The 139,597-nt window shown below is 40.2% G+C and overlaps 4 protein-coding genes and 1 non-coding gene across 7 annotated transcripts; 2 read left to right on the forward strand and 3 right to left on the reverse strand.

Moving 5' to 3' along the window:
* Positions 1–6,034: 6,034 nt before the first annotated feature.
* e2f1 (E2F transcription factor 1) lies at positions 6,035–17,537 on the reverse strand. The gene is made up of 7 exons (XM_034086284.2): positions 16,239–17,537; positions 15,994–16,093; positions 14,822–15,041; positions 14,528–14,680; positions 12,901–13,015; positions 11,686–11,968; positions 6,035–8,349 (listed from the first exon to the last, which is right to left on the reverse strand). Exons 1-7 carry the CDS (start codon positions 16,482–16,484, stop codon positions 8,108–8,110), a joined length of 1,359 nt encoding a protein of 452 aa, XP_033942175.1. The 5' UTR covers positions 16,485–17,537; the 3' UTR covers positions 6,035–8,107.
* A 541-nt stretch (positions 17,538–18,078) lies between these two features.
* On the forward strand, positions 18,079–31,546 carry znf341 (zinc finger protein 341). Of its 2 annotated transcripts, none has more exons than XM_034087458.1 (16): positions 18,079–18,158; positions 19,365–19,475; positions 19,966–20,156; positions 20,880–21,029; positions 21,494–21,820; positions 22,558–22,741; positions 22,964–23,054; positions 23,162–23,252; positions 23,721–23,901; positions 24,593–24,834; positions 26,221–26,429; positions 26,534–26,630; positions 26,717–26,849; positions 27,450–27,561; positions 27,706–27,776; positions 30,677–31,546. In XM_034087458.1, the coding sequence occupies exons 1-16, from the start codon at positions 18,128–18,130 to the stop codon at positions 31,192–31,194; spliced, it is 2,739 nt and encodes a 912-aa protein (XP_033943349.1). In that variant the 5' UTR covers positions 18,079–18,127; the 3' UTR covers positions 31,195–31,546. The 2 variants fall into 2 exon arrangements, with proteins under 2 accessions (XP_033943349.1, XP_033943348.1); XM_034087457.2 differs by having other exon boundaries at positions 18,113–18,158; positions 22,961–23,054.
* A 10,942-nt stretch (positions 31,547–42,488) lies between these two features.
* On the reverse strand, positions 42,489–72,952 carry itchb (itchy E3 ubiquitin protein ligase b). 2 transcript variants are annotated; one of them, XM_034086329.2, is made up of 24 exons: positions 72,811–72,952; positions 66,981–67,073; positions 62,655–62,796; positions 60,251–60,375; positions 59,078–59,212; positions 58,589–58,634; positions 58,304–58,491; positions 57,194–57,536; positions 56,481–56,576; positions 55,129–55,303; positions 54,495–54,564; positions 53,234–53,318; positions 52,957–53,085; positions 51,013–51,085; positions 50,036–50,107; positions 49,754–49,842; positions 49,407–49,566; positions 48,955–49,088; positions 47,905–48,045; positions 47,654–47,774; positions 47,422–47,526; positions 46,520–46,616; positions 46,294–46,366; positions 42,489–45,664 (listed from the first exon to the last, which is right to left on the reverse strand). In XM_034086329.2, exons 2-24 carry the CDS (start codon positions 67,048–67,050, stop codon positions 45,565–45,567), a joined length of 2,769 nt encoding a protein of 922 aa, XP_033942220.1. In that variant the 5' UTR covers positions 67,051–67,073; positions 72,811–72,952; the 3' UTR covers positions 42,489–45,564. The 2 variants fall into 2 exon arrangements, with proteins under 2 accessions (XP_033942220.1, XP_033942221.1); XM_034086330.2 differs by lacking the exon at positions 56,481–56,576.
* A 1,732-nt stretch (positions 72,953–74,684) lies between these two features.
* calcrl2 (calcitonin receptor-like 2) lies at positions 74,685–120,169 on the forward strand. The gene is made up of 13 exons (XM_034086632.2): positions 74,685–74,822; positions 97,287–97,344; positions 98,042–98,207; positions 107,020–107,127; positions 107,617–107,729; positions 109,958–110,049; positions 110,466–110,595; positions 110,766–110,919; positions 114,699–114,759; positions 115,058–115,124; positions 116,333–116,551; positions 117,339–117,380; positions 117,503–120,169. Exons 2-13 carry the CDS (start codon positions 97,291–97,293, stop codon positions 117,785–117,787), a joined length of 1,491 nt encoding a protein of 496 aa, XP_033942523.1. The 5' UTR covers positions 74,685–74,822; positions 97,287–97,290; the 3' UTR covers positions 117,788–120,169.
* Positions 120,170–120,541: 372 nt separating this feature from the next.
* trnaq-uug (transfer RNA glutamine (anticodon UUG)) lies at positions 120,542–120,613 on the reverse strand. Its single transcript has one exon. It is a non-coding gene; the product is annotated as a tRNA-Gln (tRNA).
* Positions 120,614–139,597: the final 18,984 nt, after the last annotated feature.

Below are 139,597 nucleotides of genomic sequence, written 5' to 3' on the forward strand. Positions count from 1 at the left end.
TTCAGATTGTACCACTCACGGGTCAGGCCCATAGTGCCCCGCGCTCTGGGCGTGGGTGAAGGATCGCCCCCCCCGCCTGAGACAATATGTCCCTGCGTGGTGGGGGCTGCCATGGCTGCCCGCACAACAGCTGATATATCTCCGCCAGCCCGTACGTTGCAGGCTAGGGCGGAGCCATCAGGATAAGTGTGTGCGTTGCTCCTTCACTCTGGCCAGAGTTGGGGGTAACAGAGCCAGGGGTGGGAACGCGTACAGAAGACCCGGAGGTCAATCATGTACGAGTGCGTCCACGCCTAACGGTGCGTTTAAATCGTGCATTAAAGAGAACAGCTGTCATTGAGCATTTTCTCTTTATGCGAACAGATTTAACGCGGCTCTGCCGTAACGCACCCACATCGGACTCACGATCCTTGGATGTGGAGTCCAGTCTGCATAGAGTGGTGCACCTCTGGACAGTAGTTCTGTCCCGAGGTGCATCACTCCCGGTACCTGTGTCGCTCTCAGAGAGAGGAGACGTCTGCCGCTCCAAGGGATCAGTTTGTGTGCCAGTGTGTGTGACTGGAGACAACGCAACCTCCCTTGACGGTTCATACACGATACTGTGATCGTGTTGTCTGTCCTCACGAGGACATGGTGTCCTCTGAGAGAAGGCAGAAAGCGTTTTAGGGTGGGGAACACCGCTAAAAGCTCCGGGTGATTTACGTGCGCCCGCTGGAGGTCTCTGCTCCAGAGACCCCTCACCGGGGGCGACCTTTGTAAATACCCTATCAGCCAGTCAGACATGCATCCGTGGTGACCACCTTCCGTGAAAGGACAGCACCCGTAGGCGCGCCCCGTACTAGAAAAGTCGGGTGCGGCCAGTGGCGTAGTGCCACTACGCATTTCATAATAACCAATACTCTCCACACGCCGTGGCGCGCAGGGTTTAGTTTTATTATGAGACCCATGTTGAGCAGGTGCTTTACGAGGACATTTGTCTGCGTAATCTGATTCTGCTCGGCGGGCATTATAGATAAAACCCTCCTCCTCCAGAATATGGGTTGACTCTCCCCGGGCTTGTGAATACAGATAGCCTGAGAAGCGAGGGGGGGTGACGGTGACTTGGAGTCTGTAGCTCCGTATAACTGTCTTGAGAAACCCAAGCAGATGTCGTGAGCTGAGATGTCACGTCTCTTCCCCTCTGAGTCTCTATTTGTTGTGTTATGGGGCCCTCCAGTGTCTGAGCACTGTGGTGCCCCATTTCGACAATCCCCACCGACACAGCGCATGCGTGTGGCGGTGGTGCCCTTACGGCTCCAGCCGGCACTGCGCATGTGCGTGACGGTGGTGCCTTCACAACCCCAGCCGGCACTGCGCATGTGCGTGACGGTGGTGCCTTCACAGACCCGTCAATTGTCCACCCTTTGAGAGAGGCCGTAGCTGCTCTCAGAAGGGGAACAGTTGACGGACTGTTTATTGTTTTTATTGTTTTTCTTTTCATTTTTTCGAGCTGCGCCCTTGGCTCGAAGCCTGGATGCTTCAGCAGAAAATGTTTTATGACAGAAAAATAAATAAGTGTGTGACATGTGTTTATGCGGACTTGAGGATGGTGTTGAGGCATCTCTCGAGGCGGCGGGAACACATTTAGAGCTGGGGAACCGTAGACTTCCAGCTCTGTCACAGAGGGGAGAAGGAGGTGCTGTCACGCCGCTCGCTTCTTCTTCCTCGACTGCTGGCCGAAATTCTGGGTTGGCTGCGCCTGGGCTGCAGCCGGAACCGGAGATTTTCTAGGCCAGCGACCTCTGTGTTTTCGGTATTTTCAACCGAGCAGGGTTCGGGGCAGCTTGGACGAAGGGCCCAGCCGCTGCGAAGGCAGCGGCTGGGCCCTTCGAGGGAGGCAGAGGTGGAGGGCCTCGTCCTCCTTCTTTTTCGACTCGCATCTCCTCTGCATGGAGGTAAGAGCGGAGCCGAAAATTCCCTCGGGAACGATGGGCATGTCAAGTACATCCTCCTTTTCCCGGTCTGGGAGGTTGGTGAGGTTGAGCCATCTCTTTCCTGCACCACCATGATCCCCATTGTTTTGCCCGTGGCCTGGACGGCGCAGCGTTGGACACGGAGACAAATGTCTGTGACCGCGGCCAACTCGTCCAGAACGGCCGGTCCAGGATTACTCGACATATCCTCACAGAGCTCCGCTTGGTATGCGGTTAGCAGTGAGGAAACGTTCAGAGCCCTGGTGGACAACGCTGCGGCTCTGTAGGACCGTTCAGTCATGGCCGACTGGAAACGGTCCACCTTCGCTGGCAGCGTGGGGTTCCTGCTTGGTGACGGGCCCATCCTCGGTAGGAGGTGGGCTGCCACCAGCAGTTCCATCGGCGCCCTGGATTGGGGCCTTGTTGCTAAAGGGTCGGTCCCTCCACGAGACCGACACCTCATCCAACATCTCCGGGAAGAGTTGCCTCCTTGTCCTCGTTGCTTGGGGAGAATGTTTCCCCTCGTAACGGGACCTGGCGGTCTCCTTGGCCATTTCTGGCCACGGTTTGTCTAGCCTGGACGCAGCGCGCTGACACGCGGCCTGCAGGTCCTTGCTCAGACAGGGCGAAGCTGGTGTGCTATCGCCCGGGAGAGCAGCCATCGATCCCGGCTTTGCCGTTTGAGCCGATGACATGAAGATATCTTCTTCTTGCTCATCCGAATCAGAGAGGAGGGACTCAGAGGTGTCCTCTTCGTCCTCCATGTAGTCTAATTCCAGGACATACCCCGCGGGCGAGACCATGGTGAGGTCTCGCCGGGAGCTCCCGCCTGGTGAGGCGTGGGGCTCCGTTCCCGCGTCTCTTGCCGCCACCGGGTCCCGGCCTGACACGGCGTGGGATCCCGGTTCCGCAGCTGCCGCTGTTAGTGAGCCCCAGACCGACACAGTGAGGGGCTCAGTCTCTGCGGCGGACGCCCCCGTGTCTTGATTGCCAAACGGCGAATCAGTGGACATGAGAGAGTCCAGTTCCAACAAGCTAGCTTGGTGTGCTAGCCGTCGGTGGAGGCTCTTTCGGGTGAAACGGGCACAATACCCGCACGAGCCGGGGTTGTCGATAGCCTCCTGGGCGTGTTCCAGCCCGAGGCAGGACGAGCAGACCTGGTGTGAGTCTGTGCCTGCTATCTTCAACCCGCAGCCGCATGACCGAGCCTCCGAGTCCCTGACTCCTCTGGTGTGAGTGGGAGAGGCGTCCATCTTGTTCGCCTCGTGGCGTGGAGAGGACCCGCTCGTAACAGGTACGTCGTTGAGAGAAAAGTGTTACCAACCCGTCCTTAATCCGGTGAAAAAGGGACGGTGTGGGTCCTTTGTTCTCAAAGAATATTGACTGGTGTGTCAATACTTCTAATCCTTTTCTCCTCCATGAGAGAAAAAAAGAAAAGCGTCCTTGCTACCGTGGTGTCGGTAGTAAGGGGAAGTTAGCTAGCAACAGGTGCGTAGCTAGCTTGAGAAAAATCAAAACCTTACCTTACTTTCCGGGGAAAGAAACGGCGAGGTCGATTTTAATACTAACTGGCGTTAGTATTACCATCTTCTTGCGAAGCAGAAGGAGTAGCCGGCGAGCGCCCGTCGACCGAAATGTTTTGGATTTGGGTTCAGTCTGTGGACTGTTAAGCTTGTCCGGCTACTGTAGAGATGTGCTCTGAAGCGAGAAGAGGTGTTTGAATGACGCATGCGTCGTGGCGCAAGCTACTTATAGGGGGTGATTCCCTGACGTTGACGTCAAGATCACCAGCCAATCAGGATTGGCGTAGTGAGATTGATGCTTCTGTTTGCTCCGCGATGAGGCGCATCCCATAGTGAGACATCGAACGGAGTGTTATGAATGAGAACTGCAACTTTTCTTTTAAAATGTTGTTGATCATACCGAATAAACAAATATATATTTAATATTAATAAAGGGAGACGTTTTAAGGACTTCTAGGTGACCTAATACAACGCTCTACTGGAGAAGCCCCTCCGCCAACCAAAACTCAACTGAAATTTAAGAATGACTTCAATTGATTGTGATTTAAAAGCCAAAACCATATCCATCATCTGCCCTAAAGTACACTACTGCCTGAAGGCTTTATCTCCTTGTTTCATTTCCTCTCTTTGTGAATGCCTCCCTCTACCTACAAAGCTGAGATTGCATTTGTTTGTATTTGGTGAAAATTAACTCAACCAATCCATTACACATTGTGACAATATCTGATCAGCTCATTTTCAGACAGGTTTTTATATAAATGGATCGAGACAAAAAGAGAGAATCTCTTAACACCGAGGGGACACATGTTTATTTTTGAAAGACCTGAAAAAGTGAATTTTGCGCAATAGGTGACCTTTAAATGTTGTTCCTCTGGTTATACCTGCAAGTGAAAATCTCAACCCTTTATTTATCTAAGAATCATAACTGTAAGACAATGTTAGTTATGTCTATATAGATATTGGACCACACATTAGTATTTTTTGACTACTCTTATTATATTTAATTATAATCTATTACCTCCCACAAAAATAAATAGTTAATACGTACAACTATTTAACCGGGGTGCTGTCTTTGGAGTTAGATTCAAAGTTCTATAACAGAAAAAGAAGATGTTGAGCACATGGGTCGAATCAAAATTGTTATTTTTTTATTTTTGTAAAAGAACATTTGATACAAAAGAACATATTGGGGCCCATTAATAATTCACAAGTACAAATCTGCTTTTTTTCTTTTACCCAGTATTTAGCCACAAAAATACATTTTGTAAAAAAACGATTGATTGTTAAGTTGCTGGATAAGCTGAAGAGTCCCTTAAAAGCACGTTGGACAGCGACTGAATCAGGGTTGGAGTCCATTCACTTTCGTTATTATTTTTTCCATTCCATAAAATGTGTCAGAATTTGTAAACCTTTTAGCATCCAACAGTGAATTCACACATGAAAACTTTGCATAAAACTTTAATCAAATTACATATGTAAAGTTGAATTTAAAACAACCATGACTTATACATGGTTTAATTCCTTCAAATGCCAATAATATATATTTTTTCAGTTCTAACCAAAGTAGATTTGATTTCAACCCTTACGCGAATTTGAACCTAAAACTTTTTTTCCAAACAAAAACCACACAAAAACATTGCATTCTTTCACCACGGCCGCACACACAAAACAAAACCTGATTTGAATATTCATTAATAATTAAAGAAAGATTTTACCTCGACAAGGCACTGCATTTTGACCTGCAGGGAACCAAAACATGACGGGTTGAAAACAAGAACTGCAGAAATTCAAAAACACCGATCAGTTCAGATGCAGAAGGAAGTTAAATAAAAAAGACAAAAGTAGGATACAATCTAAGAGTTACAAAAGAAGACTTTCATTTGAGTGGCGTGTAACACGGCTGTCAATTGAAATTATATTCTGGATTTTTTAAAAAGGAAAAAAGAGATGACTGTAGGCTTCCCTACAACACATGTACAACCTTAAATTAGCTATGTTGCCTGCAACACGGCTCATTCTGTAAACTCATGTGACTAAATAACTATTTAGTCAGTCAAAATTATTTTTGCATCATGAGCCAATGCTTGGTTACACATGCACTACAACAGGCAAGACAGGAAGAAAAAAAAAAGGCAAAATATAAAATGTGCTACAGAAGCTAATTTACAAACAAACTTTTTTTTTTACAACTAAAGGACACATTTATCATCGCATGATCTGCTTGGCTGAACCAAGCGTCCTGCCAGAAAATAAATGAAAACATTTGTACCACTTTAAATAAATATGAAATTCAACCAAGCAATTTGTATATTCATAATTTTTTTTCTCACACACACACACACACACACACACACACACACACACACACACACACACACACACACACACACACACACACACACACACACACACACACACACACACACACACACACACACACACACACACACACACACACACACACACACACACACACAACACACACCACACACACACACACACACACACACACACACACACACACACACACACACACACACACACACACACACACACACACACACACACACACACACACACACACACACACACACACACACCAGGGAATGCAAAAACAACAACATGATAGCTTACATAACTTAAAACAGGAAAAATAGTTTGACGAAGACATTTCTAACTAAATCAAAACAAGATTTTCATCTGAGTGCATGATGAGAATTTTTGCTGATTTTCTTCAACTGAATACCAATGTGGTTAAGATCCAATTCATGAAGAAGCATGTGGGGACCAAATGTGAACAACAACAAGGAATTTATCCTTTTGAGGCTAACATATTTGATTTAAGGCATGAACGCTAGCTTTCCAAACTCTTCCGGCCCGTCCACACAGCGGTGTGCGTTGAAGCTTGCCGGCGGGCGTGTCTGAAACTCGGCCAACAACCAATCACACGAATCTCCCGCCCCTGACACACACGCATCGGTTTGATTGGCTTTTGCAGCGAGCCACGCCAGCAAAGCTCCGCTTCGCTTCCCACAATGCAGTTCGGTGAAAAGTGACGTCACCCCATTCAAAGTGAATGGTGAAGCTTTCAACGCTTCTGCCCATTCACTTTGAATGGGGTGACATCACGCTTTGCCGAACTGCATTGTGGTTCCGTTGCTTCGCAACTTTTGAAGCTTCGACGGAAGCGTCAGCCAATCAAATCACATGCCAGTACAAGCTCTAGCCAATCAAACCGCTGCTTGTGTGTCCGGGGCGGGAGATTCATGTGATTGGTTGTTGGTCGAGTTTCAAAGAATGCCACCGTGTGGACGCTGAGTTACTGAACAACCCAACACATCCCTGGTTTCACATCCTCCTTTCACTTCCACAGAACTTTCCCTGAAGGCCTCGCTGCTCTACACTGGTTAGAATGGGCACAGCTAAAAACAGCTGTTCTTTGATTCACCCATAATGAAGAAGATGCTTTTATATGAAATATAATATATGAATTATAATATGAAACGATGATTTGTGAGGAGCTCCCCCCGCATGACAATAACAGTCATGTGCTTTGTGGAGCATCGGTCTACAGGCATCTGGTGATCTCACTTGAACCCTTGACTGAAAAAAATGAAACAACAATTTTCCTTGTTTCTTATTATCGCCCTACATTACACCCCATACATGTTTGCATCAAAATCATTTTAAGACTTTGCTCCGCTCCCCGAACACCTGAGACTATAAAGGCTAAACGCCAAGCTAACTAATAGAGGAACACAAATTCAGTATTAGTTTTAAAATCACTAACTGCAGCACACCATCATAACCTGGTTTCCCGCACACCAACAAAACACATCCCGGATAATTGCTTGTTTTTCCACATCATTGGCGACACTGAAGTCTCTCCTTTTTTCATTTAGACACTAAGATAAAGATAAAATGGCCTTTAAGTTGTTGTTTTTTTGAATTTCCAAATTATTAATATTTAAAATGTTATGGTATCCGTTTATGTTACCATATTATACAGCATGATAACATCACTTTTAGAGTAGCTGAAGCGCAGGTAAAACGCTAGCGTTAGGCTATAAAGGAACTACATCCACCGTGTTCGTAGTGATGACCGTAAGTTCATTTTGCCCCTTGTTAGCACCAGACATTCACCAGTGAAGTATTAACTGACATATTTTATGTGGTAGAACAAAATGTAAGAATCTTGTAAGCTTATGTTAACAACAGACCTTATTTTAGGCATCTAACCAGAAGAAAAAAAAATCTTGTGATTTGTATCTGCATCTTGTTGATGTAAAGGAAACCAGCCCTATGAGTCCATACTCCACACACCAACACCTGCTCATCCACTTGGATTAAACATTATCAATAACAAAAGAAATATCAAAATAACATTCATATAAATAATTTAAATAGCTATACTAAAGCTACATTCTTGGTCTAAAATTGTAATGGCCAGAGAAGTGCTAATAATGTTATTTTAGGGACTGATTTTTGCACAAAACATTTTCCCGGCACACTTAAAACATTAAGTTTGTGTTTTTGACAAAGATTTGCAGCCCTCAATTTGAAGCCTATAGGGAAGGAAGGAAGAAATCTAGAAGTCTCCTTGCTCCTCCTCCTCCTCCTCGTCTCCTTCATCTAACTGTCCCCCAATACTTGCGATAGGTCGCCAAAGTCACAATCGAACAGTTCACTGATGCCCTCATTGTCTTCCAATCCAAAGTGGTAGTCGTGACTGTGAGGCGGGGACAGGTTGATAAAACCGTCCAATGGGAGAGGGAGGCCGTCTCCATTCAGGAAGTCCGAGGAGGAGAGGGGGGACAGGTTGAAGTCGGGCATGTCTCCGAGGCTGGAGAACGGGTCGCCTCCCAGGAGAGATTCTGGTGTAGAAAGTGAAATGTCAAAGAACATACACGACCACGGTAAGATTGTTCTAGATAATTTTAGATCTATCATTATTTGGCAAACATGTGTATTAACCATTTTCTGAAGGTGTATGTACAGTGGGGGAAAAAAGTATTTAGTCAGCCAACAATTGTGCAAGTTCTCCCACTTAAAAAGATGAGAGAGGCCTGTAATTTGCATCCTAGGTATACCTCAACTATGAAAAAAATCCAGAAAATCACATGATTTTTAAAGAATTTATTTGCAAATTATGGTGGAAAATAAGTATTTGGTCAATAACAAAAGTTCATCTCAATACTTTGTTATATACCCTTTGTTGCCAATGACAGAGGTCAAACGTTTTCTGTAGGTCTTCACAAGGTTTTCACACACTGTTGCTGGTATTTTGGCCCATTCCTCCATGCAGATCTCCTCTAGAGCAGTGATGTTTTGGGGCTGTCGCTGAGCAACACGGACTTTCAACTCCCTCCAAAGATTTTCTATGGGGTTGAGATCTGGAGACTGGCTGGGCCACTCCAGGACCTTGAAATGCTTCTTACTAAGCCACTCCTTCGTTGCCCGGGCGGTGTGTTTGGGATCATTGTCATGCTGAAAGACCCAGCCACGTTTCATCTTCAATGCCCTTGCTGATGGAAGGAGGTTGTCACTCAAAATCTCACGATACATGGCCCCATACATTCTTTCCTTTACACGAATCAGTCGTCCTGGTCCCTTTGCAGAAAAACAGCCCCAAAGCCTGATGTTTCCACCCCCATGTTTCACAGTAGGTATGGTGTTCTTTGGATGCAACTCAGCATTCTTTCTCCTCCAAACACGTCTCGTTGAGTTTTTACCAAAAAGTTCTATTTTGGTTTCATCTGACCATATGACATTCTCCCAATCCTCTTCTGGATCATCTAAATGCTCTCTAGCAAACGTCAGACGGGCCTGGACATGTACTGGCTTAAGCAGGGGGACACGTCTGGCACTGCAGGATTTGAGTCCCTGGCGGCGTAGTGTGTTACTGATGGTAGCCTTTGTTACTTTGGTCCCAGCTCTCTGCAGGTCATTGACGTGGTCCCCCCGTGTGGTTCTGGGATTTTTGCTCACCGTTCTTGTGATCATTTTGACCCCACGGGGTGAGATCTTGCGAGGAGCCCCAGATCGAGGGAGATTATCAGTGGTCTTGTATGTCTTCCATTTTCTAATAATTGCTCCCACAGTTGATTTCTTCACACCAAGCTGCTTACCTATTGCAGATTCAGTCTTCCCAGCCTGGTGCAGGTCTACAATTGTGTTTCTGGTGTCCTTTGACAGCTCTTTGGTCTTGGCCATAGTGGAGTTTGGAGTGTGACTGTTTGAGGTTGTGGACAGGTGTCTTTTATACTGATAACGAGTTCAAACAGGTGCCATTAATACAGTTAACAAGTGGAGGACAGAGGAAGCTCTTAAAGAAGAAGTTACAGGTCTGTGAGAGCCAGAAATCTTGTTTGTTTGTAGGTGACCAAATACTTATTTTACCGAGGAATTTACCAATTAATTCATTAAAAATCCTACAATGTGATTTCCTGGATTCTTTCCCCCCATTCTGTCTCTCATAGTTGAAGTGTGCCTAGGATGAAAATTACAGGCCTCTCTCATCTTTTTAAGTGGGAGAACTTGCACAATTGGTGGCTGACTAAATACTTTTTTGCCCCATGTATATACACATTTGGAGAGGTCAAAGCAGGATAAGCACAGGTGGAATTTGTCTACAATAGCTGCATGCCTTGTGCTGAGTCAGTTCCCAGGAACTGTGTTGTGCTTGCTGACTAGTTGGCAACGAACAACATTGTTAACACTTAAGCCTTTCCTGGTAACTGTGGTTTCATCAGCTGTTACACAATATGAAGTTGTGAGGTCACAGAACAGCCGGTTGCTGAAATACATTTTTTGACACAGTTGGCACATTTTCGATTAAACACATTGAAGAAAGACTGCAAATGCATCAGCCATACCATAATAGCTAGTCCTTACTTTTTACAATGTGAACACAATACAATACAATACAACTTTATTTATAAAGCACTTTAAACCTCCAGACCAAAGTGCTGTACAGGCAAATAGATAAAACACAGCTCAGCTCACACACCATAAAACAAGTACAAGTAAAACAAAAAACAATTTAAATGCAAAAAAAGCAACACTCTAAAAGATGTTGAAACGCCAAATGTTAAAACGCTAAGGAGAAGAGGTGGGTTTTAAGAAGCGATTTAAAAGCTGGCAGTGTGGAGGCCTGTCTGATCTCCAGGGGCAGAGCGTTCCACAGTGTGGGAGCCGCTACAGAGAAGCAACGGTCCCCTCTGAGCTTTGACCTGGTTTTAGGCACATTCAGGAGCAGTTGGTCCGCTGACCTGAGAGGGCGGCTCGGCGTGTAGTGCTGTAGCAGCTCAGCAAGGTATGGTGGGGTCATGCCATTTAGGGATTTAAAAGTAAATAAAAGAATTTTAAAATAGATCCTAAAATAAATTGGTAGCCAGTGGAGAGAAGCTAAAACAGGGGAAATGTGGTCAAACTTCCGTGTGCCAGTTAAGAGCCTTGCTGCAGCATTTTGCACCCGCTGCAGTCGTGCGAGCGAGGACCCACTGACCCCCATGTAGAGAGAGTTACAGTAGTCCAGCCGGGTGGTGACAAAGGCATGGATTACTGTCTCAAACTGCTGTCTGGAGAGAAAAGGTTTTACTTTCGCTAGCTGCCTCAGGTGATAAAAGCTCGTTTTTACCACCGACTTAATCTGACTCTCAAGTTTGAGTTCACGGCCCATTTTAATACCAAGGTTCGTAACGGTGGGCTTGGTGTACTGATGCAAGGGACCCAGGTCTACAGAAGTGGTGTCAGTGGTGCTATCAAAAACCATTACTTCTGTTTTTCCTTCATTGAGTTTAAGGAAATTGCACGCCATCCAGGCCTTTATGTCATCTAGGCACTTTAGCAGTGGGCTAATACTGGCGGGGTTGCACATGACAGTTGGAAAAAAGGGAATCATAGGTAGCCTTAGTAGCTACTTCTTTGTATGTGGAGTACAAGCTTACCAGCATGATGGGTAATACTAAATGTGACCTAAAATGTATTTCACTGTATTTCATTTTAAGTAAATGTTTTGCAGTGAAGGTACAGGTCACACTGTTACAAAATAAGGAATACTCCAACTCCACTCTATAGACAATTTAGGGGAACATATCTTTATCAATCTGAGCTCTTAAAATAACAGATTTGTACATTTTGAAGGGAATCCTGCCTTATCATTTAAGTATGGTTTTTACATTTATTTACTGACAAATGTAAACGCTCACCTGTTTCCTCCCCTAACGCCATGGAGGAGGGGTCCTGCTGGGAGGTGGCTGTCACCGTGGACGACGTGGACGCTGGAGATGATAAACCCACCTCAAGAGCGACTGCGGATGTTCTGGCTTGCGATTCGTCCATGGGTTGTGAGGGAGGCGGGACCAGGGAGGGGTCGGAATCGGATTTGGAGGGACTACTTTCTGTCACGGGGCTGCAGACGCCGGAACTTTCTTCTGGACAGAGGAAGACGTCGATTTGCCCCCGTGTGCTCTTCAGGGACACCTGGTAACCCTGAGAGACAGATGTGTACACGGCACAGTTGAAATACGGTTTAATGTTTCTTAAGAACTATTAAAACATTGAAAATATGTATAATGAAACTAGCAAGCTTTAAGGAAGTTTACAGAAATAATACATATATTTGAAAAAGTTTTCAAGGACTTGACATTTTTTACTGAAATTCATAAACTTTCATTAATTTGGATGATCTGTGGGCAACATGACCTATGATACTTGTGTAGTTATATTTATTTAGTTAAAAAGTCAAAGCAATCTGGTTCGATATTATAATTTTTTCATGGGATTTTTTTCCTTTTGTTGCTGTTTTATTTGCAGTGTCTTCTATCTTTTCAAGAATTACATTCCAATACTTTTCCAAAAAAACAAATAAAGACTGTAGACATCTATCTGAACTTAATTGAGTGCTCTTACACTGAGTCCTAACAAAACGTGAGCAGGTGTTGATTGCATACTTTGATTGAGGAATTATCTATTCAATACTCATTTCACTATAAACATAAATAAAGTTGCAGCTTACTGGAGGGAGAACGCCTGAGAGTGTCCTTCTTGCTGTTGGGTATATTGTACGTAATTTCCAGTAAATATAACAATATAAAATGTGTGTTTTGTGATGGAAAAGTGCAAATGGTGATGTTGAATTGGTCACCTCCCCAGTCTGGTATAAAGCACACGTGTGATATGTACATTTATTGTTTAACAGAATGTATGTTAAATGTATACAGTGTTGGGACATCAAGTCACTCTCGCCGGCATCATTACGGTTGTTCTTGACCTATTCCTTTTTCAGCTTGAGAGTAGAGTTGATTGTCTGTTGTTTTTTTCTTCCTTTCAGATATATATATTTTCGAAATGTAGAACAATTGTTGCCTCGCCTACCTCAGAATCAACATGTTTTAAACAGTGAATAACATTAAGGCCCGTACCTGGCTGGGTTCTGAAACCTGCATCTGGGTCTCTGGTGGAGCTCGGACCACCATGACCAGCTGGTCCGGGGAGTCAAACGACTTCTTCAGGTCCTGGCAGCGCACATAGCCCAACGTGAAGAACCGTTAAGGAACACAACAACAATCTAAAACAGCAACACTGTCTTAAAGAAGCTCTGCTATCTTGGGGCTTGTTATCTTTAAGTGCCATTTTTTCCCGAGCGACAGTGACATTTCTCAATGTTTTCTAATGAGAGATCGCAAGTCCATGCGGCCTCCTCAAGAAAACGTTTTTTCCTTTCTGTTAGTGCACTATAGTATTTGTTCGACCGCTTTGAGGCTTGAAGTTGAAAATATTTGTACCTTTTCAGGAAAAAGCGCTGGTGACATCGATGTAGAAATCAGGCGAAGCTGCTTTTTTTCTGTGTATTTTAGATAGAAACTACCATAACAAATACCAATACCAATACGCTTATTTTGTTGGAGCAGATCGGTGAGGAATTATGGTCATACTTTGATCGTTCTACTGGCTTTGTGGGAGTCTGAGTGGGGACAGGCTCAGTTCCCAAAAGTTTGAGAAGAATCATTTAAAAAAAGATATAGTGGCACAAACAGTTCATCCAAGGGGATAGAGCTGGTTTGTCTTATCAAGCAGTGATACATCAAGGTACTTATGTAATTAAAACAAGTGTTAGGAGTAGAGATGTCCCGATCCGATCACGTGATCGGGGATCGGAGCCGATCACGTGATTTTCAAAAAATCGGGGATCGGGAGAAAAAAATCGGGGATCGGGATTTTTTTTTTTTTTATAAAATATATTTTTTTTATTTAATATTACAAAACAAAAATGACCATGTTCACGTCTTAAAGTCATCCTGAGGACTTAGTTTTGGTTTAAAATTACACAACATCATGTATGTGTTGCTTTCTTTGGGCTTGTTTTCAGACCTGGTTGCTTATTTCTCTGAAATCTGGCAACAGAGTGGGCGCAGTGTCTAATAGTAGCAGCAAGCTAACGAGAGGCTACGTTCAGCTGGTGACTCGGGAGTCGGGACAGAGAAAATTTCAGGAGTTTGGAAGTATTATAAAATTGAAAGCGAAGGCAGTGTAACAGCCAGATGCAATGTTTGCAAGGCGGAGGTTCCGCGTGGTGGAAAGAACAGAGCTACGTTCAACACGACCAATCTAATACTCTACCTGAGAAACAAACACCAACAACAACACGGCGAGTACACAGCGGCCACTCAGGTAACGGCACTGAAACAACCAACACTTTCAGAGACTTTTAAGAGGAAAGAGAAACTGCCCCAGAACAGTGAGTGGCCAACACAATAATAGCCAAGATAGCTGAATTCATCGCGTTGGATGGCCAGCCGTTATCTGTTACCTTTTTTTTCTCTTAATGCATTGCATAAAGATCGGATCGGGAAAAATCGGTATCGGCAGATTGTCAAAATCAAATGATCGGAATCGGATCGGAGCAAAAAAAGGTGATCGGGACATCCCTAGTTAGGAGGAGGCTCTTCCTAGGGCCCTAGCAGGGCATTTCTGCCAGAAACAGGGCTTGGAAGGGCACTTCGCTAGCTGTACAAATTAAACAAGTTACTAAAACTGGTGTAAGGATATTTCTTGTTCTGCTGGTCCTCTGTGAGCAGTCGCAGCTGTAGGTTGCATTTTGAAATGAGGTCGTCCAGCTGCTCCTCAGCCTCTGTGAGGTCACACACCTCCCTCTGCAGCCCCTTATGCCGGGAAACCACTGCCGCATCAACTCGATTACCACTGCACAAGAGAAATTACAGAAAAACAACAATAGTTGAGCTTTATAGAATTCAAATACAACATACCAGCAACTTCTTAAGTTTTTTTATTGCAATAGTTGGTGTGTATATATAGTCATGTTTGGTTCTCATGCTAACTCACAGCCACTGGATGTTGTTCTTGGACTTCTTGGAGATGAGCTGGATTCCCTCCAGGACGTTGGTGATGTCGTAGATGCGTCTCTTCTGGACATCGAGGACCTGCGAGGCCCAGTTTAGGTCCACCACGCCGTCAGCAGACTGGGACAGAAGGTTCAGGAAGCGCTTGGTGGTCAGGTTCAACGAAGTGTCATAACGGGACTTCTCCGTTGTTGTTCGAGGGACTGAAGAGAGGAAACATATGGGTTCTGACATTCTGCTTTTAGACAAACTGGGTAGTTTGTTTTTACTGTAAAACACCCCCTTAATGCCCTTCAGCAGCCTGAAGCAGTACAGAAGAGCAGCATCTCTCATAACTAGTGGATTATAGGCTTATCTTGTCTTCCCAACAACATAACATGGCAATTACAAGTGGGAAATTACAACTCAAGAGTACAAACTATCATTCTTCTTTTGGATTGTTCTGGTTTCATGTGATGGATGCAACTGGGATTATTGGAGTATAATTATAAATTGATTTAAGTAAACCTTACTTTTCAACTGGCTAGTTAATGTGTTAATGTTTGCACTCCCTGTCAACAAGTTACATTATGTATTAATCTTATTACTTATTCCATGAATGTGTAGTTTTTTTATTTGTGAAAGTACACTAAAGTGTTAGTCACATAAACTACCAAACCCTGTATGTCTTTCACACTCCATGTTTTTGTTTGTGTGCTGTGGCAAAGTCTATGCAACTAAAGCTTTCTTTCCTGTTTTTTCAACTTATTAACCACATTGATTATTTAAGGTCAATAGGAGGGAGACAGCAACATAAATCAATAAATAAAATATTTCTTTCCATTTGTTTTTTTTCCAATCATTTGAATCATTTCTGATATGAGTTTGCCTGCTGTTGTCACAGAATGGCTGTTGTCTCTGCTGATAAAAAGAACAGCTGTTTTTTGGACGAAGACTTCTAAAACAAAGGTCAAAGTTTGTATGGTTTGAATGGACGTGTTGCTCACGTGTAGCTGCTTCTGCTGTGAATTTTGGGTAACAAAGAGGGAAAAAAAGCAGTGGTAAGCTGTCAGTGTGTGTGTGCGTGCGTGCGTGCGTGTGTGTGTGTGTGTGTGTGTGTGTGTATGTGTGTGTGTGTGTGTGTGTGTGTGTGTGTGTGTGTGTGTGTGTGTGTACCTCTCGGAGGGGCAGGTGTGGAGGGCGGTGCTTGGCCTATGGACGGGCGAGTGGTGCTGAAATACTGATGGTCACTATCCAGGTCCAATTTCCTCTTTACCTGCAGAAAACATATGGTCGAGAACAACAATGTGTTATGAGGAAAATTACTGAAAATGAAACTCCCTGTTGAATTAAAAGCAAATCGTCTTAAAGCAACAGGTAGATGCCCTTATATTCTTCCAACATATCCCCGTATTCCTCACCGGAGGTCTCCCCAGGGCCGGTCGCCTCTTGTCCTGGACATCAACGGGGCCCTGTGGCGTGGCAAACAGCAGGATCTCCCCCGTGCTGGTGGGGGCTGCGATCGGGTGGAGTCCCTCATTGCTGGGGCTGGTGATGATCACTATCTGGTGGTCCTCAGCCAGGTCAATGCTCCCAGAGTTCAGCAGAGTCTCAAAGTCAGCCAACAGATCCTCTGATGTGTGGCCCGTGATCAGAGTCTCTGACATTGCAGTGTGTCACTTAAAATCCCTTTAATGGACGTCAAGGGATGCACACTAAAATGCTGCAACTTGAGTTTCAGCACACTCTTGGGTTTGATAGTAAACAATAATAAAACCCCTTAAAAGTTTGCTTGGTTATGGGGAGCTTTAAAATTGCTTAAAAAAAGTTCCCCTCTCTGTGTTGTCCATCTTATAAACAAGCAATTACAAATGCATTATAACTAGCAATATTACCTAGATAATAAGCTAACTGCTCACCACCACTTTAAGGCTGGTGGTGACATAGCAACACAGGATGTTATGCCAAACAGGAAATGTGGCAAATAAAACTGAGCTAAATGCATAACAACTGATATAGCTCATATATTAAAAAATAAAGAGTCGAAAATGAGCCGTGGTAGAAATAAACGCAGGGGGTTAGCGAGCTAGCATGGGAGCAAGCTAATCTTTTGTTGTCATCTGTCCTGTCAGTACAGTACAGCCGTGAGGCCTGGCCACACTGCACCTAACACAACCTCTGCTAACAAGCTAGCTTAACAACAAACAAGTTAACAAACTACACGGTCAAGCCGAGAAAATAGCTATTTAAGTATTTAAAACATTAGTATTTCTCCTTACACATAAGTAAGGGCTTAGTCAAATTGATAGTAAAACTTTATAGCAGCATTACAACAGTGGGCTATCGAAATAAAAATATCAAACCGACACTGTAACCCAGAAGCATTTTGCAAGCACATGTAATGACGCGAAAGCCAGTTAAACGGAGTGTAAAGGGGTATGGTTGAATATGAAAATATAGGGCAGATTAGCATGCTAGCTGGGTTATTAGCTGCAATTCTCCAACCCCCTCGTTTTGTTGGGGCACGCAGGAAGCAGTCTGACTAAACTGGAAATGTAAGGAAATAAACCGGTGAAATAAACCCTCATCGTTTAAAAGACCATCCGCGGTTCCGTGGGGTGTTCACACCGGGCGCGGTCCATTTATAAAAGCGCCGTTCCGACCCCGATATCGGCTGTTATTGTTGTTATTGTCCCAGCTGATCTACATCTAAACAGTTATCGGACGGTTTTCGCGCGAAATCTTTTTTGCCGCGAAAGTGACATGTGCCTCAATCCGACGCTTGCGATTGGTCGACAAGCAGCCCTTTCCGGAGGAAGGGAACGGCTGCGTCTGATTGGTGTAAACAGTTGTCTGTTAGTTCAGCGCGGATTCATCGATGTGATGTGATGTTGCATTCAGTATCCAGGATTCAAAATGATCGTTCTACTATCACGTTCGTTTTGTCATCTTACAGTGAATAACTTCACATTTGTATCACTTCATTTCGAGAAAATGGTTACCCATTCAAAATATGGCGATAAACAAACTTAAGTGTGTTTATCACTATGTTTTCCTGTTGTGTCATTCGGAAAACTGTTATTTGGAGAGATGTTGAACCTCAACCACATTTTCTAATGATTACAAGAAAAAGAACGCTGTATCTCCGTTTAGTTCATATTTTTAACACCCACCAGTCTATTATGAAGACTTCCTAGGAATATGTTTTCCTTTAAGTGTTTAGTGTTGTAATTCCCCATGATTCAGTTAGCACATCAAACAGGCAGCCCCTGCTAATCGAGCGCCTATCGCGCAGCAGAGGAGCTACAAGATGGCGCAGGCAATATTTGAAGTGCTTGAAGGTAGGAACATTTGTTTATAACTACGTAATTGCAAATACAATTAAACGTAAATGTACTTTGTCAACACTGTCAATAAACCAGGACCCTTTCGGTGTGCAGAACACTCCCTATAAAACCATGTAAATGTGTCTATCTTCGTAATAACAATCATAACATCCCATGTAATGAAGAGTGATAGACTGTAAACAAACAAATAGATTGTGAATTGTCCATATCTTATGGACAGCTTGGATCTGGATGTCTTTTTTGTATCACATTGCAGGCATGCAATGCAGCCATTATGTATCCCTCTCTTGCTATCTAGACTGCATTTACATTTTTAGCAGCAGGCTCTTTTGATGACAACACACTGTGTTGATGGTATAAGGGCACATAGAGTATCTGTTGAAGCTAATTTTCGTTGATCAGATGCTTTGTGTATATTAGTTTATTGAGGTGTCAATCATTAGATGCATGTAACATTTCCAAAATGTGTTATCAGATCAATGCATCGTTTTTGTATATTACATCTGAACTTGGTGTACCTGACTATGATCACAAAGATGGGTCCTTGGTGAAATTAATTATAACAAGACACAATCCATCACCAGTGCCAGACGCTGTTCCTTCCTCTTAGCTTATTACCCTGACCCCTTTACAGTGGAATAACTACATAGCTGGGCATAATAGAATATAATTGGGAGGGATGAAACCCTCTTTAATGGTCACACATGCAGAGCACACAGCACACATAGTGACATTTGTTCTCTGCTTTTAACCCATCCTAGTACAAGGAGTCAAGTACTAGGAGCAGTGGGCAGCTATTGTACAGTGCCCGGGGAGAAATGGGAGTGAGGGGTTTTCCGGTGCCTTGCTCAAGGGCACCACGGCAGGGCAGGAGGTGAACTGGGACCTCTCCAAGTAGAAGTCCACACTCCATATTTAGGTCTGGTCGGGGACTTGAACCTACGGCTCACAGTACAAGCCCCTACTGACTGAGCCACTGCCGTGACTTATTATTTATTTATTAATCCTGGTCATCTACATGACGATCCGAAGCTGTGTGCGCTACTTGCTGGTCGTAACTGTCAGACCTTTTAATCTGTGTTTTAATATGTCTGTTTTTAAAGCACTCGCTGGAGCAGTGACTATAAATCTCGTTGTATTCTGTACAATGACAATAAAAGCTTTTGAATTTTTGAATTGTATTACACATTTCCTTCTCAGGCATGGATAACCAGACAGTGTTGGCGGTCCAGTCTCTGCTGGATGGCCAGGGTGAAGTTCCTGACCCAAACAACCAGAACGTCTCTGGGACGTCCACGATCCAGACCATGGGTATGTACAGAAATCACAGTGAATGACAGCTGAGCGATAACCGAACAAACTCTATGTTCGGGTAATTTCTTTATTTGGCCAGTGACATGCATTACATTCACTCTATGCCCTATATGTGATCAAATGTTGTTCATTTGTAATTGTGAACCCTGCACATTCCTCTATTATTTGCACATTTTACACCTCTGACTATATATTTCAGAGTAATTAGTTATATTTTAATTGTCATTCATTTTCTGTATGTTTATATTTCTTGTAAAGATTTCTATTTATTTTTAAATAGTTATGAACTTAATTTTCCTTACAGTGTCTATGTATGCACAGTTATACACTAAAGCAAATTCCTTTTATGTGTTTACCTACTTTTCAATAAATACACAAGATAAGATAAGTAGGGACTATAGATTGAAATGTACTATCTTTTATTATAAATTACCATTTTATGACTGCATATTCAGCACCCCAAACCTGCATGTGTCCCCCCCTACAGACGACGAGGACGTGTTCCTGTGTGGGAAGTGCAAGAAACAGTTTAACTCCTTGCCGGCCTTCATGTTACACAAGAGGGAGCAGTGTCAGTCCAGCGTCCCCTCGCTGTCCACAGTGTCCCTGGCCTCCACCAACGCCTACACACCAGTCCCCTCCATCAGCTCGGGGCCACAGACTCCTGACAACAGACAGGTGAGGATAGTTATAGGGTTTTTAATGAGATAAAGTATTTGATCAATATCTACTTTTTTAAGTTTTAAATGAACAGAAGCTGATAACAAAAACAAGTATACAAAAAAACCACAGGGACTAGGCAAGGTAATAGAAAAATAAAAAAAGCAAAATAAAACAAGGAACAAACCGGGGGTGTCAAGAGCAACACAAGGAATAATCCAGATACAGAAATATGGACGACAGAACCTCAGCAGGAAACCATCGACAGGAACATTGACGACAAACTGCAACACTTTGAAAGACAGGCATATATACACACACAGGACTAATGACATTGACAAGACAAAGGTGGAATGGTAGGTAGAGACCTAAGGGCAGCAGGGCTGTTTAACACAGGTGGATATAATCAGGGTGGGGCACACTATCTAAAAAGGCGGGAAAACACAAAGACGGGAAGTGAAACCAGACATCAAGCCAAGAAAAGGGATCTTACAATATAAAGCAGGAAACACAAGATCCTGACAGTGAGAGCAGGACTATAAGAAAAGGAGAATTTATAGAGATGTGTAAAGATAAAACTGTGCAGTAACATTTATTTTGTCTTATGACACTAAGACAAATATGTATTTTCCTTTTATAAAAGTATTTAACAAAGTAGGTTAGAATTATTTTTACAATCGTGCATGCTTTCTCACTTGTTAATTCTGATCTTTTGTGTATTTCCCACAACTCCTGCTTCAGGTGTCCACCTACATCACAGTGCCTCCCTCCCCCCTCACACACACCCTGGTGCAGGGCAACGTTCTGGTCAGTGACGACGTTCTCATGTCGGCGATCTCCGCCTTCACCTCCATCGACCAGCCTATGTCCTCCATGCAGGCGCCAATACAGGTGATCCAGCTCACATAGCACAGCAGATCAAGTAGGCTTTCTATTTAAGGGGAAAATGGGGGTATATATGTATTTATGACTTGCGTGTTATTTGTTAACACGCAATTCTTAAAGAAAACGTTGTTTTTTAAGCATGACACAATGACGAATAAAGATATTCTTGATAACTAAAAGTATATGGTGACTGCGAGCAACAATGGCACAACTGTGACAAACATCCAAAAGTGTTATTTAATGTTTTAATTCACAGAAATGTAAAAACAGTTTGCCATTAACAGTGCATGCATGTATGAGCAGTGCGCCTGTGTGAGACCTGAGCTTCCTTTTTTCACAAATTCTTCAAAAATAAACTTTAAATGATCATTTCTAGCTAGAAGTATTTGTAAAGTGTGACGTGATATTCAGAGCAATGATATTCGGATGTTGCTGTTCTGTAATCAAATCGGCTTTCTTTGCTGTTGCAGAGTAACCTGAGCATGCACGCAGCTGGTGTATCGTACCTGCAGCACCATCATCACCATCATCATCATCACGCCCAGCAGCAACAACAACAGCAACAACAGCAACAGCAGCAACAACAACAGCAACAGCCACAATCCTCACACCCCCACACACAGACCCCGGCCCACCCCCTGCCGCCCGGACAGCCCCCCCAGCAGCCGCTCTCCTCACAGGTCCCGGCGAGCCACAGCAACTCGGTGGTGCAGGTGTACAGCACACTGCCCCATATGGTGGGGGGTGGGGGGGCAGAGATCCACACCTTGGGTCTGCAGCCTTTCCATCCTGTACAAGTGAGTACAGCTCAACAGCTCAGTATTACATGTGTTATGCACCACATATTTCCAGACTTTTAGGTGTTGCACAAGAAGAAAATGTAAGCTATTTCTGTTTGTGGTGACTGGAGGAAGTACATTAAAGGGACAGTTCACCCTAAATCAAAACTACATATTTGTGGGTGAGAAATGATGTGTTTTCTCCTGTATAGCTAATAGTTTTAGTGCTTTTTATCCATATTGTTTTGTTGGGAGTTTTAGGTGGTTGGAGCGTACGTGGAGCGACCATAGAAATGTCTGCTTTAATAAAGTAGAAAAAGGAAACATGTTGCTTTTCTATTTAGTTGAGGTGAACTGCCCCTTTAAGAAAACTCCAAATGATGGTGTATGTATAAACCCAGTCAGTGGAATGATTAAAAAGAAGCAGATATTATTTTTATTTAAGATTAAAAGATATAATGAAAAATAACTATTATTAAAAGTCAAAAAGTGTAAAAAAATAGAATTATACATTAAAGGAAATACAATAAGAAAAAGTACTGTGAAACTGGATGAACTGCGCAGTTCATCAGCAACTACATTTCCTCCTAGGGGGATCAATAAAGGTTAATCTTCTTCTTCTTCAGTTTTAAAAGTGGTAGTATTGTACGGAAATGCGTAGGATTATCAGACAGAGGAAAGTGCAAAGTGTCAAAGTCCAGAGTATGAGGAAGACTGAAATCATAAAGCACTGAGCCTGTGTGTTTCTCCCTCAGGTGCCCAGTCAGTGTGTGGAGAGCCAGTCCTTCAACACCCCACCGGTCTACAGCCCCGGGAAGCAGTGCACCAAAACAAAGACCTGCAGCATCAGCACCACCCTCACAGAGCTGGGCCACTTCGAAAAGGTCATCATCCCCAAAAGGACGAGGAGCAGCAAGAAGATCCCTGATGGAGCCACAGGTAGGAGAGGGAATACATCAACACTCATTGCAAGACCAGCTTTTTTTTAGTATTCCGACCGAAGTCTTTCATAGATGATATTTGAGATGTGTCACAAGCTCTCTACATTCTATTCATTTCATAAAAAACAAGTATTGATTAGTTAAAGTTTTAGCACGCAGTTTTAATTGTAAAAATGATGATAGGATAAATACTCACCCACTTGATTTCCCTCCTCAGCAGAGCAGCTGAAGGGAAAACTTCCAAAGCTGAAGTGCAATTTCTGTGACAAAATCTTTTCGAAAAACTTTGACCTTCAGCAGCACATCAGAAGGTGAGTTAGAATTTGTAATGGTCGACTCTATCCATCTAAAAATAAACATTGTACCCAGAAGAAAGCCAATCAATTGCCTCACAGTAATGACCCTTTTCTGTCCACAGTCACACAGGAGAGAAACCGTTTCAGTGCATCGTCTGTGGTCGAGCTTTCGCCCAGAAGTCCAACGTGAAGAAACACATGCAGACACACAAGGTGGGAAAACGTTTTTGATAACACACATTTTAGTTTTCTTTTAAAAAAGTGTCCACTCTTGCCACAATTTGGATGAAATTATAAAATTATGGATAAAGTTAAGAAAACTAATTCTTATAAAAATCTACGGTTTGCCTTAGATTTTAGGTAACGCTAGCTCAAAGATATGCTAATTGCCTTTTTGTTCTTGCCACATCACATAGCAGTTTCCAATAGTGACAGATGCAGGATTCATAGCCATTTTCTAATTGAGTCTTGCATTTCAGACGGGCAAAAAGCTGTTAACGACAGTCACCGCCAGACTTGAGGTGTATTCAGATTGCTTATAACGTTAGCTTAAACACCGTCCCTAACTGAAACCAAAATAATTTGATATCCTACACTGATACAAAAGTATCAGAAAGCATTTCCCATGAGTACTGAATGCAGCATAGTGCCAGCAAATCAACATCTGTCTCTATGTTAAAGGTGTGGCCTGGGGGTGTGGCCAGCACAGTGTCCAGATTACCAATCGCACTGAAGGTGGTACCAGTGTCAGCCAATGAGGAGGAAGTGGGCGGGGAGCAGCAGCAGCAAGGTGAAGAAGAGGAGGAGGAGCCACAGCAGCAGCACTGTCCAACACAAACAGAAGAGGAGGAAGTTCAAACAGGTAATTGCCAATATTCAATGATGGTATGGAAATTAGACCCAGTTGCCTGGTTGTTAGATACCATGGGGCGCAGTAATGTGATTGGCTGGAAAGTGACAATACATCCTAGTAGCTACAGAGTTGTTAAAGAAAATCACATTTTTTATTCACGCAATGTCATATGAATTTCAATAAAACATCACTTAAATGCATAACAGAAACATAACGTAACTTAATACTGGTACAGCAACTATTTTTGTGTGCATTGAAAAATATTTGTGACATTTGCATTATATTCACCATGAACATTGGTGAATACTTCTGTGTGGATTTATAAATATTGAGAGAGGTTTGACTCCATAGTTGTCGGGACATTTAGAGCCATTTGCTAGCCGTTAGCATTCTTTAATGTTAGCTTTTAGCTTCTGACGATTGTATTTATGCTTCAAAAGTCATAAAAGCGATTCACTTGCTGAAATATGATGAAAGTATCAAAAATAAGTACCTTTTCAGAAAAAATGTGTTGCAATAAACCAAACATTTGTGTAGAAATTCCATTAGCTTTCTGTCAAGGTAACCAGCGTGATGCTAACTTCCAAACTGGACTACAGAAATACATCATCCCTGCTGCACTCGTTATCATAAAACAGTTACTGATCCAGCATCAGATCAGCAGCTCCAGCTCTCACTATAAACACACTCTTGATTACAGAACCATCAGGGGAGATGGAGGAGAGTGCTGCTGAGGCTCAGGAGGATCCGGAGGTCAGCCGAGGGCACGCCGCGCAGAACGGCCACCTTCAGGTCCAGATGCAGACCACCAACCTGGACCCACAGTGCCAAGCCCAGACCGTCCTGGTGATAGACAGCTCCTACCAGTGCCAGTTCTGCGCCAACAAGTTCCAGACCTACTTCCAGCTGAAGTCACACATGACCCAGCACAAAGGGGAGCAGGTGAGTCTGCGATTGCTCCCTTTTCATCTCATGGGATTATCTGACAGTAGAGTGCACAGTGTCTTGCATCAATACATACCACACAATTGGTTTTGACAAGAAATATGAACAATGAGGTCCATAGAGATGTGCAGGAATGAGTTAGCATTTAGCACTTATATAGCACGCCTCGAAGTCATTGTGTTTTTAATGATTTCTTTAGATGCCTGAAATAAGCTATGTGGTTAAGACAAGCTTAAAGGTCCCATGTCATGCTTTTCCGGTTATTACCCGTCCCCTTGTTGTTATGTAGCTTTTTATGCATGTAAACGGTCTGCAGAGTCACAGACCCTCAAAGTACACCCTGTAGCGAGTACAACTCTAACACAGAAAATACCTGTCTGTGCTGCCCCAGAACGCCTCGTTGGACATTTCTCTCTTTCCATTGTTTTCTTCTTATAATGTAGTAAGTACAGTGACGTATTGGGTATAGTGACGTAACGTCTCCTCACATACACACACTAAATCTTTTCTCAGCTGCAGCTCCGCCTGAACTCAGCCTGAGACGGCGAGACGCGGCATGGCTCGGTCTGGGCTCGTTCTGAGCACACACGCAGACTCACAGCCAGGCTGTGTGTGTGTGTGTGTGTGTGTGTGTGTGTGTGTGTGTGTGTGTGTGTGTGTGTGTGTGTGTGTGTGTGTGTGTGTGTGTGTGTGTGTGTGTGTGTGTGTGTGTGTGTGTGTGTGTGTGTGTGTGTGTGTGTGTGTGTGTGTGTGTGTGTGTGTGTGTGCTCGTGCTGGGTTCAGGCTGGGTGTCGCTGTGTCTCGCTGTCTCGCAGATCCTCCGCAGCAAGCCAGCTCACACTGTCCGCTCCAGCAGCGAGTGAAACAAGTGACTAAATAGGACTGCTAAATGTCAACGCGACAATAATTAGCTGCCTTAAGCTTAGCAGTAGTGACGTGAAGTCATGCTACCGTCAAGTGGTTTCTTTATAGCATAGCTTTAGCTATTTACTTTGAAAAATGTTAAAAGTGGTGTTGACATGTGGAGATTTTCCTGGACAAAACTTGTAAGGATCCTAAACATGTGTTTGCCACAGATTTTATTTCCTGCAATATTCTAAATTGTTATGGAAAAATTACGCTTTTGGTCAAGGGAGCCCTTGCGATGCAAACTTCCTGGTCCACATACAAAACTAGTCATCACTGTACCACTCTACTGTCATGCATTTATCAAGCATAATGTCTGTCTTTGCATGTTTTTTATTCAATCATGTTTGTAATATGAAGTTGAGGGTATGCATTCGGAAGACGATATGAGTAAAGTATCCTTCATTCGGACACAATGGGATAGAATATTTAGTTTGTATTTTTACAACATGAATGACCACCTACCCTTCCCTGCAGGTTTATAAGTGTGTTATGAAGTCCTGCTCCCAGACCTTCCAGAAGCTGGATCAGTTCCTGGAGCACATCAGGACGCACCAGGAGCAGCTGACCTACCGCTGCCACCTCTGCAGCAAGGTGTTCCCCTCCCTGTTCGAGCTGGGGGTCCACCAGTACTCCCACTGCTTCTGCCCCCAGCAGAGCACCCGCAAAGAGCCCACCATCTACAGGTCAGCCTCTCAACTCGGGGTGAAAAGTTTCTCTCGTTAGTTAAGCTCCTCAAGAAAATAAGACAAAACCCAGAAGTAAAAATTACATTTTCATTTCCCCTCAGGTGTGGGAAGTGTCAGAGCAGATACTCTACCCAGGATGCACTGGAACAACATCTACTCACGGCCACACACAACTTTCCCTGCCCTCACTGTCAAAAGGTACAATACACACTCTGTAAAGATGTAGTATTTCGCTTTTTAAGATATACGTGCTGTGTCTGATCTGTTTTCTCATTGGCCTCCAGGTCTTCCCGTGTGAAAGGTACTTCAGACGCCACCTCTCCACTCACGGCGTCGGGGGGAGGTTCAAGTGTCAGATCTGCAAGAAAGCCTTCAAGACAGAGCACTACCTCAAACTGCACACACGCATTCACTCAGGTCTGGAACTGTGACGAGTTGTAGCAAAGTCAGGTCTAGTTCGCTGATATTTAAGACTAAAGTCAACCAAAGGACACACATTCTAACTACCGTTTTCCCAAATGATGAGCACGTAAGCTCTAGATCAACTAAATCAGACTAACTGCACTATATCTGGTTGTCTGAATTAAATATAAACAAATATAAAAAGCTATTTGCAGCATATAAAACGCACTTGAAACACATCTGCTCATAATCACATGATTTCCAAAAACACAACAAGCCATCTAAGCTGTAAAGAGAGGATGTACAGTTACAGTTATATTTGAAACTATACAACTAGGCTATTCATCAGAACAAACATATTTAAATATTCCAATTCTGATACGATCATACTCAAAGTCTATCAAGAAGTGTTGCGCGAGAATTTTTTTTTTTACTCACATCTCTTGTAGCTTTGGCTAAAATGTTAGCATTTCAATTTGACCAGAGCAAACCCTTACATTCACCCTGTATACAGGGTCTATGCGTTTCCCCCCAGTTGTACGCCACCTCATTAAAGTGATAACTGTACAAGTCATTGATGAAAGTAAAGGCTTAAATGTTGATTCCATATTTCAGGGGAGAAGCCGTACAAATGCTCCCTCTGTGAGGCGACATTCAACAGGAAGGACAAGGTGAAGCGGCACATGCTCATCCACGAACCCTTCAAGAAATACAGGTGTCCCTTCAGGTAACTCCTTTTTCCTCTCCTAGTTCATTCCTTTATCATTCAAGCCTTATTAATCCTTGCTCAGACATTTTATGTCATTAGATGATTTATTTTCTAATAATCTTATTGAAGTTATTAAATGTAATGCTTTGTTTTTAAAATCAGAACACATGTGGGCTGCACCAAAGAATTCAACAGACCGGACAAACTCAAAGCCCACATCCTGTCCCATTCTGGTGAGTGAATACTACTAGTGATGTTTGGATAGCCAGCGGCGGACACAACATTTCCTTTCCAATGTTATTTGTTTCAATTTTTACAGTAACCAGGTTGACTGCAAATCCTTAGTCCATATTTGAAAAGCCAAGAAATTAAATTGAGTGATAGAATATTATCTTTAGACATGGAAGCAAGTTTCCTACAAGAGAGGCTTGAAAATAATTGTCTGCATTACTCAGTTTGTGTTGCACACTTGGACACAAACAGGACTTCCAGGCTTGCATTAGTTTAAAAAAAAAAATCCATTTACTATACACAAACTTAAGCACATCATTGCAGCGCTGCTGTTCCGCTGATCTACCATCAGCGGAACATGTTACCTGACATCTTCATACTGTCTAATTATTTCTGTATACATTTTCTTAAACCTAAATATGTTCATAAAGATTTCCACAGTTTAACGCCAACTACATAGATGCACATCTGCGTTAAAGTAGTCTGTGCAAACCAAGGCTTAAAGTTACATTTCCTTCTTTGTTGCTCATGTTCTGAATTTAAAACAAAATATCTTTGTATATTTTTTGGTAGTATTTAGCTTTTTGCTTTTTGCTTTATGCATAACTGAAGAAGTCTTTAATTAAATTAATCTTTAAATTGTAACAGCCTTGACTCAGGCTGCGGCCACACAAGGACGAAAACGGCTAAACGCATAGGATTAGCGCAAACTCAATCGCAAACAAGCTTCCGTCCACACGCAATAGTCATCCGGATAGTGTCTGCCCACACGAGACCGCTCCGTTTAGCTCCAACCGCTGGAGAAGCTGCAGTACATATGCAGGAGCCTGTACGTGGCGCTGTAACTTCCTCCACAAAAGCAGCGAAGAAGCATGGTTGTCATGGTTGCCCTTTTGTTAAAGGCCCTGTCACACTGTCCCGAAGTTGACACCCGATGGACACACGAATATGGAATTGTGAATTTCGCACGAAGATGGCCCCGAACCACACACGAAGGCAACATTTACATTACATTTAAGACGTACAACTGCAATGAAAGTACCAAAAACAATTATGTTACAGTACTATGATACTGTACTGATATCTTCAGACTTTGTTCTTTACTTTCTCCGTCTTTATATTTAGAAAATATTACGTTTTCTCCGTAATGTTGTTTCCATAACAACAACAATTTCCTGTCAACTGTCCTTCAAAATAATATATTATATCCTTTTTAGTTTCACAGAACACAAATTGGGTTATTTACATAATATATTTACATGATTTTGTTGTGCAATAAAACAACCCGATGGACACACGATAAAGGAAATGTTCAAATTCGGCTGTGATCGTAGCAACATCGGGCCGTTCGTGAGGGCATCTTAAGCCATCGTATGACCGCTGGCGGAGTTTCTCAGGCTCCGGCAGCAACTTCGTGAGCGGAGGCAAAATCTTTGGCATGCCAACAAATTGCCGAAGGACCTTGCGAAGGTTCATTTTCGTGTTGAATTCGTGTGTCAATTTTGCCCTTCGTAAGGCCATCGTGAGGGCATCTTGTTATCCTCGGTGCCATCGGGCATTCGCCCCGATCAGAGTGAATGTGAATGCACCGATGATAACACGAAGATGACACGATTTGACAAGATGCCCTCACGAGTGCCTTACGAAGATGCCGCTCACAAAGTTGCTGCCGGAGCCTGAGAAACTCCACCGGCGGTCATACGATGGCTTAGATGCCCTCACGAATGGCCCGATGTTGCTACGATCACAGCCGAATTTGAACATTTCCTTTATCGTGTGTCCATCGGGTGTCAATTTCGGGACAGTGTGACAGGGCCTTTATTCTCCGCGGTGGGGGCCGAGGGAACCGGGCAGAGTTTTTCGCCAGTCAACGTGTATTAAAGTTTAAATCTTCCGGACAAAATGATAAAAGTGCCGGTCAAAGGTCTTCTTTGTTATTTATTGAGCTTTAAAACAAATGAATAACGACTCTATATAATATAATAATAAAATACACGGAGCCTCTCTTTTTCCTCCCTCTCTCTCAGCGTCAGTGTCTGTCTCATGCAGCAGCTGATCCAAATGAGTGACCCGGCCGACAGTAAAAATAAACATATGTATAACTAGTTTAGGTAGTTTGAGAGGTAATTAAAATAGCTACGGGTGATCATCTGACTTGAAGTGTGTGTTTTGCTGCAGCGGGAGGAGCTGAGGTGAGCAGAGCTGCGTGTCTCCGTCCTGTCAGATTAGACTTCACTCGCGTTTAGGTCCATATCGAGAGAAAGATAAATAATCTGAATTCAGTGTGCAGTTTACTTTGACGCGGGGGTGAGCAGCAGAGGTGGGGAGAGGCGGGGCTATTGCCTCATCATTATTGCTGTAGATGTTGCACAAACAACTGTAGCATGGTCAATAGCGCCCGGAGCACGATAGCAACTCTGCGATCCGCCATTGTTGTTGTTGTTGGTGGCGAAACACTTCAGCAATGGCGCGGGGTAAGCGGAGGTGAGCAGAAGAGGTGGGGAGAGGCGGGGCTATTGCGCAATCACTATCAGTGATCTGAAAATGTTCGGATAGGGCGTACACATGGAGCCGTTTGACCCCCCCAGAGAGTGGCGTATGCCTTTCTATCCACCTTGGGACCCGTTATCGTTTCCTCAGTCGTTTAGTGCCATATTCGGTCGTCCTCGTGTGGCCGAATGGTCTATATGACACTAAACAGTAACGCAAACGACCGAATTCGTCCTCGTGTGTTCTCAAGGATGTGTATTATGCAGAATTCTCCCAGTTTTTTTTCTCTAGTGTAAATAAAGGTTTCAAATTACTCCTATATGAATGTGGACCCCACATTTGCAGTTACATACAGTAGGTTAACTCAAAAATACATTGTCACATTGATACCCATAATCCTCTCTTCCTCCAGGCATCAAACCCTACAAGTGTCTGTTCTGTCAGAAGGCGTTCAGCCGCAGGGCCCACATGCTGGAGCACCAGCAGTCCCACACTGACAACTACCGCTTCAGATGCTCCACTTGCAGCAAGGGCTTCACCCGGCACAGCTACTACAGAGACCACAAGTGTCCCGTGGCGGGTTACGTGGCAGGAAGTGAGGGAGGGACGGGAGAGGGGGAGGAGGGCATAGGGATGGAGATGTCGGAGGAGAACGACGGGGAGGATGACGGGGGAGGAAGCACAAACGGGGGAGACGATGGGGAGAAGGATGACAGCTCGGAGGAGGAGCAGGTGGAAACACATGGGGAGGAGGAGGAAGAGGAGGAAGAGGAGGAGGGGGGGACTGACGAGGGGTGTCAGGCTGCAATGACTATCTCCACCATGGAAGGGCAGGAGGACAGAGAAGAGGAAGATGATGGGATGGAACACGAGGCACTGGAGCAGATTCAGAGCAATGACCAAAACTGTCTGCAGGGGCCATGTTTGTAGTTTTAAACATTATTTTTTGAACATGGACCAAACCAAGCTATTCATGATTTTAAACAAGTCTGATAATTTGTTTCATTATTTGTTTTAAATTAAAACATTATTTATACTATACAAACTGCTTTTACTGAACTGTAAAGAAAGGACAGTATGTAACCTGGTCGATCTTTATTTGCCAAAAATAACCAGAGGACCATTGTTTTGTACCTGTGTATAGCAGTTTGTGCAAGTTAAGCCACAGTTATTCATTTAAAATGTCATGATCTTTTTTTTTTTAATCCATCAAATAGTAACTTATTTGAATTTGTCTCAGTATCAATGTTCTTGCACTTTGAGTAAAAACACTCCCTGGTACTCGTACCGTTAAACATGATCTGTTTGACGTTCAGTTTGTTTAACTTATGGGTGTATCCACTTTCCTTCAGTCTTTCTTGATGTTCTACTTTAGTTGGGGATATTTTAGATTTCTGAAAAAAGCTGATGGGAGACCATCAGGGGCAGTATTTTTTTAGTAAAAGTATTGAACATGTCAGAAACAAAAACATACAACAATAATATATATATATTTTCTTTTTTTCCTCACTCAAATAAATAATTATAACAAAGTACAAAAAATAAATAAATAATAAAAAACAACAATAATTCTCAAACCTAGAAAGGTTAAATTAGTAATGTAGACACTATCAGGCTGTGCTGCTGCTGGAATTCCCCACATGTTGTGAGAAAAATGAAAACATGGTGAAAAACTATTAAAACTATTAATCTGACAAAGAAAAAATAGACACAAAATACAACACTTGAGGTCATGGGCGGTTTTAGGTGGGGCCAACAGGGGCCAGTGCCCCTGTAACACGGAGCTTGGTCCCACCTGTGGCCCCCCTCCAAAAGAATACATCTATGATAATGCAATTCATGTAAAGTACTAAGTAACTGCTGTAACCTGGGCCAAAGTTAAAATAACATTACATTTCATGAATGTTATTTAATTTATTTAATAATAAAAGTTGAAAGTAAGTTACTGAAACAAATGTTGTGACTAAAACTAATTTAAAGAAATAAGATAAAAACAGAGTTTGGCTGCTTAAATAATGTATTGTTACCCCAAATGTATTTGTATGTTCTGTATCTTGGGCCAAAGTAATACAAAAAAAGAGACAAACTCTTTTACTAAATCAAACACCAATAAATGTATTTTATGTTTTTTTTTGTTTTACTTTATACTAAACATTTTAAAATCTCCTTCCAGCATTAAATGATCGCCCCCCCCCCCATTCAAATTAGTCTAGAGCTGCCACTGCTTAAATGTCACCTATGCTATTTTTAGGCAATAGCATAGGTCTCAGATATATAAAAATATATAAAAAACATGTCTATGAAGTGTTATGGTCAAAAAACCAAACAGATCACCCATTCTAGCCATGCCTCATATCCTGTTACAAAAGTGCTGATTCTGGGTATCTACAAAGCTGCTTTCATTTTTTTTACTGAAAAAAATAAGAGGGGGCGGAGCTTATTCCTGTCTAAAATGCTGCGGTGATGAGAAACAAGGATTATTAGATCAAGGATTATTTCTGAAACAGTATGGAGCTCAAAGGCTTTCTCTCTTGCCGGTTTACCACAAGGTGAGTTCCTTTTTATATCCTGCTTCTTACACATGCTCTCTTCAGTACAGTTTAGCTGTAGCGATGCTTGTTAGCGATGCTTGCTAATGTAAACAAAGACCATTACGTCGAAAACACGTCGGGAATTGTTTCTGATACAGCGACGTTTCGTGGGACCACGTCATATCGCATGGCAAATCTGGATCAGCTCCGTTGTACCCCCGTTTTTAGAGATTTGCGCACGGATGAAAAGAGAGAGGGTTTTATTTTCTGACACCGTATGGATCTATCTATCACCAGTTTATGTTAGGATTAAATATACAATGTATTCTGGTGACTATCAAAATAAAGACATTGTATAGTGTTCATAACAGTATTTTTATTTAATAAATTAACAATACAATAATATCACGAAAAAACCCTAAATCTAAATACATATATAATCTAAAATAGATGCATTTGATTTAAAAATAACAAATATAATTCAAAATGTAAATAGCAACAAAGAAATTGTAAAAATAAATGTAAAGTATTTTTTTTCTTTTTCTTGTTAATAGCCATTATCTTCCGGTTTTTGCTAATCTAGCCAGCATTTCTTGGTCCTCCACGTCTTTCTCGTACAGCCACCGCTTGAAGCAAACTGAAAATAAATGAAAAGATCAGAGTATCAAATATTGTCTAAAGATGTACGGTACTACTACTTTTATCGATGCCGCTCCTTTAACGGTACTCTTATTGGTTATTTTGAAAAAAAAGAAGGTAAATGAACTAAACATATTATGAACAACATTAACATTGCCTGTGACGTTAACTTGTAAGCTCAATAATGAACTCCAGCTCAACCAACCATATTGTAATATCTAAGTAATCATCTTGAAATATGACATTAATAATTGTAATATACACACATCTTATTGTGAGGTTGATTTCACATACACTACTTCGACGTTAGCTAAATAGAAAATAGCATGGATAATTTACAAAGGCTTTAAAAACACAGCAGGAGCCCAAGACAATTATAAAACTTGTCATTATTTCAGTACAGTTCAATTTGTTTTTATTTTCATAAACGGTTATCAACCGTTAGTGCCAAAGCAGTAGGCTATAATATATGAATTACTGCTGTATAGACTACAACCACTACTTGTTTAGCTAGCATAAACTCAACAAAGCTAGCGTTAGCTGGCTGACTGACGTTATTTTGCCGCTAAACTGCACGATATAAAACGGTGGTCTTCAAAGCGGATTTAATCCTCAATCACAATAATAATATTCAAAGTAATGGGAAAAATGTACCGTTGATGGATGCGCCATGTCAGCGGACTGGTAGCGACACGAACCGTTAGCCCCACAGTCTCCAGTCACCCGAGCCTCGTCCTTCTGATAGCTCCGCCCCTTCGCTCCAACCCCCCTCCCTCCCCCCACATCTACAGGTGAAAATTACTTTTGCGACACATTTATCGCAAGAAGTGTAGCAAAATTCAAGACCGCAGATTCGTCGATTTATACTGCCACAGAGCAGATTCGTCAAGTTGTAATGACTGATTTGAGAGGTTCTAATAAATAAAGTTGCAGTTGTAATGGAAAATATATTTAAATTTTTTTAAAAAGTTCATTTTTTTTCTACAAGCTACAAAACTTTTTTTTTTCTTCTGTGACTTCATTGGATATTAATATATGGATTAACTACATCATCGTTTTTATCATTGTAATGCCATTGAAGACCAGTTTAGACCAGACAAAGAGGAAGGTAAGTCATTGTTAGCCTAGCGCACGTTAGTACCTAGCGTCACTTGTTTTGATGTACGTTTTTGTTGATAACGTCGCGAGTTTGTATCTTTCAGTGATGAGGTGGGCACCGTTAGATTCTGTGTCTTTACGATCATAAACGATGTGTTGGATGTGCAGCTAGGATAAGTAATAAGGGAGCTAGGAGTGATTTTCGGTGCAGTAATAGGTTAGCATTTTTCGCTCGGGGCTAATTCAGAGGCTCACTGTTAGCATTGTGTGCTTTTTTTGGAAAAAATAAATGAAAAAGATCAGTTAAATGAGTTTTTTCCCGTTATATGGATATAAAATATTCATAGTTTATTAAATATTAAGGTTCCTTAGACGTTGTTTCCTGCAAATGACGCGATTTCGAGTCCGTGGAGCCTAAGAGGATAATAGAGTATGTTTTTTATTATTATTATTTTTTTTTTTTCACAACAGTTGTATTTGGATGGAATGAATACCTATAGTGATAATTCAAAGTAATACAATGATTTTTACAGTGAAAAAGTTCAAATGGAACTGATGGTTCCCAAATTACCCAGAGGTGAGTCACGCCTGGACTTTATTTCTCTAAACCTCTCTAAAAAGGTCACATTTCACTTGTTTTGCATCAATCTTGATACAGGGTACTTATTATATGTTATAGTTTGGATTCCTAAAGCTTTTAGTCTACTAACCCATCATTCAAGGGTGGTTTTCACTATAAGTAATGTTTTTTTTTAGGCGGACATTAGAATTTACATGTTTTTACTATGTTCCATCTGAATTTACTTTAAAATAAAAACATCTATATTGATTCTGACACTTCTACATCCAACTCACAGGTGTAACCTTGCTTTGAGAGAAAAGATTATTAATTTACCCCTTTTAGAAGTGGTTCAGGCTCAGAGGTTAAGAGGTTAACAATACCGGAAACAGACGTAGGCAAGATCCTCAGCTCGGTAATTCGATGCACATTGGGAAATGGTGTTTATGCGATGTGAAATCCGATTTTTTTTTTTTTTTTAAATAATACTTTATTCCGAGTGTGCTTGCTTTTCTCTTTAAAAGTCATCACATAACCGCATTGTAATACACGGTTCGGCTGCATTAAATATTACATATCTGCCGTAGTTCTCTATTTATAGAGCCCTGATGAGAAGACTTCTAGACAAACAGGAAGAACTGCCGCCAAAACTGAAAACGTGACGTGGATCATAAATATATCAGCAATTAAACAACATCTTACATTTCTTTTCACACAATACGTCTCCTTGCAGTATCAACACTAATTCGGCTGACTTTTATATTTGATCCAATTGGTAGATAGGCTGTATTTACACCATAACGGTGCACAGCTGATAGAAAGGGACACCTAGTGGTTAAAGCACATTATTGAATTTTATTATTTTATTATTTTTCACAAAAATGAAACCATCAATAGCAAAAACAGAATTAACTGTCATTAGTAAACCACTCAAATAAAAATATCATAGTGGTTTTGTTTTACATATATTTTAAGGATAATAATAGTAATGTAACACTGTCTGACACTTATAACACTGATTTGAAAAACATACGGAACAAATTAATTCACTGCCCTTAATAAAGTATTTAAATATACATTTCAGGTGTGCTGATTTGTTTAGATAATTAACATCTGGAGCTCTTTTAATGTCCTTTTTGATTATTGTTACACCAGGTCTTGTCAAAACCTTTATTCCATATTCAATATCCATTACTAAACAAAACAGCAATTCTACTCCACTACAATTCAGAGGTTAACCTGGTATTTGTACTCCACTACATTTATGTTAGTTACTTTGCAGATTCTGATTAATGATGTGAAATATAAACAACCCTTAAATCAGTCTTTAGTTACACCAGAGTAAAATTCAGGGAAGGTGATTGTCAAATGCCAACAATCAGGCGGGATATTTGATAGTTGGTATTTGAGAAGACTACACATTTATCTGCAGATCTCTATAAAGTGTATTCATTACTCGTTATTCTCTACTAATAGTTAATTAAAGACTGTATATAATGGCTATTTTGCATATCCCTTTCAAGATTTCAAGAATTTCTAAGGTTTATTGACATATTATATACACAACTAATTCAATAACGTGCTTTAACCACTAGGCGGTGCACACAAGGTACACACAGCCATAATAACTTTGTATTATTAGTGTAGGACACTTGTGTATGTATAACATCTGAAGATGTGTAGTTTTATTCATGTTTTCACATAATTGTACAGGATATTGCTATATTATTTCACATGTTTTACTTCTAATATCTGATTTGTAAAACATCACAGACAGAAAGGTATATCCGTCATTTAACAGTAAGCTATTGAAATTCTGAATCCATAGATGTGTGTCCCATCACCCAAAACCCCTGACTATTCTCTCAACTCAGTATTTATATTCTTATATTCAAAGAAAATCAGCAATATCTTTAAAAACTACAAGTCTTTTTATATCAGCTGTGCACCGTTATGGTGTAAATACAGCCTATCTACCAATTGGATCAAATATGAAGGTCAGCCGAATTAGTATTGATACTGCAAGGAGACTTATTGTGTTGTGACGACCCCTCCACACCACGTGGGGTGCCGTCTGGTTGTGTGTGTGGTTTTGTGTGTGATTGCAGGTTCCAGCTGCAGCTGTCTGATGAGGCGCACCTGCCGGATGAGTTACACCTGGGCCCTTTCTCATTTCTCGAACTCCCCTCCTCGACTCCCCTCCTCGACTCCCCTCCTCGATACTTAGTCCCGCCCACAGGAGATGCGAGCGGAGGAGCCGAACCGAGGAGAGAGGAGGGGAAGCAGCAGGCAGTTAGAGAAATGAGAACTCCTCTCCTCTGAGTGGTCATTTTAAAGAGACTTCCATTAATGATGACAGGAGGCAGCAGCCCTCTGTCTGATGGACAGATGTGTTCATGACCACTTATATATTTACTTTGATTCATTCACAGTGTGGTGTCATGAGACAATAATGGCTACAGATGCGGACACACACACACACATATATATGTATATATTTATATAAATATATACAATTTCAGAATCAAGCAGAGCACTCTCAAAATAACGTAACACTATCAGAGACTGGATATATCCCCCCCCCCCTCTCTGGTCGCTACAATGTGGAAAATAAATTACGGGCCAAAAGTTTTATTTACAAGTATTAAAAGTAAGCAGAGGACACCAAACCAACTGAGACCTGTCTGTCCGCTGCATCTACGCACACACTGTACCACACACACACGCATATACAGCTCCTAAAACAGGCTACAGCCGTGGTGTATTTTATTGTGAAGCACTAAATGGTTTTAGAAAAATATCGACTCTTTGTTTGTAGATATCTACTAAACTAAAGCAAAAAGAGTAGGCCTGTTCTACTGAGTGATATATATTATACACACTGCTCTGCTTTCTGCACGGACCTCACAGCTGTTCTCACTGTAAACATCGCGTCGCGATGAAAGCAGTTAATAAAATAATATCCAGGGGATGCATGCAGAGCTGTCATTGGCTGAGATAAGTCCGGCCGTACGTCACGAGTCTTTGAAACATCTCTGTTGCCGGAAATGCATCCACGAAGCAGCCGTGGAGGACCGTGGAGGACCCATCAGTGTATCCTCGGTTAGAGCTCCTCGGCGCTCGATCCTCGAAGTGCATTTAGAGAAATGAGATGTCCTTCAACATGGCGCGCTGAAATTCATTTCCGGGTCACTACCGGAGGACCGAGGAGTCGAGGAGTCGAGGAGGGGGATTTGATGAAATGAGAAAGGGCCCTGGAAAGGAAGAGGATATAGGAGGAGCCCAGCCGTTACGTCGCTCTGTCTTCTCTGGGCACTTGTCCTGTGCAGCGTCAGGGACCTGTTGCCGGTTCTTGTTGTTTGTTTACTTGTTTGTTTTGGAATAAATGAACATTATTTATCATACCCCTCGTCTCGCCTCCCCGCTTTATGTTGCAGCCCAGGAGCCGGGTTGTAACAGTGTGAAGAGATATTGAAGTTGTTGTTTAATTGCTGATATATTTATGATCCACGTCACGTTTTCTGTTTTGGCAGCAGTTCTTCCTGTTTGTCTAGAAGGCTCTATAAATAGAGAACTACGGCAGATTTGTAATATTTAATGCAGCCGAACCGTGTATTACAATGCCGTTACTTTCAAAGAGAAAAGCAAGCACACTCGGAACAAAGTATTATTTTTTTTATTTTTTTTTATTCGGATTTCACATCGCATAAACACCATTTCCCAACGTGCATTGCTGAGGATCTTGCCTACGTCTGTTTCCGGTATTGTTAACGACGGATGTATTTTGTTATACACACATTCCTTCACGTTTACATTTTAATTTACATTAAAGTATTTCGTGAGGCCTTCTAAAATGTTTTTAAATATATACTCCATTGGCTCCCCGTTAAATACTGCATAGATTTTAAAGTGTTGCTCCTCACCTTCAAGGCCCTTCACACTCTTGCACCTCCATATAGCTCTGAACTCCTTCACAGCTACACTCCCTCTCGTGCCCTCCGATCCTCCTCTGCCTTCCAGCTCACTGTTCCTTCTGCCCGCCTGACCACCATGGGGTCAAGAGCCTTCAGCCACTCTGCCCCCCGTCTCTGGAACTCTCTCCCACAAGACATCCGCAATATGGACTCACTCTCAACCTTCAAATCCAGCCTGAAAACACACCTTTTTAAACTGGCATATTCAATATCTTAATCATTTTTCTAAACTGATTGTTGTTTTTAAGTCTTTGTTTTTAAGTCTTGTATTACTGTGTGATCTTCTTAGTTGCTTGTTTTTAATTATGCTCTGTAAGGTGTCCTTGAGAGCTTTGAAAGGCACCCATAAATAAAATGCATTATTATTATTATTATTATTATTATTATTATAACCACGGTTCTAGTTGAACAGTTTGTAAATTAACATGAACCGAAGCTGTTGCCTGGCAACGCAATCGCACAACGTCACGTCCGTTAATTCCACATCCACACACATGGATTAACATCGATTTAATACATTAATGTAGCCTTTGTTTCTGCTAAAAGAGGTTTAGCTGGGGCAGCAAGAAAATCGTCGAAATCGAGTGTGACTATTAAAAAATAAATCATTATTATATTAATATTGACAATAACAACCGACCGCCGGGGTAGCATTTGCTTGGCATTTCTGGGTATATCTCCACTGTTTTTAAATTCAATTATTGGTTAAGAATAAACATCTTAAAGTAAATAACAATAAACAATCGCCCTTAACCCTGTAAGGCCCCCGGTTGTAATTTTACAACATTACTTTAAGCTATCCAAAAAAGTCAGTAAATGTTTTAATTTTTTTAAAAGTCTACATTTACATAGTCAAAGGTCCTTTTGTTCAGCCTCACAATGCTATTGGGTAGTACATGTGTTCATAGGTCCTGCCCTCTGGCCATACATATAAGACTAACATTCCTGACAATAGATCTCAATAGTCATCTTTTATGGTGTAAATGGCTTTTTAATAATACCATTTTTGAATGGAACATTCTCAACACAAATGCATCAATCCAAATAAATATAACTTAAATATGTGGGAAAATACTGTGTTTGAAATGTATAATTGAAATGAGATGTTGAGCTTTTTGTATATATATATATTGTATTCCAGTCTCCCTTCAGATATGTTAAGTGGCATGCAATTCAACCAGTGGCGAGCCGCCAGGGCCCTCTAGGCTGTCTGTGAGGGCCTAAGATATTCTAAAAAATAATATTTGAAAACATTAAAAAAAAAAAATTGATTTAATTGTATTTAAAATAATATTTCCAAAGAAATAAATCCTTCGAATCTGCCTGTTCAGTTTCTGTTGGAATGTGAAGGGTTATATGCCGTCTCTGCGAGTTATGTGAAAACCGGAGGGCTTGTTGGTCCCTCTGTAGATTCACAGAGGGCCCGCCATAGTAACTCAAAGAGAGAGTAATGTCAAATGACAGTACAATTGACCAATCATATCTTCCCTCTAAATGGGCGGGCTTTATTTTCGCGGACTTTATGACAAGTTCCGCCCGCTGTGAGGTCTATGCAAGTGGTCCAGTGACGCGTCCTAAACCCCGGAAGTAAGCTTCATCCAAAAGGACAGGAGGATGGACTTTGTGTTTCAGTGATTTGATCATCAAAGGTAGGCCGAAGTCATTTTCAATGCCGACTTAATTCATTTGTAATTGCTACTTGGCTGTGTGTGCCCTGTCATGATAGGTGTAGGTATAAATGATGTTTTGTGTGGTAGAGGGTCGCTGTCATTGATGCGTTTCACCCCGGACCACTGTTTTGATATTCCGCTGAAGTATACGTTGAGACGTAATGTCTCCTTTTTTTCGAGGGAAGGGGGGGTCAGAGGGCCTAGGTATAAAAGTCACGGCTCGCCACTGAATTCAACACAATGCTGCTCACCTCCTTCAGTTGGGAGAAAAGCTGGTTCAGGTTCAGCATTATGGGGGGACAGGGCTGCTGAGCCTAAAGATGGATCTGTTGGTCCTGGCACCAGGGGAGGGACAACTGAATTATATGAATAGCTGTTAAAATGTAACTGCATTTGTTAAATGTCAGCTAAAAGAGCAGTGCAATTAAAAACCTCTGCATTTTCTATATAGATATTAACAGTACTTAATGTCAGCTTAGTAAAAAAAAAACATACAAATTATTATTTACAATGGACCACGCTTAGCTAACTAATTTCCACCACTCATGGACCACACTCACCTTTTCTCTTGAAATACTGGGTGACATACTGTCGCCCTTTAGTCCCTCTCTCTTTTCTTTCTCTCCTTTCTTTTCTTTTTGAAAGCCTGACTTTGTTAGTCGTTGAGACATCGTACACACGTAAGTACTAGCATCCCTGCTCTTCACATGCTCTCACTCTCTGCTAGAAAGTGCCGGTTGGAGGCGGAGGCGGGACCAAACCATTACGTAAATAGAAGGGGGTGTACAGAGGCTTTGGATAATTAACTTTTGGAAGAAAATAAGTTAAATGAATTGTAAGTTTAGTGAGTACATTATCAATATAACGTTATGTTAATGTTAATTATTGATGAATGATGAAAGGTTACTTACATTTTTTTTTTCTTAATGTTCTAAAATAGTTTGGGCCCCCATGGTGAGGGTGTTTGGGGTGGCCAATAGGGTGGCCAGGATTCAGCTGCCCCCCAGCTCCGCCACTGCGTGACAGCCGTCTTGGTGTGTGGTGCGAAACGGGAGATTTAGTTCATTGAGCGGTTTCACACAAAACAAAGTGTTACTTCATAGTTTTACGACACATTTTTATTTTTTTGACTTGCAAAATTATCTTTTAAATTTGTAATTTGTGGGATCGAAAGATAATCTTTCTCTCTCCATTGACTTCAATACATACTTTTTCCGAATTAAGGTCCCATGGAGGTCCCCCGGAAAGTGTCATCATCTGTCATCATCACCACTGTGTGCTTAAGGATCTGATGTGTCAAATGATGATCAGAGAATATTTAGACCCCAATTAGCACATTTATTTTTAAATAAAAAGAGCAGATAATAATTATTGTAATATAAATGCTGATAACCATAAATATTTTTTAAATAAAAAACGTGTTTATGTGATCTTCTACTGTTCACGGTTAACATTTCACATGCTTTTTTATGCCTTGCAACAGCAAAATGCCGTCAAATGCAAGGCAATATGTACACTGTAAAAAAGCATACATTTGGGACTTGCTATTCTTTTGCTTACAATACATTCATTGCATGACATTTAGCTTCAGATGGACTGGTGGACAGCAGTTGTCATCTCACCTGGCTCCTCAGCTCGACTGGCCCCTGAAACTAAAACTTGAAACTAAGAAATAAGAAAAGGAATACATAATACTAATTTATATTAAACAGATTAACTCATTGAAGGCACAACGCTTTTTTTTTTTTTTTTTTTTAAATGGTATTTATTAAGGTGACAATTTCTATATTACACATCTTTCATGTACATCGGCAATTTAACAGGGAAAAGAAAATATAGTGTTACCATAAACCTCTTATTAAAACCTTTCTTTTTAAAAAAGAACATTTGTTATTGACACCATTTACAACTTGTTTTCATATACAGGAGTGACAGTGGTTTCAGTTGTACATGGAGGGGGAAAAAAGGCGGTGAATTATGATATTCACATATTTATCTGCCAACTCCCTGGGATTTTTATTTGTGTTCGACCCAGATCAAAACCTCACTCTGCATCAGGGGTAACAATCTGAGGCAACGTTTCATTATGATACATTCGTTATATTACACTGACTGTGTCTCAGTAGTTGTTATCCATGCTGAAGTGTCATCAGCATATAGCTTTTCCAAACTGGTGCACTCTCAGAACTCTCGGTTCATCTCTGCCATGACCATTTTGCTAACAAAGGATTTCTGATGCCTGAGAATGGAAATAAGGCTACCTGAAGGCTCACGACAAACACCATCTCACCACCAAGTTGAAACAAAGAGCCCAGGACTAGATTATTCACATGCTGAGAAGAAAAGGGAGGGATATTTAGTTTTAAAGTGCTCTACTATGTCACACCAACACCACCTGAGCTAGGGCTGCACAATTTGAAATAATAACCACTGGCAATTATATTTTCGATATGATTTGCAAGAATTATAAAAATGGTATTACAATTATCACTAAAAGGCTCCTATTATGCTCATTTCAGGTCCATATGTGTATAGTGTGACTCTACTGGACACGTTTCAATTCTTTAATGTTCAAAAAGGTTTTCTCATACTGCCTGTGCTGCAGCACCTCTTTTCACCCTCTGTCTGAAACCAGAGCCCTGTCTGCTCTGTTTAGCTGGCTGGCTCGGTTGTGATTGGTCAACAGCTCGTGATACGAGGATGGTGTGGTTTCTTTAAGAGGATCATACTGAACAATCATTTTAATAAGTCTGTAGAATACTGTTAAGGCCGGGATATATTTTCAGCTGGACTTCATTCAGAATATTTTCAAATATGTTGCCTTAACAGAAATGTATATTATTGCGCTTACTGCAATTTGGATATTGCACTAGTCCATATTGTGATTTTAATAAAAATGTGATGAATTGTGCCCCCCTAACCTCTCTATTTAGAGTGTATTTAACTCACTCTAAATGAGCCACAGAACTCCCTGGATCTCTGACTGATCAAATGTGTGACGTCAACCTAACCAAACAGATGTTTGCAGTTTTGTTCCACATCTAGGTGTCTTTCCGTCACACACTTCTGTTATTACTGGATAGTTATTGAGATCCAGTTTTATTTAACATTTGTAAGAATGTCATAAAATTGTTCCTGTTTATTTTGTTGTAGGCTGTTGGGCAATACGTTCATCAATCCCCTTCAAATGCTACATATGTGTTTTCTTGCAATTTATTGTGGAGTTTTGCAAAGAAAGCATTCAAATGTCACCTCAGATTTGATCTAAACTAAAAGAAAAAACAAGATTTGGTTTGACTTGCATTTGGTGTTTTCACTTGCTTTCTAAAAATAATAATTTAAAGTTCTGACACATTAATTGAAGTACTTCATACATATTTTAAAATACTTCATTCCCACTAGATTTTTCAGGACCTTGTCTTTAACAAACCCACCCCGTGAATTAAAATAACCCTCTGAAGCTGATTTTAAAACGAATAACTTATAAAATACTCCCAGAATTCTCTATAATCCAAGACTCCCCATTCCCGTCACAGCGTTCAAACTCTTTCCCTATAAAACTAGGGTCAGTCTAAGTTCTGTTGTCCACATTTCCCACTACTTTAAAATAATGGAGGCTCCAACACTTTTCACAATCATTAAGCGATTCACAGATCAAATACTATAGAACACAACAAAAAGTGATCTAGTTACACGTGTTAGACATGTCGCAAAAATCTCTTTGCAGCACCAAGATTGTCTGTTATTTAAGCATTAATTTGGGGCACTTTAAAAAATAAACTACGACATAGCAATCATTTTATATGGTCACAAAAAAAATCACTTAAGTCATGAGAGAAAGTGAGAGAGATGTCAGGATGTGATCAAAGTCACTGTTTGTCATCATTTTAAATGTGGACACGATAAACAATCTTAGGGCAACAACGTCTGCTTTTTGGTGAAAGGGCGCAATGAGTAGGATTTTTCCAAAATGTACAGTTTGTAGAACAATTAATCCTCTAAATCCTCACATCAGAAGTGTGTGGATCAGGAACAGAGACTTGGATTTTCTCTTCTTTTTGCCGTTATGTGTCCGTTTGTCGGCAACTTCTACCATAAAGATGTAGCGACCAAGGTGCCAGATTGTAAGCATTGATTTAGGAGAAAAACGCAGACATAGTGCCAGGAAAATGTCAACGACCTTCCAAAACGAAATTGAATCTGGGGATAGCTTTTATCTGCTAGCAAGCACCGTCACCCTCGTTTGGCTGACTCTAAATGTGTTAAAAAAAAATGGTTATTGAACAAATCCTACTCATTGTGCCTTCAACCCCGTTAAAGAAAAAGCACACCCTCTCAATCTTATCTTAAAATAAACACTTTAGGAATTAAATCACGATCAAAGTCACCGTTGCGAGACTCTACTTTAAGAACCTGTGCCCTTTCTGGTTTTAAGATTTCTACGATCCCCCGTCGCTCGCCGTTACATGATGTGAGGAGGGGGAAATCCTGCAGATTTCATGGAGGGTGCGTTTTCAGGATCCCATGCATAATTTGCCGCACATCCTGAGAGATGGGAGCAGCTTCAGGTTCAGAAGAATACAACATTTTTCAGGTACCTATCGAGCATCAAGAGGCCTGCCGCGAGCAGAGAAGACCATAATCCCAGCTCCGTAGCAACAGCATGCAGGCGACGGTCTCACACACGCACCCGAAGGAGTAGCAAACGAGTGTGTGCGTGCATGCTTGAGTAGAATGAAAACACCCGCTTTTTCTGAAGGGGCTCCCTGATTTGAACACTGTTTTCCTTCAGAGTCCTGCACCCTCTATCAAACGCCTCCGGATTCCTTTCACTCCTGTCCGAAGCCTTCCGTCTCCTCGATGGCAAACAGCAGCTTCTCCTTCATTTGCTCGTAGCTCTTGTATGGCGGCAAGTCCAGTCTGTTGAAGCTGGGGAAATAAAGTAAACAAAATATATATATTAACTGTATATCAGCTTGGCGTTGGCCTGATCCCCAGACGGTGATTATTCAAAGTAAGAGCGGAATGAGCATCGTACAAGACTCTGAAAGAATACTCATTAATCAGGAGCATTGAAGTGTTGATCATTTGGATGAAGGAAAATAACGACTCCCTACCTCTGAAGTGGTCACAAAGTCCAAACATGTCTCCATGCCTGGGTTCTTTATACTCCTTAAATCCATAAGAGTGGTTTATTTACATCCACCGACAACGTTTTTGGAATAATGTCATGTGATCTCTATCGCTGCCTGTCAGATGCACTTTAACTGAAAACAAATATACTTTCTACACTCTACACTTATCACCTTGAGAGATGCAAAATAAAAATGTCACCACCTTTTTTCTCTTTAGTTTGGACCCCTTATCCTATCAGGTATGAACATTTGTATTTGTTACAGTTTGAAGAGGATAAAGAAATGGGTTGCATCACTAGGTTCACTGCTTCAAAGGTCTGAGCTATTCATCAGTTTGTTTTGCTAAGTAACAATATGGCCTCGAGGTTTGATTCGCCCCGAGTCAATCTGCTGCAGGTGCTGGTGAAGTATGCATGAACTCACCACGTGTGACTTCTGGGAAGCCAGTTTTCTTTTCCCACCTTCTCGATACAGAACTTCTGGGGACCATTGCTTCCTGTAAAGTAAAAATAAATCTTTATTTAGTTAAATATATACACAAGAAACTGGGACGAACACAGTGAGATCTCACCGATACCTAGCTTTACAATCTTAGTTAGAAACTTATGTAAAAAGCTAAAACTAAAGAAAGTCATATTGATGTTTTTACCCATAAGGTCGGCAAAGCCTCCTACAGGCAGGCGACAGGTTCCTGTGACAAACTGCAGCAGCCTCATCCTCTTCTCGTTGTCCGCCTCCTTTATGAACTGTGGGACAAGAGGCAGGCTGGTTAAAACACTGAAAGGTCCAGGAAAACGTATACAATCACACATTAGACATGCATCAATTATTCATTGTATAAACAGAAAGGACGGGTTTCGGTATTCTTTCTTGCTTTTCACCAATAATGAACAGAGAGATTAAACATAAACCAAAAAGGTAAACCACCTCACTGCTGATTGATTTGCTTCAATGCAATGATTTCAAAACACAATAACAACCAGAAAAATTGAAAATTAGGCTTTTAGCACGTTTAACACGTTTTTGGACTGATACAATTTCTTACAGAGGTAAGGTGCAAGGTTTTTTTCTTCTTCAAAAATGTATATACATGGTCATAAATCCCTCACGATGACCATATTAAGAATCTAAGACCTTGCTAAAACCATACAAAAATCCATTGGCATTTAACAATACGAGATTATTATCTCGTATTGTTATCATTTTATCAATATATCTAGGAAAGCCCTCAGTCTATGGTTTGCAGTTGTAACGTTTCATAAGGCTGTCATTATCCTAAAGGTCACAACAGGTCATTTTATTAAGTGAGGTCAGTTTACAAAAAATTGGATAACATTGCAGCGTGAATAAAGTCAGCATTCCTGTCATACCAAAGATATGCAATGCCAAGAATGTGAAGAGACCCTAGTATGTACAAATATACAAATGTACCATTTTAAATGAGGTGAAAACAATGGATTTGTGCATGATGCACATTTCTCTGAAAACGGCCCCTATGGATCTTTCTCCGTACATTACGTTAATAATAAAGTTTACTCGGTGAATGCTGACCTGCCAGAACCAGACGATCTGTTTGCTGCTGCGAGCGTAGTGTCTGTAGATGGTGTTTCTCTGCCAGTCTGCCAGGTCGATCTCCTGCATACCACACAGCATCACCTGCAACAGAAAACATGTTATTTCAATTAAAATATTTGTTTATTAATCTAAAGAATGACTTTGAAACCAGCTTGCATAACTTGCAGCACTTTCAGGTAAAGAATAAGAGTGCCATGTTGTTCTCTACCTCGAGCTCTTTAGCATCGAAGTACTGCAGGTACTGCTGAGGGAGGACCTCGTTGAAGCCTTCAAAGAAAGCCTGAGTCTGCTCCTCCACCCCTCGGGACAGCCTCCACTCTGCTACCAGCCTGCGGGGGGGGGGGGGCACACACATTACACTCCACTTCGTCAAGTCAGAAACACTGCAAAGTGCTCTACAGTAAAACCCTCCAGACATTATATCCGAGTGACTTATGAGTGAAATGATCAGTTATCCACCTGATGTACTCCTCCTTGTTCTCCTCAGTCACCTGGAGCTCTCCTCCGTCTGGCTTCAGCTCATGGGTGGAGACTTCCCCCAGGATCTCTTTGTCCACGGAGAAGAACATCTCCAGCCCGCACTCCTCGATGTTGTTATCCCTAAAAAGTGAACACACTCTGATCATTCATATGATTTTGGAGATGAAACACCAGATTATGTTTAAAAATCTGTTCATTTTGTATCCAGATACAAGGATGTCCATAACCTTGAAAATCTATTAATATTAAGCATTTTCAAAACTTTAAAGTCTTTGTATGAAAGTACTTTAACCACGCTTGGGACTTTTTTGTTGTTGTTCCAATTAATCTCACTGAACATGATTTATTAATCAAATGTATTTAGATTGCATTGGTCTAATATGTGTGCCATCAGCATCACTGCAGACCTCAAAGAGTCTGCAGTGATGCTGCATTTTGTATTGGTTTCATAGAATTAAAATAACTTGAGCACTTCTTGTTCTACATGTTCTTATTCCATCAATAAGAACATACTAATATTAAAATCCCACCGGTCAATATTGAGGTTAAAACGGACTTTTCTGGGTAAAATACGTGTTCAGGTTGTGAAAACTTGTCAGTTTTTTTGTTGAGAGTTTTTCCTTCAACAACCCGACCGGATTGTGTATGTTTGAGTTGTCTGCTTTTATTGTCCATGAAGTTTAACTGACATTGAGATATAGCTGCTCTGATTAATTAAACACAAATATTCTATGAGATTGCTTAATCAGTCATTTCAGGTGTGTTTTATGCTCTTACATTTCTACAAACAGCTGTATTATTGTATAGTCTGACTCATTTAGCAGACTTGCCTCAGACACTCTGAAAGGCTTATGATTCAACCTGGATTAACCGTGGATTGTGCGACCAATGGACGTTCTGAGCCATAGTCTGACATCACAAAATAAAATCATCCACAAACACAAAGAGTACATTCAACAAGATTCTGAAAACTAGTCAAGGGTGTCGATACATTCAGAGTGTGCATCTGAACAGTCGACTCAAACTTACTTGATCCACATGAGCGAGTTGTAAAACTCCGGGTCGATCGACTCCAGGTCTTTGAGGGCCAGGGGCTTGTTGAGCATGCGCTTGTAGAATGGCAGTGAGAAACCAGTGTCGATGAATTTGCCGTGGAAAAGAGCCTGACGGACAGAAACACACTTTGCTTTCTTTCTGTAATCTGAACAGTACAAAACTCTAAAATGATGAACTAATGCATTAGCCGTTAGCTGGTATTTACCGGACTTTGACCAACAAATCTGTTGAAGTCCAACACGTTAAAATGTGTCATATTGTCCAGTGGAAAAAATCCCCCCCAAGCACAATTTGAAGTATATGTTCTTATTTTTTGTAAGGTTTAAAGCTGAGGTAGATAGTCTATTGACAGGACTTTCCCCCATTTGTCCGTGACAAATCTTCCTGGACACAATGACCGGCACAACGCACAAAGCGCGACTCACCATGGCAATGAAGCGTCCGATGAACTTGAAATACTTGAGGTGGTCAGGGTTGATGTAGGAGGCGGGGTTAATCTGGAGACAGTAGTTATCTTTGCCGGCATATTCAAACAGGCAGTACATGGGGTTCAAAACTTCATGGGACAACAGGAAGAACCACTCCCTGCAAGAGAAGAGAGCAGAGTCATAAGAAAGGGACAGACTCAAACCAGACGGGCAACACCATCATTTATCAAAATATCAAAATGATTATTGAGAGGAGGACCAAGTCAACTGCAATGAAAATAACTTTCTTAAAGCACCATTTTCTTCACTACTCAGGATTACATATTCACAACTATCTCATTTACCTGGCAACGCCTCCGTAGTCAAGGCCTTCTTCTCCAGGGAAGATGATCCAAAGTCTCCTTCGTAGATCTTGAGCATTGAAGCTCATAATCTAAAATAGAGACAATGAATTTAGAGATTGGTGATGTCGTGACTATTACAAAACAGTAGCCTTCAAGAGCCAAGCGCAATCTCAACAACAATTGATAGAGAGCAGATTATTGATCATAAAAATGATCGTAAGTGTAAAAGCAAAACTTCTTGTAGTAACGTAAACTTTGTGTGTCATGTTTGGGACACTTTACCTGCTGGAAGGAGTCCTCAAACAGGGTTTTCCTGGTGACGCTGATCTTGATGTGTTGAGGCATTGACAGTTGCTGGGGGAAAGGGGAAATATCAGAAGCATTCATCAAACATGATTTCTTTGTGACATGGCAACACATACTGTTACTGCACAGTGTATAAGAAACACAATAAAGGACTGCATTGAGCAATAGTATGTATGACAAGACTCAAAGGACCAACAATCAGAATACTTTCTTCATTATGGGGAATCAAATTGGGTTTTGTGACAGTTGTTCGATTTTAGAAATGAAAAAATAGATACAAAAATAGAATAAATACATCAATAAAACATAAGAAGTTTAAGTAAAGCTGAGCAAGCAAACGATTTTATAAAATGAAATAAATATATTTGTATAAACAAAAGTAGTTAAAGTAAAATGTCCCAAAAAGATAAGATAAAATTGAATACAAGTATTTATATAAACAAAAGAAAATGTGCAATAACATATAAAATAATCTTTATATAAAACAACAAATTCAAGTAAATGCCTAAAACAAGATAAACATAATTAAATAATTATATTTATTTAAACACAAGAAGTTAAGGCAAAATGAAAAAAAGATAAAATAGGATTATTCACATTAACTAAAGAAGCTAAAAGTTCAAATGTGCAATATAAAGATCAAACTAAATAAAAATGTCAACATAATAAAATTAAGGTAAAATGTCAAACAAAAAGATAAACATAATAAAATTGAGATATCTATATAAACATCAGAACCTAAGGCAAAATGCCTAAAATGTTCATAGAAATCCAATACAAATGTTTAAATAAACAAGACGTTATCCTAAAAATGTCCAAAATGCACTACAAAATAATAATTACAATACATTATCATATTCTAAATAAGGCATACATTTACCAATGCTTATTTTACAGCTGGAAAAGAAAATATGGGCCCAAAGAAGAACTTCACTTCGTGCACGGTTACTTACCTGGCACCAGAATCTGAAGTACTGTACTTTGGCTTTAAAGTCTCGAACGTAGGTGATCTGAGGTCCGTTTTCACTGTGAAGGCAAAGAAGACAGAAGATTCTGAGTGTCCTTTTACTTTAAAGCTGAAGCGTATATATTTCTTGCCATTTTCCCTTGTTGTTCGATTGTCATCTCCTCCAAGGAGGTTTTATTTTGGTCTAGTTTGTTCGTCAGATTTTCAGCAAAAAAAATACTTTAGACATTTGTAATGAAACTTGGTGGAAGGATGTAACGTGTGTTGAGGAAAACATTTTCCTAGGCCTCTGCCTTTCCACCCAGTGTATCACTCTACTCCTATAGTCAGCGTTCAGGCATGCGACCTCTGTTGCCACTTTCTCTCTTCCCTTGAGAATAGTTGTGTCTAGAACTAGATAAATACTTGGGATGTGGTATTAGTGTCTGCCATCAAGTCGAGCTCTCCTGTGTTCCTTTTGTGTTTCGAGTCCTTGATCCAGAGCTTTCCATCACAATGTGCGCCAAGGACGACCGCAATCACACATTGAAAACGCATGGCTTTTATCTCACTTTTGTTACCATCGCGAGATTTGTCATTTGGCCTAGGTGTACGTCTGAGCTGTCATAGTGACCTTCTTGTTAAACAAATTATAATAACACACAAAACCTAAGTGTGAATATATTAAAGCTTAATTGGCAAGTGTGTTGATATCCTGTCAGTTCATATTGTCACATTGACCCAACTGTTTTTTCCACAAGTGTAACCAAAGCATTCACTCTCAAGTCCTGTTATGCTCAGGACTTATAATCATGACTCAACGGAGGGGTTACATCTGAAAGGATAACACGTCAGGATAATGCGTAACAAGTGGTAAAAATAGAAGGAGGATTTCAGAGACAGTGAATCATTTAGTCAAAGATCTGTGTAAACAGTACTAACTGGTAGAATAGAGCTGCCTGGTGATGTATTTTCAATAATGTGAAAAGCATATACAGGCAAAATACTTGGGGTTGAAAAAAAAACATTAGCATTAGGTAAATATTTTGACTTCTTTGTAACTCATTCATTTATGGTATGCAGATGAGCTGGAAAGACCAAAGCCAGAATGTTACCGGCAAAATGTATCCAAGAAGGCCCTACTAGTATAAAGGATTTACTTTATCACCTAAAAAATAAAACATTCCCTCTATAATCCGGGAAGGTATTTAATGACACTGATGTTCACTAAACATTTTGTATCTGTGTCGACCTGTTAGAGATTTCCTAATAACTCAGAATGTCTTTGGAACACAGGAAACAGGAGTACTCTGTCAAACAGGTCTGATGCATTACTCTAGTTGTCAGGGAACCACACAAATCTGCAAGCTCATATCATTTATTTTAACCACCTTGGCACGATCTGCTTTATGATTTACTGAGACAAAGACCTTGAAGAGCGTTGTTGAGGAATTCTTCGTCAAACAACCAAACCGGTTGCAGCTGATGTGGAACTTTCTGTTGAGGCCGCTAATGCGTAATTGTTAAACTAACTGGAATGTGTATTTTTCGCACCAAAAAAGATGATCGGATGCAATTAAAGGTCTTTTTTTGTTTAAAAAATATGTGTTGTCCTTACTTCCAACAGGGTTAGGCAAAAGCTCAATATACCAACTGTAGAAAACGTGGGGTACAGCGTTTAGTTGCTCAAATGATTAAAAGTCCATCAGGCGCATTTTGGTTGCTGCCTGGGAATTCGAAAAACTGAACTGAGAAGTATCACATGCAACTATTTGTTGTTTGCTAGCCACAGATCTTATTTTCTGTAATATTACAAAATCTCATTGTTGCAGAAGACGCTTACGTCCAAGCTGGACAACAAAAATGTGCCATCACTGCACAACGTTTGTTTAATGTTTAAGTCTGAATATTTTTAAACAAGGTAGGAGAAACAACATGGCAGAGGACTTACAGTGAGGACTTTCCAGTGCGAGGGTCGATGTACGTGGTCGCTCTCCTGTTGTGGTCCACGAAGTAGGGAATACCGTCTACAGTGAACCTCATCTCCCAGCCCTCAGGGAGAGGCTTGTCATTCAGCAAACTGAAAAAACAAGATCAACCTTTAGTGATGGACCCTTTCATTAAAAACTAAAATAATGCAGCAAACTAAAGTTGGTCACATACAACTGGTGCTACATGCACTATATTATCATTTTCATCTAAAATGGTTTTCAAATATGAATACTAACCCCTGTGTTCGTGGGTCCTCCCACTGTGTTGCTCGCGTAGGGTGATGTACAAAATAAACTCTGCCAGTGGAGTCTGTTCTCTTCTCTGAAAGGACACATTAACAAAAAGACAAACATTGGAAGAATTAGTTACTATTATTATCAATGTGTATACCATCAAAGCACTGACGGCAATTTAGGGTTCCTTCTCAATTTTAAAACAATCTGTGCCGCTAGGGGTTTCAATAAAATAGTTTTAGATTAGAAATCTGTGTTTCGCCGATGCAGTTGCAACTTGTCAGGTAGTGTCTCTGATAATGTAGGATCCAGACGTTCAAATTAACACGGCGAGTAAAACTGGTAAAAACACTTAATAAGTTTCATGTTCAAAATCATTCTTGATTCCAATATGATCGCTGGTCTCTTTTGGGCTAACTTAAAATCAAAACATCCAATGATTCAAATCCATCACAGTTACATACGATATATAGTATGTAAACAACCCCTATCAAAACATTTTAGCGTAAAAATGTGGCTGAAAACGTAATAAAAAGTCTAATTATTACAGCTTCTGGCAGACTACAAAACTGAAGCATGAGCAAAGGAGAGATTCCTCTTGGTTTGAAACATATCTGGTGTAATGTCAATACACAACTCAACAAAATATACATGATTCCAATTGTTTTAAGATGTTTTTGGCAAAAGTGTTACAAATTATACATTTAAAAGTCCTTCAACTAAATAATTTGCGAGACGTTTGCGTATGGAGGGATTTCTTGTTTCCCCCTGTCTGTATTTAACCTTAACCTATGTTCTATAGCCACCACTCAACATCATCACTGCTCTGAATGGTATTTCATTTAATATTTAATGGTTTAATTGGTATATCATCATTTGAAGTGAGATGTGACTACTCTTCTGGTACAACAAGGTACACCCTCCTGCGTTGTGTTGTTATGAATATTGTATCAAGTGAACGTGTCTGCAATAACAAAGGATAAGGCCCCCATTCAACAGGTGCCAGAAGAGGATGATTAAATATTGAAATAAATCAGAGTGGACTTCAGATTTAGCAGATGTCTTATTGTTTTTTGCTTGGCGAGTGTTAGGATTCATTATGGGAAGCTTCTTTTCTTAAACAACAAATGTAAGTTCTTTTGAAACACATTAGTACATTTTGATAGATGAGAGGCTCAGCTAGATGGTGCTAGCTAACTGAATGGTGCATATTTACTGCCCTAAGCCGGTGTATTTAAATTGAAAAAGCTTTAAAAGATCTTACCCCATCCGTGTGGCAGAGGCCCGAGAGGATCAAACTCCTTATTCTGAGTGGCTGAGACCTGCTCTTGTAGCTGCGCAGCAGAGAGAAAGAATATTTTGTATAAATCTCAAAGCATCTTAAAGACATCTACAATATTTTGCGTTTTGATGCAGAAAATAAAGTGACTTCACATAAAGAAAAATAACATAAGGGGTTAAATATCAGTAACATTTTAAAGCCAGTTGGTTGTTTAACAAGCGGTAGTGTTTGTCATTAACCTTACGTCACAAACATAAACCTAACATCAGCATTAGCTGCATTTCCAGTAAAAACATCTCAATTTTGCAAACTCATGGAGGTGACACATTTTTTTCTTTTTTTTTTTTATCACAGGACAACAAGTATGCTGCTCAAAGAAGAAGACGAATAAGGAGAAGTAGAAGGACATATGTGCATAAAGACATGTACAAATTAGTTATTATTGGAGATCGCTAGAGGCAGCAGTGTACAGGCGTTTGTTACCGGTCAGATTGGGAGTTGAACCGTCAACCCTACAGTTCCAAAGCCAAGATTCTACAGGCTGAACCGGCGCTAGTCTAGCTAATACAAACCTATATTACCACATTGCATCACAAGACAAAGAGGAAGTCCTCACCCCGAATATGAACCTCTGGTTGAACTGCTGCATGGCCCCCTGCAGCTGGCTGCGCTGGTGCTGCCACTGCTCATAGTTACGCACCGTCTCCATGGTAGGGCGCTGCCACGTGGTGGTCCGGGTCATGTGATCGACAAAGTAGACCCGCCCCATCTGGTCGACACGACGCTCCCAGCTGAGGACGGATACATCGAGGGAACACAGTAGGAGAAAAGTGAGCATGGGTAAAAACAGAAGACTCTCAAAGTCATTCTGCCCCATTGAAACCATTTCACCCATTGAAGAGGAAGAGAAAAAGAGCAAACGTGTTAAGAAAGACAATATGGTGGTATTGCAGACACCCTACCATATAATGGGGTGTATGGAAAAAGCGTGGATAAATAAATGCGTCAAGGCTTCAGATTAAAGTAAATAATCAATGTGGTACATGAACATGGCACAGGACGTAGCCACATGCTGCTCTCAGCATTACACTTAAGACAGCCCAGATAGAGATCAGAGTCAATATAGTCTTACACTGCACTGATATGTAGGCTTTGATGACTTATCAGGACAAACAGCATTGACAAACTACGTGTGAAATAAAAAATGTATGGCAGTTAAAGTTACCCTGTAGCGTCCCTAAACTCTGAAAACACTTACAATGACTAGTTTTTGAATATTATTATTAAATATACATTTACTCCATCTCTTCTGTCTTCCTCACACAATCGGTCCTGATTAAATGCTTTCTGTCTGCCAGCATCAATTATGTCTGAATTGTAATGATGAGATGTGGCAAAAAAAAACATTGTTCGATGATTTCTTTGAGAAGTCGTCCAAGCTGTAATGAATTGCGCTATATGTAATTTTCTAAGGGTCTCTCATTCAAAACAATAACAAAAGATGGAGTTTGGTGGCATTTTGATGTAGCAAGAGATAATGAAAAGTCAGCTTCTCCAGGAGGTTTTTAAATTGCAGCTGAATTATTCGCACGCCAAATCAAACAAATTAAAAACGGGTTAAATGCTTCAAGCAGTTGCACATTAATAATTGCCGTTTTAGCTATGCTTTTTTCTCTGATCATTTATGATCCAGGTGTACGACAGCTAAAATTCATCATCCTGTTAGAGTATATAGATAAAAACGCCCAAGATCTCAAAAATGTTGAATAAAAGTGAGGCTTAAAACGAGTATTTCTTACAAATGTTGGAAACATTTGGGATGAAGATCTTAAAACTAGGCATGAGCCAGTGTTACGATTGAGAGACCCCTTCATTTAAAAGTTCCTTTCCGATGAAAAGAATCCAATAAACTCCAGACAAAACAACAATCTGTCATTAAAAGAAAATATAAAGGGAAGGACTTTTTACCCAGGGGGCAGTGGTTCAGGGCGTTCCCACGCCGTTCTCTTTTCCACGTGATCGACAAAATACACCCTGCCGTTCTGATCCACCCTCTGCTCCCACCTAGATTAAACATGGCAATAAGATGGAGGATATTAGGTAATGGTGCACAGCCCCGGCCGTTAAGGTGATGGATGGATGTAAACACATTCACAACATGAGTCAACCTAATACAAAAGCAGCAGCTAGCCGGTGAAGGTTATGATGTTGTCACAATGACGCACTAAAAGAGCTCTAAAGAGAATTTGCGGAATTACAGGCTGAATGAAACCCAATAGAGAAACAAGAAAAAGATCTTAAACAAACAAACAAACAAACAAACAAACAGGTATTCCGACAATCCTCACACTCTGAGATTCTCTTTGTCCACACAGGAAATATGAAATGCTCAATAAACTGTGCTGGTTTTTTTTGTTGAGGTGGTGAAAAAGTTGAGTTGAATAACTTTTTGTCTCAAAGTTGACCCAATTTGCAAAACACCCCTCTGAGTGATTCATCAACTTTTTTTCTCATTTTGAACTTTGTATTACTTAAGTTTGTGTTTTTGTATACATTTATGTATAAAGTTGTCTAGCACTATAATACTACTATTGCACAATAAACTTGCATACATTAATATCGTTTTAACTTGACCCAAACCTTCCCAAGTTCTTCTGCAAAGATTATTAAAGATGGCTCACCCTGGGGGCAGGGGCCCGGTGCTGACAGCGGGGACACTCGGAGTGACAGCAGGGGTGACGCTGCTGGCCGGCTGTCTGGGGGCCGCAGCCCCGGAGCTGGAGGCCGCTACCCCGGAGCTGGGGGCAGCAGCCCCGGAGCTGGGGGCCGCTGTAGAGTTCCTCTCTGAGCCCGCCGATGGACTTGATCCAGGGGCCGGTGAGGGTCCTGGGGCAGGTGAGGGTCCTGGTGCAGGTGAGGGTCCTGGTGCCGGAGAAGGTCCTGAAGCCGGTGTTCGAACCGGTGTGTCAGAACCCGACTGACCGTCACTGCCGTCAGCTGTTGCAGAGCCATTACTAGAGGATGCTGAGGAAAGCATCAGACATTGCAGAGAGTTAAATCATAAGACTATGATGGCTGATAGGGTGGTGCAGTGATGATGACGTATATATGTTTGCCGACCCGGAAGTTAGCTTTTCAAGTTCTCCCTCGACAAAAGCCATTGGGATCTTTCCATTGGATTTCATAGGAAAATAAGATCTGTGGCAAACACATGTTTATTAGACTTACACTTTGTGTTCAGCAGGATATTCTCCACATATTACCATTAATGTAATGTCTTATACCAAATACCACTTTTATAATTATTACGGTGTAAATGCAATCGGGAGAAGTAAAAAGCTAATTTAGTTTATTGAATGTCATTGACTCTTTTTAAGGCAGCTAACCAGGAACGCATTAAAAAAAACATTGTTTTTGAGATAATAAAACCCGGAAGAGCTTAAATGCTAACTCATTTCCGGGTTTAAGACTTACTTATGTAACATTATTTTGCAGATAAACCGGAACGATAGAACAAAAAGACAAATGTTCAGCAAAGCGGGCTGAGGATCTATTGTTCCCTTCACAGACACATTGCCGCCATATTGTTTGTGCTTTTCCTCAGTGTTGCCTTGTGTGACTCAGCTACAGCAAATGTTTCCTCATGTTTGTGAGTGTTGGCCCAACTCCAATTTAGCTAGCGGGTTAATGTTTGACATCAATTATTGACACACTACACGGTCAGGAAGAAGAGCACTCGACCTTTGCTTTCCTCCCATCCCAAGTGTCTAGTTCCTCAATAAATGTCTGACCTGGTGAAGAGGCGGGTCTGCGCGGGGTTGGAGGAGGAGGTCTGGAGGGCCGGGGGGGTCTTAGAGGCCTCGAGCCCCCTGAGGACACAGAGGGAGACCCCGCGCTGTGCACCGACCTCCGTCCGCTGGGAGAAGACCTGTGCTCGACACCGTCCACGCTCACAGCAGGGGAGCTGTCTCGACTCCGCCTGGGAGCAGGAAGAGCACACGGAGATTAATACAAATATCAGAAATTCTAAATGGTGACACGTTAAGATCAACTGACGACAGGAGAAGCTACTGCACCTTGTGACATGATCCCCATTGGGTTGGGAATCCCCGTTTGATGTACCTGGAGTAAAAACACACAACATAAAACATTCACATTTTATTCATAAAGCCCATTATTACACATTTTGCCCAAGGGGTCTTTAAGCAGAAGTTCATGATAATAAAACTAGAAATTGTTTAGCTTGTATATTTTTTTTTAATCATTTCTGGCTTTGCTATGGATATGGAATAGATTTTGGCAAGCATGTAGAAATAATAAAAACAAATGGATAAAATGTCCCTTTTAGAACCCATGGAACCTATTCCTTCGAAACACAACTAAGACATTATTTGGCATTTCTAAAAGACATTATTTGGCATGTTTTCTACAAAACATTTAGAAATGGGCTCATTTCTTACTTTCCTGACATTTTTGACTAAATGCGTGGATTTTAATTACTTTTTCTCACAACAAATAAAGCTACATTTGAGAATATTCTAACAGGCTTTGGCTCTGTGACTCACTGTGATGGTCGGCCTCTGCCGTGGCGAACATCTCGGGGTCGACAGTCATTCCGTCCAGGCAGACGGAGAGGTCTCCCACCACATCGGACTGGTCTCTGTCTGCACACAGCTGTAAGGTCTGCACCACCTCAGAAACTACACAGAGACCACACAAACACAAGATGGTCCGAGTGAGACGATGGCAAGTGAAATATTACGCCTGCTATAATGATGCAGGCGTAACTTGAGAAAAGGAGCATTCTCCGACAGTAGGTAATGCCGTGTACAAATAGATTGTTAACATTAGGAATTAATGTGTAGGTAAGTTACCCATGGGTTGACATCCTAGCAACTTGGGGACCACAACGAATACCAACTTTATTATATATGTTATTGTCATCAGTTGGGAGCAATTCAATTTTCAATTATAATAAATTAGAAAAATAAATTTGAAAAATCATGGTCAGCTTTGCGATTTTAGTCCTTACTAAATGTTTGTACAACATTATGATACCAAAAATGTCAAATGACAAATGATTTATTATAACAGTTATGTGAATAAGTGAATAAGAACCCAGAGCTCTTTCTTAAACACACCTGGACAGGGTCTAAGAATAAAACATAACCTAATATCTACCATTGCAAAAGGGATGACAAAAATCAGCTGCCTATTACAGGAATGTTAAGTGCCTTATTCATATACTTTTTGCTCTAAAAAACTCAGGTAAACCACGTGTCGGCATTAAAACACTTTCTGTATTAAGGGTTCACTCGTTACAAAAGAAGCCTCAACAGCATCAAATGTTTTCATTCAAATTGAAATGTACTTTCTACATTTTGTCATCTACCACATCAGATAGATCCCAGACAGGCCTTTGCCAAGCCCCCTCGTGTTCATTCTTCGTTTGTGAAATAAATGAAAGAGGAAGCGGGTAGCTGGTTGTAGCCTCATTCTCAGGAAAACAAAGGAAACACTGAGATAAACCAGAACACGCACTGTTAAGCATCAAAGTTGTTGAATGAATGCCTATGGGATTCTTTGATCAATGTGTGTCTGATTACACATTTCTAAAGATAACAACATTAGGGATGTCATGGGAACCGTGCAAAAGGGTACATTATAACACTTTCATGAACTGTTAACTGAGAAACCAGAATAAATACACCTGTTGGAAAGACATGATTCCCACTCACTTTTCATTTCGTTAGACTTAAGCGTGTCACTGACGTTCAGTGTGGCCATGCCCAGCAACACGTCGGACTTCAGGGTCTGGTGGCTCCACACACGGAACACCAGTTTGCTGAACGGAGTCACAATCCTGTAGAAATAAACGGTTCAATTCATTCGAGCAATGCATCGATACTAACGGAGGACAGACGTCCACTGAGGATTTGATTTCAGAAAGCCCTGTAGGGGCTTACTATCAGGACTTCACCGACAATCAGTTTCAAGCTGAGAGGCCTTTCACTGAGCAGCACTATTTCTCTCTTTTTGGCGAGATACTGCTCGTCCCTTAACAACAGCTTACAAAATTAGATTCATCTCACAGCTTTCGCCACCATCCCATTTTAAAGGCATTTACTTTAAAGGGGCCCTATTATGCTTTTAGGGTTTTCCCTTTCCTGTAGTGTGTTGTATAGATTTGGTGTAGTAAATAGTCTGCAAATCCCACAGTTCCGTGCAGAGGGAGTGTCTCTCCCACACACTCCCTCCCCTGCCTGAAACGCATTGATTGGACTTTTTTTAACTTCCGTAACAAAATAAAATCACTATGTAACAACATGATAGGCTAAGTGGCAGGACATCTCAGGCGGTGACCCAATCAAAACAGAGCCGGCCAGCTAACCAATCAGAGCAGACTGGGCTCTGGTTTCAGACAGAGGGTGAAAAGAGGTGCTGCAGCACAGGCAGTATGAGAAAAATAAAGACCGTTTTGAACATTAAAGCATGCAAACGAGTCACTGTAGAGCAGTGTTTCTCAAACTTTTTCATACCAAGGACCACTTAACCAATAAAAAAACACTCGCGGACCACCTAACTCCACAAATATCCAAAACACATCGTTTTTCTAGAACAGATTACAAATTGTCTGCAAATGGTATAAACAAGTGGCAACATGTGTGATGAAGCTGTTGCACTGGGCTATATCATGCAATAGAAAGTGAAACTTAAGCTCGCTCCATTGCGGAGATATTCTCGCGAGAGTGCGGAAAACCTAAATGTATTTATTTATTTCAAATGTGAAATGTTACCAATATACTCACGGACCACTAGGGGGCGCTCACGGGACACCAGTGGTCCGCGGACCACACTTTGAGAAGCACTGCTGTAGAGGCACAAAATACAAATATTCACCTAAAATAAGTATAAAAGGGCCCCTTTAATGTAAATAACTTATTTCTTTCCTCATAACTTAGCCAGACTTCCCACTTTCATTACTATCTATATTCTAAAGGTAATCACAGAGGAGTTAGTTCATGTATCATTTATAGCCTGGTCGGGTCAGGTCTGATTACATCCCATAGTAAACACTTGTTACACAATAAGTAGGCCACCTTGGAGCACTCTATATTGGGAAGGTCAGAAGATCCTTGAAAGGCTAAAATTAAGAGGACATGATGTGTGAATATGTAGGACTGTATATACATACACACTCTCACCACTGTGAGGCATTTTACGTTTAAGTGCAAACCACTTACAGATAGCATATCTATCTTTTAAACTGTACACACTATTACTCAACATTTTAACTACAGAGAAAAAAGTCCTTCCTGAATTCCTGGTGACTCACTGGAAAAAGAAAACTGCTGCAGGCCCAGCATCTCGATCGAAATCATATGTTACACTGGCAATTTCATGCAATAATAAGGGAGTCTCCGTTTGTATGCTTTGGAGAAACTCTTCAAGGTCTGGGCAGATTTTCTGAGGAAGTGATGATGAGCAAGGCCAAAATACTTCAGTCAGCAGTCATTTATCAAGATATAGTTCTTCAGAAATGCTAAACGGGAAACAATGGTTTCGCAATCCCTTCTTTTAAACAATCGCTTCCTTTAAACTCTGATGAAAATGTGCAAGTTTTGTGAACAGACACCACCGTTTATGACAAAACAACATCAACAGACTTTTACATTCTACCTCACCTTTTCCCTGTTTCAGTTAAGATGCTAAACTTTATTAGGCAAAAATACTCTTTCTATATATTCTCCATTACTGATAAAACTCCAACTACTTCTGTTTCAGCGGGGTGTGGGAGAGAAACTCCCTCTGGAAGGAACTATGATTTTAGCCTACATTTGTAAAAAACTGATTTAAGGTTTTTAGCTATCGGGAACACCCAGACTGGAAACATTTAACATGTTAGGGTGAATAATAATAATAAGGGTAAGATGTCTATCAAAGCTGAGAAAATTGCACTGCAACATGTTTTCTGTGAACAATCGAACATTATAATTCCCTATCCCAAACCGAGCATGCAGTCAGCAGAGCAGAGCGAGCGTTTGCATTTTAAAATACAGTTTGACAGGAGTCTGGTCTTATACGAGTTAGCAACAGAATACCAAAGTTCATATTATCATGAGTGCTGGTGCTTGGACTCACACAGTGAGCGGCTGCTTCCATTTGGGGCTGTGGGTGTTGTTGCATTTCTCAGTTTTCTTGGACTGGCCGTCGACTGTCACTTCCACATAGGGACTGGGGCCGAACCAGTTTTTCTTGTTCTCTTTTAGCTTTGCAGATAGCACTGAAAAAGGCAGAAGGAAGAGTGCAGCGGAAAGTTAGTCATGGTGGTGAAGAAAAAAATAATTCAGGAATAGCACACATTTTAATACTGAAAAAGCAGAACGAGGGAAAATAAAATCTGGATTTTACCAGTGAGCAGTATACTTAGCTGGTGAGGCAGGAGCTTAGGCAATGTAGTAACGAACAAACCACAGACCATTTTGCGTTAATCACAAAAATAATCTTTGATTAAACAGAAGATCAAAATACTAGTATTTACCTGTATTTTGGTTGAGATAAAACAAATACACGGGGTGTGGGTTTTTTTGCGACACAAAATATCAACAAAGCCGCTGTCACAGAGAGCCGCTGTGATTCCCCTCTGTATATTGTGCACTACACACACACATGCTCGTATTGGTAGTATTGTTGCTGCCACTGTCATATTAGGAGCACTTTGTTTCTTTCTACAATAATGACTGTGACCACAATTTCCCAATCCTTTGCAATTTCAAGATAAGGGCTAACACATGATTTGGCAACATTTCTCTAGTCCGTATTCACCACACCCAAAGCAAACGAGTGCCATGACACCCTGGTTCTCACTGATGTCCAGTGTTCTCCAGTCAGTGCAATACATGTAGCTTTTGCTAAATCTTTGCATTTTCACTGCCATGCAATACATGGTACAAATCCTCGCTGGAATTACGGGAGGAAGTCAGCGTCAAACCTAATGTGATAAATGTGCGTACATTTTCTTTTGGACACATTGAGGTCTTCAGATAAATTTGCAACCGTAAATGTGTAGACGATAACACGTTCATGTTGACAGTGCTAATTTAAAAGAAATAGAGCTAAGAAGACAGGCCTTGTGTTAGTTCTCACAACAGGCCTTTATCAAAGCAGACATGTTGACATTTCAGGACAAGCACAAGTGTTACTAAAGATGGCTCCGTCACATTAAGGCCCTGACACACCAAGCCAATTATAGAATGTTGATCAAGTTGGAGGATGTTTGCAGTGTGTCCATTACATTATATTTTATTTTAGGTGACACTTTTATTTAGCGTGACTCTCAAAGATCACACTGTTAGACATGCCTACGGGAACAATTTGGGATTGAGTATCTTGCTTTAGGACACATATGTGTTGAGTGCATGGGAGGGGGGGTCAAACCACCATTGCTCTAATTGGTGGCCAAACATTTACTCCGTAAGCTATAGCAGGCTGACACGGCAAAATGCATCACTCTGATTGGCTGTTCAGCTCAAGTGAAATGTACACGGGAGAAGAAACAAAAGCAGGGACTACAAAGACTGAAGTCAAAAGGGCAAACGCAGAGTCCCTTTCCATTATCCATCTTCATCTTATCTGATCATTCTATCCATCCATCCATCCATCTTCTCCCGCTTATCCGTGGTCGGGTCGCGGGGGTAGCAGTTCCAGCAGAGAGCCCCAAACTTTCTTTTCCCTGGCGACATCAACCAGCTCTGACTGGGGGATCCCAAGGCGCTCCCAGGCCAGCGAAGAGATATAATCCCTCCACCTGGTCCTAGGTCTACCCCTTGGTCTCTTCCCAGCTGGACGTGCCTGGAACACCTCCCTAGGGAGGCGCCCAGGTGGCATCCTAACTAGGTGCCCGAACCACCTCAACTGGCTTCTTTCGACGCGAAGGAGGAGCGGCTCAACTCCGAGTCCCTCCCTGATGACCGAACTTCTCACCTTATCCCTAAGGGAGACACCAGCCACCCGGCGGAGGAAACCCATCTCGGCCGCTTGTATCCGCGATCTCGTTCTTTTGGTCATGACCCATCCTTCATGACCATAGGTGAGGGTAGGAACGAAAATGGCCCGGTAGACAGAGAGCTTTGCCTTCTGGCTCAGCTCCCTTTTCGTCACAACGGTGCGGTAAAGCGACTGCAGTACCGCTCCCGCTGCTCCGATTCTCCGGCCCATCTCACGCTCCATTGTTCCCTCACTCGAGAACATGACCCCGAGATACTTGAACTCCTTCACTTGGGGTAAGGACTCATTCCCTACTTGGAGTGGACAGTCCATCGGTTTCCCATGGCCTCAGATTTGGAGGTGCTGATCCTCATCCCAGCCGCTTCACACTCGGTTGCGAACCGATCCAGTGAGTGCTGAAGGTCGCAGACCGATGAAGCCATCAGAACCACATCATCTGCAAAAAGCAGTGGTGCAATCCTTAGTCCACCGAACTGCAGACCCCCTCCCCCACAACTACGCCTCGAAATCCGATCGATGTATATTACAAACAGGATTGGTGACAAAGCGCAGCCCTGGCGGAGGCCAACCCTCACCGGAAATGGGTCCGACTTACTGCCGAGGACCCGGACACAGCTCTCGCTTTGGGAGTACAGAGATTGGATGGCCCTGAGTAGAGACCCCCTCACCCCATACTCCCGCAGCACCTCCCACAGTAACTCCCTGGGAACCCGGTCATACGCCTTCTCCAAGTCTACAAAACACATGTAGACCGGATAAGCGTACTCCCAGGCCCCCTCCAGGATCCTTGCGAGAGTAAAAAGCTGATCCGTCGTTCCACGACCAGGACGGAATCCGCATTGTTCCTCCTCAATCTGAGGTTCGACAATCGGCCTGACCCTCCTTTCGAGTACCTTGGAGTAAACTTTCCCGGGGAGGCTGAGTAGTGTGATGCCTCTAATTGGCACACACCCTCTGATCCCCCTTTTTAAAAAGGGGAACCACCACCCCGGTCTGCCACTCCTTCGGTACTGTTTCCGACTTCCACGCAACGTTGATGAGACGTGTCAACCATGACAGTCCCTCAACACCCAGAGCCTTCAGCATTTCCGGGCGGATCTCATCCACCCCCGGGGCTTTGCCACTGTGGAGTTGTTTGACAACCTCAGTGACCTCCCCCCGGGAGATTGGTGTTGATCCCCCGTCATACTCCAGCTCTGCCTCTAACATAGAGGGCGGAGTTGTCGGGTTCAGGAGTTCCTCAAAGTGTTCCTTCCAACGCCCCAACACTCCATCAGTTGAGGTCAACAACGTCCCATCCTTACTGTACACAGCTTGGATGGTTCCCTGCTTCCCCCTCCCGAGGTGTCGGACAGTTTTCCAGAACAACTTTGGTGCCGCCCGAAAGTCCTTCTCCATGTCTTCTCCGAACTTCTCCCACACCCGCTGCTTTGCCTCGGCCACGGATGAGGCTGCTGCCCTTCGGGCCTGTCGGTACCTTGCAACTGCCTCGGGAGTCCCCTGGGATAACAAATCCCTGAAGGCCTCCTTCTTCAGTCGGACGGCTTCCCTGACCACCGGTGTCCACCAGGAGGTTCGAGGGTTACCGCCCCTTGAGGCACCTAGGACCTTGAGACCACAGCTCCCCGCCGCGGCTTCGGCAATAGAGGCTTTGAACACCGACCACTCTGGTTCAATGTCCCCAACCTCCACAGGAATGCCCGAAAAGCTCCGCCGGAGGTGTGAGTTGAAGGCCTCCTGAACTTGGGCCTCCTCCAGACGTTCCCAGTTCACCCGAACTACACGTTTGGGCTTACCAGGTCTATCCAGAGGCTTCCCCCGCCACTCGACCCAACTCACCACCAGATGGTGATCAGTTGACAACTCTGCCCCTCTCTTTACCCGAGTGTCCAAAACATACGGCCTCAGGTCCGATGATACGATAACGAAATCGATCATGGACCTTCTGCCTAGGGTGCTCTGGTACCACGTACACTTATGAGCATCCTTATGTTCGAACATGGTGTTTGTTATGGCCAATCCATGACTAGCACAGAAGTCCAGTAACAAACCACCACTCTGATCATTCTAATACAATTATATTTTCACAATACCATTGACGTCTAGAATGAAAGTAAATGGTGGCTACTTTGGTTCAAGGTTTGTATCAAAGCATCGGCTTGTATTTCTGCAGAACGGATTCCAGTTTCTATTGATGTTAGTTTGGTGTGTCAGGGCCTTTGCATGTCCATGTAAGCTGTGACAGTGAGCCAGCATGCACTAAAGCAGGACCCTGAAACTGAAGCAGCTCAAAGGAATACAGCCAGCCTTTATTGTAGTAGTTGCACCTGTGCTTTTCTTTTTTTATTGAGGGCTTTTATTATCTTTTGACAGAAAAAGTCAAATAGGAATGGGAAAATGGGAAAGGTACGTGCAGTCGTGCACCATTTAGAAAATGTGTTGATTTCGACAAAGACTTACCAACGATTTGTAGCTGTGCCTTCATAGGGTGACCGTTGGAAGGGCCCGGCTTGGTGACTCCACTTGCCATGACATAGGGGCTGGGCTGAAGGCCTGCAGCACAGAAAACTCATCATTAGAGTGGAGACTTATCACTTTCACACTGCTGCCACACATGACGTCATTAAACTAAAGCCCATAATATGCAAGACTTGCAACGATGACACTTCTAAGTTTCAACAAGTTAATAAAGACATCCCAACAATAATCATTTGAGACTTTATGTTTCACCAACTACACCAGATTACTCCTGCTTATAGAAATATGTATACATAACATTGCTTTAATTCAACATAATATCGGAACAATTTGGGAAAACCTTTGGAAATGTATCGACTGAACTTGATTGTTTTTGTATTTATGTATTGTTTGCGTTTTTTCCTTTCCTTTAGTTTTGTTATTGTAGAACTTCTAAAACAGTTTGCTTGTACTAAATGGAGAATATGTACATTGAAATAGATTTGTATTAGCTGTTGTGTTATTGGCACATTGTTAATATAAACTTATTTGAGTGGTGTGTGTAGTGTTTGGGTGGGGGAGGGGGTTATGTTTTTTTCTGTATGATTTATAGGTGGAAGAAATTATAAGGGCTGTCAAGTTAACGCGTTAATAATGCGTTAACGCAAAAAAAAATTAACGCCACTAATTATTTTAACACGCATGTGTATTTTTTGTCCTCGGCCGCCCCATAGTTTCAGAGCGCATCGAGTTTAAAATACCATCTACAAGCTGATGCTGACAGCCCCGCTCCTGCTGCCCGCTTGTGGCAGACCACACTTCCACGCTCACCGGCAGGCACCGACTGGCCATCGGGAGGACCGGGAGGGTGTGTGTATGTGTGGCTCGAGCGAGAGCTTACGTGTATTGTTGTTGTTAGCATCTGGTGCTAGCTAGCTGCGCTAACGGATATAAGGAGCTGTTTAAATGAAAACAGAGGAGCGACATTTCGCCGACAACTGCGCCGAGCACTTGACTTTATGCAGGCAGCCAGACAGTGGGACATTGTACGAAAAGTCAGCACACTCAGCACGGATAGTGCGCGTAACATGATTGCAGCGGCAGCTCCCGTTCGAGCATATGCCTTGAGTTGGGCACACACACACACACACACGCACACACGCACACGCACACAGGCACACACACAGGCACACACACACACACACACACACACACACACACACACACGCGCATTATTGAATGAGAGAGGTTCCAGGTTGAATTGAGGCGAATATTTTTAATGTTCAGAGGTTGTTGTGTTTAATATTCATGAGAATATTTGTCATTGTTCAAATGATAATAAACACACATATAAAGCATATTTGTCCACTCATATGTTGATAAGAGTATTAAAAACTTGAAAAATATTCCTCTAAGGTACATTTAGAACAGATAACAAATGTGCGATTAATTTGCGATTAATCGCGATTAACTATGGACAATCATGCGATTAATCGCGATTAAATATTTTAATCGACTGACAGCCCTAAAATATACATGAGTGATTAATTATGATAACCATTCAGTTTTCAACTAAGTATTAAAACCAAGTGTGGTTCAAAATGAATTAACATTATTACACTGCTTAGATGAATACTAGATTCTGATTGGTCATTTTGGACATTTCAGAGGTTGTTAATATTTGCTAACAGACCAATGCTAAGCATAACATGGCCTTTGCTTAGGAGGATTGAGGAACTATGTGCAGTTACATCAATCCTCAGAAATAAGACTAATTGATTTAACATCAGCTGTGGACAATACTCATTAGTTCTCTCCATCAGAAAACATTATGGAATACTTTTTGAACATTCACTTTTATGTTTGTGGAGAGCACGGAACATTGGATTCATGATGGCTAAACTGTCCCCAGTAAAGAATAGAAAAACAGTGCCAGAGAAGGAAAGAGGATAAAAGACAGAGCACTGGACGTCAAAGGAATCCACAGAAGAAGACAGACAGACAGGAAGTAACAGTTAAAAACCTGTAAATAAATATAAAATGTGAACAGACTTGGACAGTTACAGAAAACCTTGATCAGTGCTGCCGTTGTTTGGAGTCAAGTTGCCTCGAAATGACCTCATGTGCACATCCAAAACAGTACGTGCCCCTGTTTTGCCTGTAGCCATATTACATTACATATAATTTCCGTATGCTGCTGCTCAGAGTAGGAACTAGCCATAAAATATAATCAAGCATATCTCCCCGAGCCACAATCATTTTTAATTTACCCTGTTTACTGTATCTTTCCGACATGTAACTCTCCTCTTTCTACTTCCCCTGGGACCAAAGTGTTCTCCAAATGCATTTAGTGACATCACAGATGTGAACATTGCACCATCATTGAAGGTAATAAAAAGATACTAAAAGGAAGACAAAGGTCAGGCCTGCAGTCTGTGAAATACTGCCTGTATAAAACTTTCTGCAGTGCAGCTTCCACATTGAAGAATACAGCTTGTGCCTAGGCTCCTGCTCTGAGCCTGAGAGCCAAATACACCTGACTGCAAATAGAGCCACAACAGTATCTACACATCCTTAAACAACCACATGTATAAGGGTTATACCTACAAGCGGCTCTGATAAATACATGTATCCATCATTACCTAGGTATACGAGGTTACAACAGGGCTGGAGCAGATACAGTTTTCCCTCAAAAATAATATATCTTCTACTCCTACTCTTCCTACGTTTTCCTGCCTCTTAGCAACACCCTATAAACAAGACCACCAATTAGTTGATATGATGTCCTAACCGAATAAATAACACTAGAGATGCAACATTAGTTGACGAATAAATTAGTCAAACAGAACAATGATTCCAAACTATTTTGTTAATTTATCAATTCGGAAAAAATAACGAGTTGCCATTACTTTGACTGATATTGGAATTGAGATTTGATTAAAATCGTGATTGTCATTCTCATTGAAAAATATATGAAATGATGATTGCATTTTTTTAGGATGATCTGTACCAAACCAATCTGGTTAAGTTGAATATGACGTGAAGGTTGTGATATCTACGCAGCTCCACAATACTTTAAACACATATTTAATAGATATTCAGCCTTTAAAGGGGCCCTATTATGATCAATCACAACAGAATGGGCTCGGTTTCAGACAGAGGGTGAAAAGAGGTGCGCATGCTGTATGAGAAAAATAAATAACCTTTTGAATATTAAAGCATCTAAACATGTCACAGTAGAGGCACAAAATACTAATATGAACCTGAACATTCACATAATAGGGCCCCTTTAAAAAAATACTGTACTTCCTGACATTTTAATATTGTGAGTTAGAAAAGATTTAAATTAATTGTGTAGCCCTCAAAGTAATTTTTCGATGAGATTTTAAGACTTCAACTTGGACTCTGGAGTCAGGGATGAACATTTTGTTATCATTTTAAATACCAAATGATCTAGAAGATAATATAACAGGTTAAATGGTCATTAAAAGAGTGTTAAGGTACAGCATTACTAAACACATAGAAACACTTACATCTGTAGATGTTGTCTTATGCTTCACTGATTAATTCTTCAACATAATACTTTTTTAGAAACATGGTTGTAAACTGGCAGCTGATGTTTATGCTTTCAGTTTAATAACGCTGAAACATAATTCACTGTAATGGAAATGTCATAAAAAGAAGCTAATTTGGAGAGTAATTTCATAAAAAGTAAACACCAGTCATTTAATGTCTGTTTCACAGTGAACAGATATGACCTCTGGAACTCCTGACCAGGACAAATATGTCACTCAAAAAGAGAAAGTTCAAAGGATCACTGGCAGAACAATCCTGTGATCTTTCCTCGAACCTGGTTCTGTGCATCACTGAATAATGCATTATCCTCAGTCTAACTTTTTCCAGCATGCACAAGGCAGGGCAGAAAGAAGTGAGGAGCTCCTGGGTAAACTTTCACTTTGGCTACTGCTTTAGTTTCTGTCAATAATTCATAGCAACCGCTGACTTTGCAGCCTCGCCATCAGGCTGTCTGCAGTTTCTAGATGAGGGTATTCTCTGAATATTAAACTTCTCATTGTCCTGCTTTGACTTTGACTTTTTTTAACCAGCTTAATAACATCCATCCACAGGCCAGTCAATTTTAATTGTTGGTTCTATGAGGCATGTTAAATTGAATTTGAGCTTACATTTCCCCATTTTCTAGGCTGCGTATCGTCTTCTTTAACTGGTTAACTCATTAACTGTTAACACCATGACTCAAAGACGCAACGATAGTGCAGGGTGCCAAAACATACTGCCATGAAGACTACATTTTTACAAAGAGACAAACCGGTTCTTCTATTGTGATGCTTAAAGGAAACAGCATACAAGAGTCTGCTCTGATGTGAATCACTGTTCATACGGTCATTCCTGGTTTCCTCTTTTTGTTTTGAAGTACACAACAATAGCATCTCCTGTATTTCTTGAATGACTGAACACTTGATCAAATCCTGAACTAGTTCTCAAACATGACTTCTGTCATTCAGGTCAGGAGATGTTATATTGATGGATTATTAATAGCCAAAACATTTCAGGAGGGACACCCAGGAAACAGAAACCAGCCTCCCTTCATGACTAAACATTTGCCTGTAAATAACAACCGTCATTGAAGAGTACCAAACAACTCTCCAAGTTGCTGACGCATAATAACTGACAATAAAACCTCTGTCTCTTCCCTTATCGGTTGCTCCTATATTAATACATGTATCCAAGGAGATAAAACTGTAGGGAGAATTGGTTGTGGTGGGGGACGCTGTTTAGGAAATAGTTGTATCAGCTGAACAGCCATTTGTTAGAGATTCAACTATTGTGCTTACATCAGCTAAATATGTATTGCATGCTTGAAGACGTTAAACATAAATGAAAATGATTATGAAGAAATTGGTTGTTTGGTTTCATTAAAAAAAATACAACATTTGAACTTAAATAACTTTGATAGATTTGAGCAAAATTGTTTAAATTGTTGAACAAATTGTGGAGCTCATTTCCAAGGCTAGGAAGACATACAGTATCTGTATGCTTTATAATAGTTTTGTCTAAAGTGATATACCACTAGCCACTTTGTGTATTGTATATGATTCTGTTGCAAATCAACGTCATTTATAATAAAACAGAACATACATGAGAGTTGAAACTGTAATGTAGTTTCAGTTAGCTTAGCAGCTTGACATGGATGTGATATGTCGTATTGAGGAGTGGCCCCTAAAAGTATTTTGTGTACTACAAAGAATATACTTTTACCGAAGAGCGTGACAAACCCAAACTAGCAAATGTCCGTTTAAATTGGATTAGTCGTGCTCTGTTTTGCTACATATACGAACAAGTAGCTAGGGGAAAACAACTGCCATACCGTTAAGTCCATCTTAACAGTAGCTAGCAGGTGCGCTAATTATTGACAGCGTTTTATAATCATTATACCTCATACGCACATTTCCTTTTTGGCAGGCTACACTTATTTACGCTTGGTAAAGGTTACATAATTTAACCCAAATAGGATTGGATAAGGAGCTAATGCAACTCAGTTAGCCGTACAGAGACGAACAGTATGTACAGGTTAGCTAACAGACTGCACTTAGGTTCAACAGTGTGTGTATTTACTGTGGCAGTGTGCTGTCAGGAGTTGCTGGGTACATGTTGAATGTCAGCTGGTCACCAGCTCTGACAGCCTGCTGCCATCACAGCCGGGCTAGCTGCTAGCTACTAGCTCGTGTCATCATAATGGCTGGCTGGAAATCCCAAAGTTCACCGGCTATGGTAAAGAAATAGCAACGCTGATAGATAATTCGTAGTAACTTACCCTATTTTAAAGTATATAAACCCAAACTGGTAACACTGCAGTGAACTCCTAGCCCTCGGTGTTTAGGATTCAGTCGGAGCTTCACTTCAAGGAAGAAGAAACTTCCACCATCTTCGTAAGCTCGCGTCACGTGATCGAAACAAGGTGGGGCGCATGGTTCTCCCCCCCTGGAATGTGATTGGACCAGAGTTGGAGCAGGATAGACCAATGAAGGGCCCGTAAACATGCTGATGCATTTAGGTCCTTGTTGCGACTTCATGAAATACTGTAGTTTTGAAAAAACTGAATGGCTTGGCATCAAACTGTTTAATTGAAGTGTTTTTCGTTGTATTGTTCAATGAAAAGGAAATAATAGACAGTATTAAATTGAGTATTTGTTGTCTGAAGCAGGCTTAAACATAAATACAAGGACATCAGTATATACATAGAATTAAATATTGCTGATCAAAATGTCACACATCATAACAATTTAGAAATACAGGTTTTTGCATTGCCTGACTTCTATAATGAACATGTGTAACCTATTGGAGTTACATAAACGAATCATTAAAACTGCAGAAACATCTTTGTGTCCTGCTGCTGTGATGCATTATTGTTTATATCTAGCTGGCACATGACACACACAGGCCATGGTCCTCTAAAGTTCAACAAGACATTCTTGCCAACCTAGGTAAGAAAAGCAAAGAATAACAAATATGCGCCTATTTCTTGTCGAGATACACCTGTGTGACCTGATACATACAGTTGCAGCAACTTTATGTTAAAACTATTCCCAGCAGCATGTAAAGACATCATTAATTAAAATAAACCAGTATCATTTAGGAATATCAGACTCGTTTCATACTAACTTTTACCTAATGTTAAAGGAATTACTTATTATGTTCTCCTGCTTCTAAATGTTGATTGTTGCTGTATTTGTAGACACTGCAGTAAAACTGTCACAGACTGAAAACAGCAGAGGGCATTGTTGTACTCTTCAGCCAAATGACTATGTTGCAGACACAGACCATAATTTTATTTAATCAATATTGTATCGTTAATAAGGACATTGAAAGCTTTCTAAATAATTGAATGATAAAGCATTTCCCCTGTTTTGTTTTTTTGTAACCAATATCAAATTATATGAAATTACAATGGATTGAAAACATCAGTCTTTTGCTGAAATTGCACTTGGAAAGAAACTTTTTTTATTTATTTACAATTATTATTTATGTTTTTACTTAATGGTTATTTTTGTGACTATATAGGGGAGGTGCATGAAATATTTTCAGCACATAATATCTGTGTAATCTTTAAACATCTTAAACAGCAGCCTTTAAATTATTATAATCAAAGCCTTTTTGCAATGTGAGACCCACAGAGAGAATCTGAGTGATACCGGAAGTTGTACTTTACCGTCAAAATAAAAGGCTAGAAATGTGTCACTGGGGAAAGATGTAAAATTAAATATAGTACCTTTAGAAAGCATTGTCAATTGATTTCTCTATTTCATAATTTCCTTTTTTATTATTTTACCAATTGTGTTCTTTCTTACCCTCAACAGTTGATCGTGAATCCAATTCATGCTGATATCATTATGTATGTTCATATATGAGGTAGAAAATATCTTATTAAGCTTTTAACTCTTAACCATGCTCCTAAATTTAAATATCAATAAATAAAGTAATATTTATTAAATGTGTAAACTAGTGCACTTTATCTTAGAAAATACTGTATTCTTCACAAAGCAATTTTGGGCAGTTTAGTTGTGCCACCTTGATTGTGTTTTTTGTGGCTGTTAGTTTGCCCCCATTTATTTCCAACACTTCTCCTATATTTGTCCCGGTAAATGTTTTATTTTGAAAGTGCGAACAGGAACTACGCATGCTGCTGCTCACAGCTTGACGCCTGCAGCTCAGTGGTCGGGGTTAGTCAGTATTGTCAGAAGGGCAGCATGAGACCCCTCTCTGCACGGATCATGCAAACATGGGAATATTTGGATAAGACCGTTTGACAGCTCTCTCACACAACAGGTAGGCATCAAGTCTCTGTTTTCCACTCAGAAGCCACACACTTGGAGAAGCAGGCGTCACTTATTGCCCTGGTTTTATTTGGCGTCACTTGAATGTGGTCGCGTGAAATTTGTCCATACAAGTCAGGATGTGATGTTTTACCCTCGTGAAAAAGAACTACGCTATTGCATAAATCAATATACTAATAGAACATTATCACTTAACTTTTATATCCAAAGAAACGGACTTTTGTTTCGGTATAAACTGTAAATGCAAAGTGCAATTACTCTATAAATTCATAATTGAGAGCCATGGAAATAATGCAAGTTCTGATAGGAATATTGTGGTATTTATTTCACAATTTGCATTAAAAAAAGCCATTGACTGACAAAGAGGCAGTAAATGTTCTCATTGTAAACTGTTAAATAGCCATTGAATGGCATAGAGACAGTAAAGGTCCTTATAGTAGGCATAATCTGTGTTTTCTGCACAGGGTCGTAAAGTGTATCATTGAGGATGAATGCAGGTTGAGGGAAGGTCACACCCTGAGTTGGCTCATTGCCTGCTTCTACAGTTGCAATTCTAAGTACCATATAAATAGAAATTGAATAGAGAGTCGCTGTGATTATCTCCACAAATATGAAACACAACAGATGGTCCATGAGTCCTTCCTTGGTCAATATAATGGAGCATATACAGTGGGTAAAAAAACAGAGGTAAAGGTGAATTGCATGACAGTAAAGATGGGCATTATTGCAGTGGTTCAGTCATTAACTGGAAGTCGGAGTTTGTCCTGTCATTAGCAGAGCGCTGAGACCCAATTAAGATAGACAACAGATGTTACATTACATTATTACATTACATGTCACTTGTTAGAGCTTTTATCCAAAGCGACTTACATACTCAATACTGTGGACAATCCCCACAGGAGCAATTTGGGGTGAAGTGTCTTGCCCAGGGACACAACGACATGCTGACTGCAGTGGGGTTTGAACCTGTGCTCCCCTGATCCGATCACCAACGCACTAATCCACTGCCTCCCAAGATGTCCCAGATGTCATTGTTTGAGCTTCACAAAAAGGGGCCACTTGTGAAAATGTATGCGTCGTGACAGAGTCAAATTGAGAATCAAGAGAGAATCATGTACAAGTTCTGACTTTCGTCTCAGAGATTAAATAATTATGAGGGTTAAATTCATTTGTGGGAATTAAATCTGAGAAAATAAATGGGAGAGAAAATTCAGAAATTTGAGATAAAATCCCCCAAAATTCAGGTTAAAATCTAAATCATAGGGGTAAAGCCTTTATATCGAGAGTCAGACCTGAAATACGTTTTTTAAAGACATTTAAAATAACTTTTGACATTTATCTCAGGATTTACATTCTTTTTCTCAGATGTCTGACTCAAATGTGGCCCTAGTCGTCCTCTGTAGAGCTTTTGTGTATCCTGAGGATATACTAATACATAAAACCTTAATATTAATGATTCAGGGCTTCAGATTTCATTGAATCCATTTCAATTTGATAAACAATCAAAAAGACTCTTGAACACGTCTAATTTACGAACCAACTACTAAACTGAATTGTGCAAATTAAACACTGGATGCTGGTTACTAAATATATTTTTTAACACGAAGTCTGCTTTCCAAACACCAACAAAAAGTGAAACAACATGGCAGCTTAAAAACATACAGCTACTATGAACCTGCAGGTGGGATACATTGACAAGTGCTTTGTTTCATTCTCTCCAAATTTGCATTTCTCCGGGCTGATTTTCATTCCGTTTACATGCACATTAGCATTCACCATTAAAACCCTTTAACTGCCAGACCAAGAAAAAAGCTATGGACATTTTTTTTTTTGCATTTTCTTATCAAATAAGCACAAACAATTTAATTTTTTTTTGACTGACCCCACAGTTTTGTTTTTATGAGCCTCTACCAACTGGTCGAGCTGGCCTTCTATGGTAAAAGTACATTTTCAACAATCATCATATACAGTACAGTATTTGTATGCATCAAACTCAAATAAAACACAAATTACATTTGTTTCTTTTATGGAAAATGAGCAATATATACAACCAGATATATTCATAAAAGATAATAAATTCTAATTCTAATTCTAAAAAAAGGAAAAAAGTAGTTTTTCATGATAAAAAAAATACTTGCTCATCTTACTGTATATGCTGAATTGGCCTAACAAGAAACCACTGGCCTAACAGCAAATGTCTATATCCTGTGTTGGCCTAACTTGCTCATCTGTGTGCAACTTTGGGCTGAATGCCATGCATGAAAGGTGCTATATCAATTATTATCACTCTTTCACTCTGAGACTCATAAGGCAAGACTAGATTTAGTAATATTACCATGAATCTAGCTATTTATTTACCATATTTTATTGGAAAACATCTCTGAAACTCTGAAAAAGTCATATTGCTAGCTTACCATACATGTAAAAGGCCAATTCGACCGATTGGTTGAGCATATTTAAAAAAAAAAAAATTACACCCTTGTTAAAACTTTTTTTGTGCATCAAGTTATCTAATTATGTTCAGTCAGTGCCCTGCCACTAAAATATGTCAAAAAGGATATGGTTACCTTACAAAAGTTGACCAAAAAGAGTGATTTCTTCAGCAGTGATGTTTAGCATTGCCAACTTCCTCAGTGGAAGCTAGCTGAAGGGCTTTCTGTTTGAACCACAGGGACATCGAGAGGTTGTTTTGTGCATAACATGTCAACCAAAGGGTAGAGCTGGCTGAATCAGATGGAGTTCAACTTTTTTTTTTTTCAACAAGATATCAAGACACAAAATGGTGGTGCTGGCAGTTAAAGGGTTAAGCCCCACAGCCGCATGGGAGGAAGCAGAAGTCATTTAAAGGTGACCTATCATGCAAAATGCACTCTTGTACGTCTTTTACACATGAATATGTGTCCCCGGTGTGTCAGGGAACTCACCAAGTGTCAGAAAATACAACCCTCTCTCTTTTCCTCTATACCCAAATCTCTAAAAACGGGGCTGCAACGGATCTGATACAGACTGATACAGATTTGAACACTTTACTGAAGTCAGTAAAGTGGCGCTATGGCTATTGGTCAATTCTCCACCTATCAGGCGAATGAGAGGTTGGGCCACGGCCGGCCATTGCCGCTCGAAAGCGCTGGAGACGCTGTAGTACATATGCCAGGCCTGTAAGTGGCGCTGTAGTCTGCCACAAAAGCAGCGAAGAAGACTTCCCTTGCATAGTTGCCATGGTTGCCCTTCTGTTTATTCTCTGCTGTGGCTCTTTTTCTCCCTCCCCGAGGCAAGCGATTGCGCCTCCTGCTTTAAAACAAATGAATAATGACTCTATATAATCATATGTAAGGGATAATGTGCAGCGACGCGGTCATTATGGGGAAAAGAACACCGACAGGCTGATCAGGAGCCCGACGCGAAGCGGAGGGATCTAGATCGGCATGAAGGTGTTATCATCCCGCTTATTACATGGCCACATTCTCAACAAAGTAACGACATGACTCCCAATATTAATTGAAATGCCTTTATGGATTTAGAAAATGATTTTATTGATTTAAAAAATAGTTGTATTGATTTAAATTGACATGTATCTGCTAATAAAAATAGTCCGTTGTTACTGTTTGAACTAACGTAGCAATGGCAGGAACTGCTTCGATAGTGTTTTTGAGGAGCTTTTTGATTACAGATTTGAAAACATAGTTGTTTGCTTTAAAAGTAGCACAATTCATTATGTCAAACCTTGGAAAGTATCTAGATATCCCTGCCCTAATGCCAAAGTAACTGGCAACTGAATATGTGTCGCCGTTTGATGTCTGTCTGGACCGCAGCGTAAAAAGGAGGGTTTCTGCCCCATTACTTCTCTTCTTACTTCTATAAGAATAAAACACGGAGGACGGAGATCTCTTTTTCTCCCGTCTTCTGACAGCCCAGCAGCTGATCTCAAAGCACGCTCCCCTCTCCTGCAGGGGGGCGTGGTCAGCTGCAGCTCACAGAATCAGCCCCCTGCAAAAACAGGGCTGGAAAGAGCAAATAGAGCGAAATGAGGCATGGCTAAAATGCAGGATCTGTTTGGTATTTTGAAAAAAAAACTATATTTATATACTTTATATAGGTATGGCCCTACAATATATTGTTCAAATATAGCATGATATGTCCCCTTTAATGTTGCCTGCTGTGCAGTAACACTCACTAATCTTATTTTAGCACAACCCTCTGCTTGTACTTGCAAATGCAAAACTTGCAAGGCAGCGGTTATTTCACCAGCAGCGGCTATTTCTATGTTAGCTTTGTGTGTCCTATCTTTAATTGGCTCTATTTAATTGGAGTATCTTCAGGAATACCCTCTATGACAAGAGCTGCCAAGTTGTAATCCACACACGTTTTAACGCCTCACATTCTGACCGTGTGTCTGTTTGTGTATCCGTGGGAAACGTTCACCCCCCCCCCCCCCCCCCGGTGCCCCAGCATGTCTTTTACTGGAACAGGCTGCTCTAGCCTATCAGGGTATTAATAAGCGTTTAGGCAGCTACTTTGGTCCCAGTCCCCAATCGTTCCCCAGCTATCCCCCCACTTCATAACCCAAACAAGCCAACAAGCCCCCCCCCTTTGCTCCCTGAAAAAACGTGTGCTTATTTCAGGCTAAGGGGAAGATAACTGACACGCCAGGGTTGCATAATAATTAGTGGTGCACGATAATTATCGGCCCGATAATTATCGGTCCGATATTAGGAATGATGACGTCATCCCGATAAACCCGATAAAAGTATTAATAGCCCCGATAATATACAATATATTTTTTGGATAAAAAAAATACTGCGGTGTGGGTGGATTGGGATGAGGGGCGCTTATTATTCCCTTGGCTCCTCCCGTTTTGCCAGTACTGTGGTATTGTGGTTTAGGAAGAGGGGAGTTTTTCACAAATCCAGCGCTCCCTAACTCATGCCTGGCTGTGACGTAAATGGTGTGCGGCCTTGAAGCCAGGACAGTAAACAAACATGTCGTCGGTAGTATGGGACTATTTCAAAGTTTCAGAGTTAGATAGTTTGCTTGCTATTTGTATTAACATGCAGAAGTTCCACGAGGAGGGAAAAAGGCAATGAGCTATAATACTTCCAACCTGATTAGTCACCTGAAACATCGCCATCGCTACGATGGTGTGTTAAAAGCATTCGAAGACGCCTGTGCTGCTAAACTAGCGGTGAATCCAAAGCCAGCTGCAAAGGCACCGGGGCTTTTACCTATTGACGAGGCTTTTGAAAAAGGCAAGAAGTTTGCCAGAGACGACCCCAGGGTTAGTTTTGTTCATAGTAGTAATGCTCATGTCATTTGCTCACTACGAGTCTTTTTTTCACGACCAGGTGTGCAAAAACTACGGGTACATTTAATATATATATATATTATATTATTATCGGTTATCGGTATCGGTATCGGTCTTGAGAAGCAGGAAGTTATCGGTATCGGTTTAAAAAAAACAATATCGTGCATCCCTAATAATAATACTCGCAGAGGTTGGAATATTTTTGAAAAAGCTATTGAAAAATCTTGCCTTAAGGGACCAGTTAACTATGAAAAACATCTTGTCTAATAGTGACATGTAATATTAACTTGCTCAAAAAGCTGTTTATTTTTCTCATACTGCCTTTATACAGCACCTCTTTTCACGCTCTGTCTGAAACCAGAGCCCAGTCTTCTCTGATTGGTTAGCTGTCCAGCTCTGTTGTGATTGGTTAACCGCTTAGAAATGTGTCAGGGTAAGGGGCGGGACATTTCTATCACGTCCAATGTGTTGGAGCGCTAGCCAATACAAACGCGAGTAACGATCGTTACTAAGCGATGTCACTACACTCGATACTACAATGTGAAACATAATACATTTAATTAAAGTCAATGTTTCCGTTTTTTCAGTGTATGTTACAGAAGTAAATAATGGAGTGAGTCCAATGGAGGCGTTTCAGGCAGGGGGTGAGAATATAGGAGAGAAACTCCCTCTTGAGGTAACACAGGGATTTTAGCCTTTGCAGACCATTGACATGCACACAAACCTATATAACCCACTACAGGAAAGGGAAAAACCCAAAAAGCATAATAAGGCCTCTTTAAAATTAGAGGGTTTATTGTGTTCAGAAAAGAAGAAAGGGTTTGGTTGTTCTCAGGAAAAAGGAAAGACCTCAGTGAAATAGCATGAACAAGAATGAGAGTAGATGCTTTGGTGATGAGCGTGGTGTCAGGATGACCATATCTGAGAACTGTGTCAGGGTGAGCTGCCTCCCACACTGATTGATAGTTGGGGGGGGGTTGTAACAGTGCTGATATCCTGTCTCATTTTAACCTATGGGTCAGTCAGCTGTCTGGTGGTAGAGCTTGCGTTTGTTGGAGATGTGATCATATCATGTTTCGACCATCATGTGTTGGAAGCTATGTGTCTTTTCTCTGCCGTGAACTGCCTGTGCTTATAGCCCCATAGGAACACAAAAAACTACAAAAAGACACTGCATGGCCAAGCTCCAGGCTTGGGGAGCTATATTTGGGTCCAGCTATGGGAAAATAACCAAGACTGTAATCACTCATACAGACCGCTCCGTTCCTGTAAATCTTTGTGCTGCCTGTGGGATGGCCCCCTCGTAAGTGATTTACAGGATCAGACAGTGTTGAGAGCCCACTTTCCAGAACTTTAACTCAATATGTGCACTCATTAATATTGGAAAAGGGACACAAAATCTTAAAAACAAATGAGGGATGTGGAAAAATGTAATTTGTGTAAATCAGCTCGTGCTCCAGACAAGTGCTAGAGGTTTCTTAAGGAGGAGACAGGAGAATAGGGTGTACAAATAATGTATAAATATCAACATAAAACTTCCCAAGTGGATTATTTTTACTAGAGCCGGTACTCGATTAAAAAAATCAATCTAATTAATTAGAGGCTTTGTAATTAATTAATCGAAATTAATCGCATTTTTAATCAAATATACATATTTGACCTGAGAACAGTGAGAAGCAATTTTCACATGGATTTTACTCCAAGTGGAGTGCAATCCAGTGAGCCAGGGAGTTGGTTATTTTCTCAGACGTGGACTTACTTATCCTGGCCCTGAAACCAGTTATCTGGTTGAGTGTGGGTTGGGTCAGGGTGTGGTTCCTTGCACTCGGAGTCGGGCTAACTGCTACATGCTAGCTGCTACATGCTTTGCATTTAGGTGATACTTTAGGCTTGATGTGCTGCGGTGATATGCAAATTCTTTTTTGCATAATTTGCACACAACCGTGCTCTTATCGACGCTTCCATCCGTCCGTTTTTTTAAAACAAAATGTCCCATCCACGGGGCCGACCAAAGCGGTCTCATCAGCTTGTTCGTTCATGTTTGACTATTGTTCACCGTGGTTTGTTGTTGTTTGAAGTCCCATGCTGAAGTCATGAACGTTAGTTGGTGCTCCAATATAATCGGTATGCCTGAAACTCATCCAGTGAGAAACGTTCCGCTGTGCAAAAATAAGTGCGATTAAAATGCGTTAATTTTTGTGTAATTAATTAATCTTAATTAACGCGTTAAAGTCCCGGCCCTAATTTGTACATATGCAAATGATTATTTGATTAAATATGCAATTTGTACGCTCAAATCTGGAAAATAAATCAGAACATTGTATAAAACCAGGTTGACAATTCTTATTTTTTTTGACATATCAACCTCAAATTTGTACAGATAAAATGTTGGATATCAATTTGCATCACTCGATAAATCCAAATATCTATTATAAAAAAAAAGAAAAGTTTTCACAGATAACATTTTGTATAATTTAGGCCATTAGTGAACACTTCTGGCAAAAACGTTATGAATATACATAGGAATACATGTTTGAAAATGTGGTATACAGTATGTAAATGCTGCTAAAGTAAACATTAAACATTTTTTTTTGGAGAAAACCGCCAAACAATGTGTATTGTAAAAATGCGCTGCTGGTTATTTACATTAAGATAATTATTTTATGTAAGTCTTATGAAACCCTGTAAATTAAATACAAAAAGTGACACATTATCTAATGCTAACTTTAGATGAATTAAGGAAGAATCAACATACTCAACTAGAAAAAAATTAGCTAAATAAACACCTTAATGTGTGTTTGGATGTTTTCCTCCCACTTGCATGAAAGAACACCATGGCCCGTAAATGGACCAGTGCATGAAACGGGGGGTTACGTATTGTAACCCTAGACATATATATATATATATATATATACTACTCTACTGGACTCTATGGGTACTACACTCTATCATGTCGTGCGTGCATTCACCTACTGAGTTACATAAATGTAGCCGGCCAATCGGGGCGAGCCTACCTGAATGCGCGCGCAGGCCCACAGTATATAAAGGGCTACGCCCTCCGACCGTCATCCTACACCCTCTTCAGCGAGCGGCATAGGAAAAACAGGGCCCCCAGGTAGAGGGCTCCGCCTGTGCTTATATGCTAGGGTTACAATACGTAACCCCCCGTTATATCTCTCACAGGAGCCCCGATGTATAAACGCCCTGTCGTCCAACAACATCGACCCATCACACTGCCCCTGACCGGCTTTTGGCTAACATCCACCGCATCCCCATTTCCTCCCATTCGGTTGTAACCGTGGAGAAGTCGGGGGCCGCCACTTGGATAAGGCACACTCACACTCGTGCAGAGTGTGCATGGACGATAGTGGGGAGGGCTCCCCCAGGACCTAGTTATATAAGCACAGACGGAGCCCTCTACCTGGGGGCCCTGTCTTTCCTATGCCGCTCGCTGAAGAGGGTGTAGGATGACGGTCGGAGGGCGTAGCCGCCTTATATACTGTGGGCCTGTGCGCGCATTCAGGTAGGCTCGCCCCGATTGGCCGGAACGTTTACGTAACTCAGTAGGTGAATGCACGCACGACATGATAGAGAGTAGTACCCATATAGTCCAGTAGAGGGCGGAGCCTGTGTGAGATATAATAATGATTTTATTGTCTTGCCATATTGTTCAACGGATTCTAAAACATTTGTTCCTTGAAGGCTCTCTGTATATTTTCTTCTCCTCTTACCCCCTGCATCACGTACCCTGTGACCTGTAACTGAACCTCCTTGTGGTCATTGCAACAGGATTATGTGTGTTGACTGCTTGTTTACTCTCACTGTGCTCCATACTTGTTTTGTACACATTTATTTTCAAAGTAGCGGCCCCCTTGAGGACAGATCATTTCATATTTAACATAATATGTACATGTACATATTACGATATGATATTAAAATCTAAGATATATAGTCTCACTTTTCTAGCTCTTGAATCAGTCTTGGGATATTTTAGATGAAGTCAATGAAAGCTATATTGTTTCAAAAATGTATGCATGTTGAATGACAGATAATTAATAGTTTTTTCCATTGATTTTAAAGTTCCAGTGCCTGCTTCTCAAAAGTGAAAGTGTGCTAGTGTAAAAAAATACTCTTCTATTCAAAAAAACTCTTTAGGGAATCCATGCTTACTGGATTAATTTAAAAAATAATGATTATGTTTAAGCCCTACTTATATATTATAAGATAATTCCTTAATTCAGTAACGTCCTCACTTTTCAATGTCCAACAGATAATTTATGTGTTTTTTAAAAGTGTGTCCTCACTGTGCAAGTCCTTTCGCTGTCCCTTTGTGTTTGTGTAACAATGGCTTATTTTTAACCTGTTGGGCTGTTGAGAAGTGGAGAGGGGGGAAAGGGAGGAAGTGGTTGCAGGATGACAGAAGACGATACCATCCTCCTCAACCTTCATCCTCTCTCTACCTTCCCTTCCCATACGTACACACTCCTGGTGTTGGTGCTTCTCTAGATCCACTGCTGGAATGCACTAATATGTGAATACTAGAACTATAAAACTATACTCATTTTCGGATACTCATATTTGGATGCTTAAAATGTATATTCAATATTAATACTATTATTTGGATACTCTATCACTAAAACTAATAATCAGATACATTAAAACGAATATTTGTGTACTATATCACTTATGGATAGTGAAACTAATAAATGGAATCCTTATTAATATGTGGATATATATCAATAATATGTTATCTAACTTGTATCAGGATGATTTGAATATACGTGATATGTGATGTTATGCCATGCCACGTTTCAGATTGTACAACCCTGAATGAGGATTAATTAATTTATAATATTTTATGAAAATAAGTTGCAGCACTAGTTTACGTTATGGTGTCTGCAGAATGTTGAATCACAAACTAAAGGCCATTCCTTTGTTTTTGCCCTCTTTGGTTCTTTCTGGTTTTGTGTGTCAGGTATTTTGTCATATCTTTGCCAAACACACACTAAAACTAGTTTTAGTTATCCTAAATGAGCGCAAAGAACAACAGAACAGAATAATTCCTTTCAGCTATTTGCCCTAAAGGATTTTATTTTCTTCTTAAATCAAAACTTTTGTTCTGTTCTCCCTTAAGCATGCTTTGTGTGTCTGGGTTTTCTCTAATTAAGTGCAATACTTCCTAAAAGAAACTGCATCCAATTACAGCATTTAAAAAGCCTTCAAGGCATCCCTGCATCTACTTTAAAGTTCTTCTTTAAACTCACTGCCTGTCATACTGTACCTTAAGCAATTATGACCTTTAGGGTCGGGACAAACGTCACAGCAGCATCTGCAGACCATCTCGGTTGGTGCAATCGCCAATAAAGCTAAATCTAGTTTAACAAAACAGCACTGTTTAGATTTCCCATCATCCCGTCTGATGACCCATGATCCCATGGGAACAGTAAGACTCTCACAGTGAAGTTTAGGGAATTGGGATCAAGAAGACAAGGATTAAATAAATGTAGTCTTCTTATATATGCTATACACCAAAACGTTATTTGAAATCAATCAATCAATCAATGTTTATTTATATAGCCCAATATCACAAATGTTACATTTGTCTCAGTGGACTTCACAGTGTGTACAGAATATCAGTATGACAATACGACACCCTCTGTCCTTAGACCCTCACATCGTACACGGAAAAACTTCCAGGGAAAACCCACAGTTTAAAGGAGAGCATGGGAGAAACCTCAGGGAGAGCAACAGAGGAGGGATCCCTCTCCCAGGACGGACAGACGTGCAATAGATGCCGTGTGTAAATTGAAAAGATAATACATTTACAACATAGGTAGTCTAAATGTTTGGAAATGCATGTGTCTATAATAAGAAGATGAATCCACAAGGATATCCATCCAGGACTCATGATCCAGGACCACAGCAACAGGCACAGCCACGACTCAAGATCCAGGGCTGGTGATCCAGGACTCAGGACTAGAGCTGCTCGATTATGGAAAAAATCATAATCTCGATTATTTGGGTCAATAATTGATATCACGATTATTAAAAACGATTATCCATTTATTTTGAAAACATCCATTTATTGAAAAATAAAATGTGAACAGTATGATTTTAACAGTTGATTACCCTGAACTCTAAGTATAATTCAACTGAAAAACCAATAAAAAATAAAATAAAAAATAATTGTTTTATTTCGATTATGTTGTTTTCATAATCGTTGCAAGCCAAAATCGTAATTGCCATTAAAATACGATTTAATTGAGCAGCCCTACTCAGGACCACAGCAACAGGATCAGCCACGACTCAGGATCCCGGCGTAGATAGACACCAACAAGAAATTTGGGGAAGCTGGGTTAATCGGAACATGAGAGTACACAGGTACAGACAGAGAGAAGGAAGAAGTAAGGTCCCCCCCGACAAACTAAGCCTATAACTAGGGGCAAAACTAGGGGCTGAATCTAATCAGCCCTAACTATAAGCTTTATCAAAAAGGAAGGTCTTAAGCGCACTCTTAAAAACGGATAGGGTGTCGCCGAACACAAACTGGAAGCTGATTCCACAAATGTGGAGCTTGATAAGAAAAGGCTCTGGCTCCCATTGTACTTTTAGAGACTCTAGGAACAACCAACAACCCTTCATTCTTGGAACACAATGCCCTAGTAGGACAGTAGGGTATAATGAGTTCTTTAAGGTAAGATGGCTCCTGCCCATTAAGGGCTTTGTAGGCGAGAAGAAGAATTTTAAATTATATCCTGTGTTCTATAGGGAGCCAGTGTAAGGCAGCCAGAACAGGAGTAATGTGGTCCCTTTTCCTAACTCTGGTTAGTACACGAGCTGCAGCATTTTAAATCAGCTGAAGCAATTTAACTGACTGGTACACCCTGATAATAAAGAGTTACAATAATCCAGCCTTGAAGTAACAAATGCATGGACTAGTTTCTCTGCATCGTTTTGAGGCAAGATATGCCTGATTTTTGCAATGTTACGTAGATGAAAGAAGGCGGTCCTTGAAATTGATTTTATGTGGGCGTGAAAGGATAAATCCCGATCAAATATAACACCAAGATTCCTTACAGTCTCACTGGAGGCCAAATTAATGCCATCCATAGTTAATATACCTTTTAGAAAATGTGTTTCGTAGATTCTTTGGGCCGAGTACAATAACTTCAGTTTTGGTCGTGTTTAACATCAAAAAGTTTGAAGTCATCCACGTTTTTAAGTCCTTGAGGCAGTCTTGAATTTTATTTAGATGATTAATTTCATCAGGCTTGATTGATAAATATAGTTGAGTATCATCCGCATAACCAGGGCTGCATATAACTGGTGGGCAGGTGCGCCCCCTGTGCGCATGCTCACCCCCCGATCATTTGAAAAAAGACGCATTTGTGCACCAACATTGAGAGAGAGAGAGAAAAGAGAGATGAGAGAAGAGAGAGAGAGAAAAGAGAGATGAGAGAAGAGAGAGAGAGAAAAGAGAGAAGATAGAGATATTTGCGAATTGCATAAGAACTGGTAAGATAGCAGGGTTTCCCACACATAGACTTTACTTGGGCGGGCCGCACAGGTATATTAAAGTATAATTGGCGAGCTATTTAGGTTTAATCCGTCCACGAGCACGACGGCATCTGCGATTCCTTGCTCTACCCCTCGAAATCGAGTGAAGGGTCTGCTTTATGCGCTCCGCACAGTATCCGGCGTATCTGGCCTATCTGGCATGAGTGTGCTCACTAGCGCACCTCCCCCCCCCCGTTCATAAAGTCAACTACCCCTCAAAAGGTCCGGTTTATTTCATTTTAAGAATGCGCACCAAGCAACATCTCCAGGTGCTCCTTTGAGGACCAGGGCAAAACAATTATGTGCACTCCTGCGCATAACAATGAAAATGTACAGAATGATTCCTTATAATATTGCCTAACGGAAGCATATAGAGTGTGAACAAAATAGGTCCAAGCACTGAGCCCTGTGGCACTCCATGGCTAGCTTTGGTTTGCATGGAAGATTCATCGTTGACTCATACAAACTGAGAGCGTTCAGATAGATAGGACCTAAACCAGCCGAAAGCAGTTCCCTTTATGCCAACTAAGTGCTCTAGTCTTTGCAATAGGATATCATGGTCGATAGTATCAAATGCAGCACTGAGATCGAGCAAGACAAGAATAGAGACAAGTCCTTTGTCTGAGGCTATTAGAAGGTCATTTGTGAATTTAACCAGAGCTGTCTCTAAAGCCAGACTGAAAATCTTCAAATAAATCATTGTTTTTTAAGTAATCACACAACTGTTTTGCAATTGCTTTTTCAAGAATTTTTGAAAGGAACAGAAGATTAGAAATAGGTCTATAGTTGGCTAAAACCTCTGGATCGAGGTTGTGCTTTTTAAAAAGAGGTTTTATCACTGCTACTTTGAATGATTTTGGAACATAGCCTGATAATAAAGACATATTCATAATATTTAATAAAGAAGTGTTAATTAATGGAAAAACTTCCTTCAACAGCTTATCCAGTTGGAATTGGGTCTAAGATACACGTTGATGGTTTAGAAGAAAGAATAATTGAATTCAATTGTTCAAGGTTTATGGCTGAAAAGCATTCTAATTTACTATCTAGTGTAATATTAGAACTTACATTTCCGGGAGCTGTTGATAACACTATACTGGTCAAAGGCAAGAGGTGGTCATTAATTTTGTTTCTAAGAGTAATAATTTTATCATTAAAAAAGCACATAAAATCATTACTACTGAGTGCTATGTAATAATGAAGGCTCAATAGAGCTGTGGCTCTCTGTCAGCCTGGCTACAGTGCTGAAAAGAAATCTTGTATTATTCTTATTCTCATCTATTAATGAAGAGTAGTAAGCTGCTCTCGCTTTACGCAGTGCTTTCTTATATTCATTGAGAGTAATATGCCAAATTAAATGAGATTCTCTCAGTTTAGTGGAACGCCATATCCTTTCAAGTTGTCTCGACTTTTGTTTTATTTTGCGGGTTTCAGCATTATGCCTATGTTGTTTTATTTTCTTCTTTTTCAAAGGAAATCCATTTAAGATGGATACGATGGGGATGGATACAAGTTGTTCCATGATCTTAAACAAGTGTTTGTGTTATTTGAGACGAAATGTAACAATCCCACTGGAAGAAAACCATTGCCAATGATGTAGAGGTACCAGATTCTCCAGATCGTATCTGCTGTTAAATCCGTATTGCTTCCAAATGAAGGTTGCCCCATTTCTTGGCTAATTTCCAAAGGTATTGCGGGGAATTGGAAGATGTCGCTAATTGATTTAGAGGGGGAATGCATGCTTAGAGAAAAAGAGCGAAATGGCCATATCTAATATTGGAAGTGGATGACAGGGTTAAACACTGGCCAAAACATAGGGAAGATTATGTTCTCCCTCTTTGTTGGCTGTTGCCAAAAGTGGGTAGGCTCATCAAAAATCTTTAAAATGATATTTGTTTCTGCAGGATCAAAAGTGTAATGACTAATCCCTGCCATAACACAGCTGACACTGACTTTTCCTGCTATTGTTAGGCATCATACTGTATGCACTTTTGGCTGAAGAGATGTGTGTTTAATTTCCTCATTGGAGGTTTGCCTACTTTGGAATGCTTTTAAATAAAGGACCCTGAGGCTCAAAGACAAGTCTTGTTTCTTGTGCTTTCCATGAGATACACAGCCATCTAACCCTTATGTTGTTGTAGACCAGCCAAATTTAAGAAGCATTTAAAATGTTTTAACACATTTTAGAAGCATTTATTTAGTTTGCTTTCAAAACTAATTGGACTATTTGGTCATTGATCTTGATATATGTATATAAAAAAGCATTTATTATAAAAAACATCTGTTGCTATGTGCTTTCAATGACGAGAGACACTTCTGCAGGTCTATCACTACTCAGCAACAGACCGGCCTTATAGGGTCTGATGTTGATATTGTTGAAGGCTGATAATGTTGATCTTTTTATAATCAAGCTGTATTAATTTCTTCTGTATTTTAGTGTGTTATTATGAGTTTCCTTCACTATTCATGCTGTACTAGTGAATCATTGTTGTGTTAGCTGTTTCCAGCCAAACATTCCAGTTGGCAATGCCGGCAGTCAGACCATCTAAACATTATCCTGCAGAAAGAAATACACACTCCTTTAAAGGAAAATCAGTCAAAGACAGGCTTCATTGCTGGTTTTGGTTTTCATGGAATTTGTGGATAGTAAGAAAACTAAAACTTTGGAATATCTGAGCTGATACAATACTTCACCTTTTTAATGAAGCATTCTAAAGGCTACAGATGAAAGACAGAAACGGCATTCATAAAAGAGTACTTTAGCGTATAACACTGTTGGATCATGAGTGTAAAAGTTTTAATTAATCTCGATGTAGACACAAAAGGCTTTATACAAGACCTGTAAACAGATTTAAAGTGTAAAAATCGGTGTAGTTTCCCTATAAATGTGATATGTATGTGGGTGATTATGGGTGTTTATGTCCTCATCACTTTCCAGAATTGACCAACAGCACCTAAACTTAAACAAAAACAAGAAGGCCTGACCAGAGTTAGGGACGCACGCACGCACGCACGCACGCACGCACGCACACACACACACACACACACACACACACACACACACACACACACACACACACACACACACACACACACACACACACACACACACACACACACACACACACACACACACACACACACACACACACACACACACACACACACACACACACACACACACACACACACACACACACACACACACACAGTCCTAACGTGAGACAGAGTAGCCCAGATAAATGTTGACAGATGACAGCTTAGGAGAGAAAAAGCAGAGAGGTCAGAGGCAGATTGACAGGAAGGACTCTCAAAGAACAGTGATGAGAGAAAAACAAGAGATAAACATGAGAGAGGGGACATGAAGTGAGAGTGGTAGTGTGTGTGTGTGTGTGTGTGTGTGTGTGTGTGTGTGTGTGTTTTTTTTTTTTGAGTCAACAAGATGTCCCCCAACAAGATGGAATGTTTGATCACAAAAAAAGTTGTAATCCAGATCATGAAGTCACAGACAAGCATATCAACATGGATAGAGTTTAGACAAAAATGTTTAACACACTTGTTTTCCTATACACAAAGACCTGTGAAAAGAATGTTAAATAAAATTGAACTCCTTGCATGTTTTCAGTTAGCACCCAGTTGCTGTACCCAGTTCCAGTGTACTTATTTTTATAATAATAATAACTTTAATTGATATAGCGCCTTTCATTAACCCAAGGTTGCTTAACAAAGAAACATATAAGGACAAGACATAAATCGTGTGCTGTGTCTCAATCTAGTTAATCCGTTATACCTCATTCACACCAACGGTGTTTCAGGGCCGGGTCGGAGCTGGAGCTTGAAAAGCACCGGGTTTTCCTGTTCACACCGCAGCGGAGCAGCCTCTTAGCTCCGGAATCCGGGTTCATTTCGAGCACCAAAAAATTGTCTGGCCAGAGCAAAAGCACCGCATACGTCACGCTTACGTCGAGGCGGGGGCAGGGGCGGGATCAACTCCTGAACAACAACAAAAAGCCGGCGTTTTATCCAGTTTGTACACAACGATGGAGAAACTTAACAAGCAGCATTGGTCCACTGAAGAGACCAGCTACCTACTGGGAATCTGGTCTTCCGAAGAGGTACAGAGGAAGCTGGAGCACAATCGGCCATTGATGTTGTTGTCGGTGTCAGCTGTGAGGGTTTTCCCCCGCGGTTTGGCTTTATGAAGCAGGCACGCAAACGGTTACGCCGGAGTTGCGTTGGTGTGAATGAGGTATTAGTAGCTAACATTCCATATTATACTCTGAATATTTTTACATGTCTACTTAATTCCATGGTGCCTGAATTTGACAAATTAAACACGGCTGTTGTGCACTTACTTTAAAGGTCCCATGTCATACTTTTCCGGTTATTACCCGTGCCCTTGTGTGTTATGAAGGTTTGTATGCGCGTAAACGGTCTGCAAAGTCACAAACCCTCAAAGTACACCCTGTAGCGAGTAAAACTCTAACACAGAAAAGACCTGTCTATGCTGCCCCAGAACGCCTCGTTTTTCTTCCTGAGTATGGTGACGTAACCATGCCCAGGTCCAAATGGACCAATCAGTGGAGCTCCTCACACACACAGACTCACTCAGCCTTATCTTTTCTCAGCTGCGGCTCTGCGGATCTCTCAGCCTGAACTCAGCCTGAGCACACACACAAACTCACAGCTAGGCTACGAGTGTGTGTGTGTGCTCAGGCTGAGTTCAGGTCAGTTTCACAATGTCTCGCTGTCTCACAGACCCCAAACAGTAACCAGGAAACAACCCCAGTAATCCAGCTCACACTGTCTGCAGCAGCGAGCCCCCGCAACGTCCCGCCAACACAGCACCCAGACCCCACGCAGCATTCTCATCTGTTTGTCATTACTGGTGTCATTTTCTGGTTGCTAACAAACGCCATTCTAACACAAACACTGTTGTTCCGCTGTAACGGTGGTTGACTCATCAGAACAAAGTGGGCGAGCTGACCAATCAGAACACAGTGGGCTCATAGGGAGGGGGGGGCAGGAGCTCCAACAAGCTGTTTAGGACGGAGAGTGAATACACACACTATACAGAGATGCTGGATGAGAAACCAATGTGAGTTTGGAACATTGAACAATGTAAATCTATTCTAGTAGACCTCAACAATGGAATTATGATCAGTAGAAATTGCCATGTCATGGGACCTTTAACATAGCCACAGTAAGCATAAGCGTCATCTTTCACAGTACCAGATCATTACAGACAAATAGAAAACATTCTGATAGCATCTATTCAACAACAAAATGGTAGTACTTGGTGAAAAACATACACCTGACTATCTTACATTTGTATAGTTTGGTGTTCACTGGAAAAACAGCAACTACATGCTAGTACTGTATTTGTAAAACTTAACAACAAGGCTAAGGGACTCACCGTTCAACATGCTGTCATAACCTTAACCATTGAGCTACAGTGTTAAACATTTAAGACTGACTATCTAGCCGACAACCTAACCTGGACTTAAACAGTTGAGGTCAATGCCTAACCTTACATTTCTTGAAAGTTACCATAGACACGACTAGCAACCACTGCTATTCCCTCCCTATCTGCTACCTCGTCACTCAGCTATTGACTGTAGAACGTGTTCAGCTTTTCATACTATCAGGGTACTAGTAACACTTGATTATTAATATATACTGTACTTTTCAGTACTCAAATAGTGCAAGTAGCTTACTGAAGAACACAGAATTGAGACACAGCTTTAGTATTTTATTTATGTCTGATATCTCATCAGATGTGATGAGACAAAGGAAACATTTTTGAAAATGTAACAAGAAATTCAGCAGCTTTTCTGTTTATTTTGGTATCAGAAAACAATGATGGCTGCAGTTCACAAATACATTGCGCTGGTGTTTGTTGGTAAGAATGGCACACAGTGAGCACTGCCAAGATATTATTATGTGTGAGTGTGTGTGTCCTTGGATTTACAATGTCCAGACTGGGAACAATACATTGTTGAGGCAACAGTGTACAAAGCAGATCGAAAAGCATTCACTGTTTGGTTCTTATTGAATGCAATTGTCTTAATAAGTCTGTTTCTGCTTGCAGAGTTGTCTGTGTATATATGTCTTGGAAGTCCTTATAATAACTGTTTCAAAGACAGTGGGTTAAGAAGTAGGTTTAGGGCATTATGTGCATTGTGTAGAAAAGATGGAACAAAAGCCAAATAATATCTTCTATTGACACATGCCTTGAATTAAAGTAAGATAGAGGAAACCGCAGTGCCTAGGTTTAAAGCAATAACTTTACATTTTGTACTATTGTGATTATTTGCTGATTGACCGAGTTAGATGAGAAGATACGATACCACTCTCATCATGTATGACCTTTTCAATATGAAGCTAGAGCCATCAATGGGTAAACTTAACATTGCACACAAAGACTGGAAATAGGAGGAAACCGCTGTTCAGGCTCTGTCCAAAAGATAACAAAAACCTACCTCACACCACCTTTAAAGCTCATGAACTAACACATTATGATGTGTTTGTTTATTCCACACAGAATTTAGCAATTTAACACACGATTTTAAAGCTTTTGTATAGACTGAACAAACACGATACAACTTGGTAATGTTACAATGTGTAAACAAGTCAGTGGCACATGATTCATTAATTTAGATATCTCTGGAGGAGCAATTTCAAGACAAGGTTCGAGTTTTGAAAGTACTTTTGGCAAAACAACTGCAAAGAGTATGGAAGCAAAATAATGCAACTGTGGTGCTTTTTGATCATGGTGTTATGGTACAACTGCCACCTTCTTGTACTGTAAATGCCAAAGAGACTGGTGTGTTGCGCATCTTTCTTTTACTTAGGTCTTTGACATCAAAAAGAAGAGATTGCCTCTGTTAAAATCCCAACAGTTTAGTGTGGTTCTAGTTTATGTTCATCGCTCACTTTTGACCCTTTTCAAGAAGTGAGGCAAAAAGCTTTGATGTCATTTCTTTCAGTTTGAAACCCTATGAATTTAAAGTTTATGTTTTTTAGGTTGAATTCTGAATTAATATTTTACACATTGCTGCTTTGATTATTTTATTAATGTTAAACATAAATTAGTTAGTTGGATAATACCATTAGTTATAATATTGGGACATTTGGTAAGATAGCAGGCCTATATGAAATGTAGCTCAACTTTTGAAAGAAACTTTATAAGCAAGAACTTTTACTGGCATCATTAAGTTCTTTGACAATACTGTTGTCTCCTTTAGTACAAAATGCCATTGAGAGTGCTAATGTTTCAGTGGGTCGAATAATAACTAGAGATGTCCCGATCCGATCACGTGATCGGGGATCGGAGCCGATCACGTGATTTTCAAAAAATCGGGGATCGGGAGAAAAAAATCGGGGATCGGAATTTTTTTTTACAAAACAAAAATGACCATGTTCACGTCTTAAAGTCATCCTGAGGACTTAGTTTTGGTTTAAAATTACACAACATCATGTATGTGTTGCTTTCTTTGGGCTTGTTTTCATAGACCTGGTTGCTTATTTCTCTGAAATCTGGGAACAGAGTGGGCGCAGTGTCTAATAGTAGCAGTAAGCTAACGAGAGGCTACGTTCAGCTGGTGACTCGGGACAGAGAAAATGTCAGGAGTTTGGAAGTATTATAAAATTGAAAGCGAAGGCAGTGTAACAGCCAGATGCAATGTTTGCAACGCAGAGGTTCCGCGTGGTGGAAAGAACAGAGCTACGCTCAACACGACCAATCTAATACGCTACCTGAGAAACAAACACCAACAACAACACGGCGAGTACACAGCGGGCACTCAGGTAACGGCACTGAAACAACCAACACTTTCAGAGACTTTTAAAAGGAAAGAGAAACTGCCCCAGAACAGTGAAAAGGGCAACACAATAGCAGCCAAGATAGCTGAATTCATCGCGTTGGATGACCAGCCGTTATCTGTTACCTTTTTTTTCTCTTAATGCATTGCATAAAGATCGGATCGGGAAAAATCGGTATCGGCAGATTGTCAAAATCAAATGATCGGAATCGGATCGGGAGCAAAAAATGGTGATCGGGACATCCCTAATAATAACTCTAACCTTTTTATCAATATCAATATTTTTGGCTAGGCTAACAGCTTGTCCTGCTTTCAGATGTATGCTAAGCTAACACAAAAGGAGCTACTGCCTCTGACACGCAAACATAGTGTCATCATCGTTAGACTGCAAAAAACAAATTTCCCCAAAATACATTTTTTATGTTTTCTTGATTTGATTGTAATACTTAGGAAATAGGAATCTCAAATGTTCTCTAATTTGTGCAATATTCTGTTTGCCAGCATCAAAACATGAGTCACTGAAAACAATTACTGAAATATTGGCTACATCATGAATAATACATTCCTGAATGCTGATTAGTTATTTACTGCGAATGTTTTAATAATTACTTTTGTGCCTTAGGGTATGTCAAAAGCGCTGACATCTGTACACACTTTGCACATCTCTCCCTTTGGGTGTGAGCCATAACACAAAATCACTGAGTATGAAATGATGCTTTAAATATTTACTGATATTTAATTTATTAAATGTCCTGTTTCAGTTAAATCTGGGCTATTTTTTCGACATACTCGTTAAAAATCACGACAATCTTTATCTCTTGCTTTGTATGAGCAATGCCTCCAAGAAGAGCTTTCTGGAACAAAATTGAACTGTAACTTTTAACATTCACTCACAATAGTAAGCTTTTTATTGGTATACGAACATTAAATTCAGTTCTTTATACATTTGCCTGCAATTCAGTTTATTTACATTTAAGTTCTGCCCTTAAATAATAAGATTATTGTATGCTTAGATCAGTAAAACATTTCTCTGCACAACACTACATTTAATATCGTAGAAAAAAATGCATTGAGATGATAAAGGTTCACATAAATACTGCTGAGGAGAAATATTAAGCTTTCTGATTAATGCTCATCATTTGGAATTATTTCCAGAGAGAAAGCTTCATTTCAGGGCTTTTTACAACAAATGCAGCACAACTCTGCATTTCATCTGAAATTGACCTCTGACATTGGGATTGAATACAATACACAATGTTGCCAGTTTCCTAGATAAATATAGCCCCTCATATGTTCCCACCAAAGGGACTCTTTTTGTAAAATTGTACTGCTTTTCTGCACCATTGTCCCCTCTCTCTCTTATGACTCCTAACACCAAGTATATTTTTCTGACTTGCTGCCCTTTCGCCCACATATAATTACAAACACATCTGTTTCTATGACCCATTGAGGGCTTGAACTTCCTGTACTGATGGGAAAACACACATACTGTAAATAAATATAAGCACACTACTGAGACCCTGAACCCACACAAACTAAGAATTGAAATCTCAAAAATACATTCACATATGTCTCTCAGTTGAGGAACTCAAACAGCTGCTAGCATGTATACTTTAGTTTATGTATGTTCATACTATATATAAAGAATACTTTTGTTCTTTGTGAGAACCACAGTTTCGGAACAAATAGCAGCTCTTTGCATGCAGTACTATATGGTAATCTAGTGTAAATATGTCCAATAACTGCATTATTCTTGTTTTTGTTTATCTTTTAGAAACATGTGGAGGACTCTAATACTATCACTGGTTGTTGCATTGACATTGGGCACAGAGGTGAGTGCAACAATGTGTTTCATTGATGGATTGCATTGTACTGTATATCTACACACCATCATTTTTGTGATATGGATTGTCTATGTTGTTATTTGATAATGTTGTCTAATCCGAGAGGTTTGTTTAATTTCTTTCCCCCTTCATTTGTGGGTTGTTTAAGGGAGTTTTTCTGTGTGCTCCAAGGGTCTCAGGACTCAGTATGTATGCTATACAGTCTGTTCAGCCCCCTGAGACAAATGTGTCATTTTTTATATTGGGCTACATAAATAGGTTGATTGGCCTTCACCTGCTAAATGTCGCTTGAAGAGTAATGTATCACCCAGAAAGGGACAACAAAATGACCACAAAGGTACTAAAAGTGGTTTCAAATAAGTGCAAAACAGCTGCAATGAGACACAAAGACACTCACAGCTACTATGAGAAGGGGCAAAACAACCACACAAATACCCAAAGTAACTTCAAAGAGACACAAATCAACTACACAGAGACACAAGATGGGTAAAAACGAAATACCATAGTGTCTGTTGCTCCAATAGGAGAGCTGGCGGGACCTTTCGCATGTCTTCTACCCATTGTCTCATAATCTGCCAATGACTGTCTGTGTGTAATAAGAAATATTATGTTATATATATGTTATATTTATCATTCCTAAATCTCTTGTGTCAATGTGACATTCAATGTGCTATTGTTTTCCCAGGTGTCCCAGTCTGAGGATGTGGCAACCATCGCGAATGGTTCGGAGGTGCAGAAGGACAAATTCAGCGACATTTCCACCGTACTGGGAAAGTCCCGACATCAGATCCTCGCTGCTCAGTTCGAGTGCTACCTGAAGATAATCCATGACCCACAACGCACAGAAGAAGGTACCTATTGTTCTGATAAATCACAGTGCAGCTGATAACAGCCGTCCAAATGGAAGGAAGATCTTTTGGTATCAACACATTTTTTCTTCTGGTGGATGGCAGATAAATGTTGATGACAATATTTTGCATCCGAGTTGCAGGATATCCTTTTATTCATTGTGCTTAGATCGTCTTGCCATTTATCCCATGGGCTCATATTCTCGCATCATTTTCGTGCTTAGATCGACAAAAAAAAAAAAAGTGGATACAATGGAGAAAATAACATTCTTTAGAAAGAAAAAAAGAAAAATTAGTAAGTCTACTACAGTAAATTACAGCTTACCATTATCATCAATATTTCGAAATGCTAGAAATCTATGAATTGTGGTCGGTTCAGCACAAAAAACCAGCCATTGCTAACGAGTAACGAAATGAACTACTAAACGTCATCATCCCAACACAAGTTCACTTTTAATTTAGCGGTGGTTATACGCAGCCATGCTACCAGGTCATTTATAGCCTAGCGTTAGCTTTTTGTTTCTGCTAATTGCATTTAGGCTTCAAAAATCACAGAGTGCTGTCAAAGTGTGGAGATTACCCTGCCAAACAAAACGTGTTAATTATCATAAACATGTGGTAGCCACAAAGCTAATTATTCGTAATACCAAAATCCAGTAGACAAAATCACATAGCTTTTACCGTGGGACCCCCAGCGAGGCTGGCCTACAAAACATGTCCTCACGGCACCACTCAATGCCTGCTAAATATTATCATGATAGCACATTAGCGTTTAGCTGTCACTGTATCATGTCAAATGATTTTGATGCTCTTAGTCATTGTTGAAAAAAATAAATGAGAAATTCCTGGTGAAATTGGTGCAGTATATGGTTCTTTGCCAAACTCCCTTTTGGTACCAGGGTTTTTTCTTCATTTGTTTTCCCACTACATATAGCCTCTCAGTATAGGCGGAAGAGCTAAGGTTTTTCCCATATCGTTGCAGTTTGAAAATGCAGTAACATCACCATCAACGCCAGACACGCACTAGTTCAAATGTATGGATTAGATTTGCGGGCTGACATTTTTTTTAAAATCTGGGTTGATTGGATAAAATACAGTGGGGCAAAAAAGTATTTAGTCAGCCACCAATTGTGCAAGTTCTCCCACTTAAAAAGATGAGAGAGGCCTGTAATTTTCATCCTAGGCACACTTCAACTATGAGAGACAGAATGGGGGGAAAGAATCCAGGAAATCACATTGTAGGATTTTTAATGAATTAATTGGTAAATTCCTCGGTAAAATAAGTATTTGGTCACCTACAAATAAACAAGATTTCTGGCTCTCACAGACCTGTAACTTCTTCTTTAAGAGCCTCCTCTGTCCTCCACTTGTTAACTGTATTAATGGCACCTGTTTGAACTCGTTATCAGTATAAAGACACCTGTCCACAACCTCAAACAGTCACACTCCAAACTCCACTATGGCAAAGACCAAAGAGCTGTCAAAGGACACCAGAAACAAAATTGTAGACCTGCACCAAGCTGGGAAGACTGAATCTGCAATAGGTAAGCAGCTTGGTGTGAAGAAATCAACTGTGGGAGCAATTATTAGAAAATGGAAGACATACAAGACCACTGATAATCTCCCTCGATCTGGGGCTCCACGCAAGATCTCACCCCGTGGGGTCAAAATGATCACAAGAACGGTGAGCAAAAATCCCAGAACCACACGGGGGGACCTAGTCAATGACCTGCAGAGAGCTGGGACCAAAGTAACAAAGGCTACCATCAGTAACACACTACGCCGCCAGGGACTCAAATCCTGCAGTGCCAGACGTGTCCCCCTGCTTAAGCCAGTACATGTCCAGGCCCGTCTGAAGTTTGGTAGAGAGCATTTAGATGATCCAGAAGAGGATTGAGAGAATGTCATATGGTCAGATGAAACCAAAATAGAACTTTTTGGTAAAAACTCAACTAGACGTGTTTGGAGGAGAAAGAATGCTGAGTTGCATCCAAAGAACACCATACCTACTGTGAAACATGGGGGTGGAAACATCATGCTTTGGGGCTGTTTTTCTGCAAAGGGACCAGGACGACTGATCCGTGTAAAGGAAAGAATGAATGGGGCCATGTATCGTGAGATTTTGAGTGACAACCTCCTTCCATCAGCAAGGGCATTGAAGATGAAACGTGGCTGGGTCTTTCAGCATGACAATGATCCCAAACACACCGCCCGGGCAACGAAGGAGTGGCTTCGTAAGAAGCATTTCAAGGTCCTGGAGTGGCTTAGCCAGTCTCCAGGAGTGGCCTAGCCAGTCTCCAGATCTCAACCCCATAGAAAATCTTTGGAGGGAGTTGAAAGTCCATGTTGCCCAGCGACAGCCCCAAAACATCACTGCTCTAGAGGAGATCTGCATGGAGGAATGGGCCAAAATACCAGCAACAGTGTGTGAAAACCTTGTGAAGACTTACAGAAAACGTTTGACCTCTGTCATGGCCAACAAAAGGGTATATAACAAAGTATTGAGATGAACCTTTGTTATTGACCAAATACTTATTTTCCACCATCATTTGCAAATCAATTCTTTAAAAATCACACAATGTGATTTTCTGGATTTTTTTTTTTCCTCATTTTGTCTCTCATAGTTGAGGTATACCTAGGATGAAAATTACAGGCCTCTCATCTTTTTAAGTGGGAGAACTTGCACAATTGGTGGCTGACTAAATACTTTTTTGCCCCACTGTATGTGGGCGCTTTGGCAATCTGTGTATTTTAATAAAACCAATGTCCAAAATGTAAATTCTCAATCTGAATTTTAGTGGTAGTGCCTCATATATTCGACTGGATTAAAAATAATAGCTTCATAGATACCCTTTAGGTCACTTTATTCCATAGGTTTAACATTGCATTGCAGATGTGTTTGCAGCTGAACTATAGTAAACCAACTTGTGAGTTCTCAAACCTTCATTTTAAATAGCTTTTAGGCGCTTTTCTCTTCCTTTCAGCTTAATATTCAATGAGGTACATTTCCCACAAACATGCAGATATAGATCTATGTATTACTGGTTGTCCTAACTACTCAACATTTCAGAGAGAGAGAGAGAGACAGGAAGTGAGTATGAAAGAAAGGAAACGTGCCCTTTGTCTCTTTCCCAGTGCCTGTTACTCGCGCTCAGTGCTTCACTGCCTTTGAAATGTTATTATGTGCTCCGTTTCCCAGCATGCCACAGTACAACCTGGTATCGTCAGGTTTCCGTCCATTGTTGACACGCTTGGTGCGTGCCAGCTTCAGTTGGAGACATCATTTTTTACGAACACACCAATTATGTGGAATAGATCATTTATGTGATTCATTCTGCGATGGGAGTTTATTAATCATTTATGTTTCTTACCTTTATGATCCTCTGTGGACATGTTAGCCACTGACAGCATTCATCATACAGTTATAGTTTATGGGTTAGTTTTATATGTATAATACATTACAGAACACTTTGTTTTTTTGCTAGGCCGTTTCTCCAATGCTTTGTTTGAAATGTATTGCAAACCTTTTTCTTTGATATCTAGGGCATCATCTAGTAAATGAATGTATTTAAAGGTTTGCCAACATAAACTAACAATAAGTCTGGATATGTTGCTCAAAATTATTTCATTTAAGGGAACACCAATAATTATAGAGCTCAGAAATGAATAGTAAAGTAATTTGGATCTGTGATTTCTGGCAATTTAACCCACAATTTCAGTCAAAAACGGCCCCTAATAATTTCATTTCAAAAAGAGAATACATAATTTGACATTATTATTGGGTAATGTAGGAGGAATGTTGCCGCACCAAAAGTATATTTTGTGGTTTTTTATTTGATTTAAATAGAACCACCTTGTTAGTTTACAGCCTGTCCTCCTCCAAAAAACGACCAAATAGGTTGATTGTTCAGCAGCTTATTACGACCTATAGTCACGTTTTAAAGTTTAGCACCTCTAGTGGTCGTGTAAGAAACAACAATTTGCGGCATATGGGCTGATGCTCCCGTTGATTGCAAATGCTCCGGAGGGTCGTATATTCACAAATAACCCTCTCTGAAAATCCCTAAATTGTAGAATAGTTTGGCCATTAAAATGCTTTTTGATTAGATTTCTAGCGTGAAGTGTATATTGTACTTTTAGAATCCAGGTCCAGTGGATATGTAGGATCTATAGTTTGATAGATATTACAAAGATTATTTGAGGTCTCTTCAGGAGAACGTGTATATATACTACGTCTTTCCCCTATAGAGTGGCGAAGTCACGCTCATCTGCTTCCGGTCCATGGGACCTTATTTTGGAAAAATAATGTATTGAAGTCAATGGAGAGAGAAAACGTATCTTTCGATCCCGTTTGAATTGTGCCATGAATTACACATATGATGTTCGTCAATCTTAAAAAATAATTTCCATGTCAAAAAAGTCACAGTTTGTCGTAAAACTGTTGAAATATAAGACTATGAAAAATACGCAACTAGAAAGACTACAAATCCCAGAGTCGCGTAAGTGATGTCACAATTGTTTTCCTCCACTAAGAGATAGCTAAGATCAGCGCCATATAGATATAATCTATCTATATGGCGCTGGCTAAGATAAGATAACTTTAACAAGATGCCTGTGTGCTTAGTACCAGGTTGTTATCATACCATTAATGGGTCTTGCTCGTTCTTTCGCTTCCCGTCTGATGTAAGGACCAGGAGTGGCTGGATCAAGTTAGCTACCTAGCTAGTAGCTAGCACGTTAGTTAGCATTACAGCCTTGTCATTTTTATTAGCCTTAATATAAAGTAACATTAAGTAACCCAAAATGTTAAACAGTAAGAATCATTTTCGTGAACCCTTTGAAGAGTACTGTCACCGGTGTGATCATACACATACACGATCTTTTCTACTTCATGCTATCTGCAAAATGGTTGACATTAAACATTAAAAAGATCAGGCAGTTCAGAGAGAATCAAAGGAAGGCAGGCAGCTTTGCATGACATTCTTCTGGACGTGTTTCATTGTGGTGATAGTGAGGGTAGTTAATCGTTTTGTTGACAAGACAGTAGTGACGGCCATCTTGGTGACATGTGTTGTGCTGCGAGACCAGAGATGTAGTTCATTGAGCGTTTCACACAAACAAATGTGTTACTTCACAGTTTTACGACACTACCCATAATCCTCAGCTATCGTTTGGGACTTCAACATCCGCTTTGCTTGACAAACACCGTGATTATTCCTCAAGCTCTGTGATTGGATGTTGGAGTGGCAGTGCGCCAAGGTTATGCAGACCTTCAAACAGCTCTTTGTAATGGAATGGAACCACGGCAGACTATCCAAAACTGGACTTGAACGGGTCCAGCCCCACCCCCCAGTTGCTAATTGTGTTTCGCAACATGTTCTATGGCACTTCTCTACTGGGAATTGTAGTTTTAAAAGACGTTTTCGTATTTCCCATAATTAGAAGTTGCCAGTATTAAACTGTGTACACCCCTGGAGGTTTAGGGCAGTGGTCGCCAACCAGTCGATCGAGTGTGGTGCGGGTAGATTGCGGACCGTTAAAAAAAAAAAGTAACAAAAGAAAACGAAAATAAAAATAATAATGTTTGAAAAATATGTTTTTTAGATTTAAACCTATCATCCACCACCCCGTTAGCCCGGTTTCCACTTGATTGATGTATATTTGAGACACCTCAATAATACAATACATTAACCGTGCTTTACGTGCACCTCATCATGACACAAGAGAGGACGGCAGGACTGCAATTTCCCGTGTTCAGTGAATGCAACAGAGGCAAGTCAGAGAGTTGCATGGAAATACACGTGTGCTTGTGTCATTCAAGCTCGGCTCTGTGTGTGTGTGGCAATAGCGCATTTAGTGTGATAGAGAGAGAGAGAGGGAGAGAGAGAGAGAGGGACCGGTGCTAGCGGGGACCGTGATGTTAGCATCTGGTTAGCTAGCTGCACCAACGGACATAAGGAGCTGTTTCCACAACAAGCTGGAGGAGGGTCCTCTCCTGTCAGACTGAGGGGCTCAGGTGAGTTAAAGGACTGAGTGTTTAGAACGGTTTTGTCACAAATTATTCTAAATATTATTTCCGCGGCACACCTTCATATGATCATTATAGTTATACAAACAATAAGAGAATAAATGAAAAACATGTATGAAATACTATATGGCAGTAAAACAAGAATACAGTTTAAAAGGGGCGTGATTTGTAAAATATCCATTAAAAAAAAGGAAATCTGTTTACAGTTATGTTTCATATGGGTGCTGAGAGAGGTATCCATAGATCTCTTCATGTTGCTCTCAAAGTGCACCAGATTGATGCTTTCAACTTCAATATTTAAAAAAAAAATCTTCCCGGGGGAACATCCCCCCGGACCCCCCTAGAGGAGGTGAGGTCTGCCCACCACTCGTAAAAAATAGCACTTTACCTCTGTCTATATGCCGTGAGCTGATTATGGAGCCTTCATTGTAACAGTAATTCAGATGCAATTATATAAAAGGCCTCAAATGGGAAGCACTGTCTGGGCCGTCTTTTTCACTCAATTCTGCAATAGGTAGATCTCGCCTTTCACCTAGGCCGAGGTCAAGATCTTGGGCTTGAAAAGGTTGGTGACCACTGGTTTAGGGGATAGGAAACACTCAAATTTAAAACATATAATTAATAAATGGCTGAAAATTGCTTGTGTCCATAATGGGCAGCATTAATATATACCCAGATTACAGCTAAGGTCAGAAGAGCTTTATTTAATAGCTGGTCTTATGTCTGTGACCCCTCCTGTTGTTAATTGATTTGAGTATTGATTATACTTTATGAAGATGTTACAAATAACACACAGCATACAATGCCATAATAACTTTGTATTATTAGTGTAGGACACTTATGTATGTATAACATCTGAAGATGTGTAGTTTTATTCATATTTTCACATAATTTTACAGGATATTGCTATATTATTTCACATATTGTAGTTCTACACATTAATATCTGACGTATATCCGTCATTTAACGGTAAGCTATTGAAATTGTGATTCCATAGATGTGTCTCCCATCACCCAAAACCCCTGACTATTCTCTCAACTCAGTATTTACATTCTTTTATTCAAAGAAAATCAGTAATATCTAAAAACTACAAGTCCCTTTCTACCAGCTGTGCACCGTTATGGGGTAAATACAGCCTATTTACCAATTGGATCAAATATAAAAGTCAGCCGAATGAATGTTTCTACTGCAAGGAGACGCATTGTGTGAAGAGAAATTGAAGATGTTGTTTAATTGCTGATATATTTATGATCCACGTCACATATTCAGTTTCGGCGGCATTTCTTCCAGTTTGTCCAAAGGTCTTCTCATCAGGGCTCTATAAAGAGAACTACGGCAGATGTGTAATATTTAATGCAGCCGAACCGTGTATTACAATGCCGTTATGTGATGACTTTCAAAGAGAAAAGCAAGCACACTCGGAATAAAGTATCATTTCCTTTTTTCCTTTATATGTTTTCGGATTTCACATCGCATAAACACCATATCCCAACATGCATTGCGGCTAAAACATCCAATCACCGAGCTTCAACGATAGCTGAGGATTATTGGTAGTTCGATGTTTTAGCCTATCAAAACCTCTGATAAAAGAAATGTGTCTCTCAGAATCGAAAGGGAAAAACCTATGGGAAAAACACAAAAGCATTGTACACAATTTAAACCAATTAATGTTGTGTAATTAACAAGGATAAACTGATGTGTTTTAGTGGATGAGTACGGCAGATATCACTGTGAAATCATTTGACAGTGAGGGGAATACTTATGGTTTTATTATGAAAAGTTCGAGACCGGAAATATTGTTTTCACCCGGTGAGGGTTGACACTGGCGAGACCTCAAATAATCTTCGTAATATCTATCAAACTATAGATCCTACACATCCACTGGACGTGGAGTAGGGCTGCTAATCGTATTTTAATCGTATTTTAATCGCATTTTAATCGCGATTACGATTATGGCTTGCAACGATTACGAAAACAACGCAATCGAAATAAAACGATTATTTTTGTATTATTATTACTTTTTTTTTTTCAGTTGAATTATACTTAAAGTTCAGGGTAATTAACTGTTAAAAACATACTGTTCAAATATTTTTTTTCCAATAAATTCATGTTTTCAAAGTAAATGGACAATCGTTTTTAATAATCGTGATATCAATTATTGACCCAAATAATCGAGATTATGATTTTTGCCTTAATCGAGCAGCCCTAACGTTGAGTCTAAAAGTACATTATACACTTCTCGCTAGAAATCTAATCAAAAAGTATTTTAATGGCCAAACTATTATACAATTTAGGATTTTCCAGAGAGGGTTATTTGTGAATATACGACCCTCCGGAACGTTTGCAATTGCCGCAAATTGTTGTTTCTTACACGACCACTAGAGGTGCTAAACTTTAAAACGTGACTATAGGTCGTAATAAGCTGCTGAACAATCGACCTATTTGGTCGTATGAGTTGGAGGACATGTTGTTCGTTTAGCTTAAGCAGGGATATTTGAACTCAGTGGGTAAATAGACAAACAGCTCCAAAATGTCCAACTTCAACACAAATGCAAGACTTTATAGAAAATGTTTAATGTGCTAATAATGACATAATGAATTTAGCATTAGAAATGGAGACACTATTTGAGAAACAAACAGTTGCAAAATGAATGATTATTATCTAAATTCTGATCTTGTAGCAAGCAGTATTATATTAAAATCTCATTTTAAAAGATGATTCATAAACAAACGCATCTGGTAGTGTTCTCTGTTAGTTCAATGTCATGTCCACACCGCCCTCTGCAGGCAGTTTCTGTAACCGGACGTGGGACGGCTGGCTGTGCTGGGGGGACTCCACTCAAGGGACCGTCATGCAGATGTGTCCGGAGTACTTCCTGGATTTTGACCCTGCTGGTGAGGACACAAACAAAAATACATACAAGCTCAGGCACAACTGGATATGATTGTGTGTGTTGTGTCTCATGTTTGTTTGTGTTGAAATGTAAATGGTCTACTTGGGTTGGGGGGGAAATTATTCATGCAATAATAGAGATTCTTATCTACAAAGATGCCGATTTTTAAAAAGGTTTTTCTATTTACAAAAAAGGCTAGATGATCAACAGAAATCATACATACCAGGTTGAAAAGGTGTGTCAAGGACGCTATTATTGTATGATCTGGGGCAAAATCCCACATATTATTAAAAAAATTGCCAAAGCCTACAAATTTATTTATCAGCATTTACATTTGTTGTAGTTCTTTCCCAATGTTTGCCTTTGTGTGTTTACATTATTACAATAATTTGATGTAATACAGTTCAGTACAGTTTATTGAAAACGTTTGACTGTTTGTATAATTGCAATGTGAATGGTCCCTATTATGCGCTTCCGTTTCTTATAACAGAGAAGGTTACCAAGGTGTGTAATCCAGGGGGGCAGTGGTTCCACCACCCAGAGAGCAACAGAGTTTGGACCAACTACACCCAGTGTCAGGCCCACACCAAAGACAAACTCAAGGTAAAACACAAGAGAGTGAAACTCCACAATGTGCAGATAGGTAGAAGAATAAAATAGGGAATCAAATCACTAAGGTAGTCCAAAATATATATTTCACTTAAATAATAAAATATTGGATCTGAAATGTAAAATTGAGAGATTAAGCAAACATATAAGAGCGATCATCCCATGTACTAAGGCTCAGATAACGGCCCTGCAAACAACTATGATACACATTTTTTTTTAATGAATAAGCAAACATTTCGGTACAAGACTAATTTTAACATATTATAATCGAAGAGTATATTACAGTGGTGATATTGACATGTTTTCTTTAATTTTATAATGAATCTTAACATTAAGTGCAAGATTATTTGCTGATTATCGCTACTTTTACAGTGTAGATTTGCACTGAACCCTATGGTGTGAAAGGTTAAAGGACACTGCAACAGGCCACCCTTTTGCTGGCATGATGTGGAAATGTAATGTGAACCGACTACAGGAAACATCCCCAGAAGGGTTAGTGACATACGCTGATATCGGATCGTCACAAGTAATTGGGGCTTGGACAGCTGAGCATAACAACATGAAGTGCAGACTTACATTTCTGACATGCGTGCTTTGAGCTGAACACTGGAGACTGGAAAGGTTTGACAGTCTCCAAACTGTCAACATCTCAGTAGGATTAAAGGTTAGCGTGTGACTTTAATTTGCATGCCCTGATACGGTGGTGTCAGAAATCAGTATACTTTATTTGGCTAGGGGGAAATTGGATTTTGTGCTCCATTTTAGAATAAAATATATATATATATATACTGTTTATTCAACATGGCAAGTTCAAGATAAGATATGCAATAAAAAGATAAAATAAATAGAATAAAGATGTTAATACAAACATTAATAAAGTTAAATGACCATTAAAAGATATAATACAAAAACTTTTTATATAAACATAAGAAGTACAATACTAAATATACAGAATCTAGAATAAAAAAATAAAATACAATACAATAAATACCATCTTTAAACAAGTGTAATTAAAATACTTCTGCTACTATTTAAATGTTTAACGATGTTATACTCTTTTTGTTCTATGTGGGCTTGCACATTGCTTCTTACACGAGGGGGTCTCAAGGCTGTCAAACATCTGTCCGGTTCTGAGCATCTGTCCGGTTAAAAATATTGCCATTTCAAAAAGAAAATTGCTATTCCTTATCGCCCATAGGGAGCTGTGCTGTACTGAGAAGAGTAGCAAGTGCTCTTACCTCATTACCATACTGTTCATGCAGGAGCCGGCAGTGGAACTGTCTTTGTCGTATATAAAGTGTAGGTTTTCAGAGAAAACTCCTAGTTCATGTCTATCAAATATGTGTATACTTCCGACATGTACTGATGGGTTATAATGCAGAACGACAGGTGAGACAGTCCTTCTTCACATGTTTTCAAAAATATAAATAAAGGTAGGCATTCTACGAAGGTCGACTCAATTGTATGTGCTTCAGATCTTGTAAATGACACACTTTTCTATGCTGTAGCATCAAAAACAATGGTTGTTGGGTATGAGCAACATTACTAATGTGAGTGGAGAGGCTGGTGAAACTACAAATGAATCTTACCTAATTGAAATATTGCCCTCAGATATATTTGAAATCCTTGAAAAGGATCACATTTGGAAGTGCAACATGACTATAAGCATCGCAGGAAAACTCCTCAAACTCTGTCGCAGAAAGGGAGCATCTTGCCCATCATAATTTATTCCCCCGCCTTTACAACAATGGAATTTAAACACATCATTTAACATGGAAAGTTCTATCTCCGTGGACTTGTGATTTAAATGTAAATGTAAGAATCTTGCTCGTCCGATTTACAATGTACGATTAATCATTGTAAATCACCTCATGTCTACACACTTGAGTTTAACATGCATATCATTGAGTATTTGTTCCCAGCCCTGCACTTCCATATTTATGCATGAACGGTCTTCACAAAGTCATTTATATGCCTTGGCATTTGGAAAACAACATTATGATTATTTTTGTATGCGTCTAAATTCATGGCCTTTGGGAATCCTTCTGAATTTCTCCAAAAGGCTCATATTTTCTTTAGATGTTTTCCTTCATGTTTCAAACGGCCTTTTGATGATGTACAGTATAGATGTAGAGGATGCAAACACGGATTCTCTCCTGAACTTTAAACATTCCTAATAATTTGTGAATTTTGTATCTTCATGAATTTGCTTGTCCCTGCAGTTTGCCATCAGTCTGTACTACCTGGCCATGGTGGGTCACGGCCTGTCCATCGTCTCTCTGATCATCTGCCTCATCATCTTCTCCTACTTCAAGTGAGTCATAACCTTTATTACAGTGGCAGTTTGTGTACGATGGCTGAGAAATGTTTGAAATGTGCCTGGAGTTCAGTCAAAATAAGAAACACAAAAATTACGAATTCTGTCTCATTTAGGACTACAAATAAAAGTTGCCCATATCAGAATTTAAAAGATTGAATGTGACTTATACTGTGCAATTGTATGAAAGTAAATTGGTTTGGGCCACTGTGAATGTATAGCCTTCCATAATGCACATTTTCCAAAGGCGTTTCCATCCTGTGATATTCTAATGAATCTAAAACAATTTTGGGTTACATTTTGTGGATGGCAGGTATGGTTTGACCTATTGCAATTTATGTGAAATGTTTTTGTTAGCAGCTTTTAAAAATGATTCCTCCACTAACTGTTTACTTACTGTTTTTCTCTTCCAGGAGTCTGAGCTGCCAGAGAATCTCCCTCCACAAGAGCATGTTCCTCTCCTTCATCCTGAACTCCATCGTTACCATCATGTGGCTCTCGCTCACTGTGGCCAATAACCAGGCCATAACCGCCAGCAACCCTGTGAGATACTGAATCTATATTTCATCCCATTAAACGAATGCATTTCACTTCACAGGCCTAATTGTCCCATATTAAAGGAAATGACCCACACTTAACACAGCTATCAAACTGTTAATTATGCTTTTTATTCCTTCTGACATATTTTAAGACTTCCGGTTTCCTGTCCACAGGTGAGCTGTAAGGTCCTGGCTGTCCTGACTCAGTATACATCCACCTCCAACTATTTCTGGATGTTGTGTGAGGGCATCTACCTGCACACACTCATCATAGTGGCCGTCTTCGTAGGGGAACAGCAGCTCTTCTGGTACTACGTCCTGGGATGGGGTGAGTCTGGAGGATGTGATATTTAATTACCCTTTCCCAACAATTTCAGCGCAAGCATGTCTATGGCAAACAACTGTGATTTTTCGAGAGGTCGGTATCTTCGACTAGAGGGGTGGATGCGGTGAATCAAAAACAGCAAGCAATGATTTCCAACCTTATCTGGTATATTTCAGTCTTCTCATAACCATAGATCAATACTAATAAACAAACCAGAAGACTATTGTAACTCATATGAAGTTACTAAAAACACTCCTTCTCTTTTTGCATCTCAACATTTGCATTTACTATACAGTGTATTTATATTAGGGGATATGATCCTTGGAGACCTTCTGTTGCGACCTGGCTCAAAAGGCCACAACAAAAAGGAGACACAACATGTCAACGGGTAGAAAAATATGTTTATTAAAGAAAGTCGTTCAAATTAGCCAAATTCATAGAGTGCAACAAAGTGGAGCAACTGAGAAAACCCGTACTTCATACTCAACCAAAACCCAGGTGTCTGCAGGGGAAAGCAGAGCGAGAACAGAGAGGAGCAGAGAGGCTTCAAATAGCTGCAGGACACCAGACCCAGGTGCCCTGAGTTACTGTAATCAATGCAATCACTGGAGCCAATGCAGCACAGACAGAACAGCCACACCCTCTCTACTGATGGACCCACAGGGGCATCACACCTTCTCGAACTTAAACTGAAAATAAAACTATAAAAGATAATTGAAAATAAATGGTTGTAAATGAATACTTTCCTAGAAGTGCTGAAACTAAGCACATAGTTTTGCCTGGTTTAAAAAACAAATTGGTATAACATCTGTTTATCTGTTTTTGTTCTAATATGTCCCTACCAAAATAAGGAGACATCATCACTTTCTGTCAACGGCAGAAATGAAACCGACTTGACGTTCCAGGAGATGGCGCAATGCTTCAATGGTTTCAGAATAAATCCCTATCTTTCTATGCAGTCTAGTAAAACAGTATTAAATAACAAAATTGTAGTTAGATCAAATGCCATTTAACCAGAATTAGTTGAGGTCCATTGTTAACAAATTAGGTTCATTTTGTGGTAGTGAGAAGGACTCAAGAGGACTGCAAGATATCTCTCAAAACAAAATGTTAAAACAGTCAGGAATCTCCTACACAGTTCTCCAACCATAACTTTAACTTCCAACTCCAAAACTTTAATAACCTGGGTCTACAAAGATATAGCATGTATATTTATCTTTTACTTTAATTCTAAAATATAGCCAAACTAACCATCCCAAAAACCAAAGTCTGCTTTGATAAATCAAGTATTCTGATTATGTTTAAGTATAAAAGTGCATGAGCATTTGCTACCAGGAAATCACAAGACAAATTCAAAGGGACTGCATCAATACATGAAATAACAGTTGCATTGTGGGGCTGCTTTATAATATTACGCTTAAGCTCATAATACCTTTTGAGCTACACTCCAAGTGAGGAGTTGCTGTGTTGTCCTCAGTAGACACTGTTCTCAAGGTTAACAGTCCTGTCATTCAAGGGCCAAAACAGTCATTTACTCTTAAGTACACCTGAAAATATGAGAGCCTCTCTGATTTGAGACTATACCCTGTTCTTGAATTATTTTCCTACACTGAGAACATCCCATTCCCACCATCATGTAATACATTAAAGTCACCTTGAAGCTTGGATGAACCTGTGCTTTTCATTTTGCTCTCTCATCTAGCTCTTATGTATTAGTAATGGATTCTTTTATGTCTCTCTGAGGCTCACAGCTTTTTATATCTTTGCGCTAAAGTGTGCCAGTAATGAGCATATTACATGTCCTACATACGTGCAGTGGAGGATTCAGAACCTTTACTTAAGTAAAAGTAATGAAAGCTCCCAAAAATGAAAGCCCTGGATTGAACTTGTTACCTACAGTGGCGACTGGTCATTAGTGTCAGCAGAAAGTATTAAAATAATAATTACAAAAAAATGCAAACAAATGCATACATCTTAAAATATATTTTACGATCATGTTTAATCATCTGATTTGTCTGTACATTGCTGTTTTAGTCTGTGTTCTTCTAATTAGTGTCCTCACTGTCTAATGGGTGCTGTAAAAACTGGGTGCTGTAAAAACTACACTGTGCATGCTCAGAGTTTTTTTCTATTCAATGTGTGTGGCAAAACAATAATCACCATAGGGGCACTGAGCTGCCATCCCCACCATCTCACATCATTCAGAGCTGATTGGCTGTAAGTACGTGTGCCGTGAAAAGTGTGGTGTGTGAAGAGGAGACGAGAGAGCTGCAGTGAGGCGTCCTAAAACCAGGAAGTAAGCTGCGCATGGCTTCCCTCCACAAAAAAGCAATGAGATTTCTCCATAGGATTTTAGAAAATAGCTCCAAATAAGATCTGTGGGAAACGTAGCTGTTAGATAAATGCACGTTTTGTTCAGCCGGATAATATCCACATGTCTACCCTACTTTTATAATTTTCGAATCATAAATCTATCGATTAGATTTATGATAGACTTTTGAAACTACAAGAAGATAAGGAGGACTTTTACAAAAAAGCAATAGAGATTTTTGTCCAGAAAGATAGGCGAATGGACTTCATCTTCAAGTGTGCCAAATGTTATGGAAAATGGGATCTTAAGAGAGAACAATCCAATATGTAAATGATCAAATTACATTTTTTGGGTATCCTTTTGTTGAACTGTCTGTTTAAAATTAATCGAAGAATCAGACTAAAAAGGCTTTTGAAAATAATACTATATTTTGATTTAGGTCAAAATATAATATTTGTAAACCTGAAGAGTGCCTCACCAGCCATGAACCTCACTGCACGTCACTGCAGAAGCTTATATGTAGACATCTAAGTTTTTTGTGCTGCACCACTGGTTACCTAAGTATAATCAGGAATAGTACTTGGTGCAGAAAAGGGATAATTGTGACTTCTACAATATATTATATTAATATTTTATAACTCTCGCATTTAGCAGGACAGCAGGACATTACCTTTTTAGTAAGTGGAGCTTATTTGTAATAACTATTTTACAGTAAGTAATGATTTTTTTATTGTTAATTATTTGTTTGAGTAACACCATCATAATTTCCCAACATGACATCTTTACAATTTGTATTTTGTCTGTAAATTAAAATAAATTAGAATTTTTATTACAAAAAACAGCAAATCTTCACTTTATCATGCTTTTTAATATGTTTTTCATATGTTCCGTATGCAAAGATTCTGATTCTTAAAGCACTGGTAACTTAGTAAAGTCAAGTAAAACAGTAAGGTGAAAAACATTTTCCTCTGGAACATAGTTGAGTAGAAGTATAAAGTTAAGAACAAAAGACTTGAGTATAATACAAATACCTCAAATGTGTACTGAAGTACAGTAATTGAGTTACGTCTGTGTTACTAACATAAAGCTAACCCTTAGCCTAGCTTAACAATAAAACACATTATATCGAGTTTGTAAAATAAAGTTCAGATTCAACAATACATAACCCTAACTATAACAACTTTAACTATACTGCTGTTTTTATATGACTAAAGAAATGACGTATAATATGTTAGTGTTTGGATTTAACTAAGCTAAGCTAACAGCTTCATCTTTGACGGATATTTGTTATCAGCAAGATAGTGAATACGAATATTTCCCAAAATGTCAAACTATTTAAGTTTAGATAAAAACTGTATACGTTTATACTGTTTTTATTTATATAAAGCCCTCTTGTAACTTTCTAGGAGCATATTATGGTGCTGTATTACTTTTTACATCTCTCTAGTATACTTACGCTCTCTGTTCTTAGGTTTCCCGATCATTCCTGCCGTCACGTACGCTGTGGCTCGTGGTTTCTTCTTCAACGACAAGTGAGATGTAGCATGTTTATTTTTCTTCTATTGTCTCTAATGTGTCAGATCAAGGCCAGAAATGTTGCAGTGTGTTCTCACAGTGGCATAACTCTAGACTGGGATTTCTCCCTCTCCCCTTCCTGTGACGTTCTTATTCTCTGTTTGATCAGGATGATAGGATTTGTAAGATATTGATTTGCCTCATCAAGAGCAATTTGCGTAAACCCTTTGTTTGCTAAGTGTAGCAGTGATGACTAATGATTCAGGCTGATTTGAGTCACTGTGCACGAGTAATTGTAATTTGTATTTGTTCCAGGTGTTGGATCAGCTCACACACACACCTGCTCTATATCATCCATGGGCCCATTCAGGCTGCACTACTAGTGAGTAATCAACACACATGGTAGCCTCTCTGAGTATATTGTGTTATAAACACAATTATTATGCATTATGCCACTTGCCCTGAGCACCTTCAAATTATAGTTATACAACACTTTTAAACATTGAACACAGCTTTATAGCAATAATCACAACACATTATAAAGCATTTTAGAGTTGCTTATAAGGTCAAATATCATAAAACTTAATAATAGACTTTTTTTATATGCAAGGATCATAGTTGAATATAATTCCCATAGATGCAATAAATTATATTCTGTGTATGTTGCATTTTAATGAGATTATAAATTACTGTTATTGGATTGGAATAATACAAAATATATAAAATATAGATATATAAGTATAGGCCGATATGTTATATGGAACAAGCTGTTTTTCAAAAATAAGTACATTAAAAAAACATGAAAATATCAGTGACTGACCAGAAACTATACATTGTTATTTTACTTTGCTGAAGCCATTATAAAATGATATATAATATGTTGTGATTATTGCTATAAAGCTCTATGAATATGTATCGATGCTTATTCAAATATATGTATATAGTGCTGCTATAAGCAGATTATATTGCAATACAAGTATGTTTATATAGTATTATAGACATGGGTGTCAATTGTATTATATTTTATATATAGACATACACGTACACTAGTACAAGTTACCATACATGTAAAATAAAATAATACATTCAAATCTATTCAGAGCAATGTTATATAATGTAATGCTTACATCATTGCTATTTTCAGATTTAGTTTTGCGCTCTACACCCATTGCAGAATGATGATATATATATATATATATATATATCAAACATTTTGACGTTTGATGTAAATGCAACATGGTACAGATGCAAATGCACAGTCAATTCAGATCATTTATCAGTTACAATGCACTGCTTTTTTTGCCATTCTTTATATTAATATGCCACTATGCAGACTATATTTGGTATTTGATATGACTAAGTTACTTTGTAAAGGTAAAAGACTGGGGAAAAATATGTCATGAATGTGTAAAGTTGTCTTTTTGCCTTTAAGTGGTTTAACTATTGCCAGGTAATTGACAACAAAGTTGATGTTTTAGTGCCACCATCAGGCAAATCAATGCCATTTTTTCCCCTTCAAAAGTCAAATCACACTAGATTTAAATATTTGTCTCTTTCTTCTCTTCCATTTTAATTTCATCATCCATGTAGGTGAACTTTTTCTTTCTCCTGAACATCGTACGTGTTTTAATCACCAAGTTGAAGGAGACCCACTGCGCTGAGTCCACAGCCTACATGAAGGCGGTGAGAGCCACGCTCATCCTCATCCCTCTGCTCGGAGTCCAGTACATCCTGTTACCATGGAGACCCGAGGGACGCATCAGCCGGGCCATCTATGACTTCTTTGTCAATATTTTCTGCCACTTCCAGGTACAGGCAACAATACACTGCAATTTAAAGTTCGCACAAGCTGCTGAACAGAGAATCATGTGATGTATCGAAAAAACTTCTATGGTGACGCTAAACATAATTCATTTGACATTAATAATCTGCATGTTTCTTTTAAGATTTTACATTTTCTGTACCAAACATATATGAAGACCAACATGGGAACTATAATAATGATGGCAAATGAGAAAAATGGTCTCCTTCCAATGCCAACTAAAGTGGAGTACATACTGTAAGCAATGGAACAAAATATGTTCCGAACTATTTATACACAAATAGTTGTATTAAATCTGGCATTCAACTCTTTCCATTTTCATTAAGCAACATCAAACTAAAAAGCACTTTAAACAGATTCCACTAAAGAATTTTGCTACATTGGTATCCCTTCTCTCTCCTCTTTTCCTGTCAATGTTCAGCTGTCATATCTATTGCCAGACAGGGACTACAGAGGGAAAATAGCCTCTTGGCTAACACTGGCACATTTACAGAAATGTTGATTAATGTGCACTGTCCCTGTTAAAATAAATACATTTTAAAACGTTTTTTAAAAAAGGCAAAAAACAGTAATCATTTTTTCTTTCTGAGGGAAATATGATCTTCAGCTGCTGTGTATTATCATTAATAAAACAGCTTTCTAGAAACGTTATCTTATTTGCTTCTTCTTTGTCAAATTAAACCTGATGATTCATAAACATTTATTATTTACAGGATAATCTCACTGACATCTGTTCCTGTATGAATATTTAACCACTGTCCCATTGCTTTGCAGGGACTCCTGGTGGCAATTATATTCTGTTTCTGCAATACTGAGGTACATTAAAAGGGATCATACAATAAATACAAGATCATGTTAATATTTATATTGAAGATACTGCATGTAACCTCTAATTACTAAAACGTAAACTAAACTAAAACCAAACTCTTGACGTCCAGGCCCAGACAGCGCTGCGGAGGAAGTGGCATCAGTGGAAGTCTGCCTGGGGTAAAACCGGCTGGGGAGACACGCCCATGAGCCACAACCACTTCAACCACCACAACAACTCCTCCTTCACCGAAACCAGCCGCGCCACCATCAGCTTGGAGGACGCTGCAAATTGGAAACGAGACGAAAACAGCCACTTCCTGTCCCCGGAGCAGGAGAAAGCCAACGGGCAGCAGAAGACAAGCAGCAACGGAGAAGCGGACATGCTCAACAAGTTGGAGACCACCGATATCTGACCGGAGAAAGGTGGTGGTGGTGCCAAACACAAACACACAGTCACAAAAGATAAAGGACTTGGGTGTATTTTCAAAATAAAGGTTAACTGATTGGGAAATGATCAGTAAAGCACTTAAAAAAAGCATGTGATGTTCACAAACACATATTTGTTATAACTCCAGTTTATGGACACTAATGAGCTGATCAGAAAAATATATATTTATATCATGGTGTCACCCTGTAATCTTAGCATAGTTTTTGCATACATGTGTTTTGTTCTGTGGCTGGGATGAAGTCCACTTATGTATTTGATTTATTGTTGAACTTATTTCCTCTTAAATTTCAAATCTAAAAACTGCCATTTTGAAAGGACAAATGCATTCATGTTTGTGTTGCATTGCAGTATGGAGCTTTTGAATACTTTACATGTGAACCACTGAGACCAATGAATGTCATAGCCAACCGATATGATATGTTCCTTCACATGCTTAACCTAGAAAATATAATCTAATCATTACTGGACTGCGTCAAAAAGGCCAGCATTCACAATTAGCTAGCATTAGCTAAAGCTAAAATTGCATTTACCATATTTTACTGATATTTCCAAGCTGTTATCTGAAGCTAACACATGTCAATTTTGTCAAACCCAGTTATTCCATATAACTAAATGATACAGTAGTAAATTCCATTAATGATGGGGAAAACATTTATGCTAATATTAACTTTAACTGAGTTAAGCAAAATAGTGATAGCTACTGTATCATCTCAGCGTAGAACTCTGATGGAATTCATGTTATTTGTTGAAGTTAAGTTTCTTTAAAATAAGGTTTTTATTTTGAAATGTATTAAATTGTAAATAAAGATATTAATTATATTGGTTTTAATATCAACATTAATTGGAGGAACTCAAACTGACAGACCAGCCCTTTTTCCTACAAAATTATGTTCCCATAGACCCAAAATGCAATATTATTATGAGGTAAACATTGTTTCTCCTGCGTTACGGTTGCAGTTTTAAACACGTAGTTAAAGTTAACCAAACAAATGTGCAAAAAAAACAACTTGGTTAGTTTTAGTAAAACATCATGGTTTAGCCTAAAATAAGTAATAAAGTAATTATTCATGTGCCAAATTAAAACTGTTCTTTTATGGCTGATAAACAGACTCCATCTGAACACTGAACATAGCTACTAAGATGAAAGGGCTTCTGACTTTCATGGTTTTTATACCAATCTCTATTAAATCTCTCCTTAGAATAACATATTGGCTACATGACAGCTCAACTTGTAAAAAGCCTTTCTCTTTATATATCCGTAGTGTGTAGCTCATTTTGCGCCTCCTTTTATCCCAACTGATTTACTTCCTGGAACTAAAGGATGTGCTGAACATTTTTGGTTAAAACTCTCCTAATTCAAACTAGAAGAAAGCTTTAAGTGCAAGATAATTACCAGTGTATAGATAATAGAGCTCTTAAGTGCTGCAATAATTTCTCCAATTTTACTCCTTTACTTAGTTCACTAACAACATAGGGTTTTGGGGGATTTTGGCCAAAAAGTAGAGCACATTCATTAGATTTAGAAACACTATGATGTGTGAAATATTGTTTGCGAGCAGTGTGTTCACATTTGCTTTTTCAGGCAGTCCCTCCAGCTTTGTGACAATTAGTTGGGGAAAAGTTTCTTATTTAATTTCCAACAATCTTCACTTCTATTAAATGTTTTTTTCATGATGGCAAATCGTAATATGTGACAGAGCTACACATCTAAAATACCTTTTAAAAAATGTTCAAATCTAAATGTTGCAGACAGAAGACTGTGCCAAATTAGTAATACAATTAATTGTTCAGAACATTTCGCTTTCTTAATGCTTTGTCATGTTTTATATTACTATTTTGGCTGTTAAATTAGTCTGTTTCACTATTTCTAATTATTGTTACAATATTATTTTTTGCAAATACAATTCACTGCCACTTCAAAAATAGATATGATTTCATAGTTTTTTCATCACACATGTACCGTGCTGTATGTACACTAGCCTTTTCAGTTTCCACTGGAATACTGGGCAAGTCTTATTTTTGGCTGTACAGTCTTGTAACAAATGCATCCACATGTCACAACCATAGGTCACAACAGACTTTCGGGAAACAATTGTTCCAGTGTGGTCATACACATTGTGGTAAGAAAACAGCTGAGTATGAGAGAAGACTTTAAACAAAAGGGATACACTGTACACTTTAGCCTATGTGGCCCTCTAGGCAAACATCTGTTATGGACATATTTGTAAAGAATTTGAAAAAAACATTCCAATAAAACAAAAGTAATGTTCAATTCAAGCATATTACTGTATATATATATGTTTAACTCTGCCATTTATGTGTGGAAATAAAATTGTTTGAACATAAACCTGTGTTTTTCAGAATGATCGTTTAATATTTGCCACAAAATTATGTTCCAAGGTTGATAATTGTCTCAGTTACAGTACTTTAGGCTATTGCACTTACCACTGCTGCTTCATTGTTTCACACAGAGAAGATAAATAATTGGAATAAGTAGAAAGGTCACTTGAGGTCAGTATAATCCTTTACAAGGTTTTATGAGAAACATTGCTGGGCGTAGTAGGCTGTGTATCATCATCATTGGATTATCGGCAGTGCAAGCTCTTTAGGTAGGGTAGAGATGTAGCTTCTATTTATTAGCTGTTGGTCCAAACCTTCTCATAAGTAATTGTGCAGTACATTATTGATATGTCGTTTCACATAAACCGGAAAAAAAGAATAGTCCCACCGAGATTTGAACTCGGATCGCTGGATTCAAAGTCCAGAGTGCTAACCATTACACCATGGGACCAGATGGTATCGTCAGGATGGCCTGTCACAATATAATGTTATAACTATTTTAAATCCTCACATGACACGTACTTGTATTATATATGTTGTACACCTGCTTATACTCCGGGGTAAAACGCCGCAACTATAAGTACAATATGGATATTAGCTAACGTGGGCCAGTGCAGCGTCTGGAACCCTCGTTACATAACCAGAGTCTAGTTTAGCTTGTTGGCTAGCATGCTTAAGGTTAGCGCCCCATATGTGGCTGCGTAAATACAATATGTGGCCTCAGTTAAACAAAACAAAAAAGGTGCGGAGTGAATGTAGACCAATATTGTACCTAACTCAGTCTCTTACTGCAACATCGCAGTTAACTTAACCATCCTGGAACCTAAATAAGTAACTAACGTTGATGTTGAGGACATGCACGTATATGTATGAGGGCACGACGAGATAAGAGAGTACCCCTGAACAGTAATAAACCACGGTAACGTTGAGCTTTTATTATATTTTCAGTGATTGGCAAATATAAGCCTACTTGTATAAACGCTTCTACAATTTCTGTAACGCGTAACTAAGTACATTTACTCAGTACTTGTATTTTAAATGAGTATTTAGATGTTATGCTACTTTGAAGGACTGAAGTTACTCCAATAAATTGTGAGAGGGAAACGTTTGAACTTCTACTCAGTGTCACTGCATGTCTGTGACAACTAAAGTCACTCATAATTTTCTTTGCCAGTAACCAGTTAATAATTTCAGGCCCAGTACAACTTAAGTTTAGTATACAAGCGTTTAGGTTTCTACAAACCATATACAGGTTGTATTGGTGTGTGACCTATCTTGGGTATACTTTTGTATCTTTGCAAGAGTTATAGACAGGGGTGCACATAACTTTTTTGCCCTGGTTCTCAAAACTGCGATCAACTCAGACGTCTCTCGCATTTGCTTGGTCAAATGAGCAGCGCTTCATTTTTGAGTGCGCGATTAATAGCGTCTTTACGGTAATCGCCGAGAAGCGGCGCTGACGGTAGTACAAGAGCTGATGTTATATTATTTTGATCAATCAATCAATGATATTTGATGAGGGATAAAATGATTTTCATCTATAAATTCTTAATAAAGTACTGACTCAGTACTTGTTAGACTACTACCACAAATACAATGAAGTACTTTTACTGTGTAGCCTACTATTTGAGTAATACTCTGTCAAACTCCCCTCCAGAGTACAATAATGTATGTTTTCTGCCATCTTTGATGAGAGATCAAATTATTTGTTGCCATAAATTCTCAGTGAAAGTGGTACTGCTGGACAGAGTACTACTTGGACTACTGCCACAAGTACAATCAAGTACTTTTATTGTGTACTTTTTGAGTAATACCCTGTCAAACTCTCCTCCAGAGTACAATAATGTATGTTTTCTGCCATCTTTGATGAGAGATAAAATGATTTTTTGCCATAAATTCTCAGTGAGAGTGGTACCGCTGGACAGAGTACTACTTGGAGTACGACCACAAGTACAATCAAGTACTTTTATCGTGTACTTTTTGAGTATATACAACTGCAACGAAAATAACAAACACAATGGGATAGCCTTTTCAATTTCAAAGAACACAAATTGGGTTGTATTAACAAAAAACAACAATACTGAATAACAAAATGAATGCCGTGAATACACCGAAATACACATGTTGAAGCGGTTCGCTGCTGATTTGCTCCCATTTTTCACAATTTAAATAAAAATTCTAAGACTTATTTCTGTGCACAGAAATATATGCTCTTTCTTTCAACCCCCACAGTTGTATGTTGTTTGGAGTCACATTTTTCCTTTGCCAACATCATCCATCCATCAATCAATCAATCAATCAATGTTTATTTATATAGCCCAATATCACAAATGTTACATTTGTCTCAGTGGTCTTCACAGTGTGTACAGAATATCAGTATGACAATACGACACCCTCTGTCCTTAGACCCTCACATCGTACAAGGAAAAACTTCCAAAGAAAACCCAGTTTAAAGGGAAAAATGGGAGAAACCTCAGGGAGAGCAACAGAGGAGGGATCCCTCTCCCAGGACGGACAGACGTGCAATAGATGCCGTGTGTAAATTGAAAAGATAATACATTTGCAACATAGGTAGTCCAAATGTTTGGAAATGCATGTGTGTATAATAGGAAGATGAATCCACGAGGATATCCATCCAGGACCTATGATCCAGGACCACAGCCACGACTCAAGATCCAGCGCTCGCGATCCAGGACACAGGACCGCAGGATCATCCATGACTCCGGATCCCAGCGTATATAGACACCAAAAAGAAAGACATTTGGGGAAGCTGGGTTAATCGGAACATGAGAGTACACAGGTACAGACAGAGAGAAGGAAGAAGTAAGATGTCCCCTGACAAACTAAGCCTATATCAGCAAAACTAGGGGCTGAATCTAATCAGCCCTAACTATAAGCTTTATCAAAAAGGAAGGTCTTAAGCGCACTCTTAAAAACGGATAGGGTGTCTGCCGCCCGAACACAAACTGGAAGCTGATTCCACAAATGTGGAGCTTGATAAGAAAAGGCTCTGGCTCCCATTGTACTTTTAAAGATTCTAGGAACAACCAACAACCCTGCATTCTTGGAACGCAATGCCCTAGTAGGACAGTAGGGTATAATGAGTTCTTTAAGGTAAGATGGCGCCTGCCCATTAAGGGCTTTGTAGGCGAGAAGAAGAATTTTAAATTCTATCCTGTGTTCTATAGGGAGCCAGTGTAAGGCAGCCAGAACAGGAGTAATGTGGTCCCTTTTCCTAACTCTGGTTAGTACACGAGCCGCAGCATTTTGAATCAGCTGAAGCGACTTGATTGACTTCTTGGTGCCAGGTGTGTCTTATCAAGATGCTGATTAAACAGCCTGATTAACACAGGTGTGTGTTGGGCTGTTCACAATAAAAGGCTGCTCTAATAATGTGCTCTTGTTTCTTGCCACACCTGTCGGGTGTTGGATGACCTTGGCAGTTGAAACATGTTAAACAACAATACTGAATGTATTTTATTTTTTTTAGATTGTTTACTGGTTGGTGAGTTTTTTTCTGCTCATCTTGTTTTATTTTTTCAAATCATGTCAGCTGTTTTTTTCCTTTTTTTGTTTTTGTAGAGAAAATTCTGTGTACTGTATAAGCAAGTGGCCTTTTGACCTCATCTGTCATATATATATATATATATATTTAGTTTATACTGCTTTTCGTGGGCGCAAATAAAAATTGCTTTGAGGAATAAGCCTTTAGTGTGCACAATAAATGTCCTAGCTTTTGATTTCAACGTGTGATAAATTAAGAGCCGTTGAGTGTTTGGTTTATATTTTAATTCAGTGTACCAATCTTATCTTTTCATCCTTTTGGGCAAAACCATGCACTTGTTGGTCTTTTTTTCATTTGACCTAAACTGTGTCTACATTTGGTTGCATTATTCCTAACACCTGCAAATGGCGCTGCTGTAATTAAACCATGTTTTTTTTTCTTTATGGTGCGATACAAATGGAATCTAATCTAAAATAAACTGAGATTACCACGGTCACTGAATTTCTACCGAGCCCCCTAGGGGACATGGAGAAGAAAAATAATAATAACTCCACTCCATTGTTGTGGTTTCTGTGTTGCCGTAGGCTTTTGTGATAACTCGCAAAACATTATTTTTTTTTTGGTTCAAATTATTATACTAGATTTTACTTTGAGCTTGGCCTTAAATATAAATATATAACATCAGTGCTTGGCAATAGGCACGGGTTTCACACATAGACTGTATATATAAAAGGGTTTCACATAAGTGAAGACACCTCAAGAGAACACTCAGAGCGAGGGGACATGCACGTTCCTCTGAGCTGAGTTACTGACAGATTCGAATTTCGCGGATCAATAACTCATTAACATAACGTTGTAAAAATACAAACAACATGACTTTATAATCATAGCAAGGTAGACAACGAGTTACAGAGTCGTTTTTATCAGAACAGTTCGATACGCGCCGTCATCCGAGCTAAACAACAAGAATTGGTCACAATCCGCAGCTGGAGGAAGGAGAGGAGTGCTTAGGGACCGTCTACAAACTGCAACGGGGTTTTGCGATATCTCGCAAAGGGGTTTTGCGATATCTCGCAAAGGGGTTTTGCGATATCTCGCAAAGGGGTTTTGCGAGATCTCGCAAAACATTTTTTTTTTTTTCAAATAACTTTTTTTTTTCTTCTCCATGTCCGCTAGGGGGCTGCGTAAATTTCTGCGTTAAAGTTAGAAAAGCGTGATTGTTTTTCTGCTCTCCCTCTCTCCCAGCCTGCTAGCTCCATCAACCGCAGCTCATCGGAGGGGTTCTGTGAGGATACGTAAACCTAATGTCCCAGAGCTTAGTCTATATACTAACAGCTTAATACACGCACGCACGCACAGCACACACACACACACACACACACACACACACACACACACACACACACACACACACACACACACACACACACACACACACACACACACACACACACACACACACACACCCCCCCCACCCATCACAATCCCTAACACGTGAGCAGGGAACACCAATTTGACCCAGCGCTCCCAGACTCACATCTGACCGACTCTAGAGCATCGGTGGTGAATCAATGTCCAGCTGGACTTTGGATGCAGGAATGTGACTGAAATCAATCCAATAGCATGTCAGGTTTTCTGATTACACATGGACATCATCTATAGATGACCATACAGCCCCATATGTTGGAAGTAGGTCGAACACACGGAAACAAATGAATGTTGTGTTGCTGTTTGTTTTCTACTCCTTCGTATGGGATTTATAATTCCACACAATTATTCTAAACATTATTCTAAATAAGAGGTTCCTGACATGTTTGTTAATGAAAATGAAGCATTATCAATTATGTATTTGCTAATTTTCACACATTGAAGAACACAAATGGGAACATGGGATAAAACCAGACCCAAAAGCAAATACACGTTAGTTAGTCTGCTCCCCTGTTATCCCACTCTGTCTAATTTGGGCTAAATCCTATTTTAGAGATTATCTCACATTTTGTCTAATTGGAGTCAGTCAACAAACAGATTAAAAGGATTGTTTGGTAATCTATTTATAATTGTTGAAGTAATTTATACTGAATCAGTTGTTAAGTTCCATGTTTGCCACCACTACAGTTTGTTTATTGTATCTTCCTTGATCAGGATTCTACAGTAGTTTAAGGTAACTGCAACAAAGTGTATCAGTCCCAACAAACCACTTTTTTGGGGGTGGGGGGAGGGTCACTTGGAGTCTGCACTGCAGATTACCTTTTTGGTCCACTTTTAGATACTTTTGACATAAATCAGTTAACAAGACAAGTGTGAGTTTAAATATAAAACAAAAAAAATACTGCAATTCATTAAATAATAATTTGAAATCTAGACATTTGAGCACCAGACGAACGCAGCTAAGATGAGAACATATTTGTTAATTGTATTTGTGAAAAAAATCTATACATGTAAAGGTTAAGATTGATAATATTCTATTCATTACACACAAGATTGAAACCCGAAGTCGTTGTGTATGTGTTTTTGTCTTTCAAATACAGCAAATTCAGATACAAAGGATTCGTCAGGTCCACGCTAAAAAACTCACACAGCCGTCATTTTGTTAAATACTTTTATTATAGACAGGAGAATTAAGATAATAGTTACTAATTATACCCTGTTAAGATGTGTCAGCTGTAAACTGTTTTAAAAGATTCTTTAAATTCAGGACGCTCTCTCCCTAACACATTTAGTTTTATTATGTCAGTTTGGTTCAAGAAAGGCACTTGAGATTTCTCTATAGTCTAAACCAGGGATGGGCAACTTTGATGGTGGTGGGGGCCACATAATTTATGTACTGGCCACCATGGGGCCGCAGATTCACTTGGAACACACACACACATTCCATGTATTGTATGTCATTATTAACAAATATACTAACTCTGACATCTTCATTGACATTTTACAATCTTTCAGGGAACATCCTCTAATAAGGTCACAAAACAAATATCAGTTCACAGAAATGTTATTTGTGGCATGTTTGTATTGAACAGGTTATTACAGTGGAATACAACTATTTTAAAACTATTGGAAAGCACGGAAAATGTGTGTGCATTGAGATTATGCATTTATTTGATAATTTCAGTAAAAACTAACATTCATATTTCTCTTTTTGATTATAATACTGATGAACGTTCCGAAAAAAGCACTTTGGCAACTTACCACATACGTTTTAAAATGCTTAATAAGCACCGTAACTTTCATGATATCATTTCTCGGTCATAATCGATTGTTTCCGTGAACGGCCGACTGTTAAGTGACGGCAAATGCTGCGGCTGCAATGCATTGTGGGGCAGAATTTTCTCCTCTCCTTTCGGTAAGGGAGGTCCAGTGGTTCCTAAGCTAAAGGAGGTTATAAAGGAAGTTTGAAACCTCCTTTCCTTTCATTTAGAGAATTGGAACGGCACTTATCATGGCTGCCACTGAGGGACTTCTGGGTCATTTCACTTGGTTAGGAAGGTTCCTAAGCTAAATGGACTATTGGAACGCAACCCTGGTTTCTCCAAAATTACCTACCCCACCTTTAACGTCACAGCAGGCATAACAACAGCCGGTGTTTCTTGTGAGTGTTTTCCCGGGAAACACACACACAAACGCATCACAGTATTTCGCGGCATTTGGCTGCCGAACAAAATCATGTACGCAGCTCGCAACGTAACTAGGAGTCTAGTGGAAGATACTATAGGTACTCAGTACTTTAAGTAAAAAAATAAAAAAAATCTTATTTTTTTTAATTAATTACGTTGTTTATAAATTAATGCCGCAAAAAGAGGAGGTGGGGGCCGCCATTTGTCCATCTCTGGTCTAACCTGTAGTTGATAAGTAGTGGATTTTGTTTCCGTATGTTTCCTTATCATGTAACTTTTGTGTCCCCGTTTGCCCCTCTGAGTGTGTGTGTGTGTGTGCGCGTGTGCGTGTGCGTGCGTGTGTGTGTGTGTGAGTGTGTGGGCTCCTGGGTCCCTGGTTGACCTAAACAGCTGCCACCAATCTGCACTTCTCTCTCTCTCTTCGAACACACCTGCCTGCATCCTCTCTCCAGCATATCAAACAATCTCTTCTCACATTCTGTGCCAGATCATTATCCCAACTGCTGTGGTAGTCACACTCTTCAAGCCAACTGGGTAGGTTTTTATTTGTAATGTTGTTTGGGCACAAACTACTCGGTTGGTGTGTTTCCCCTCCATTTCCTGCAATCTTGTGAATTTCCGGCTCCACTTTCTGCAACAACTCATGGTGAAAAGTCCAAATATAATGGTTTTAGAAAGCAGTGAGGCTCTCTCTCTGACTAAAAAGAGGTACACCTCTGCTGCAGATACTGTAGGTAGGATTAGATTTCATTTTGTGCTAAACTCACAACTGTGTTGCCCTTCAGCTGACACCAGGAGCACCTCTTAAATGTCATACTAGGCAAGCATCAAGAGCAGAAGTATCCCATTATGCGGTTGTTAAAAAATATGTTTGGGTACAAAGGCAGAGCTTGTACAAAGTTGTACCCTACATGTCTGCGGAAAACAGAAAATGACATGAGGAAGAAGGCATTACAAATGAAGCCCTCATATGAACTTCAAAATCTTGGAAAGAACCTCAAATAACCCCTATTCATGTGTCCAGGTGTGCTTTCCAACAACCCCCACGTGGAAAGGCACTCCTTGTTTGCATTACAGCTGAAGTGTGTCCAAACATCAGCCATCTAAACTAGAATTAATGTTATTTCCCGCTGAAATGGTACGGTGTCTAGCTCCAGCAGTGCTGGTATCTCAACTGCACGGGAGGAAATGTAATGAAAATGAAAAACAAGATTGGTTGCATAATATGTTTTATGACTCATCCATCTATCAGTCCTGTAGTTGCATGTCTTTTGTTTTTAATGAGTTTGTTGAGTGTTGAACGTTTTTTTTTCTTGGAACTATCCAATGCGTTGCCATTAAATTCTCCACTGAGATTCATGTTTTGTTAGGGCTGTACAAGGGCGTGGAATCAAATGCACGATGCAGAGAAAAACAAAGTATCAAAATAAAGTGTTTTAATGTAGACAGGTCATAACACACTAAATACATAAAGCAACAAAACAAAAACTACTAATACACTAATCTAACTCTATGGACGATAACTCTATGGACAATGACAAAATGATCTTACGCTGGAAGGCTTGGAACACACGAGACAATCTAACAAGATAATTAGACAATCACAACAGCGGGAAAACAGACAAAACAGGAAACGTACTTTAGACACATGAGGGTAGACAAGACTATCAAAATAAAACAGGAACCTATCTAAACACATAACATGAAACCTAAACTAGGGAACAATCTTAGCAGAGCCGTCTACGCACAACATGTTTCCTAGAAGATGAACCTCTGATCCCCTCAATTGTCCTCTAGTGCCACCACAAGTTTGACACATTCAAATCTACATTCAAAACTGCTGTTTCTCCAAACTTGGGTCATCACCATAGACCCCATGGTAAACTGCAATAGCCTGGTTCAATGTATTTCAGTAGCTCGCAAAATCCCTCACCGTCCAGCACATTTATCCGCGTCATTTCCTTGTCCACCTTAAATCTAATCTTCTGAGTCTCTGCACACACATCACTGCAGCTCCTCCTAGCAAACACAGATACAATAGTTTGTTGGGAGGATGGCGATTTTGCCATGCACTGCAACCGTTGGGTGCTGACTCTTCAGGTGGTACAATGACGATGTACTGGACTTTTATTTGAACGACACGTTGTTGGTTAATTGGCTCATACATTTGTAATCGTTTAAATACTTGACGCAGTTAATCATTATCATCCCTTTTTTGGTTTTTGTCCTGATACCTTCAAAAGTATTAGCCTCAACTGCACTTTGTATTTGATGCTAATTAGCTAATGATAAAGCGTTAACAAGCTTTGTTAAAACTACCTGGAAAACATTAGCATGATCACATTGTTTTTTTAAGCATGTTATCCAGCTACTTAGCAATTAGCTCAAAGCCAAACTAAGTAGCACCTTTTAATATTTTTAGACAAACAGATAAACCAATTATTTCCTCTCCCTCTTTTCTCAAACTCTGGGATTACATGTTTCCCTTTCCTCTCTTTTTCTCTCCTCTTTTGGGGGGTTTGGGAAGGTGGCAAGAATGACAAATTGCATTTATTTGCAAAACTTGCGCTGTAGCATTATTAGCACCATTATCTTTTGTGAATCGAACCTTCAGACGAGCAAAGCAACGATACGCTACTATTAATGCTATCATCCTCTGCAAATCACTTTTTATGTATAGTCCTAGTTTTCAGACTCCAGTTGGTTGATGAACTATTCATATCCTCAGTCTTTTGGCAAACAAATATACTTGACTAACATATTTTGTTGCCGTTTCTGTAAAAGAAAAAGCACTGACCATGGACTTTTCATTAACATTTGCTGAAAGCTTTTCCCAGAAATCGGTCAGTCTAGTGCGGTTACAAAGAGGCAATGCGCCTAAGGATTCATTCCCTGACCGCAGGGTGAACCCTTGTTGTTGAGACCCTGATGTGTCATGCATGTTATTGATGTCTCCTCCCTCTGTGTCTCTTTTTGTTCGTACTTGATGTCCATCCCTTTGACCTCGTATACATTGATTGGATCCTGCAACCCCACTTCACCTAGCAGGAAGGCAGGGAGGGTGTTTATGCAACACACAGCTTTAGATTAGCACCGTTGGACCCCCTGCCTCCTTCTCAGCCTGGCTTTTATAATCTCCCCTGATCTAATTCTGTCACCTCTCTCACTCTCTATCATCAGCAGGTAGGACGCATCCTCATGGTAACCCACATCCGATGGTTGTTTTCACATTGAGGCGGCCCAATCCCAAACCTCGCCCTACACCCTACTGTACCCCTACACAGTCCCCCTCCGTGACGGAGTGAACTCCGTGGAGTGACACTCGCAGCTCAACGAGGCTCCCTCCTGTCATGTGGAGGGAGTAAATAAAGCGACAAGCTTTGGGACAAACTCCCCTCTCTCCGGCAGAAACAGGAAATGCCGTAACTGTAAGTAACAACGGTTTCAGATCGGCATCTCTTAGACACAAAATAAAAATTAATTAACTAAAATAAAACTCCAAACATCTTTCATTAGCCGCGTTCACACTGCGGTACTTTTCCCACAAAGGTTCATGCGAACTTAGTTCATGCGAACTCTTTAGTTCGCATGAACTAAGTACAGATCGCGTTCACACCAAAAAAAGTCCCTGGGGGTGGATTAGGCAAATGAAGCCGCTGACGTCACTTCTTCTTCTTCTGCTTTGGGTTTACTGGCAGGCCGCCAACCACTTCACGGCGTATACTGCCGCCCAAGGTCCCCGGCCGGAAGTCCCCGGAGTTGGGGACTGGCTTCAGTAGAAGCTGCTGGGAGTCCCAGCAGCTTCTACTGAAGCCTTCCGAGTAAATCGCCAGAACGCCGACACCTCCTCATCTCCACCGCTCCCATGTTTTATTTTGTGTTGCCATAAGTTAGTCTCTCTGCGTTTCTGCGCTGGGCTAATGCTAATAATGCTAATGCGAGGATAATAAAATGGCGGCTTCACAAAACTTTTTTGGAGTTTTACGGGGCGTGGTTTGCAATCCGCCCAGCCAATCAGAAATATAGCTCTTTTCTCAAAAAAGAGCCGCTCGAAAGTCCCTGCTCTCTAGCAGGGACTTTCGAGGGGATTAAAAGGTTCGCATGAACTACTTTTAGTACCGGCTCTTTTTGGTGTGAACGCGATCATGAACTAAGTTCGCATGAACCTTTGTGGGAAAAGTACCGCAGTGTGAACGCGGCTATTGTGTTACTTTTTTGTAAAGCTCTTTTAGTTTTAAACCTGATGTTTATAAGCTTCTTAGTTTTTGCAACAGTCTGTAAATATACACAACTTTTTTTTTTTTTTAATTCTCTTTTTATTCAGCTTTTCACATGTTTACAGTCATAGATAATACAATATTCTCTGTAAGCCTTCTGTATTTAACAGTAAAATCACAAATCAAACATATTTGGGGATAATACAGATGCAGGCCTCACTGACCGTCAAACATGCTATAACATATAGAAAGAACATAAACACGAACAGGGTTATGGGGTGTACCTGCAACTTATTCAAACAAGGGGGGCATAGAAATAAAAAATACTAAAAACAAAAATATATAAAAGTCCCTTCTAGACAAATGATGGTCGTATTGGTGTAACATATATTATCCATTTTTCCCATCTTGACAAAAACATTCCCTGTTGCAGTCTCAAAGCAAGGGTTATCCTTTCCATCTTAAAAATATCATACACAATGTCAATCCACTCATCCAAAGTAGGTTTTCCTGGTTTTAACCACATTCTGGTGATGGCCTTCTTGCAAGCAGCACTCAGGATTCGAAACAGATATCTATCTTCAGAGGAAAACACTTCTGGTGGTAATGCACCCAAATATAACGATTCAAATTTAAATGGAATGTCTACCTGAAAAACTTTTTGTAAAACTCCATGAACCTGCTGCCAGAAAGGATTCAATGATGTGCAAGACCAGAATATATGAAAATGGTTTGCCATAAGGCATCCACACTGTCGCCAGCATGCAGAGGAATTAGTGTAATGTCTCTTCTGGGCTGGAGTAATGAAAAACCGTATGAGGTTTTTCCAACAAAACTCTCGCCATGAGGTTGAACTTGACGTTTTCCATTGTATCTCACATAAGTGCTCCCAATCTTCTTCCTTCAGAACTACATTTCCTTCCCTTTCCCATTTTTGTTTTACATACAGCGAGTTACCTTTTGTTTGTTGTAAACTCCTATAGATTTTTGAGACAACTTTCTTGTTTGAGCCCTCAAGATAGGCATCTTTAAAAACTTTTAACAAGGTGTTATCCCAGTGCACTTGTGTACTCTCCCTCTGTATTTGATCGATGTAATGACGAACTTGAAGGAACCTGTAAAAATCATCACGTTTCAAGTCAAACTGCCCCTTCAGATTCTGAAAGCTGTTCATAGACCCCTTGTGAAGAAATGGGCAGTAGGCTGTCAGGCCTTCTGAAGACCAACACTTAAATCTTGCGTCCCATCTTCCAGGTAGAAATTCTAGATCATACACACACCATCTTAAACACTTTACAGCCCCCCTCAAGTGATTTTGAGTTACCAGTCTGTTCCACACCTTAAGCGACAGACAGATCCATGGGTTTCTCAGTTCATTTAGTTTATTCATCAAGACCTTATCCCCAATTGCAGCTTGAATTGGAAATTCTTCCGATATAGCACTCTCAATCTCCTTCCATCTAGCAGCACACTTTGGATTGCACCAGCATATTAATGGTCTCAATTGAGCCGCAATATAGTAATCCTTTAAACATGGGAGTGCGACACCACCCTTGTTCTTAGCCAATTGTAAACTCTGATATTTAAATCTTGGCCTTCGTCCCTGCCAAATGTACCTTGAGATATGTTTATCCCATTCCTGAAATTGTTGGTCAGATAGTTCTAGTGGAAGGGACTGGAAGAGATACAGCAGTCTCGGCAAAATAACCATTTTGACCGATTCAATGCGTGAACTAAAACTGAGAACAGGAACCAGGTCCCATCTCCTTATGTCTTCCCTAATCTTTTGGTTCAAATGTAGGTAGTTAAGTGAAAACAGTTTTGTCGAATCTATTGGAATATTTACTCCCAAGTACTTCATGGATTCAGCATCCCACCTCAATGTATACTTTTTCTTCATATTTACTGAGGGGCAGTACTTAAACCTCAAAATGTGTGTCTTCAAAACATTCAGTTTATATCCAGAGAAGGATCCATATTGTTCTAAAATTGAAAATAACTGCACCAGAGATTGTTCTGGGCTGGATAGATACACCAATATGTCATCAGCAAATAAGGAGATCTTTTGTTCCACCCCCTTCATTATTATTCCCTTGATACTGTTATTCTGAATAATCCACTGGCTCAGAGGTTCGATAAAGATCGCAAACAAGAGAGGGCTAATTGGGCAGCCCTGTCTCGTTCCCCGCTCCAATGGAAAGGAATTTGAAACGTCTCCATTCATTTTGATTCTCGCCCTGGGTCCATCATACAGAGCCTGTATAGTTTTTATAAAGGCACTGTGAAATCCAAATGTATTTAAAACTCTAAACAGGAAAGTCCAATTTACACAATCGAATGCTTTTTCTGCATCTAGCCCAACTAATACTGCTTCCAAATTACTTTCAGTTATATGGTTAATTATATGTAGTGTGCTTCTGATATTGTCCTGGGTTTGTCTTTCTCGTACAAATCCCGTCTGATCAAGGCTAATAATTTGTGGTAATAATCCCTCTATTCGTTTGGCTAGTATATGGGTAAAGATTTTATAGTCCTGGTTCAACACGCTAATTGGTCTAAAATTACTGCATTCAGTTTTATCCTTTCCCTCTTTTGGAATAAGTGAAATGACTGCCTCTTTCCAGGAGGGGGGTATAATGTTCTCCTTAAGAACCCATTTAAAGGTAGACTGCAACATAGGTACTAATGAACCTTCCATCACCTTGTACCATTCCGAAGGAAACCCATCCGGGCCTGGGGCCTTATTTGATTTAAGATGTGCTATAGCTGAGCTAATTTCTTTCTCTGTTATTTCAACTACCATCTGACTTCCCTGCTCACCAGTCAGTTTAGGCAGATGTATCCCCTTAAAGAAGTCCTCCATTTTCTCCCCATCAATTTGAGATATTTCGATAATATCCTTCAAAACAATTTTGTATTTCTTTTGGTTTATACTGTATGGAATTAGTAATAGGATTTTTTATTTTATTAATTGAATTCTCTGCTTGTTGTTTTTTCAGCCTATAGGCTAATAATTTACTGGCTTTTCCTCCTCCTTCATCGTATTTCTGTTTGGTGAAAATTTGCTTTTTTTGTATATCTTTAGTGTACATCTCATTTATTTCATTCTTTTTCTTTTTGAGCAGTCCTCTTATTATCTGATCATTTGAGTCTTTATGATTTTGTTCCAATTGTTTTAATTCTCCTTGTAATTTGTCTAACTCTTTTTGGTTGGCTCTTTTTAAGCGAGCACTGTATCCAATTATCTTCCCTCGAAGCACAGCTTTACATGCATCCCATAGTACTGGAGGGGAAACTTCACCATTATCATTTTGTTCCAAGTACTCAGTGATATCCTTCTTCATTTGGTCCTTCATATTATTCAGTAAATATGTATTTAATCTCCATAACGTGTTTCTTTGATCCTGCTCCAGATTACATTTTAAATAAATAGGGCAATGATCTGAAAGGTCCATGATCCCCATGTCGCAGCCCCCCACCCTGTGTAGATCTTTACCAAAGGTTAGAAAATAATCAATCCTTGAATAAACCAAATGTGGATTAGAAAAAAAAGTATAGTCCCTCTTTGAAGGATTTATTTCTCTCCAGATATCTACCAACCCAATATCCTCCATTGCCAAATTAATTTTCTTGTTTATCAGCTTGGGCTGCCCAATATGCACATTTGAAGAATCCAGTTTAGGATTCAATCTTATGTTTAGATCCCCCCCACAGATTAGGACCCCCTGAGTTTCTGCTATAATTAAATCAAATATCTGTTTAAAAAATGTCCAATCTGAATTAGGAGGAGCATAAACATTTAGTAGAGAAATCAATGAACCACCTAGATTTCCTCTCACTAATATATATCTCCCCTCTGTGTCCTTCTTTTCAAACGTGGGTTCAAAACTAATATTTTTGGAAATTAATATTGCCACCCCCCTCCTGTGGCCAGCCGCATATGATGATGAATACTGATGTTTAAAGCCTAGTCTTCTTAATTTAGCATGCTCTGTATCCGATAGATGCGTTTCCTGCAAGAAGGCCACCTCAACTTTATCTCTTTTTAGTTTGGTTAATACCTTACTTCTCTTGATAGGGTTTACAAGACCATTCACATTGTATGTGGCTACTTTAACAGCTTGCATTCAGAGTCTGATAAGGACAACATCAATGAAAAATACCAACCCAAGTGTTTACAGGTAACGAAATATGTATCATAGGTAACACCCCATAGACTGCAAAGAACAGCAGCAAAAAAACAAAACAAAAAAACAGGAACATAATAAGAAAAAAAAAATAGTAAGACTTCCAACTGTGGGGTCATCATATTGACCGGGATTAAGCCCTGATGGTGATAGGGCTCTGAGGTAATGCCTCCCCACCTGGCAGGTGTGAGAGGGCCTTCATATCCTGCTTCCATGTTATTGTCCATCTGTCGGTTGCATGGCTGAAGATTAATACCCCCGACCCTTACAGAATATTCTTAGTTATTGCCTGTACAATGCTTCTTTAGTGTGCAGAACGTTACTATAGTCTTAAGTCTCTCTCTTGTGGGAGCCAGCTCTTCGGCTTCCTCTACTGAAAATAAAAACTCACCCGTTTATCGGCAAACAGCAGCTTTCAGTTCACTTCCATTCATGCTGAGTCCTTGTGCCTAAAGGCCTCTAGCTTCTCCTTGTAGTTAACATTCCCGCCGGCTCTGTCCCGGGTCCCCGGTCTCTTGCTGGTGCGCCAGGTAATTCGCTGGATCCGTTCCAAAAGTGAATCTGGGTGCTTAATGACCGAAACCGCCCTCTTTGCCATATCCTCAGTCGCTTCCTCCGCCGAACCATATACGATAATTCCCTCCTCATAGAAGACTCTAAACCTGGCCGGGAACGGAGTTTGAAATCTTATCTTCCTCAGCCTCAGGACCGTTTTCGCTTCTGCATACGCCTTTCGCTTTCTTAACACATCAGGCGCGTAGTCATGATCCAGATTTACCCTCCTTTCGAGATGTTGAAATCCTCGCTTTTGCCAGGCCAGTCTCAGCAATTCTTCTTTCGTCCTATAGCTTGACAGTTTGACTACGATAGACCTCGGCGAGACTTCCCCAGGCGGCTTCGGCATCAGGGCGCGGTGCGCTCTCTCAACTCGTAGTTCAAATGTAGCCGGGAGGTCCAAACCCTCCCTCAGCAAATCCTCCACAAAAGTTCCCATCGACGGGGAATTATCCTCCGCCCCCTCTTTAACGCCGTGGATTCGGATATTTTCCCGTCTGGACCGACCCTCCATGTCCGTTAGCTTAGCATCCAGATGCACCTGTAGTTGTAGCATCTCCGTCACCGCCTCCTCCGCCACCTGTAGCCGTGTTTCAGTCGCCTCAATCCGCCCTTCTGCCTCGGCAATTCTAGTGTTAGTCTTGTTTATTTCTTTACGAATCTCTTTCAGCTGCTGGCCGTTGTCTTTCCTGAACTCTCTCAATTATTTCAGTATGAGACTCATGTCCGCTCTCCCAGTTTGGTCTTCCTCGAGGTGCGTTGGAGTGTCGTCGTCCCCCACCACGCTGCTAGCAGAGGAAGCTAGGCTAGCTCCGTCTCTGTCAAATAACGCCGTCTGCATTAGTTTTTTACTCTTTTTTTTAGACATTATCAAGACCAACACTCTTAAGCAAAATTGTATAATAAATGTTTTATATATTCCGGTTGTAGTTGGTAGCTTTTAACACCGAATGTCGGGAGCACGATCTTTAAGCAGCCATCGTGTCACTCACCAAACCGGAAGCCACATATACACAACTTTATAATAAAATGCACACATTTATCTTTTTCTAGACTAAACACAGGTATGATCCTAAGTTAAAAAAGATATGAGGTTATCATGAGGTTGTTAACATCGCAATTTATCAGTGGATGTTTGCTGGAACTACTTGTAAACAGCGTGTTTCCTGACGGACACACACAGCGATAGAGATAGAGACAGGTCTCCGGTCTCCAGTCAGCACCGATGCAGACCATGGTTGCGGTCGAATAGTCCAAAAATCAGCTCCTAACGTCTATCCCTTGACCTCTGAGTGAAACGTCACAGGGTTAAGGGATATTGGATAGGAGAATTCAAAAGGACTTAGGAAAAGAGACTTCGGTACTTTAGAGAATACGACTGCACTATCACTATCCAACGTGTTTATGATGCGCCAGCGGACGTCATAAATGTGCGTCTGCTGCTGTGGGGAAACTATGGAAACTACAGTTTTCTATACAGCGGACTACAACATGGATGTATAATAAGAACAACGGACTACTGTACTGTAAACTCATCTAGAGACTCTGCACCGTGCTCTGATGCTGCTGCTTTATGCTTTATGAACGGGGATAACAGAGAAACATATTCTTCATGACCAAAGTTGGAATTGAAATAAAAAAGGAAAGTGAAACTTATGCTCGTCACCCTCTCCCTCCGGTCCACATTAATACCAATGATCCCAATACGTATGATTGTATGAACTATGAAAATATCTTAAAATCAATACAAATGTATTTATTATAAACGTTAGTTTAACATCTATCACTGTGTATATCACTATTCAAACATCTTTTAAAAGTTGAACAAACACAGCTCAGTAAACACTGTGAAATGTTGACTTTATTTGATAATTTCAGTAAAAACTAACGTTCATATTTCTCTTTTTGATTATAATACTGATGAACGTTCAAAACAAAGCACTTTGGCAAGTTACCGTTTTAAAAAGCTTAAAAAACACCGTAACTTTCCTGATATAATTTCTCGGTCATAATCGGTTGTTTCAGTGAACGCCCGACTGTTGTGTGACGGCAAATGCTGCGGCTGCAAGGCATTGTGGGGCAGCATTTTCTCCTTTCCTTTCGTAAAGGGAGGTCCAGTGGTTCTTAAGGCCCTGACACACCAGGCCGAAATCGGCCGTTTTCGTCAGTCGGACGACGAAGCGTGCCCTGTCGCCCAAACTCAATTTGGTGTGTCCCGCACCGTCGGCCGTGACACACCTTATTTGGCCTTTCATGGCCGACGCACGGCCGATTCAATGTTGTTCATGTTGAATCGGCCGTGCGTCGGCCACAGGCAGGCGGACAAAGAAATCACTCTGATTGGCTGTTCAGCTAGCGAATCAGTGCATGAGAAGCGAAACGGTTGCTTGAGAATGTCTTCCACAAGCAACACTCCAATGGCTGATACCTCCAGTACCGCACGAAACATGTTTTCGATGGACGAGAATGGAACGCACACGCTATTTGTTGTTTGTTTAGATCACGCAGTCTGTTCTTCTTCTCTGTCTTTCGTTTGTTGCCTCTTTTGAATGACGAATACACACTACCGCCGCCTGCTGGTAAGGAGTTATTGCCACTCACGCATGCGCAGTTCGTACGTGCTCGGCTGAAGTCTTTGCGGTGTGTTCCAGTGCGACACTTGGCCAAGACGCAGGAGAACACGGTGACGCAACAGTCGGCGTCGGCGAGTTCTCTGGTGACTGCTTGGTGTGTCAGGGCCTTTAAGCTAAAGGAGGTTATAAAGGAAGTTTGAAATCTCCTTTCCTATCATCTAAAGAATTCGAACGGCACTTATCATGGCTGCTACTGAGGTACTTCCGGGTCATTTCACTCCGTTAGGAAGGTTCCTAAGCTAAATGGACTATTTGACTGCAACCCATGGATGTATAGATGCAGACTCGCTGTTTGATGGCTTGATAGCCCACTCCCGCTCCACACTTGTTGGTTTGGAACAGCACTTAATTTGGAACAGCACTTAAAGGTGGGGTAGGTAAGTTTGAGAAACCGGCTCGAGATACACTTTTTGTTATATTCCATGGAATGCTCTTAACATCCATATAGCAATGAATATATTAAATGCTTTGACAATAAATCCATAAAAAAATGTCATCTGTGGAAGCCTAGCGCTGTAAAAAGCACGACCAATAATTTTAGCCGGCCCGGCTAAAGTAACTGGATGGCCTACCTGCCTGTCAGGCTTCCATCTGTGCACAAACTTATCTCGTGCCCTCATTGGTCATGTGCGCGTTCGTGTGTGTTGGAGGAGGGGCTCTGTAAGGAAGTGGAAGATTTTTTCCGGCTGTGTATTTTCAAATTCTAGCGCACTCGAGCTGGTTT

This window comes from Pseudochaenichthys georgianus, chromosome 7 (genome assembly GCF_902827115.2).
Source record: "Pseudochaenichthys georgianus chromosome 7, fPseGeo1.2, whole genome shotgun sequence".
Taxonomy (NCBI): domain Eukaryota; kingdom Metazoa; phylum Chordata; class Actinopteri; order Perciformes; family Channichthyidae; genus Pseudochaenichthys; species Pseudochaenichthys georgianus.

Coding starts and splice junctions, on each gene's coding strand:
- e2f1 (XM_034086284.2), bottom strand. CDS start 16,484: ATGTCAGAGACTCTGATCACGGGCCACACATCAGAGGATCTGTTGGCT. Junction 16,094..16,238: donor CGGCCCTGGGGAGACCTCCG/GTGAGGAATACG, acceptor TGTTTTCTGCAG/GTAAAGAGGAAATTGGACCT. Junction 8,350..11,685: donor GGCGTTAGGGGAGGAAACAG/GTGAGCGTTTAC, acceptor TTTCTACACCAG/AATCTCTCCTGGGAGGCGAC.
- znf341 (XM_034087457.2), top strand. CDS start 18,128: ATGGCGCAGGCAATATTTGAAGTGCTTGAAG. Junction 23,253..23,720: donor AACACATGCAGACACACAAG/GTGGGAAAACGT, acceptor TCTATGTTAAAG/GTGTGGCCTGGGGGTGTGGC. Junction 24,835..26,220: donor CCCAGCACAAAGGGGAGCAG/GTGAGTCTGCGA, acceptor CCTTCCCTGCAG/GTTTATAAGTGTGTTATGAA.
- itchb (XM_034086329.2), bottom strand. CDS start 67,050: ATGGCAAGTGGAGTCACCAAGCCGGGCCCTTCCAACGGTCACCCTATG. Junction 49,567..49,753: donor GACTACGGAGGCGTTGCCAG/GTAAATGAGATA, acceptor CTTCTCTTGCAG/GGAGTGGTTCTTCCTGTTGT. Junction 47,527..47,653: donor TCGATGCTAAAGAGCTCGAG/GTAGAGAACAAC, acceptor TTTCTGTTGCAG/GTGATGCTGTGTGGTATGCA.
- calcrl2 (XM_034086632.2), top strand. CDS start 97,291: ATGTGGAGGACTCTAATACTATCACTGGTTGTTGCATTGACATTGGGC. Junction 97,345..98,041: donor CATTGACATTGGGCACAGAG/GTGAGTGCAACA, acceptor TTGTTTTCCCAG/GTGTCCCAGTCTGAGGATGT. Junction 110,920..114,698: donor GTACTACGTCCTGGGATGGG/GTGAGTCTGGAG, acceptor CTCTGTTCTTAG/GTTTCCCGATCATTCCTGCC.